At 35.1% G+C, this 140,770-nt stretch overlaps 1 protein-coding gene across 1 annotated transcript; it reads right to left on the reverse strand.

Annotated features, from left to right (window-relative positions):
* Positions 1-52,622: 52,622 nt before the first annotated feature.
* LOC142344289 (uncharacterized) lies at positions 52,623-98,762 on the reverse strand. Its single transcript, XM_075395874.1, has 3 exons — positions 98,604-98,762; positions 56,836-58,665; positions 52,623-52,982 (listed from the first exon to the last, which is right to left on the reverse strand). The coding sequence occupies exons 2-3, from the start codon at positions 58,529-58,531 to the stop codon at positions 52,741-52,743; spliced, it is 1,938 nt and encodes a 645-aa protein (XP_075251989.1). The 5' UTR covers positions 58,532-58,665; positions 98,604-98,762; the 3' UTR covers positions 52,623-52,740.
* Positions 98,763-140,770: the final 42,008 nt, after the last annotated feature.

Genomic DNA, 140,770 nt, shown 5'->3' on the forward strand with positions numbered 1-140,770 from the left:
TACGAAGGTTGTTCAAGTTAGCGTGAAACGAGAAGCCCCCTGCACTCTTCACACAAGAAAGCGCATGCAAACCCGAGGCTTCCGCTCTTTTACCACAAACAAATAAGTGAGGCTCGCAAATGTTTGCACCAAATTGAAGCCCTACAGAGATTCTCAACCGTTGATTTTACAACTTAAGATTACGGTTTTTGCACGGCATTACATTTAGCCATTGTGACGAAAATTTTTCTTGATAGGAGTTGAAATGTATCACTCCGTCCTAACCTAACTTAGGCAACAAATCGATAAAAACTTTTTGATACATAATCTTAGACCGATTCTTCTGATTTTTGTTAGTGCTTCAAGGGTTCTTGTTTCTGCATACCACTCTTCCAGACCACATTTGAATTCTTTGTCTTCGAACTCCTCTTCAAAGTGATATTCCCGTGCTTCACGGGCATCTACTGCTGATACTAAAAAAGCAGGAAGAGCAAGTAGTTGCGCAGAAGAAACACCTAAACCACTCTGTGAGGACGGTAAAAAGTAATTGAGTGAAAAGAGTATCAGTGAATACATTTGTTACTTTCCTTATAGTTTTTTTCAAAATCTCATCATACTAATTCGGTAGGTCTTTCTCAGCAAGGAAGGTACTTGTTCTCAAAAAATACAACAATTTGGGCATGCTAAAACAGTTTTGCAGAAGATAAAAGCCATAATCTGTGTCTAGATGCTCAATAGTGTTTCATATTTTATTCAATTTTTCGATTTTTGTAGACAAAAGTTCGCGCTTAACTGCATCTCTAAGCGGAGCACCTAAAAAATCAAGTTGGTCTTTAGCCGTCACTTTTATACCCGACACACTTTTTGAAATTTTTGCAGAATTGTGTTATGCTGCGTGACAGTAGGATTTCTCAAAAAACAGAATCTACATTTAGAAAAGTTTCAAATCTTATAACCCGCTTAAGATCTTTCAACACAATTTTTGTAATCATCGGCTAAATTTCCATTATCTAAATACCATTCATTAACTGTCGACTTCATATTATTCACAAGTACTTGAATTGTTTCTGCAAAAAGGGAGGGACTTCAGGTTCCCCCCGCGGCGTCCCCTCTTCAGATCAGATGATTGTATTGCCGTATATCAGGTAACTAGGCTTGCTGTTGGCTAAAAAAGCCAAAGGATACACACTGGGTCTTACAGCGTGCACGTATTTTAACATAGTCTCATGTTATCTATTGAATCAGAATGAATTTTGCAAGAACAAGAAATGTTTGATGAAATAACATCAGATGGAAAAGGAGGGACATAAACTTCCCGATCATCATATTTTTTGCACACAACTATCACACTTAAGAAGACTTTTATTAAATTGTAGAATAATATTGTGAAAAGATCAAAATTGTAGACTCAATAAACACCTAACCTTAATACATTGAAACAGTCAACGCTCGATGCACAGAGAAAACTAGAATACATAAAACTGGGGCCTCATGAGGGCATTGTTTCTTTGGACGTGAAGAGCCTATTTACAAATTTCCCTGTTAATGACGCAATTGAAATAGACTAGAGACATAAGGATTGACTTGAAAACACTCTTGAAGCCAGCTGTGCAAATGTCTGTTTTAAATGCAATGACAGATGATTGTGGGATGGCTTAGTAATGGGAGCATCATTGGCAGTAACTCTGACTAACATTTGGATGAAAGCATTTGAACATCAGATCAAGTCAACGAAAGAATATCAATAAGATCCCTAAAAATGATCGTGAGGCCTGTCCTGAATGCATCCGTAGAGTTAGCTATAGAGGAAAAGGAGTTGGTTCCAATAAAATGCCAAAATATTGTTGATCAGTTTTACGCTAAAATGAAGAACATGGTGTGGTACTGCTCTAATTGTCAGAAAATTAACAAGTTAGATAGTGAACCGGAAACTGAAAGAAAGTTTTTCGAAAGTTATATAGACGATATAATTTGAACGGTAAATGGTGAACCGGACATCTTGCTCAGCAAAGTAAACACTCTTCATAACAAATTGGAGTTCACAATAGAAAAACCTGACGAAAATGGTAATTTAGCGTTTTTAGCCATGAACATTAAAGTAAATAGCTGTAGGGAAATTAATTGCGAGTGGTACAAGAAACGAACCGACGTGCGTATTTGGAAGCAATAGCACATGGCGAAATTTTGACAAAACTCTGAAGGAAAATGCGAGTATTTGGCTAAAAAATCAAAACCATGAAGCTTTGACTTCCAAGATAATCAACGGGGTCTTTCCCTTTACAGCCCTCCATGGAATTATAGCACCCCATTCTGGTATAACTACCATGATGGGGGGGGGGTTATAGGTTACAGGCCCACTAATCTGGAAGGCTGTAAAGGAAAAAACCCAATCAACGATGCTTTACAAAAAAATCATAAGTAAACCTAAATTGAAAAATGAGGACGAGAAGATATAAAAGACGCGACCAAAAACTTCAGCGAAAGATGTCAAGCCTTTATTTTCCTGCATAATCGAGGTAACAATAGTCTGCATTTGAAGCCAAAATTGTAAAGAACGTGAAAGTTGACAACCATCGCAACGCTAAAAATAAGTGCATGCCTACCGTTTCTGTAATCTAGTTCCAGATAGCAATTTGAAGTCTCATCTGGTCTAGGAACTGAGTTGCTGTGGTTGCAATTATACCTATGTCGAACAAACGTGTCGACATTTTGACCACGAGAGCTTCTGAGCATCAAAAAGCCGATTCACTGTTGAAACAACATGTTTTGGACAAATTTTTGAATTGCACTGTGGGCAACATTATAATGTGGATCAAAACGAAAATCTCCTATTCAAAACTCACACAAAACAAGAATCATATCAAATTTTTAAAGTTCTTTTGTATTTTAATAAACTTCAAAGTAAAAACCTGTTGAAATGTTAGAAAAAATAATAAATGTAGATAGATAATCAAGACACGTTGATGTATAAATGCACATATGTAAAAATTTAATTAATAAGTTTTAAATTCCTGACAATGCAAGTTATTGCAAAAACTATCGAGTAACTTAACAATTTCCTCTCGACTTTTAACTCTTTTTAGTTTGTAGTAATAAAACCTTGATACATATTACTGCTGCCTGATTTTAATATTTGGTCTCTATTGTACCTCTTCAAATCATATTGTGATGGCTCTGTCTAACCTGACAATGAAAGTAAAGTTCGAAGACGTTCGTTTTAAATATCGGAATTAATTTTACTCCGACAAACTAGTTTCTTCTAAATCTATTATCATTATGTGCGACAAACTGAAGCTTATCTTACGAGCGAAATTATGCTTTACACCTAACAATGAAACATAGATCTTATTATATTAGACCTGGAATCTATTTTGTTTTGCCCCCCCCCGCTTGGTTAGCATAAACATTTTATGCGCACGTGCTATTTTCTTACAGGCTATACAACATGTCAATTGTAACTGGGAGTCATTAAAAAACTGGAGGGCAGAAACAGAATAGGGCTGCCACGAAAATTTTTTGAAGAAGCAACCCCTATAAAAAATTGCGATGTAGTAGTGGGCTGGTTTCAATTTTGGCCAGGTTAATTTTGATTCACTGGCTCAAAATTCCCCCAATTGCAGCTCATCGCAGCCCATTCAGTTTTTGCTAAGCAGCATGAGAAAATTATCGAAGCTGTTCAGCTCTCCATCTCTTCTTCAGTTCATGTGTTCTTCTCGAAAACGCTTTCTGAGCAAGTGCGAATTGTTGAAAAAGCTATTTCTAAATTATTATCATATTATGCAGACGTAGTAAGACTCAAAATATTCCAGGGGCGAAATTAGCAGCCACTCCGAATTATCAATTCGTCATAAATGGTGTCATATAGTCAGGTGAAAGTTTTTCCAAATCGTATTGACTGCGACTTGAAACACGTTGATGAAATTTTGGGTTACCTAGATTTGAAATCAAACGGAAATATTATCTCTGCTCGGCGGCGGCGAAAATCTCTTGTTCCCGAGTCAAGAATGGCGTAAATCTTGGCCGCTATTGATAACAAATTCATTTTTTTCATAGATAATTGTTTCGCAAGAGGCCGAAGGTTACGAAATTTCAAACATAAGCTATGTCAAAAATACCTTCCCGGCTCTGAACGAGATCTGGAAATGAAGCCAGTTAATCTTCAAGGGTCAACCCAATGATCATGAACGACTAATGGGAATTAAATTGTTTGCTATTAAATTGCCAACCCATTGCCATTGCCATCGCCATTTTTGAAGAAGAGGCAAGCTAAGGTAAAAATAATTCCCTTAACTCTATATGTTTACTTTTTCTCACTGAGACATGGCTCTGCCAAGAGGTTGCAAATGATTAACTATTCCACGGGTGATTATTCCATGTTGTCTCAGGATCTGTTCGATCTGAAGGTGAACCTGATTGCCCACTTATTGGTTGCTCTTCTATCCTATTAACATCAAACTTCATTATTCCTAAATATAATTTTGCAATTGCAAGAGCTCTATCGACAAAAGAGAGAACTATCCATTCGTTCTGATATACAAGCCGCTCGCATCGAAAAATAACAAAAATCTTTTCGAGGAGAAAAACAGGGTGGGGCATTTTTAATAATCAATCAATATTTTTCCATTTTAGGCCACTTCAGGACCAAACGGATACGGGATAAACTCTCAACTGTTATATGCCAATGAAATTCCAGCAGACGTCTGCTAATGCTCACTTGTTCCTTGGTTGCTCACGACCAAGTGAGAAACCAAGAAACAACGGACATAGATATTGTGTCCTCTCAAAGCAGACCAATACTACGGAGTCGCCTAACCTGAAATGTACACAATTGTAACTACGCCAAAATACATGTACAAGGCTCATATTATTCTTTTATGAATTAAATCATGTTCTTATCTTTTGAATCAGAATCAATTATGCAAGGAATTCTCGATGATTTTTATGAAAAACATCAGATGGAAAAGATTGGATCTAAACTTTACCAGCATCAAATTTTTTGCATACAACTATTAGACTTAATCAGACTTTTATTAAACCGTAGAATAATTTTTTGGAAAGTGCAAACTTGTAGTCCTAACTCAATAAACACCTAACCTTAATACATTAAAACAGTAGTGATAAAACCGTCATACATGCTACTGTTGCCTGATTTTAATATTTGGTCTCCATTGTACCTCATCTTATTATATTGTGATGGCTATATCTGACCTGACGATAAAACAAAACGTTTGTGTTAAGTATCGGAATTAAATTTAATACGACAAATTTATTTCTTGTACATCTAAATTCAATTTACTCGACAACTTGATGCTTCTCCATCGGACGAAAACCACCGTATTCTTTGCACTCAACAAAAAAAACAAAGATCTTAGCGATTTAGGACTGGGAATTATTCTGTTTTGCACCCAGCTTAGTTAGCATAAACCCTTTATGATTCCCGGGCGAATGTGCTATTTTCGTACATAGTAACGTGCTATATAACATATAAATTGTAACTGGGAGCCGTAGAAAACACTGGGGGCCGAAGCAGAACAGGGCTGCCACGGAAAAAAAATTGAAGAAGCAAACCCTATTAAAAGTTTTGATGTAGGTGTGGGCTGCAACGGGATGCAATGAGCGGATTTTTAACGAATTAACCGTGGCCGAAATTGCGATCTAAGAATAGGCTGCAATCGACTGCAATGGAAAGACTTATGAGTAGTTAACCCCGGACCTAATTGCGATGTAAGAAGGGTTAAAATGACGTAAGCGTTCAGAGGTGAAAGTAATGAACGTATTAGTCTGCCAAAGGGGGTAAAGTTGAGTAATACTAATTAAGGGAAGTAGGAAATATGCGCCCACGGTAGATAAATACGGAGGGTTTTCTCCAAAGGGGTAAAATTGTTTAAAAACTGGGCTGCCAAAGTAAAGGAGTAATACGTTCAGAGATCGTAAATTGACATAAGAAATTGGCTGCCAAGGGGGCGGAGTGTGCCTTAATGTAAGAGCTAGGAGTAATTTTGTTGGGAGAGGTAAAGGTAAAGTGCTGTCAGATCTATGGGATCTCATCTATTTTAACCCATACCCCACTTAGTAAACTTATACGCTCCCTCTCCTGCTGAATACAATTCGTAACTGGGGGCGTAAAAACATTGAGGGCCAATCGATCCGAAGTAGGGGGTTGATTTAATAGGGAAGGGGTAATTTGTTGAGAAGGGGCGAAATGCCATAAGATATACTCTGCCAGGGGGGGGGGGGGGGGTTAAAATGATGTAAATGTAAAGGTGTAGTTTGTTCAGAGTCGATTAAAAGATTGAAGAACCGGGCCGCAAAATGGAGGTGAAATGGTGCAGGATCGAGGGGGTAATTTTATTAGAGGGTTATGAGAATTGGGTTGTTAAGTGGGGAAAATTGATGTAAAAGTGAGGAGTCAGTTTGTTCACAGGGGTTTACTTTTACAAGTACTATTTATCTTTGTGGACTGTCAATTGTTGTAGATGAATTGATGGTCTAGAGGCTAACGAGAATTGGAGAGTACAGAAGCTGTGGGAAGAAGACTGTCAGTCTTGGAAATTGGGGGGCTAAAACAAACTATGATTAACGCTTATAGGGGCTAAACGACGTGAGGGCTGGCGTCACTTGTTGAGAGGGAATGAAATGATTTCAGATGGGGGCTGCCAAGGAGGTAAGATGATGTAAGAGTGCAAATGCAAGGGAAGGATTTTGCTAAGAAGACAAAGCTCAAAACACTTACATGAATTTTAGCTGCAAAAGGCTGCCAGGGATGATGTGAAAATGTGCGGAGATAAAAGATAGATTGGATTTCTTCCGTTTGTGCTCCTCCCAGCTTAGTGGACGTATATTATTTGCATTCCTCAGACACTAATTTACCGCTGAAAAGAAAAAATTCAAAGGAACTATAGCTGACTATTGGGATAATTTGCCGGATCATTTCCGTTTGCGTCCCCTCAGCTTAGAGGGCGCATTTTGTTTGCACACCCCAAACGCACGTGCCACATTTTTACATAATGATTTACTATGTAATGGCGCGTGCTCTGTAACTGGGGGGCGCATAAAGTACTTGGGGGGGGGGCACAAACAGAAAAGATCCAATAAATAAAACAACCCTCCAAAATCTTTTTTGTAGCTCAACGGGTGAAATGATGGAAGAGTGAGGAGGTATTTTTTCCATTACCCACTCAATCTTACTTCGTTTTACAATTCTTGACAGACCAAAAAGATGTAAGAGCGAGGGTTGTGTTAATTTTTACCCCCTCTAACTTACATCATTTCAACCTCCGGGGCAACCCATTGCAGCCTAAAAAAATTTAAAAGTCCTGGGCTCTATTTTCCTTAGAAACTCTCCCATTGTAGCTCCTCATTTATATCTAACTGGGCAAAAAATCCAACGCGGGATATTAATGAACAGCTAAATAATATGGATCTATTCTGTTTCAGACCCCAGTGTCCTTACAACACCCAGTTACAATTTATTTGTTGTTATAAAGCAAGTTACAATGTAAGAAAATAGCACGTGCGCCTGGGGTTCATAAAAGATTTTTGCTCACTAAGCTGGGGGGCCAAAAACGAATAGATCCCCCCGAATAGGTCTTATATGATATGATCTATGTTTTATTAATAAATGTAAAGCTTACGGTGATTTTCGTTCATTAGATAAGCATCAAGTTGTCATGTATAATGAGATTAGACGTAGAAGAAACTAATTTGTTAAATAAAAATTGATTCCGATTTTTAAAACTAAGATTTTGAACGTTAAGTTCATCGTCACGTGAGACATAGCCATCACAATATAATCGGAAGAGGTACAATAGAGACCAAAAATTAAAATCAAGCAACAGTAGCAGGTATCAAGATTTTATTACTACTCTTTTAATGTATTAAGGTTGTTTGTCCCCTATTCGTTTGGCCCTGAATTGACCTAAAAGAGACAATTTTGATAGCAGCTTGTTTTTTTCCTCGAATGTTTTTTTTTCTCGAATGTTTTTTTAGCTATTTTTTTTAATCCGACGGCTTGGATATCAGAACAAACTATAGAATTCCCTCTTTTGTCGATAGAGCTTTTGCAATTGCAAAGTTTTAATCAGGTATAATGAACTTTGATGTTAATAAGCACGCCACCATATTCACCTTCAGATCGGTCAGACACTGAGACAATGTTGAATTTTACCTCTCATATTTACATTCCTTTTCCCGCTTTGACAGCCCATTGCAGCTCAAAACGAACTAAGAGTATTGGGCTTTATTTTCCTAACAACCAACAACCCGCCAATTGCAGACCTACATTTATATCTAATTGGGCGAAACAATTCGACATTGGATATTAATAAACAGTTAAACAAATTTGGATTTATTCTGTTTCGGCCCCCAGTTATATGGAGCTATATAGCACGTAAAAATGTAAGAAAATACAACGCTAAAAAATCCCTAAGTTTCAACGCTAAAAAATGCCTAAAAAGCACGAGTTACTGTGAATACGATGAAAAGATGTAAGATTTGCGATTTATAAGGCTGAATGCAGTGAATGCGGTGAAAAAAAGAGTTCATTGCTTAGAATCGCATACTTTACAAAAAACCACCGCTAAATTTACCAAATATCTTCGCCGCAGAAAATCTTGAAGAAAAAGTCGTAAGAAGAAGAAGAAAGAAGAATCTTGAAGAAAGCTTTGAAAGCGGTGAAAGAAAAAGAATTCACCGGTATGAATTGCAAATATTACAAAACTTCACAGCTAAACTTACCAAGTTTTACTTACCATATACTCAACTCAAGGCAAAAAATGTTGCGGAAAAGCGAAAAAACCTTGACCCGGGGGCTAGTGTTTATTTCACTGACCAATTTCCTCGGATACGAATGACTAAATTTTTAAATGCAGATATGTTCTTTATTATTTCCATGAGTAGTTGTTATTTTCAATGTCGTTTTCTTTAACTTTTTTGAAGCGGACTTCTGAGCTGTTGAAAAAAAACACCAACATTATATGTAGCAGATGAAAAACTGAATGAAAAATTTCAACCATTATATACTGAGAAAACTCCTGATTTTAGTCAATATAATAGAGAGCAGCACTATTTGGATACCATGAATCCCATCTGAGAATAACTTGGAGTTCTACTTCGTGCTGAGAAAAAGGTAGCCCTAAGTCTTTATACTTTGAGGCTGTTAAGGAGCCTAAGTAGGATCTGCCTCAACTTGTGCGACCAGTGAGTTTAAGAAAACTCTAACAGTAAAAAGATCTAAAAACCCAATGTATCTCTACAGAGAAAACTGCACTTAGAGCTCTTACCTCTAAACTTTTTTAATACCATTAGTTTTACTAATAGGCAACACAATCCTATCAAAACTTTCGACAGTAACGACTGAATGAATAAAACATCACATCAATAGGGTCACAATGAATTGCAATTGTATCGAATCATCGTTTGCCACGGATACTTGGTCAGAAAACAGACAATTGTCTACACTAAGACAAAAAATTAAAGCCTGTTAGAAGATATAAAACACAAATATACAATGCTGATCAATTAAACATACTTGTAACCTCCGCTTTACTGCTAAAAACTTATTGTTATAGCGAACAGCAACAACTTTTTCTCTCTCTACCAGACAATGCTTTCGGAAGGTGCTCCAACAGCGTTTTTCTTTCATTTGACGAAACAACTGAAACGGATTTCAATTCAACTCTGTTGGATGATGGGACTATGTTTTCATTCCATACTAAAAACACCATAAGTTATCGATTTAAAAAAACAAAAAAAATACCGAAAATATAAAAAAATTACCTATAACCAATTTACTCAACATAAAAAGGACACAAATCCCTTTAATTTTCTTGTAATGAGACTGATCCGTGTTATATGGCAATATTCAGTTTTGTCCCAGTAGAAGTGGCGGTACGGTTTTTTTCTTGGTGATGTGTGTAATTCAACTGTTTTCAACTGCACAATTTCACGGAAACAAAATGAAGCATACTTTTTTCTCTATGATCGTTGGGTGTAAAGGCAATAATACGCTCTTTTGAGAACTTTTATTCAAGTTATATGCAATCCAACTGTGTGTAACGTTACATCAAGGCAAACGTGCATCAAACCGGCAGATCTAGTAACATTTTTTGGCAGGTCTTAGTCTAAGATTGATCACCGAGAAGTTTTTGAAACATAAAATTATTCAGCCTAAAAGGAGCGCAATCAATTTAGTATATAAGTAGGCTCACCGAAAATTATGTTAAACGAACTTTTTTCGACCTTTCTACGTAAATTATAAGAGATTTTGTGTGCATTCTCTTTTTGTAAGGTTTACATGGTTAAGAGATTAGGTAATATACTTTTCTCGCTTTGTTTAAATAGCGTTGATCATTTACGCGGTAACATCCTCCAGCCCGGAAGAAAATGTTGGGAGGATCGATACAAGCCTAACGAGTGGGCGCACGAGCGATCCGAACGACGTGCGTACGACGGCGGAGCGGGCGACGCCCCCGGAGCCGTAACGAAGTTCTTCAATCCGCGCAGTTGGATAGTAACCCCTAAGGTTGCTTTCTTCAACAATCCAAACTAAGTCACCAACATTGAGGTTATGCTCGGCAGGCGTCTGTCACTTAGCTCTACGGTTCAGCGCAGGTACATACTCCTTAAGCCAACGTGCCAAATCGCATTAGCGTAGGACTGTGCACAGGCGTACCGCTTGCGATGATCGAACTCGTCGACGCCAAATATAGACGGCATTCTGGTTGCTTGGTTACCGAGTAAAAAATGATTCGGTGTTATTGCGCCTAGGTCGGACGGGTCGGCGCTTACAGGCGTTAAGGGACGTGAGTTTAGTGCGTATTCGACCAGACAAAAAGTAGTGTTCAACACCTCATCTGTGAGGCGACGCGTACCGAGGATAGTGTACAGTACTCTTTTAAAACTACGAACTAACCTCTCCCAGATGCCACCTTGGTGTGGCGCACTGGGTAGATTGAACCTCCACCTAATGCCTATATGTGCAAGTCCGACGGCAATGTTAAGCGTATTCCATTTTTCTATACATTCACTGAGCTCTTTCTCCGCTCGAATGAAGATCGTACCATTATCCGACCAAATCATAGCAGGAGTACGCCGACGTGAGACGAACCGCTCCACTCCCATTACACAGGAACTAGTGTCCATAGACGGGATGACTTCAACATGGACTGCACGAGTAGTGAGACAAGTGAAGAGAAATCCCCACCTCTTCTCGGTAGTCCGACGAACTGTGACGTAGATTGGGCCGAAGTAGTCAACCCCGGTGTTGGTAAAGGAGGAAAACTGGTATGCGAGTCTCTCCATTGGGAGGTCTGCCATGATAGGTTGAATGGTTGCTGCACGGAACTTTCTGCACAAGACGCAGTTTGATTTGATGGAACGCAGTGTGGAACGTAGTTTTAGGATGGTATAACGTTCCTGTACCTTTGACCTTAAGTAATCGATGCCCTGATTATGGTTCTTCAAATGAGTATGCCGCAGAAACAGTTTAACAAAATTATGACGCGCATCCAGCACGATAGGATGCTTAGTATCAAAGTCAATTTCCACTAGCCGTCGGAGTCGACCAGAAGAACGGATGAGACCATGAGGCCCAATAAACGGAGTAAACTGAGCAATGTGGCTGCTTGATGTTATCAACGACATCAGTATTTGGTACAAAAGGGAATTGTTTAGTTCTCAAGAAGTCAGGACTCTCACCCAGCTACTTGATTGCAAAACTTCAGCGGACATACCACGCGTGCCAGCATCTGCCGGATTTTCACAAGTGGCGACGTGGTTCAATTGGTCAACGCTGGTGTTCTCCAGGATTCAGCTAACACGATTTTCAATGAAGATGGGGTGTTTGTATGTTGAGTTTATCCACCGCAAGACGATGGTACTTTCTGTCCACATAAACACTTTATCCACAGCAACCGTTAATGCTGACCAGATTTCCCTTTTTAAACGGGCAGCGAGGAGAACGGCTTGTAATTCCAACTTAGGAACCATCATTACCGTCATAGGTGCTACACGGGCCTTGCCCAGGACAAACGCCAGCTCTATTCTAATCTCCCCGGAAGTGCAAGTTACTTGAGCTCTAAGAAAACGTACTGCATTGAATACGTCTTGCGAGCTATCACCAAACATATGGAGTTCAATATGTTGGAATGGTCCTGAAAGTAACTTCTTGGTATAGTGATCTCAGCTAACCGCGGCAGTTCGACACACCAGGCAAGGAATGTGTCAATTGTGTCTTTAGGTAACTCGTCATCCCAACTTTGTCCATTGACACGCCAAATGTCTTTCAATATTAACCGAGCACCAGCAGTAAACGGTGCGACAAGACCAATTGGGTTGTAGACCTTTGACACAAGACTTAAGACCAAGCGCTGTGTTAAATTGTTCGTGATGGTGCTGTTAGTACCCCTACTAACAACCAGAGTATCGTTGTTGTGATCCCACTTAAGCCCAAGCACGTGCATTGATTCCTCCTTGGATGAAATGATGACCTTCGGTTCAGTGGATTGAGCAGACCCATCAATTCGGTCAGCCAGATCTGGTACATTGCTTACAAACTTAGTAAGCTTGAACCCACCTAGATGGAAAAGATGTACCAATTCCTTCGACCTAATGAGGGCACTCTCCGGGGATTCCACTGAGTCTAAGTAATCGTCCATGTAAATGTTCTCAAAGACAACTTTCGCAAGTTCTGGGTACTGCTTAGCATTATCACTTGCCGTGCGTTGAAGTTAGTAGTTGGCACAGGCAATCTTTTGCCCCAAAGATGTGGCGTGTATACTGGTGTAGCACAACATTTGATGTGGTGTCCTCCCGCCACAAAAAGCGCAATGATGGCTGATCACATGGTAACACTCCATCTTGGAGGAACATTCCCTCGTTGTCGGCAGATACGGCAAATGGATGTTGTCTGAACCGTAGGAGTACATATATTAGGTTTTGCAGTAAGTCAGTTCTGTTGCGTAATGACTTGTTAAGAGATGCGCCGTGGAATTTAGCTGCTCCGTTTAGTAACCTACGGACCTTGCCCGGCTTGTTCGGATTAACAACCGGATGTGGTGTGGTAGGTACCACTCTCGTTCCAAGCGACTTTCCACCTTTTGAGCATCTTTGACCCTTACTACGTAGCCCTTGTCTAAGTCCTCTTTGATGATATTCGAGTACTTTTCCCTTAAAGTCTAATCTTTCGTTATCCGCTTTTCCAAAGATTTTAAGTGAACCAGCGCTGAGAAATAGTTGTTGGGCAGTTCGATGTTGTCTTCAGCCCATAGCATTCCTACATCGTACCTTTTTCCATTATGAACGGTGGTGTTTTCAAGAATATCATGCGCACGCGCATCCGAGGCGGATCGTGGGTCTACTTGCTTAAGTGCGCCGTACGACTCCATGTCGCACCAAGATTTTACCTGACTAGCGAGTTCAAAATCCTGCTTCATATTTGCTTCAACACAAGTCGAGACTAAACCTGAAGGCGACGGTAGAGGGCCGCTTAGAACCCAACCTATGGGTAAGCAAACAGCAAAGGGCGAGCACTTCTCGTCGGCAGTGAAGTACTCTAACGGCCGGATGGCATGATACACATCCTGTCCAAGTATCATCTCGATGTTTCCATAGCAAATTTAACTGGGTCTAGAACTGCTAGGTGCGTGTATGCTTCCTGAGGTGCTTTAATGTTGATGACATCGGCGCCTACATTCAAATCTTCCTTTACGCAAGGGCTTACTTTAAATGGTTCCAATGCTTGGTTGTCGCGTGGTGTTACAATTCGTTCAACTAACTTAGTGTCTACAACCTCCTCGGTATTTATAACCTTGACTTTTAGTTGCAATGCTGTAACCTGCAAACCAAGTCTATTTGCAAGATCATTGGACACCCAAGAGTTACTGCAAGCTGTATCGCACAAAACTAAAGCCGTGGTATCTTTACCAGAAGAGCTCTTAAGCTGTAATTCAGTCACATGAAGGAGGCCTTTCACATTACTCACAGATGACAAAGTAGTGGTCTTACTCGATGATTGGACAATAGAGAAAGTTTACTTTGATTTGCGCCAGCATTAGAACTACTATTGTTTGAAGGGGATTTTGATGGATAAATCCTCTCAGCTCCATGAAGAAGTGTATTATGGGAGCTGTTGCAACCGTCCTTCCTGCATTTCCTGGGATTTGGCTATTGTCTGAACATATGCCTTTCTCTCAAACATTAGAAACACAGTTTTGCTTCCGCCACTACATTTGCTCGCTGAGACTTTTCTTTAAATACCCTACACTCCCAGATGCGCAGATGCGGTGGTTACCTTTACACACAATGCAGCGAGGGGTTGGAGGTGTTGCCGATGTTGAGGCTGGTCTCTGTGTGCCCTTAGATTGCGTATTAGCAGCAAAACTTCTTCAGGCAACTTTGGTCTTTACTACTGAGTTGGTGTTATCCTCAGATCTTGCCTTTGATGAAGTTTGCTTCATTAAATTATGTGCCTCCGCCTTCTCCTTCAACCAATCGTTGAAGTCAAGGAGTGTTGGCTTAACCCAATGTTTCTTCACTTTGAAGGGTGACCAAGACTCTTTCAGATTGGGCGGCAAAGTTCGCACAGCCGTGTTAAGAAGTGAGGCGCTCTTAAGGTCTGAGTCATATGAAAGTGATTTAAAGACCCCAACAACGATTGAAATTGTTGCAGAATAGTTTATGATGTTATCACTATTGTGCATCTTTAATGGAGGAAAAGAGGTGAGTTTGTCTAAAAGTGCACTGACTACTGCCTGTGGTTGGCCAAATTTACGTTCGAGTGTCTTAAGTGCGTCCTTATACATTACACCACGGTATGCGAACTCAGCGATGGCGGTCTTAGCTTTTCCAGTTACAAGAGTTTTTAAGTATGTTAACTTGACATCATCAGTCAAGGACTGTGCGTCTATGGCGCTTTTAAATTGTCTGAACCATTCGTGCCATTGCAGTGTATCTCCGTTGTACTGTGGCAACTTCCACTCGGGCAGTGGATCGTTCTTCTTACAAGTAATTGCGTCCGCCAACTGCTTTAGCAAATCCGCAGAGTCCAAAGAAGGAGCCAAAGGTGGGATGCGGCGGGCCATCCCCACACAACGGGTTCGGAAAGGCAGCTCCATACGTTGGCGGAATGATCGGAGTGACAAAGGTGGGGGCGGTACCTGTGGAAGAACTAAATGGATTCGCTTGCATGAAATCTGATGTTACGTAATTTTGAGCGCCTGTTGCTGCTTGTACATGAGAGGAGCGGAGCGACGTAGTGATATGAGGGTTGATTAACGGGGCCGGTTGTACGGTGTATAAGTTTGCAGATGTACGTACAAGTGGTAATGCATTAGACGGGACTGCTGCCGGAAAACGCCAGACAATTGGATTCGGTGTAGCAGGAGGTTCGTGGGTTATAGGGATAAAATTTTGGGGCTGAAAGCTCTTTTGTGGGGGTTGTGGATGAAATAATTGAGGTACAAAAACGTTTGCGGAGGAAATGAATGGTGCAGGCGGAGAATGGGGTAACAGATTGACATTATTCGCCAATTGACATGTAGTGTTAGTGCTTGTGGCGGCGAAGTAGGAAAGCGGAATGCTGGTGGGATTAACGGGAAATGCGGTGGTACGGGGTTTAGAACGGGGGATGGGGGGCTGGTCCATTTATGTGTGCTTGTGGCGGCTTAAGTGCTAGCGGAGCATTAACTGGGGCATTTAAAGTTGGTGAATGCGGAGGGCTGACTAAATTTAACTGTCCCGGCATGCTCGACCTGCGAGGGAATTGATGATCTAACTGTAACCCATCGAAGTGCATTGTTGCCTGAGACAGTTGTCGGGCTGTGTTTGGGGCGTTTAGTTGAGTTGGCATACCAAAGTTTATTGGTGGTGATGGAGGCGTATATTGAGGCTGTTGCTGCTCTTGTATGATGTTGTTTGCATTATGTGCATCATTGGTTATATTATTTTTACTACTTGGTTCTTGCGGCTCATGGACAGGGAGGTTGATGTTAGCCTCAACTTGACCACGTGTATTGAGATTGGAGTGTGAGTTTGGAAGTTGAGTTGAAACACGTTGGACAATTGCTTGGTCGGATTGGGCAATTGAACCAGAAAAGAGCAAACTCGGTTCTTCTGCAACATCTGCCATGTTCCCGGCCGGTGACGAAATGACCCAATCTTGAACAAGTTTCTTGCTCTTGACTGAACTTCTTTCTTTAAAGAGCTCGCTTGTTTTGCCTGTACTAGACCCGTCTGATGATGGTTTTGTCGTGAGGCGCTCTTAAGGTCTGAGTCATATGAAAGTGATTTAAAGACCCAGACAAGGATTGAAATTGTTGCAGAATAGTTTATGATGTTATCACTGTTGTGCATCTTTAATGGAGGAAAAGAGGTGAGTTTGTCAAAAATTGCACTGACTACTGCCTGTGGTTGGCCAAATTTACGTTCGAGTGTCTTAAGTGCGTCGTTATACATTACACCACAGTATGCGAACTCAGCGATGGCGGTCTTAGCTTTTCCAGTTTCAAGAGTTTTTAAGTATGTTAACTTGACATCATCAGTCAAGGACTGTGCGTCTATGGCGCTTTTAAATTGTCTGAACCATTCGTGCCACTGCATTGTATCTCCGTTGTACTGTGACAACTTCCACTCGGGCAGTGGATCGTTCTTCTTACAACTAATTGCGTCCGCCAACTGCTTTAGCAAATCCGCAGAGTCCAAAGAAGGAGCCGAAGGTGGGATGCGGCGGGCCACCCCCACACAACGGGTTCGGAACGGTAGCTCCATACTTTGGCGGAATGATCGGAGTGACAAAGGTGGGGGCGGTACCTGAGGAAGAACTAGATGGATTCGCTTGCATGAATTCTGATGTTACGTAATTTTGAGCGCCTGTTGCTGCTTGTACATGAGAGGAGCGGAGCGACGTAGTGATATGAGGGTTGATTAAGGGGCCGGTTGTACGGTGTATAAGTTTGCAGATGTACGTACAAGTGGTAATGCATTAGACGGGACTGCTGCCGGAAAACGCCAGACAATTGGATTCGGTGTAGCAGGAGGTTCGTGGGTTATAGGGATAAAATTTTGGGGCTGAAAGCTCTTTTGTGGGGATTGTGGATGAAATAATTGAGGTACAAAAACGTTTGCGGAGGAAATGAATGGTGCAGGCGGAGAATGGGGTAACAGATTGACATTATTCGCCAATTGACATGTAGTGTTAGTGCTTGTGGCGGCGAAGGAGGAAAGCGGAATGCTGGTGGGATTAACGGGAAATGCGGTGGTACGGGGTTTAGAACGGGGGATGGGGGCTGGTCCATTTATGTGTGCTTGTGGCGGATTAAGTGCTAGCGGAGCATTAGCTGGGGCATTTAAAGTTGGTGAATGCGGAGGGCTGACTAAATTTAACTGTCCCGGCATGCTCGACCTGCGAGGGAATTGATGATCTAACTGTAACCCATCGAAGTGCATTGTTGCTTGAGACAGTTGTCGGGCTGTGTTTGGGGCCTTTAGTTGAGTTGGCATACCAAAGTTTATTGGTGGTGATGGAGGCGTATATTGAGGCTGTTGCTGCTCTTGTATGATGTTGTTTGCATTATGTGCATCATTGGTTATATTATTTTTACTACTTGGTTCTTGCGGCTCATGGACAGGGAGGTTGATGTTGGCCTCAACTTGACCATGTGTATTGAGATTGGAGTGTGAGTTTGGAAGTTGAGTTGAAGCACGTTGGACAATTGCTTGGTCGGATTGGGCAATTGAACCAGAAAAGTGCAAACTCGGTTCTTCTGCAACATCTGCCATGTTCCCGGCCGGTGACGAAATGCCCCGATCTTGAACAAGTTTCTTGCTCTTGACTGAACATCTTTCCGTAAAGAGCTCGCTTGTTTTGCCTGTACTAGACCCGTCTGATGATGGTTTTGTCGTGAGGCGCTCTTAAGGTCTGAGTCATATGAAAGTGATTTAAAGACCCAGACAAGGATTGAAATTGTTGCAGAATAGTTTATGATGTTATCACTGTTGTGCGTCTTTAATGGAGGAAAAGAGGTGAGTTTGTCTAAAAGTGCACTGACTACTGCCTGTGGTTGGCCAAATTTACGTTCGAGTGTCTTAAGTGCGTCCTTATACATTACACCACAGTATGCGAACTCAGCGATGGCGGTCTTAGCTTTTCCAGTTACAGGAGTTTTTAAGTATGTTAACTTGACATCATCAGTCAAGGACTCTGCGTCTATGGCGCTTTTAAATTGTCTGAACCATTCGTGCCACTGCAGTGTATCTCCGTTGTACTGTGGCAACTTCCACTCGGGCAGTGGATCGTTCTTCTTACAAGTAATTGCGTCCTCCAACTGCTTTAGCAAATCCGCAGAGTCCAAAGAAGGAGCCAAAGGTGGGATGCGGCGGGCCATCCCCACCCAACGGGTTCGGAAAAAAGCTCCATACGTTGGCGGAATGATCGGAGTGACAAAGGTGGGGACGGTACCTGTGGAAGAACTAAATGGATTCGCTTGCATGGATTCTGATGTTACGTAATTTTGAGCGCCTGTTGCTGCTTGTACATGAGAGGAGCGGAGCGACGTAGTGATATGAGGGTTGATTAACGGGGCCGGTTGTACGGTGTATAAGTTTGCAGATGTACGTACAAGTGGTACTGCATTAGACGGGACTGCTGCCGGAAAACGCCAGACAATTGGATTCGGAGTATCAGGAGGTTCGTGGATTATAGGGATAAAATTTTGGGGCTGAAAGCTCTTTTGCGGGGGTGGTGGATGAATTAATTGAGGTACAAAAACGTTTGCGGAGGAAGTGAATGGTGCAGGCGGAGAATGGGGTAACAGATTGACATTATTCGCCAATTGAAATGTAGTGGGAGTGCTTGTGGCGGCGAAGGAGGAACGCGGAATGCTGGTGGGATTAACAGGAAATGCGGTGGTACGGGGTTTAGAACGGGGGATGGGGGGCTGGTCCATTTATGTGTGCTTGTGGCGAATTAGGTGCTAGCGAAGCATTAGCGGGGGCATTTAAAGTTGGTGAATGCGGAGTGCTGACTAATTTTAACTGTCTCGACATGCTTGACCTGCGAGGGAATTGATGAGCTAACTGTAACCCATCGAAGTGCATTGTTGTTTGAGACAGTTGTCGGGCTGTGTTTGGGGCGTTTAGTTGAGTTGGCATACCAAAGTTCATTGGTGGTGATGGAGGCGTATATTGAGGCTGTTGCTGCTCTTGTATGATGTTGTTTGCATTATGTGCAGGGAGGTTGATGTTGGCCTCAACTTATCCATGTGTTTTGAGATTGGAGTGTGAGTTTGAAAGTTGAGTTGAAGCACGTTGGACAATTGCTTGGTCGGATTGGGCAATTGAACCAGAAAAGTGCAAACTCGATTCTTCTGCAACATCTGCCATGTGCCCGGCCGGTGACGAAATGACCCAATCTTGAACAAGTTTCTTGCTGTTGACTGAACTTCTTGCCGTAAAGAGCTCGCTTGTTTTGCCTGTACTAGACCCGTCTGATGATGGTTTTATCGTCAACTCAACTTCTTACAGGGCTGCATCAGCTATCTGCTTGCGATGTTCTTCCTCAAGCTGCTGTATTTCCAACTTTGAAATTGCGTTTGTGCTTCAATTTCAAGCCGCTGTCTAGCAATGCGCAGCTCTGCTTCATGTTGTTTCTCAAGTTCCTCCCTTTTGTGTCTTGATAGTTCTAAGTCTCGTTGACGCTGAATTGATCTTTTTGAGGAAGTCATATGTGAACCTTATCTTGATCGGTGACAGGTATACAGCTCTGCTGTCTCTTTGTCATAAACCGAATTGATATACCCTCGAGCAGCAGCAATGAACTCATCAGTTCTCTTTGTTACTTTCTCTGACCATTTTTCAGGGTTCTTACAGGCAGCATCTGGATCTTCAGTCTTTTGTGCCAGATCAAAGAGCCCTTCATTCTTATCAACTACTCTAGTAAAAGCATCCTTGCACTTCACAATCAGACGTTCGATCTTAACTTTCCTGTCTTGCTTATCAACAGCAATATTAATTTCACCATAGATATTATTAATTTCAGTCTCTAATTTTGCCCTCGCACTATAAAATTTGTTAAATTTGTCCTGCAATGTTGCCATGATCTTATGAAAACAGGAACTAAAAGTTTAATTTGGTACTAATACAAAAGTACACATACTCATACAACAGCACAACACAAATGGGTTGAACCGAACCCGAGTGTGACGGTTTGCCTAGCAAACCGCCTAAGAGTAAAGTTGTTCGTCAGGTACAATAGTACCCGGCGAAAGAAAGAAAGAAAGCAATGTGAGCGCTGAAGGCGCGACACGGGACAGAACGGGAGACGGGACGAATGGGAAGAGACGCCGAACGAGTAACGCATGACGCAAAGGGAACCCAGACGGACGAACGGGAGCTTCGGGCGAACAGAGCGCAACAAAGAGGAAAAATGGCACGGGCGGGGCGGAAACGTCGGGCGGAAGGCGCGCGACGAAACGGGTAAACGATACGGACGAGAAAGAAACGTCGATCGGGTAGCGCGCGACGAGCGGAAAACCGGGAAAACACGGGAGGGAGACGGTAAGCCACAAGAGAGGAGGCGGGAAGATCAATGCTAGCAGAAAACAGCAACAAACTCAACCAGACAAACTAGCCGTAACTCCAGAATATACTTAAGTCACACCCTTGAAAGAGGTAGAGAAGCTAATGCCAGGTAAACAGGTAAACTAGCACAAAACATTATGGTACTTTATCTACGGCATCAAAACAACAAAACATTAGAATAATTTACGACAACGAAGTAGTATACCAAAGTCGAAAAAGTCAGGAAATTTACTAGCCGTAACTCCAGAACAAACTTAAATCACACCCTAGCAAACTACCCTACACAGACAACGAAACTGCATACTACCAAAATTAATAAAGCTACAACCAATTGCTAGCAAAGTTGTGTGGCGAAAGTCACGAAACAAACCAGCCGGAACTCCAGAAAGAACTTAGGTCACACCCTAGCAGGCAACGAGACTAAACCAGCATACTAGCAGAAAAAAATTTCAGCAAAAACTCGACATACTACATCATACGACAGATAAACGGGGGATAGAGAGAAACACGGCGACACGGAAACAAAAAGACGGAAACTGAAAAATGAAACCAGATAACCTGCGGAAAACAGACGGTAGTGAATAACTCAAAAAATGGGGAGAGCGATACGTTTATTAAAGCGTTTTTGGAGAGGACCAACCACAAACTAACCCGTAACTCGTGAGTAAACTAAGTCACACAGCCAGTCAGCGGGTAGACTCCCACAACGCAAGACTAAGTCACATTCAGGTTATCGAAGGCTTGAGTGAGTTCCGCCTCCTCAAACGCATTACGGGTGCGAAGCGTTTTACGACGGCGCTTAGAGAGCTTTTTCGGTCCGGAGCGTGTTATCAAGGACCGAAAGTTATTCTTATGTGCTAACACTATACAGAGTGTTTTCAGCTCAAGCGCAGGCCTTCGGTGTTATGCTCTGTACTCTTTAGGTAAGCTAGAATCTTTCCGTTTACGTTTAGACACAATGTCTTTCACTATGTGGATGGTAACTAGAGTACTACGCTTGAGCTGATCGTAAATATCAGGAGTTCCCTCTCTTGGGAAATACACTATAGCTTCTATGTGCTCCTGATACTCTTCAAGCACTGCAATAAGCTGCGAAGGTGTTAAAGGCTTATTGTTGTTTTTGCGATGACGGGACAATGAATTGTTCAGCACATCATGCCATATGTCCTGCAATGTTGCCATGATCTTATGAAAACAGGAACTAAAAGTTTAATTTGGTACTAATACAAAAGTACACATACTCATACAACACAGCACAACACAAATGGGTTGAACCGAACCCGAGTGTGACGGTTTGCCTAGCAAACCGCCTAAGAGTAAAGTTGTTCGTCAGGTACAATAGTACCCGGCGAAAGAAAGAAAGAAAGCAATGTGAGCGCTGAAGGCGCAACACGGGACAGAACGGGAGACGGGACGGATGGGAAGAGACGCCGAACGAGTAACGCATGACGCAAAGGGAAACCAGACGGACGAACGGGAGCTTCGGGCGAACAGAGCGCAACAAAGAGGAAAAATGGCACGGGCGGGGCGGAAACGTCGGGCGGAAGGCGCGCGACGAAACGGGTAAACGATACGGACGAGAAAGAAACGTCGATCGGGTAGCGCGCGACGAGCGGAAAACCGGGAAAACACGGGAGGGAGACGGTAAGCCACAAGAGAGGAGGCGGGAAGATCAATGCTAGCAGAAAACAGCAACAAACTCAACCAGACAAACTAGCCGTAACTCCAGAATATACTTAAGTCACACCCTTGAAAGAGGTAGAGAAGCTAATGCCAGGTAAACAGGTAAACTAGCACAAAACATTATGGTACTTTATCTACGGCATCAAAACAACAAAACATTAGAATAATTTACGACAACGAAGTAGTATACCAAAGTCGAAAAAGTCAGGAAATTTACTAGCCGTAACTCCAGAACAAACTTAAATCACACCCTAGCAAACTACCCTACACAGACAACGAAACTGCATACTACCAAAATTAATAAAGCTACAACCAATTGCTAGCAAACATGTGTGGCGAAAGTCACGAAACAAACCAGCCGGAACTCCAGAATGAACTTAGGTCACACGCTAGCAGGCAACGAGACTAAACAACCAACCAGCATACTAGCAGAAAAAAATTTCAGCAAAAACTCGACATACTACATCATACGACAGATAAACGGGGGATAGAGAAAAACACGGCGACACGGAAACAAAAAGACGGAAACTGAAAAATGAAACCAGATAACCTGCGGAAAACAGACGGTAGTGAATAACTCAAAAACTGGGGAGAGCGATACGTTTATTAAAGCGCTATTGGAGAGGACCAACCACAAACTAATCCGTAACTCGTGAGTAAACTAAGTCACACCGCCAGTCAGGGGGTAGACTCCCACAACGCAAGACTAAGTCACATTCAGGTTATCGAAGGCTTGAGTGAGTTGCGCCTCCTCATACGCATTACGGGTGCGAAGCGTTTTACGACGGCGCTTAGAGAGCTTTTTCGGTCCGGAGCGTGTTATCAAGGACCGAAGGTTATTCTTATGTGCTAACACTATAGTGAGTGTTTTCAGCTCAAGCGCAGGCCTTCGGTGTTATGCTCAGTACTCTTTAGGTAAGCTAGAATCTTTCTGTTTACGTTTAGACACAAGGTCTTTCACTATGTGGATGGTAACTAGAGTACTACGCTTGAGCTGATCGTAAATATCAGGAGTTCCCTCTCTTGGGCAATACACTATAGCTTCTATGCGCTCCTGATACTCTTCAAGCACTGCAATAAGCTGCGAAGGTGTTAAAGGCTTATTGTTGTTACTGCGATGACGGGACAATGAATTGTTCAGCACATCATGCCATATAACTAGCCTGTTTTTATCACGGAAGAAATGACTCACTTGAAACTGAGCAGTTTTTCGTACTTTCATCGCTTAAGGATTGAAACTCAGACCCGGTAAAGCGTAAATTCCTTTTTTATAATGGTCTTGTAACACTTGAGGCAAAGTTTTTCTGACGTGATACAGTGAGCTAGCAGCTAATATAAAAACCATATAATGTTTTTACAACATAACTGATATAAGTTTTGCTCAAACTCCGAAACTTGATGTTAAATGCACAATTATCACGACTTTCCAAGAATGAGCGCTTATTTGGAAAAAAAATCAGATACCTGATTTTTTTTGTGAAGTTTGGAAAACTTGGCCAAACTTTTTTTTACAATGTTTTAATCTATCTAACTAGTATATGAGTATGCTAGAATGACCGGATAGGCTTTTTTCCAATTTTTCAAATTTGGTCAATTTTTTCAAACTTTTTTTAGCTTCGCTGAGTTTGTCTCGTACAAAACTTTACCTGTTCCTGGCACAAGTATTTAGCCCGATTTGGTCAGTTCCAATTTTCGAATTCGATGTTTTTCAGGGGGAAAAGTTAAGCGGCGGATTTTCGGTCACCTGTTATAAAGAATAAAACTTTGCGCTTGTCAAACAGAAAGTCGTAAGGGGTGCTAGATTTTCCGGTAAGAATATCAAATTTAGGGCATCAAAGAAAACGAATTAAACAAAGTTTAAGTTAAAGTAAGTCTTACAATTTTATTTGCTTCACCCGTGAGTTTCGTTGTATTGTTTTTGCTCTTCTTTCAAAGCTGGGCAATTTACTATATGGGTTAATGACTACCGGCGCCCACGCCTGATTGACCAAAAAGCCCGTGATGCTCCCTGAGGGGACTCTTCGAGAGCAGGGAAGTCAGAGGCGTTAGCTGGGTCCCACGGTGCGTCCCAACCCTGTGACTCCTGGTAATGTCCGTTGCGGTGCATGTCCACAGATCCGTTCATGTAGCTCCTGGAGGAAGAATGAGTGTACTCAGACTCAATGTCCTCATCTCCAAACTCCAACATGCATTCTTCTGGGAGGCATAATAATTTGTCTCAGCATTCGTCCACAGGTTCTGCCGGTCCAATGATTGTCACCTTTCTTATCTTCCTCTAATTGCTATGTTTTTCAATAACTTAGCCAAGAAGTCACACTGTAAAGACAAGGCCGCATTTGGTACAATAAATGTTTGCTACACAGCTCTTTTTGGTAAACTATTCGTATTAATCAAAACCAAAACGGCGGTCAATTGAAAGCAAAAAGTCTGTAGTTTTAGCACGCTTTCTAATTCAAGAAATTTGTCTCGTTAGGGGCCTTCGCGGCACCAGAAATAAATGCGATAATACGCTCTTTTGAGAACTTTTATTCAAATTATATGCAATCCAACTGTGTGTAACGTTACATCAAGGCAAAAGTGCATCAAACCGGCAGATCTGGTAACTTTTTTTGGCAGGTCTTAGTCTAAGATTGATCACCGAGAACTTTTTGAAACAGAACATTATTCAGCCTCAAAGGAGCGCAATCGATTTAGTATATAAGTAGGCTCAGCGAAAATTATGTTAAACGATCTTTTTTCGACCTTTCTACGTAAATTAGAAGAGATTTTGTGTGCATTCTCTTTTTGTAAGGCTTACATGGTTAAGAGATTATGTAATATAATTTTCGCGCTTTGTTTAAATAGCGTTGCTCATTTACGCGGTAACAGGTTGAATTAAATAAACTGAATTTTAATTCTTCAGTCGGCTTGTTTTGCTTTATGAAGGTCAACTTTGTTGAGCAATTGCGTTTTAGAAAAGACAAGAAACTTAATACAGAAAGAAAACAAACTTGATAAAGACAGTGTAACGATTTAATAATCAGATGAATGATATGCAAGGTCTTCGTGGTTTTTTTGCTGTTTTTTCAGGATTAGTTGGAAGCTGTGAAGGAGCTAGTTGATGAGCGAAAACTTCACAAGAAAAAAAAGTAATTTGAACCAGAAAAAATTAGACGATCAGATGCTGGGGTCAGAAAAGCGGAGAGGCCTGAATTTTCTGATATTTACCAGTCAACAGCAAGGAAGGCTTGCAAATGTTAATGTGGATGAATAGGAATCTGTTGCTTTGGAGAGTCTTTCTGTGTTTGGCCGAAAACATGGTTGAGAACTGCTTGAGGCTGTTAACGACTGTTAACTCATTGCTCTTATCATTGGGGGAAACAGCACCCGAGGGATTATCAGAACTCCGTGTGATGGGGAACGGACGAATGGTTGAAGGACTAGTTCATTCAATTCGTATGGTTTCCGGTTTTCTAACTGCGTGCTCTGAAACATAGATATACTCGATTTTTTATGCTATATAATGCTGATTGTTTTGTCTCAGTGCGTGTGGTACTAGTAAGTGTCCGCGGGCTCCTGAAAATGCATTGACTGGATCAGAGGGCTGAGTATGGCTCAATGCAGGTAAAAAAAACTGATGAAAAGAATTCAAAATACCAAACTAGAAGGAGAAGAAGGACACGAAGAAGAAAAAGTTGTGATCTGAAATATTAGAGATAACATCACGTGTCTTTGTGTTTGAGTTCAGTTGATGAGCTATATGCTTTCTTAAATTCTCGGTGGTCTGGATGGTCATGTTTGCCGTTTTTCAAAAGATTTAGAGCAGATGAAGTAGATATCATTAGAAAAACGTTCTTGTTCAGATTTTGTAACCTTGTAAAAACAGTCAACTTCCTCCGTATCATTTGCTTTAAAAAATTCAAGTGTTTGTCTCACTTATCATGAAGTTGATATCTGAGTCAATTGGTCGGACAAATTGGTCAACTTTTAATTTCTGAAAGCCTCCATTGAAAACTGTTATTGCTCTCCTGCCAGCAAAAATTTCTGCTAAAATCAAAATGGCTGAGTCAGTTGGTCAAGGAACTCACGGTCTATTGCAAAAAACTTAGGAACTACTAAATGAGATTAGCTGTAATTTGATACTTGATAGTTTTGGCGGATAGGGTCTGTAAAGCAACGGAAAAAATCATTGGTGTGTAGATTCGATTGCCAGTATATGGTTATATTGAGACAATTCCGATAAACGTTGAACAGAACTTCACCAATCTATCAGCTCTGCCAACAATGAAGGGATCAAATTTAAGTCAAATTATAGTTGGGCCCATAAGATCTGTGAATCAGAGTTGCAAGCCAAACTTCAAATTCAAGACAGAAAGAGGGAGCTTACAGGGAAAGAGCAGTTGAATGGACGGTGAGAAACATTGCACCGCAAAGTTATTTGCTGACTTTCTGTGGTCAAATAGTGAGATCCGATGGCCCCTCAAAGCCTGTATGATACTTTGAACTTCAAGTCGTCCCAATGCAAAGACTGATATCCGTATATAAGTGCGGTCCTGTTTTGTTAGTAATGATAATTACAATAGTTTTATGTTTTTGATTTTTATGAAATTCTGTTGCAACTTACGGATTCTCAAAATTTTGCAAAGTAGGTTCTCTTTCGACAAACTTTCATCCAAAAACGAAAAAAGAATTTGATGAAATTTACATCACCTTTAACGTTTACTAAAAAACGCTTCTTAATTGGCCAGTTGAAAATCATGGAACTCTTTGATTCAGATCTGCTTTTATGTCCAATATTGCAAACAATCTGCTGAGCAAACTCTAATGAGGAACGGTAATCACCTCCAACTGTTTAGAGAATGTTATATTTAACCCAAAAATCTGCTTTCAAATAAACTGAAACACTGCAATTTGGTCTATTTTACTCAGTCACTTGGCAATGCGACAAAACCATACAAGCAGCGACCTATTGGTAATAAGACTGTTCTACTGCTTCGAATAAACCCTAGTGATAGTTGTTTGTGATCAATTATGGGAGTCAAGCATTTACGGCTTGATTCATTGTTTTCGACTTTGAACGACTTGATTCATTAAACGACTTTGAATGCCCCATTATCTTTACCCAATGGAATTCAGCCATGTGGTCTACTTCGAAGAAACAGAAAATCTCATCTGCCTGGTTGATTCTTTTGTTGTGAGAAATACTTTGCGCTTCGTGGAAAATCAAATACTTGCGATCATCTTGCGTATGTTGTCAAAGTGTGTAGTGGCTGCTAGAAAAAATTTTTGTTGCTTAACATCAAATTTTTTGGCAGAATGTCAACGGGAATTTTTTCTGCTCACTGCGAATAGACCATTTCGAAAATTATTAAATTTTGAGCTTTGCTCATTTTTTTTTCACGGTAAACGTCAGTGGGTACTAGTTTAAAACAATTTAATTGTTTTCTTAGAGGATTCATGTGCAATTGAAAAAATCTACTCAGCCAAGCTCAAAAAGTACAGTTGTTGCAACAAAAATTAAGTTAGAAGTGTTCAAGTGAACTTCAAACAAGAAAAAAATTCGGTTCTGCATGTTTATTTTTATAAAAATAAAAATTCGCATCTTATTAAACTCATTTATTGCATTTCTTTGCAAAAGAAGTAAGTTGAAAAGGGTTTATTTTTTGCAGTTTTAAAAACGTTCTTTTAAACCAGTTTATGGGATTATTTGTGGGAAAAATTTTATATGGGAGTTCGCCAACACAAGTGACTAGAAAAAAATGCTTTTTCGATCCGACTTGCTTTTGTTTATTTTGACTTTTTCTTTTTTTAAAAAAAATCCACTGAAATGGTTAGGGAATTATTTAAATCAAAATAAATTTTTTTTGATCTGCTCAATGTTCCCCGATAAAATTAAATACTCAATGGTCCCGATAAAATTAGATTCCAGTTTTTTTCCTAGCTTGCCAAGAGAAAAAAATGAGTTCTCCAGATGCTTCATTCGTAGTAAGCAAATAAGTTTTTTTCAAATTAGTTTTAATTCGTTTTAAGTAATTCGTTTTAAGTAAGTCGGATTAAGTAATAGGACATACTGAAGTAATCTTGTCATGGAAATTATCGTTTTTAAGTACGCTTTAAATCAACAAGAGTTTTGACCAAGCTTTCCATTGACAAAATTTGGTTTTTCAGACAGTAATTTGTGAAACATTGCACTTCTCTAATTTTGAAAAAAGGGTTGTTTGAAATGAAACAAAGAGTTGTTGAATTATTTTGAGCCTTAATTTTCAAGCATTTTTGAAAAAAATTGCTTAGAGAAATTGTTTTCCTAGGCAAACTTTCGAGATACTGCAATTTCCTAATTCTAAAAACTGGTTTGTTCAATCTGAACAAGTAGTTCTTGAAACGAAACCAAATCTAACGTAGGTGATTACAACTATATGTAGGTTACAAACCTGCATGACTTTTTGCCTAGGTTTCACTGGGAAAAGTCATGTTTTTCAATTCCATTCAAATTCATTGACAGAGGTCGCAAGTCTGTAAGAAGTCTAAAACACCAAGATTTTTTTTGTATAGCTTGGTTAGGAAAAACGATAGGAGTTCAGAAGAGTTTTGCGAATACCCGAAATTTAAAAACATATTTCATATGGTCAGGAAGTTGTTCAAATCCAGCCAATTTGGAATGGGTGATATCCACTGAGTGTAGAGTGTGATTCAGCAAGAAAACTAGTATAGCTCGCCCAGGAAAGAGTTCAAATTTTTGCGTTTTTTTCTCTATTTGAGTATAATAATCGATTTATGATCTTTAAAAGTGTTTATTTTATCAAAAAGTCAAGGAGTTTTGCAGTTTGAACCAAACTCTTTTTCAAAATCCTCTGTGTATGGCAATAGTTAATTGCAAATACATTTAGGTATGACTTGCCTACCAAATAACTTGTTTCTCGAGATATGGCAATTCTCTATTTTTGAAAAGAGCTCTGTTCAATCGGACCAAGATGTTCAAACCAAACCAAATTTTACGTGGGTATGCCCTGGAGTGCCCACTAATATAAGTAGGTTATAGATCAGCAGGAAATTGAGGTTCAGATTGTCTAGGAGAAAAATGAATTTTTAGACATTTTTTCGAGAAGCTGAAATTCTCTATATTTGAAAAATGGTCTTTTCCTTTGGACTAAGGTTTAGTTTAAACCAGACATTGCAAGCCATCAATATTTGTAGGTTATAAATCAGCAGGAATTTTTGATTCAGCTTGCCTCAGAAAAAAGTTGGGGGTTCAGAAATAATTGGGTTTCTATGTAATAAATAGTTTTATTGACCTTCTCAAGGAGCTTGCGAAAACCAATTCAAACGCGGAGTCAGAGGTCCCCTGTGTATGGGGAGTCCCAAACGCCAAGTGCTTTTGGTATAGCTCGTTAGAAAAAAATTTGGATTGAAGTGCGAATTTTAAAAATAGTTTGGAACCATTTGACCAAAAAACTGTTGGAAACCAACCAAACTTGTCATGCAAAATCTCAAATCTTTATAAAGTCTGAGTCAGCAAACTTTTGGTATAGCTTGATTGGGAAAAAATGTTAGATTTTCCAATGTAAACCTCCGATTTAACCGAATAATTCTGTGTCATCAATTTTGAAAAATAATTTAGGAGTGGGTCAAGGAGTGGGTGAAGTTGAATTGAACAAGGTATGGAGTAATCCCTATATATAGACTGCAAAATAAAAAATTTTTTCGCCTAGGAAAAAATGTTAGCGTTTATTACTAAGATTTACTCGAACAATTAGTTTGAAAAAAAGTACTTTTGATCGGCTAAAAGACTTGTCCATTATGAACCAATCAGGATATGGAGTATATCATATGTGCGTGAAGTGTAGAACAAAAAGGATTTTGAATTTAGATTGCCTTTCAAAAAATCAGGCTTTTACACAAAAATTTCGGGCTGTTCCCTGTAATTGTATCTGAAATATAGCAAAATTGGTCGAATCAAGGGGTTATTCAGATCAAATCAAATTTGGTACGGTTTATACCATGTTAACTTAAATTGTGGAACAAATAATTATGGCTAAAGCTTGCTTTGGAAAAAAAGTCAAGTTTCCATACTTAGGTTTCCGTTTATTTTGATTATAAAAAATTAAAGTGTAGTGTTTTTGATCGGGGGGAGGAAGTTTCTAAGTTAAGTCAAATGTGGGGAGGAGTATTCTTGGTGTTTTGCAGAGTGTAGAACACATGGATCTTTTGCTATCACTTGGCTAGGAAAAAGTCAGTTTTTCTTAGGAAAGTTTCTGATTGATTCGATTAATTTTTTGTGAAATTTAGTCTCTTCGGTTGGGTCAAGGAATTGTCCAAACCAAACTAAATTTGACATGGAGTGCATCCTTTGTATTTATAGTGTAGAACAAAAAGAATTTTAACTATAGCTTGGCTAGGATAAAAGTTATATCAGTTACGGAAATTTTTGATTAAATAGAATAATTATTTTTCAAGTATTGTATTTTTTAATGTGGACAAAGGGTTGACAAAATCAATTAAAGGTTAGTATAAAGTGTATCTTTTATACGCAGAGAGTAGAGCAAAAGAAATTTTGCTCTAGCTTGGCCAGGAAAAAAATAGTTCTTTACGGAAAATTTTGGTTAGTTCGAAAAATTGTTTTTGCAATAGAGTTTTTTGGCGGGGTCAACAAATTGTCTAAATCAAATCAAACTTTTTGTGGCGTATATCTTGTGTACTGAGATTGTAGAACAAAAAGAACTTTTGCTATGGCTTGGCCAGTAAAAAAGAGTTAGTTTTTCTTACGGAAATTTCTGATTACTTTGGATAATTATTTTTTTAAATAGTCTTCTTTTTTGGTTGGGTCAAGGTGTTGTCCAAATCAAAGCAAACTTAGTTTGGATTGTTCCCTGTGTATGTAGAGTGCAAAACAAAAAAAAATTGCTTTAGCCCTGCTAGGAAACAAATTATACGTTCTTCATACGGAAGTTATTGGTTATGTCGATTAAATTTTTTTATGTATAGTGTTTCTGATTGTGTGAGGAACTCGGATCTATACTGTTTCGGCCCCAAATGTATTTTTCGCCCCCAGGTACAATCTATATGTTGTCATATAGCACAATAATATTTAAAAATAAGCACCTGGGTGCGCCTGGCGTTGTAGAAAATATAAGCCCACTAAGAAAGAGGGGCAAAACAGAACAGATCCACGAAGTGTACGCCCACTTTGTTTTCATTTGAAGAAAGAGTTTTGGCCTGGTTTTTGCCTTGTACTCTGTAGTAGTGGATAAAACAGGTAAACCGACCGGCCACGAGATTCGGACCATTCCCACGATGCTGGCGCATACGCTAGGAATGGTCCAAACCTTGTGTCTAATCGGTTTCCTCGACTTATCCAGTACTATGGTATTGGATATACCAACTACTACATTGAAGTGTGAGAAGGTGTCCTCAGATTTAGGTTTTTGTCAATTTTTTCTGCGCATGCTCAAGCCCTTGGATTAAACTCAAGTAAAATGAAATTTATACTAAAATAATGTACCAAAGCATGATTGTACTTTTTAAGCATGTTTTGAATAAGCATGTTTTGAGTACAGAAAGATGATTTTCAATGTGCTTAATCATGCTGAAAATTTTTAAATATTTTGAAATAAATTTATGTTTTTTTCTTCAATTTTTCTATATCTATGCCATTATTTTTAAGTTCAGAAAAAAATATATTATTTACACGAGCTTTCACCATGCTCATAGTCTTCGACTAAAAACTTATCATAGACAGAGCTTGTCGGTAAACTTTTACTAAAGCTTCTAGGTAAATCCACATCAAGCTGTTGTTTCTTTATGGGAGCTCCTCCCACTAGATCTTGAAAAAGAAAAAGAATACGGACAATTAACTTTAGCCGCATTATTTTCGTTTATTCACTCAAAATTAGATAGTGATTTATGAACCTCATGTCTATTACACCGTCTGTGAGATAAGTTGTCTAATGTTTTTTGAAAGTATTGTTTCATTATTTCAACTTCGTCTTGGCTCTGCTAATCGGTTTCATCAGTGAACGGACTCCTTCCGTGTCACGCCAAAGGGCCTCCAGTTTTGGTGCCCCAACTGCTTGGTATACCCGCTGAGCGGCTGATCCGTGAAATGGCTTCGCCGATCGGAGCCCCAGCACGGGCAGAATTCGTTCACTGATCTTCACTATCTGCTATGGTTCTAGTTCTAGTACCACTTCTAGTCTAGCACTAGTGTCCGCTATCTTCGAAGAAGTTCCCAGACAGCATCAGTCCTAGCACCAGCTCTAGCCTCTGTCATAGCAATAGCCCCAGCACTAGTGCTAGCGCTAGTCCCTGCCATCTACGACGCAGGTTGGGAAACCAAGGGCGGAGCCCCCTTTCCTGATATCACCAGCACTAGTCCTAGCAAAAGCCCCAGCGCTAGTCTTACCACTAACCACGGCACTATCCCTATAACAATCTTTTTTAACACAAACTCCGCTGAATAAATTATAAGCGCTTTTGCAACCATATCTCTTTATCTTTAATTTTATAATGACCAATGAGAATTAAATAACTTCCACTATTATAATTTCCATCGAAACAATTAAAACAATTAGAATGATCTCTATTGCGCTAGAGTTTCCAGCATGATCTTTAGACCTCATACACTCTTTTAAATACTCCTTGCTTATCTATACTTAGCTCATCATCTTCCGCTACATTATCTGTAATATAATTGAAAAGATCTAATCTAAAATTTATTTTTTAATAAAATTTTTCAAGTAAATCATCCCACCTTTTGTATTTAAACTTTTTGTTTTTTTTTTTATATTTTCATCACATATTTTATGTTTACTTTAATCTCTTCTATTTCAGTGCGGAGGTGCTTGCTTGGGCTCTCTGCAAAGCAGGTTCCATGATTGCCATAGCTAGTACCCACTACACTCCCCAATTCATAACGAAGTCTATTCTCTCGTCTTTTTCACCACCACCACCACCATAACCACAAGATCTACCATTAATTTATCTTCCTTAATATATTAGTTGCACCTGCCGCTACAAGACCAGTTTTTCTGATCGTGGCATCTGGTTTTACATAATTTTGTGTCGTAAAAAGCGAGCTAACGGTCCCAATAACACATATTGCCAACTTCATCCCATCAGCTGTAATTTTTTTTTCTTAAAACATACTTTTATTTTCAATTCGTTTGAACGCAAGAAGTTTAATGGAATAGAACCTTAAATTATCTTTACCAATAATTTTCCTATCCATAGGATCAATCATTGTTAGTCTCATATATGATATAAGACTATCTGTATCTTTTTTTGTTAATGCACTCTTTAAACTAAGAGATTTTAAGACTTTTGAACCGACCTTTGAGTCATATCCTAAAGTTTTATGTCTATCAATAATAATAAAAAATTTATCTCTCACATCAAAATTAAATAAATCATTTCAAAGCTCATCTGTCATTCCTTGTTGTAATAGACCAATTATAATAGTCCGAACTCAAGTGTTCAATTTTTTTATGATTATCCTAAATGATTAACCTGAGGCAATAATAAATACCGCTTTTTATATTAAAGCTATGGGTAAAAATAAAATAGAGGACAAAGGTAGATTTTTTAGTCTTATTCCAATTGAAATAGTGAGATTGAAATTGAAATTGAAATTGTGAGATCAAGCCCCAAAAATATCAGGGATACAGATTAGAATATCTTATTAATTTACACCAGTTTGATGGCACACACTGGGTTTTAGACATAAAAAGAGAGTCAATTAGAGTCTATTAATTTGATAGTTTTGGAGTAGAAACGCCGTCAATATTTTCACGGCACTATTGAAAGAATACAAGATTATGTCGAGTCTTATTTCGCCCTCATTGTTTTTGTATGATATATCCTATTGATGACGGACTTAGGATAACTAGCGCATTAATATACTAATTAGTCAATGTAAAAATCCGGTGATTTCTGATAAATGTCTTTGCTTATGTTGTAGTGATGGTGAAACGTGGACGAAGTCTCGCCAGGGTACTTGCTTCGCAGATGATAATGATAATAGCTATGACAATCGCTATCAATGAAACTGCTTCGCAGATTCTAAAGCTAATAAAAATAACAATAGTAATGACACTAAATGTAGTAATGACAATAACTATACTAACGACACTAGATATGGCAATGACAATTGATATAGCAATCAGGGTATTTTTTGACAGAGGAATACTTTTGACGAGGTAGACATAATAATTGTAATATTGTTTATCTAAATCAAAATCATATTTCATTAGATAGACAAAATGTAAGAGAAAATTGTAATATATTTATATTATTTAAACAAAGATGTAACGTACTTCAAACATTAAATAGAGACTTCCTTAATGAATATGAAATCACGTATAAAGATTTTGCTAAAGTGTGTGTTAAAGTGTAGAGAGATCATTATAATTACATTGTTACTGATAGATCCTAAGTTACAAATACAAATGAGAATTTGAGAATTAATTGGGATAATAGAGTTTTTTTAGCCCAGTCTAAACCATATCGATATCTATAGCTGACACTACGGCTAGAGCCATCAGGGAACCTACTTGTCAGATAACTATATCTATATCTATATCTAAAACTATAACAGGAACTATGACTAAAACGATAACTAAAATTAAACAATAGCTTTAGCTTTAACTAGGGCATATCTGTATCTATAGCTATAACTGTAACTAGACTATGAATAGGACTATAACTAAGACTATAGCTATTACAAAAACCTGATTATAAATATAACTAAGACTAACATGAATTTATTGTAAAATGTAATTTAATAAATCATCATTAAAATCAATTGGTCTCCTTGCTCATCTCTCATATTAAACTAAATTCTATTCCTTCCATAGTAACATTTTGATATAGCAGATTAGTAGGTATATTGCTCATCGAATAGTCTGGTGGTTCTATTATAAAAGTATATAGCATGTCTGTATTGCTTCCATTATCTTTAAGACCAGATATAACATTACAATGAATATTAATGGTACTAAAGTCTATGATGTATTTTAACCTGGTTTATATACTAATTTTCTAAATCTTAGCAGTATGGGTATTGAGTTTTCTGCATCAAAGCTAAGCACATCGTGTTTTCTTTCCTTGATACATTTCATTGTAATCTTATCTGGTTCTATCATAACATTACCTTCAGTTTCCTTTGTTATTAATTCTCCTATTTCAGATAATTCGTATACGCTTGATGTATTATCTGAATACGATATTGGCGTTTTTGTTCATAGTAGAACAACGAACATCAGATAAAAATTGATTATTCCTTCTATTCACCTTAAACACAGAATTGTAAACTGACCATCTAATTAAACCTAATCTTGTTTTTTTAGTAAGGACTCGCTCAAGTTTTTTTCTGTTGTCTTCACCATTTTAAAGTTAACGAATGTACTTCTTTAGTTTTGGTTAGAACTTCATGTATCTTATTTAGTTCAAATAAAATCAACTTGTCAGTCATTTGTTATTATTCAATTAATACATTAGCTTTAGTAACGGCTATATTAATAACTATGATAAAAGGTAGAGTAATAGCTAGAGTAATAATTAGAGAAATAGCCATTACATTAGCTATAGCGATAATTAGAGTGTTAGCTATAGTAATATCTAGAAAAACATCTAAAAAAATAAAGTTTTAGTTTTCGTAATAACGAGAGTATTAGCGATTACAATAGCTATCATCGTAGTTGCTGCATCGCGGATTGTATAATCTATTGCGATGAATTATAATTAAAGTTTTTGAGTATAAAAACGAACTTCGAAATAGATAGACTAAATATTTATAATAATAGCATACACAATAGCAAGATAAAAAGTTATATACAAAATAATCTAGCAACAATGAATAAAGTTAATAGTAATATTAGTTTTTTACTACTAGAGCGGAAAATCATAAACGAAACTTTTAGAGATAGAGTTTCAGGTGACGCTGGTTCAATATTAGCTAATGGTGATAATGTTATTGTAGTAAATTATGGAGTTTTGGCGCTATTCAATTCTATTAGACTAGAAACTATTAGTGATAAAAACAATTGAGCATATAGATCATTATCAGCCCACTCTAGTAAGCTATGAACTACTAACTAGCACCGACAATGATTGTGAAATTGGTTTTGTTAGAGAGCAAAATGAGAGAGATAGACAATTAGAAAATGGTCATAATGATGCACAAAAAAGTTATATGTATATGATGACAAAAATGAAAGATCTATTTGGACTTATAAATCTTTTAAAAAAGATTATATATGGTATAGGCTTGAAGTTAATACTAAACAGAAATAATAATGATAGACCTTTATTTAGATTTGATGCGGGGGCTGGTGCAGTACCTAATGATTGTAGAAAAGAAAATAGAGACATAACTTGGAATGTGCCCTGTATTGATCCCAGTAATGACGATGAAATAATAGTACAGAATGGATTAATTGAAAAAAATAATATAGATATTAGTTTATTCGAAAGAAAGCCATTATACAAAATTGTACCAGATTGATCCAATTAAGGACAATAGAAAAATAGTACAGAAAAGATTAAATAAAAAGAATAACATAGGCTCTAGTTTCTATGAAAGAACGACATTTTGCAAGATTGTATAACTACTTTTAAATCTTCTATGGTTTATATATGGTTCAGTACTATCTGGTAATCTGTTATGATCTCTATTGAAATTTACAATCTCTTCATATTCTGCATTACAATTATTAGTACCGTAATATTATCCATTCTATCTTCAGGATAGGTTACATTCCAGTCTTACATCCATTTCAAAGAAAATACTAGAATCATTAGCTTATTTAATGACATAATTTTTTTGAAAAACATAATATTATATAGAATACTTCAAAACCAACTTCTACGCCAAAATCCAATAAAAAGTTTGTAGAAATTGGTAGGATATATACATACATACACACACACACACACACACACATATATATATATATATATATATATATATATATATATGTGTGTGTATGTGTGTGTGTGTGTTTGTGTATACGTATATATATATATATATATATAAATATATATATATATATATATATATATATAAATATATATATATATATATATATATATATATATATATATAAATAATAAAAGATATCAAAGAGATCATATAAGAACGCAAGCAAAACATTTCAAATTTGCTCGTGCTGTTGTATGTCATGCATTAGTGCTTACTTGAAAAATTATTAGTGTGAAAAGATATGGTGGTAAGACAGTTGATATAAATAAAGGTATATTTCTAGTTATTTCTAATACTCTAGCTATAGTTACAGTCATAGTTATGTCGAATACTCTATTTAAAGTTATAGTTATAGTTTTAGTAATAGTTACATTTATAGTTATCGCTAATAGTCTAGTTATGTTTATGATTGAAGATCTGGTTATAGTTATTGTTGATACTCTAGTTATAGTTAAGACTCTAGTTATGGTTGATATTATATCTAAAACTCTAGTTATAGTCTTAGTCAGACTTATTGAATTTGACAAATCCTTTAGCATAAATAATATCCCTTTTCTCCTATTTGCCTCAGTTAAACCTTTAACTTCAACCTGAGGCTTGAGTTTGGGCTTAGGCTTCGGCTTAACAAAAAAGAGTTATATTTAACACATTCTATTACTTTGATATAGAGAAAAATGAATCATTTCCAAAAGTTTAAAACTAATTCATATTGTGTTAGACATTACAATGATAAAATCAAATTGTTTTTTTTTATTTCAGCTGAAGGTACTAAAACGTTAAAAGACTCTTTTACTAAATGTAAAAGAATTAAATCTATGACAGTATCTGGTGCAGAAATAGAAGTGGAGGGATTAAAGGACTTCCCTAGGAGAGTAGGTAAAGCTACTGTTAAATTTTGAAAGAAAGTTGCTAATAATCCTGTAAAAATTTTTAGCAAAAGCAAGTAATGTAGGAAGCGCAGCTGCAACTAAGAACCCTAGAGCGGCTTTAGCAGCTACACACGAGTTAGTTGAATTTGCAACAACCGGAGGAGGTATAAAAGTGGTAGAAAACTACAGATGTATACTTAGGTACGAAGAAGAGTTATCATTGCAACAGAGCAATGACTCTGACTGCAACTAAAACGCTAGCTATAACCATAACCATCACTAAAACTAGAGCTATGACCATAACTATAGCTATGACTATAATTATAGCTATGACTTTAACTATAGCTATGGCTACTACTATGGCTAAGACTACAACTATAGCTGTGACTATAGCTTAACTCCAGCTATGAAAATGACTCTAACTACTTGTGAATAATAAAATTATTCTCATTATTAGTACTAATTTTATTATATTTACTAGACACTACTAACTTTAGTTTAAAAAACTTTCATTTTTTAAAATTATTTTTCCCATAATCTTCAGGTACTTTAACTAATTCATTATATTCATCATTATATATCGCTTTATCCTTTATTAAATTTAGGGTAAATTTGATTGAATTTATCACTAATATTTAAGACTTAGCTAGAGCATGCTTCTGTGAATTTTTTTTAATTTTATTTTTTTAGTATTAATTGGTTTTTGAGAATCAACCAATTATAGTAGCAGTAGCGAAACTGTTGGCATAGAATAGTGTATACCTATCCCAGTTGTTCCAATTGATGTTATTGTTGCTGTTGTTGCTATAGATGATAATGCAATTTCATTTATTTCGGCTATATCAATAAAAATTTCATATTTGCTTTGCATACTTTTATAGGTTTCAGTTTCAGCTTCTGAGTAATTTTTAATATTTAAAATGTTATTAAAATTATATTGAAACTTATCGTTAGCTAGGGTTTTATCATTTATGTATTCTTCATTGTGTTCTGACCAATTTGTGGTAGCGCTATCCAAGCTTTAGTGTGAGGGTAAAGTAGAGGTGCACTGGGTTTAGTTTCTTCAATTTTTCACTAGCAGAAACGCATAGTTAAGAATATAGCTACAAACATAGCTCTTGCTATGAGTATAACTATGATTTTAGCTACGATTACAGCTATAACTATAATTATGACTATAGCTGTTTATCAAAACTATAATGATAAATTTATCTATAATTATATTTATAGATGTGATTATAGCTATAGTTGTATTTATAATTATAACAAAGATTGAACCAAGAAGACCAAAAAAACGATTCTCAATCTTTTTCATTTTGCTTGTTCTTTATTGTCTACTAGTTTAGTTTCTAATTATATTGCTCTTTAATATTGGATTATTGTTTGTCTGCTTCGTGACCTTATCATGCTCATCTTTTCTTATTTCAGTTATGTTTTTACTAAAAAATTCTACTTTATTTCTGGCTGATAACAAGTTGTTGTCACAATACTCTTTACTAACAACATCTCTTCTTCTGCAAGAGGGTATCCATTCTTACATTTGTATATATTTTTCATGTTAGTTTTATTTTTAACTTCTAAAAAGAACTGTCGGGCCTCGCTTGATGATAGACTGTTGGCTTATGTTGCCTGTTTCGCTTGGTCGAATCTATTTCTTGTCATTTTTGAATTTTTTACATTAAGAATGATGCCATGCGATTCCAAAAACTTATTACAAGATTCAAAATAAATATCAGATTTTAAGTATTCCTGTTTTTACCCTATAATATTTAATCAGTGATATCTTCAATTCTATATGTTGGTGGTTGTGGATTTAGTACCTGATTAATTTTAGATAATTCTCTATACTAACTAGACTTATATATTTTAGAGAAAGTGTAAGTTTTATCAGCATTCCTAAGATGACCACCGACTTTGAGCTTGCGCTTAATCCTCGTAGAAGTAGAAGTATTGTATTGACCCTCTACAGGATGATTAGAAGCATCAAACGGTCACATATTCTCAGAACTATGAATGTTGTCTTTATATGTTGCAAGAACATCATTTAAAAGGTTTACGCAATTACCATCACCTTTTATTAACATTGATTTCCTGATTATATGCATTAATGTTCTTTTAACTCTTCCTAAAAAGACAGTTTCTAAATCGCTAAAGGTAGTATATTTGTCCTTAAGTAAGGATCTAATTGTTTTACTCTTTAAACTCACTACCTCTATCAAACAATAACTTTTCTGGTTTTTGACCTTCTGATAGACTTTTTTAAATTCATTAATTACAGTTAAACCATATATATTTTTGAAAATTTTAGCCCAGGCATATTTGGCATGAATATATATATATATATATATATATATATATATATATATATATATACATTTATAGATACATACATATATATATATATATATATATATATATATATAAATATAAATAACAGTTAATATAAATTTAAAATTATTATTATTTTTAATTAAAAAAGATTTATCAATCAAATCGACTGACCATGTTTCATCTTTAAAAAAGGGTTTTATTCTTTCGCTTTTAAACCTTGTTATTTTTTTGCTTTAATACTTCTGTAGCTAATATTTGTGTCCGTTTTTCTAATTTTGTCATGATCAATCAAACTAGTTGTGGCTTAGCCTATTTAGCACAATTAAAAAAAGATCTAGGTGCTCTTCACTATAAAGATTCAGAGATAGTAGTTGTTTAGATGTAACTAACACTTCATCATATGAACCGTCATGTGCAGGTTTCGTTTCTAAAATAAGTACCTCTAGTCTTTCTGTTAAATTGTTAGGTTATTTTTTTACAGGTCCCCTGCCTTCGACTTCTTGTTGTTTAGTATCGTATACCATTTATCTGCTTATAGAATCTCATTGCTAGTCTTCTGATACTTTAAGCCCTTTTACTTTTAGTTTACCCTTTTTTTGTCTGTATCGGATGTTCCCCAGAAATCGTTTTATTTCGTTTTCATCGCCTTTATTTCTCTTTCTCTGCTACGTCTTTATATGTGACAGACACAGTGAAACCTTTTGAAAACTTATAATTTTTATCTCTTAATTTTATAACGTTTTCGTTTGCAGCTACATTTTTATCATTTACTTGAAAAGTTTTCTCCTTTGCATAAATCGGTATTGATTGTAAATGCATATTTTTTGTTAATATCTGCAAGGATTTCAATCATATCACTGTTGGAGAAGTGTTTCAAACTTAGCAGCGACAAATTCGCGTGAAACTTTTTTTGCGAACTGGCAAAGCCGCTTCAAGCATATTTCATTGTGCTGGCGATTATACTTTGCGGAAACTTTTAAAGTCTTCTTATGTTTGGTTCGCAATGGATTGATTCTTTTCATTTTGAGCTACATAAAATGGTGAATAGTATTCTAATTTTTTGTATATTAAAGTTGGGTATAATCCTTATATCAAGTTGTGATCTGTAATTGGGTTTATCAACCCTTTTCAACATTTTTTCTTCATCATGTAAAAACTTAGTTTGAATGATATGTAAAGGATTCCTGCACATTCTTCCATATAATAATTGTTCATTATTTTCCTTGCATCCCTTCTGCTTCGGTTTCATTTCTTTTTCTTATATCTGTATTGTTTCGAATATAGTCTCTACATATGATGTTGTTTAAATTTGATTACTCTATGTATTTCAGTTACTTTTACTTTCACCTTAACATAAAATTTTAGCATCCTATTATGAATCATATGTCAAAATTTGTTTTTTTAGGTCCCAAATTAAATTTTCTGATCTTTCTCTTATTTTCTATATAGCCTATTTCACTTTCATTAGTCTTTCTTTCAAGCGGCATTAGCGCCACTTGCTCTGTTTTATCTTTACATATATCATTGTCATCAAAACCACAAACTATATGATAATCAAAATCACTATCGTCTGGAGTATTTAATATAACATCTAGAGACTTAGTAGTACACTTGAATTCTTTATTATTTAACTTGTGCATCATTGCCCAGTCATATAGGTTATTTGTATCTATGTACCACATGGATCTTTGATCATTAGTGAAACGGCTTCGCCTATGCTTCGCCATGTCTCTGTTATTGTTATTCTTGTTAAAGCTGTTACTATTGTTATTGTTATGGAACTTCATCCATGTTTCACCGTTACTACTGTTGTTGCTATTACTATTACTGTTACTATTGTCATTGGATTTTGTCTACCACCATGTTTCACCATTATTGTTGCTATTGTTTACATCTAATCCATTAACATATCTATCATCTATTATACCAGATATGCCACCTCACAAGAAATTATCCAGCATTTGTTTATATTGTATTGTATCGAATGAGACACCACTTGACATTAGCCAACAATCATAACAGTAGCCAGGACAACCTACATAGTGTAAGGGATTGAGACCGCATTCTTCTTGTTTGATTAACGTATTTCATAGCATAATCGAATATGTTTCCATCATTTTCCAAATATTCCGTAATTAGATCTCAACCGGCTTAATGTCCATTTTCATTATAAATTAAGTCTGCTTTTTCTGGTTTTGTAATTTATTATATAGAGAAGGTTTGAATTCTTCTATTTTCAAATGATATATAACTTCTTGTTAGGTGTCTTGACCGAAAAACTCATCGGAATTATAGTTTTAGTCTTGCAGTATATCTTGGCGATTCGATCTGGAGGCATAGTTAAGAACTTATAACTGTCTAAAAAATTCAGACAACCGACACTAAATATTTTAGACTTACCAGCAGCTATTGGTTTGTTATCCACTTTTCTTTTGTCATTATTCTGTTTAAAGAGTTCACTTTATAATAGAATGAAATCACATCCGGAGCCAATATAGAATAAAACGAAAATGGTGTTTTGTTGTTTATATCTTAAATTACACATATTACATGTCCTCTGTATTCACCAGCGTCATGGCAGCGATATCTCACTTTCCTTATAAATACCTTTTTACATATAAGACAAGTGTTATGAGACTCATGATATAATTTATTTTTTCAGTAAAAATTATTTGTTTTCTTACTTGAATATATGCTCAATTTCAAAAGTTAATAGAATAGTAGCAAATTTTTTGCTAAAGAGAAGACCAAAACAGTATATGAAATTACCGTTAAATTCGTAACTCACACTTATTAGTATGTGTTTGGCTATTATATAATTATGGGTTTTAGATAAAGACTAATCATTAGTTTTCGTTAAAGATTCATCATCTGCAAAGCAACTTCGATGAATAGTTTCAGCCGGTGCAATATCATCAACACAACTTTCTATATCGGAAGTTATAAATCTTTTTTTTTCCTGTCGTTTATGTTTTTTTATAAAAGTAATTTTTTCTTGGGACAAACAATCTCTGGTTTAAATGAGAGATTTCAGTCTTGATTATTGTATTCAACTACAGGGGTAAGCCAATGTACACATATTTTACAATATAGTATGTAACGTGGCTGTTATTTGGCCTTTCTACCAATCTTTGTATTTTTTGGTAGGAGCACAATTTTTTCCCCAAGTTAAAAAGTCCGTCTTTTTTATTGTTCATTAAATCAAGGGCTGGTTACAATAGCAATACTTTACCATTACCACAACGGATGTATAACCATATATTAAAATTGTATAATTTCAGTATTCTTATCAGAGAAGCAAAATCATCTCCATCTCGTTGTCGTGGTACATTTAGTTTACTTGCAAAATTACTTTCACTTGTGATGTGGTCTTTAGCTGAATGTGACCACGCAAATATAGCTGGATGTAAGCAGTAATATTTGCAATATCGTATATTTAATATTGATTTAGAATTTCTTAGATCCAATGGTAGATCCTAATAACTACCAATTGATGCTTTATTTGGTTCAATACATATTTGAATACTTCTTAATCCAGAAAATTCGAATTCATAACCATACGCTTCATTTATTTCTTTGTCGTAACTTAGCCATTGATTATAATCTCCATAATCTTTTATAGTGTTATTAATAATGTAGTCTGTGTTGAAGAATAACTTCATGATTTTAACTTCTTGTTTAGTTCTCTTCTTGTACACAAAATCTGCCCTGTCCTTATTTTTAAAACCCTCACGGAGTCTCAGCTGGTGACAGTTTTTACTTTCTTCCAGTGAGTTAATAGTTGCTTCATCTATATCAATAATGTAATTTTCCTTCTTATCAGTTGTCTTCAGTTTTCTCTAGATATTTCCAATTATGACTCTATGAGTGTGTAGATAGGGCTGTTTTTTTTCTAAATACTTTTTTACACTTGTCACATTCATATTTACTTCTAGTATAGGTATTATTTTTAGTATTAGTTTTAGTTTTACCTGTAGTATTGGGTTTATCTTTAGTAATAGTTTGGTATTATACTAAACTTTATCATTAGTAAAAGTGTCGGTTTTGTCTTTAGTAATAGTGTTAGTATTATCTACAATTTTATCTGTAGTATTATTGATAGCTTTTGTTAGAGTGTTATCAATAGCTTTATCTTCAGTATTATTATTAAACATAACTTTATCGAGTCTATCCCATTATAACCCCCCACCTTCGTGGTCAAAAAACCTATACCCCCAACCCCCAATAATGTTAAATATGCCTTAATGGGGGGGGATTGCAGGGGGGCTGTAATGTGAAAACCCCGGTTATAGCGCCTAGAATTTCTATTTTTGGTTATAAGGATAGGATCCATTTTTTTTGGAAAAAGGCTGGTAGGCCTGACGCTTCGCTAGTTTTCAAGGTCTTTTGTTGAGTTTTTCACACTAAGGAAAAAAACTACAATACTTATCTCTTGGCGTAGCGTGAACCCCTCCCTCCCCTCCCTCGGCCCCTTGAACACCTCCCTCCCCCCCAAACGTTGACCAAATTTAGTAAGGCCGTACTACTACTACGTAGTCTTGGAAAAACCAACCGTACTACGGCCTTGCTATGTTTTTTACGGCACTGTACTACAGCCGCGCCAAAGTTTATAAGCAAGTGCAGTACTGAGGCCGTACCGTTATTATTAAGAAGTCATTGTTGAAAAAAGCTGCAAAAGCATCAAGCTGCAAGTCTCCAGTCAAGTAGAAAAACCAAAATTTGAAAAATTTTTAGTATGTTCTGAGTTTGTTTCACTCCTCATTTCTCAATCCGGGCTGGAGACCAGCTACAGCGAACTTACAAACAAAAAACTTAAATAACTATGGGAGAAATGAGCAGAGAATAGTGAATCAAACATGGAAACCGACCAACCACGAGACCTAAACTCCTGTGGAGAACCCTCAAGTCGCTCAACGGTACAGCTCCCAACCCAGATAACCAGGCGATTAAATTTGGGAAACGATACTTCAAATCGCCCCGCGACCTCTGCGAGCAGTTCAACAGGCAGTTTACAGCCGTGACGAAGCACAGCTCCAACAAGACACACAGGAAGCTTATTCGTGACATCAAGTCCACAGAGATGGAATCTCCGCCCCTTTTGTCTACCAGATTGGTTACTCTGACACTAAAAGACATTAAAGGCTCCCCAGCCTTGGGCCCTGATCAACTGAGCAACCTCCATCTCAAACATATTGGACCCTTCGCCACAGCATACCTCACTGCAGTTTTCAATCTTAGCATCAGCAAAAGTCAGATCCCCTCAATGTGGAAAAAAAGTATCATCATCCCTCTTCCCAAATCCGCTAAACCGGTCAAAAATGCCAAGTCTTATCGCCCCATCTCCCTGCTCTGCCCTGCCAGCAAACTCCTCGAGAAGCTCCTTGCTGACAGGATGGTTGAGCATCTGAGACCGACAACGCACCAGCACGGATTTAGAGCTAGACATTCGACGGTCACAGCTCTCAACGAGATTAGCGAAGACATTGCCGCCGGGTTCAACGCTAAAAAGCCACCGAAGAGAACTATCCTCGTCGCGCTGGACCTCAGCAAGGCATTTGACATGGTCAACCATGACATCCTGCTCTCACGTGCCGCAGACACCAGCCTACCAGGTTACCTCCTCCGATGGCTTTCAACTTACCTTCAGGGAAGACAGGCACAAACAAGCTTCAGGAACACCATCTCCAGCTTCAGAATCACTAGAAATGGGGTCCCCCAAGGCTCGGTGCTGGGACCACTTTTGTTCAACTTCTATGTGTCTGATGGTCCGGCCCCGCCTGCCAATATCAACATCAAATCATATGCAGACGACTTCACGGTGTATACCTCAACAGCTTGCCTACCATCAGCAACTGGGCCTTTGAACACCTACCTGTCCAACCTTGCAGATTTTTTCAATAGCCGCGACCTCCACCTCGCTGCTGAGAAATGCACTTCCACACTATTTACCACGGACCCGAAACAGTACAAAATCAACCCAAATGTAAAAATCAACGACAAGCCAGTTCCCCATTCTCAAACAATCAAGATTCTAGGCGTCACATTTGACACTGGACTAACATTCACCCCACACATTAAGGACGTCTGTGCTCGCTCTCGCAAACGACTGAACGTGCTCAAAGCACTTTCTGGAACCAACTGGGGTCAGTCTAAAGAGACGCTTCTGATTACATACAAAGCAACAGTTCGTCCTCTGCTAGACTATGCAGCTCCAGTGTGGGGTCCCACCACCAGCACTACCAACATCAACAACTTACAACGAGTCAAGAATGCGGCCTTGCGAACAACAACCGGCTGTGTTTTAATGTCCAGCCAGGAACATCTGCACCAAGAAACCGAAATTCTCGAAGTCAGGCGACACACGAGGCTATTATGCGTTCAACAACAACTCTCCCGCTATTTACCAGCCCACCCAGGCCACCACATTATAACCAGGCCGAACCCCCCCAGACTCATAAAAGAATCATTGCACACCCGTTACAACAGGTATATCGAACCATACCTTGATGAAACTGAAGATAAAGACAAGATAACATCCAAAGAATACCGAAAGATTCTGAAGAACATGCATACAACAGAAGTCAAAGACGCCATCAACAACTATGAGCCGTCCAGGGTACTTGCCACTGCTGCCCCCATGAAGATACATGACAGTGAGAAAACACTCCCCAGAGGCAGTAGAAGGCAACTCGCGCAACTCCGCTCTGGTTTGAGTCCGCTTCTCATGACCTACTCGGCTAGGATCAACAATGATGTGTATGAGACGTGCCCCGACTGTAAACTAGAGCCACACACAACACAACATCTTTTTAAGTGCCCGATGAAACCCACCAATCTCTCCGTGAAGTCACTTTGGACAAGACCTGTGGAAGCAGCTAAATTTCTTTCGCTCCCACTCAACGACAACACCGCAACATCGGACTGAGGAAAATAACAACAACAACCAACCACGAGATTCCAACGCTGTCGCATACGCTAGGAGTGGTCCAAATCTCGCATCTAATCGGCTTCCCTGTTTTATCCTCGACTATAGTATTAGATTTATCCACTATTACAGCACGATATTTCTCTTTAAATATTTGGATCTAATCTTTTTCGGCCCCCCGCGCTTTGTGAGCATCAATCTCTCATGAACTCTAGGCGCACGTGCTATTTTCGTGCATAGTAATTTGCTATATAAGAACATAAAATTTGCAATTGGGGGTCATAAAAAACACTGGGGTCCAAAACAGAATAGATCCAAATATTTTTCAAAACTATAATTTACTGTCTCATGTAGTGCAATCGACTAGTACAGAGTTAAGCGGGTAATTAACAGTTATTAGATGATTCGTTCGGCTTCTATCCCCACTGTCTCTAGTGGACGTATGACGTATCCCAGATACTACTGTAACTAATGAGAACGCATAAAAAGCACCTAAAACCAACATGCAAAAAAATTGAAAAAAAAACCCAGCTTAATTCCAATAAAAAAATTTTTTAATTTGTAACTTCAAAGTATATATATATATATATATATATATATATATATAAAAATATATATACGTGTTCTCTGAATTGGTTTCTAGTACGACCTAATCTATATCTTTGGACATAGATACATAATTTACCTTTTGCTAATCTAAATCTAAAGTATGAAATATGCTTATAACCTTTACACACATTACAAGTTAATTAAAAAATCCGGATTATCATATTGCGGATCTTTTCCGTTTGTGCCCTCCAGTACGTTATGCGCCCCCCAGTTACAGAACACGTGCCATTACATAGTAATTCATTAGGTAAAATATTACACGTGCGTCTTGGGGGCTGCAAATAATATGCGCCCACTAAGCTGGGGGGCACAAACTGAAAAGATCCCATATGGCTTTGACAAATGTTCAATCTATTCTTTAACTTTTACATTACCATTACATATATAACAAGAGTATTCTATTTCTTTACAATAGCCACAACATTTTTTCCAAGTTTTGTTTTTACATCTATCACCCTTCATTTCATTTTCATTTCGAAAAAATTATTTTTTTCTTTTGTAAAGTACAAGATGTCTCATTCAACAAACAATAATATTACGGTTGTTAACACCTGCGCTGTCTGGAACTCAACCCTTGAAGCAAGAAAACAATTAATCAAACACAATTGAAGTGATCAACACTTAAAAAGAGTAAGAGAGGAGTACAAAGATGAATTTGATTTTGAGGATGAAGCTAAGGATAATACTAAAGCTAGGGGGGTGGGGGTGGGGGGCTATAGTGGGAAAGACCCAAGACCATTTGTTATTATTCACTGCAATGGCAGGGACTCAAAGCTAGGCGGGGAGAGGGGAGTTGTAATAGAACAAATTAAAGCTAGTCGGACAGACTACCCAAAAAAATTTTGAGAAATTTGTTCACTCTTAATGCATGATATACCAGAAATGCAGAAAGGCAATTTTCAATTTTCTGCATAGTTAAAGGACGCATGACTCATACATCTGTGTTTTAGCACGTGTGCCTCGAGTTGATGATTGGTGACTTTTAATTTGTCAATTTTTGTCAAACGTTGCAGTTGCTTAGGAAACAAACTATACCTAACGTCATCCAATAACACAATTCGAAGCATTACTATATAGCTATTGAACAGAATACAGTGATATTGAGGAGCTAATTTTGATACTCTTGCTTCAAGAATCAGAAAACTAATCCAGGTTAGAAGTTTCGGTTTTGTCCTTTCTCACAAGTGCCCTATGTAAGGGTTAAGTGACTCTGCTTGAAGTCACTGAGAACTCCTGGCGTTATCGAAAACAGCGAAGCGGTTCGAAATATTAAGTCAGAATTTCGAAGTGACTTCTGCAGAGTCACTTAACCATGCTTAAGACACGAAACGCGAACGTTTTAAAGTGACGAAAGTCAACGGAAGGCAACTTCTGACTAAGTAGCAACTTCTGGTATTTTAACTTCTGGCACTGCAGACTTTCGGCATTTTAAAACGTGCACGTGAGTGTTTCAATGTGTCATTGATTGGCCTCAGTGTTACATGGAGGAGTGGAAGTATTTAATTTTTGACCTCAACAGGGGGCAAGGCAATGCATTAGGCACTGTGTTTGAGGGGTAGGAAAGAGGGAAAATTAAAATCAGAGAAAGAAATAAGCCCCTTCCGACTGCAACAGCCTCCAGTTTGGTGAACACGTAATGTATACCAAAAACTGCAATTATTACTAAAACAGGAAGTTTTTAAAGGTGTTTCCCGTTATAGCCCCCTCCCCCTCCCAGCTTACTGGTCAGATATTTGGATCTATTCTCCCTCCCCCCCCCCCCTCCTCAGTGTTTTTAAGACCCCCAGTTACAAATTATTAGTGCTGTTATATAGCACGTTACTATGTAAGAAAATGCACGTTACTATGTCAGAAAATAGCACGTGCGCCTGGGGGTCATAAAAAATTAATGCTCACTAAGCCAAAGGGGGGGGGGGGAACAGAATAGATCCAGATATTTTACACCTGACTTAGACCCCCAATCATTGTAAGGATTTCATAATTGGGGAGGGGGCCATAGTTTCATGGGGGGCTCTAATAGGAAAGACCCAGTTTATATTTAGAGAGGAGGGCTAAAATTATAATCAATCACCCGCTGCGAAGAAATGAATCTTGTTTCAGGTACGACTAGAGAAAGTAACGAAGCTAAAGGTCAGAGTGATCGAGCAGAATAAATTTACAACAAGCTGCCCTGTATCTACTCTGAAGTGAAGTGAGTTACTAATTGAGTCTTCTCCCATATAGTGTAATTAAAACGCGAATCTACTATCTCAGTCCCTTGAGTTTATATGTCTCCAGCCGTGCCCTACAAATTATGTCTTGTTTTAAGGAAAGTTACTCTACTAAAATAGCACAAGCGTTTGAGTGGTGTACAAGTTGTGTAATGGAGGGGACGAAAGGGATCTACTCTGTTTCGCCCCCCCCCCCCCAGTGTTTTTTGCGACCCCCAGTTACAATTTATATGTTGTTACACAGGACGTTACTATGTAAAAAATAGCACATGCTCCTGGGGGGAGGGGGCGTAAAAAATATAAGCCCACTAAGCTGAGGGGACAAAACAGAATAGATCCGGCGAAAAAAACGGTGAACATAAAAAACCCAATAAGAACATAGTAAATTTTTAGATTCCCCGTAAGATCCGGTCAAAATAGTTTTTTTTTCAATGCACAAGGCTTGAATCTGATCGGTGACTTTTTGATTATAACAACATGAACAAAATGTCAGTCCTTCAATTTGTCAGAGCTCCTTGGTAATTAAAATAGAGTTCCATACTAGGATAAAAATGCTCTCGGACTGACAATTTCTTTGAGACTTTATGTAGCTTTTCAAAAAATACAACATTTCTGAAAATGCCTGCTTGCAGGAACTTTTCTCTTGAAGAACTCCAAAGACTTTGGATTTTTATAAGGCTATTGTGCCCTAATTCTTGTTCTTGTTGATATGTAAACTTAGTACACAATTGATGGACATTTATGATTCATCAAGGAATTAAATTATTTACGTGCGTTGTGGATACATGTGTCACTGTGAAGATAACCAATTCTTTCCGCGATCTGCGTCAAAATTTTGGGTCTTTCACCTTATAGGTCCAAGACTTCTTCGGTCTTTCCCATAATAGCACCCCATGAAATAATAGCCCGTTATTATGATATAATTACCATGATTGGAGCTAAAGATTATGTGATCACTAAGCTGGAGGAGAGTTATAATGTCAAAGACAAAAAACTTTTGTTTCAGAACCACATAGCTCAGAGAAACTAGCGAGTATTAAATGAATTTCAGATCAAAATCTTTTTTCCCACAAAATAGCATATTTTGTGGATTACGCGACCTCACATTCGTCTAAAGAATCAACAAATCGAATTTTCGTGTTTTATTGACGCTGGTAACCAAACAATGTAAAAAATAATCATAAAAGCTGAAACTCTATTAAATGTTGACGCACTAATAGTTTATCGTGACAAACTTGGCGAGATGAAGATTAACACGAGATAGGACAACTACAAGTTTTTCGTAAAAGTTGTTTAAAAATTCATTGATCCCAATATTTTGGAGCTTGTAATGACCATTCTGAAGATTGGTCTAAAACAAATCACGAGCACCCAGCTACAAATTGACATTAGAAAGAAATTTGCCTTTTCCACAAAATTTTAGTTAATTATTTTGAAAGAGACAAAAAAGTAGGAAACATTTATTTCAGCATTTTTTTCTGAGAACTAAATCGATTTTCAAACAATGTTCGCTGTGAAGTTGGTAGAAAGCAATGAAATTCTACACACAATTTTGTAGTGTATTTCTTTTCCTGAAAGTCTAATATAACTGAAAAAGTCAGAAAAAAGGTGAAAAAAATTAAACCTATATAACTTTTAAAATTGATTATGAAATTCCCGAGTTCTTTCCTAAAATCCCTCTCAACTGATGTTAATTCTTGCGATGATTTAGAAGCTCTAAAATTGCATGTGATAACATACAATTGGTTGCTTTGAATTTCGCAATGTGTTGCAAAAGGTTGAATTGTTTGAGAAAACTTTTTGGTAGATCTTACTCTTGATTAAAAAATGCGATTAGGGAAAAAAATTATCATAATATAATGAAATAGGTAATATGTTATTGCTATCGGAATGATATTTGGGATCTTTTCCGTTAGCCCATTCCCACAGCTTAGTGGGTGTATATTATTTGCACCCACAGACGCCCGTTCTATTTTTTAACACAATGATTTACTATGTAATGGCACGTGCTCTGAAACTGGGGGATGCATAACGTATCAAGGGGGGGGGGGCACAAACTGAAAAGATCCTATATTTGTAAAAAATAATTCACTCTTCGGCATCAACATTGTCCAAAGTTTAGTTGGAGTCAGATTAGAACGAACAGAAGCATTTTTCAGAAGCTCTTTCGTGGATTTCAGACAACACAAGATATTAAATTTGTGGTTTCTGAACGCCAAAGTTTGTCACCGGATTCCGCAAAACATCACTTTGCTTTTGCTTTTTAGTGAATCCGGCGAAGAGGTAATAAATTTTGTACATATTTTTTCACTAGATTGTACTAGATTCCGCCGATTTATTATATCTGGATATACTCTGTCCCCAGTGCAATAGGTATCACACAAAGTGGGGAGCGAAAGATAAGAGATCTGGAAAACTGGTCAAAAACCATAATCGTAGTCACTAATTAGCCAATAATTGCACTGAAAACAACAATGGTTTTTCCAACTTTTTATTCAGTCAATTTGATGCGTTGTTGTGTATGACAGATCTTGGTTTCATTAGTCAATCTAGTCAATCAATATTGGTCACAAATTCTTAATCCACCGAAATGCAATATTGTTTCTATTACAATTGCGCGTCCTCTGAAATCGGAATGACAACCTCCGAGGTACAATTCGGGTTAGGCGAGCTAGTGGATCTTCTCCACCTTACGGGCTCCATGGGATCAATCTGCCTCTGAAGGACATAATATCTTGGTCCTTCGTACCTTCTTTGTTCTCTCGGTCGAGGTACATCACGGTACCACACGTCTGCCGGAATTCCATCAACATACGAGAATTGAGAATTGGTCCGGTATCCGCTTGCTCCTAAAGAAGAAACAAGAACTGTGAAAACGCTGCAAAAAAAAACTTTTATAGTTGAGAAAGCCAATACGTTTTTTTGTTTATCTCTTTTGTATCAACATTTGTGTAAGCACTTTGTATAACGCTCATGTCAAAAATATTTTTCTATCTGAAATTTTTGAAAATTTGTTTTCCTTAGTTAGAATTCCTGTAGTAAAATTTAGAGCCTAACTGGATCTTTTCCCTTCTTGCCAACCCAGTACGATATGCTCCCAAGGACAGAGCTGGTGTCATTAAGCGGTAAATCATTATGTAATAGTCTGGCACGTGCGTATGGGGTGTAATTTCATAATGATGCACCCACTAAGCTTTGCTCCAACTGAAAAAATTAGCTTAACTAAAGGCTGCTAGAGGTCACTTGGTTTTTTTGCCTGATCCAGCTTAGTGGGCGCATATTATTTGCACCCTCAGACGCACGTGCCATAATGACTTACTATGTAATGGCACGTGCTCTGTAACTGGGGGTTGCAAAACGTAATGGGGGTGGGCACAAACGGAAAATAATGACATCAATACAGCCTGATTGACAACATTGCTTTGCTCGCGGCTTATAAAGTGCTCCACGAGAGGTTGTGTTTTACAACTACATATGTGTAAATTACGCTTACAACAAATTGTCAGTTCTTTTTCGCATTGATTTTTTTTCGCTGAAATTATTCATGCAATTATAAGTAGTCCGATTTCACCTTTTACTTTCGTGACTTGCACTTACGTTTTTGCCGTAGTAAAATCTTTAATCTTCATGTTGCAAATGTAAGTGTAGTGTAGTTCAGAAAATTACTTATCTTTGAGTGCAAAATTGTACTGATTTGCTCACTATGCATGTCAAGTAGATTGTAATGACATCAACCAGAAATTCCTGGTTATTAAAAAATTTGCTTTCCAAGCAGACAAAACCCGAAAAATTGGTTTATTTACAAAAAAAGAAAAAACTATACGCTTTAAATCTTAAACATCTAGTGCAGTGGGTTTATAACGAGATCAGCGGCAATTTTAAAATTTTTTATTTTTTGTTTTAAAATTTTGTTTAGATGTGTTGGTCGCTGTGGAACATAATAAAATCATGCAGAGAAATATTGACTGATAAAACTGCTACAGATATGTTGGTAGTTGCAGTTTTAGCTAAGTCTTGAGATTTCTAGGATCTTTACCGTTTGTGACCCCTAAGCTTTGGGGTTGCATTCTATTTGCAACCCCCGACATACGTGACATACGTTTTATATTGATTTACCAAGTAATGGCACCTGTAATAGGGGGAGCACAAGGTAATGCGGGCCACAAACTCATAAAAAACAATACCTATTGAAATCTTTGTTTATCCCTTACACTGAGGTCAGAAAAGTTGTTGAGGAATACTTCCCACCTGTAAAATACAGAACTCTGTTGTGTGTTTTAGATTCCGTATAAAACGGCTGTATAACCATTTGTTTTAAATGAAGTGGAAATAACTTCACAGGGTATCCGTTTCACCGTCAACTTTATTATTAGAATGCTCTACATAGACAAAAAACTGAGCTACTCCCCAAGATCCCCCCGAAAAAAATACGTCCCCATTTTTGTTCGATCCACATAGAGATAAATCAGTTTTCAAATTGTGACTGTCACACCAACTTGTTTTATAAATTTCTGTTGGCTTCAACAAGCTTTGCGAATCTTTTAGTGTCTTTATTTGGTTTTGTTATACTGCATCTCGTGGACTCTGTAGTTGAAAATATTTGAAACTATTTAACGGCTTCAACAATTACCGTCGTTATGAGCTTAGATACAATTTTTCCCGTGCAACGTTATTAATATTCGTGGTTTTTGCATCATTTTCTGCGATTCTATCAGTTAATCCAAGGATAAAAAATGAGTTTTTGGATCTATTCTGTTTCGCCCCCAGTGTTTTTTTATGACCATGTTCATGTCAGCGGTTTTTCGACGCGAGTGTTTTTTGCCGTCTATCAAAGCAATGACCGATCCCGATGACTACTCAACATCATGAAAAGTTTCTGGCTTCACTGGTTTAAAATATTTAAGATTGCAAATTTAACTCTAGTTTGTTACTCTGTCAAGTTCTTTATTCTGACAAAATTATTATTTTACACATAGCTTTTCTATCCTGTTGTAAAATGAAAATTTGAAAAGTCAAATTGGTTTTTCTATATCTGATCAAGAAATTATTTTTTTAAGTTCTTCATTCTCTTTTCAATATGACCGCAGCACGTATCAAAGCTGCGAAAATAATCTGTTTAGATGTTTTTGGTTTCATAAAAATTGTCATGCCCAAAGCTCATTTCAATGCGTTTTTCTGTTCTGTACCTAGATTTCTTGAACACAAGTTCAAAACTGAAATAACAAGCAGACTGAAATTTACTCCTGTGCGTTGTTTTGTCGGTAAGAGTTATCAAAGCCACCAAGGAAAACCTGTGACACACTTTCTTTTTGCCTAAAAATTGGATCAATTTTAATTGTGCTCCACAGTGTTCTGTCTGCCCCAAGTTAAAAGCTATTCGTTTTCCTATTGCAACGTACTAGATAGAATATAGCGCTTTACAGTTGGAATGGGGCTTAAAATATATGTGCTCACTGAGCTTGAAGGCAGGAGGAGAGGCGAGCAGATCCTATAAATCTTGTTTTTTTCAAAGCTTAGTTCCATGAGCTTTTTGTATATGTACCTTGAAATATAGAAATTGATATATGGCAAGTTCTTGAGTTTCGTGACAACTAGAAATTGTTTTGTCTTGTTTCTGTAGCTGCTGTTGATCTTTTGGCAAATTATGTACCTTTTTTAGTTTCGTGAACTTAAGTACCTGATATATGCCTAGGCAGTCGTAGTTTTTTATTTCGAAAGACCAAAAAGAAAACTGACGCTACTGTTTTATGCAAGACAAATTGATAACAATTGAATTACAAAAATCAATTATTGAAGCTGATTTTTTAGCTAAGAAACTTCTTTTTCTGTACTGTCTCCGTTAAACTGCGGTTTGTTATTAATGGTATGTAATTATAATTGAGTACTAGTTTTGTTTAATTGCACTGATAAGGGGTTTTGAGATCATGAAACATTCTTCTTTTGAAAACGTGTTCTCATGCGTACCTTCAAAAAACAGGAGAAACAACTATGTTCTTGTCGAATCGAAAACCCAATTTACATAGAAATTCAGCAACGGGATGACTTTAAAATTGTTTGCACTTATCTTTTCTTTAGTCTTCTACCTACAATTGAGCCCCAAGAATTCATGGCAAAAATGTAGTATTTTTGTCCAGCCACTTTTTATAAAACCTTGCTTTGTAAAACTTTTTTTTATTATAATACCTTGCTTAGCTCATTAGCGAACACTCAGTTTGAAACATTTTGGTTTTGGACATCTTCTGCTTTTCTTAAATGGCAAGACCACTTTTAGAAGCAACCAGTGATTCCTGGTGTGATTTGATCAACATATTTAAGACCAAGAAAGCGTTCTGCTGCTGGTTCATGAATAGTCCCGACAAAACCAAAGAAAACTTTATTCATTGTTATGAGTTTCAGCATTGAGTCTGTTGAGATTGATTAAATGATACCTTTTAAGAAAATGAAGACACTTTTTCAATTCCACTAATCATATTTTGCTCCATTCTTGTTTTTGTTATGGTGCATTAAAGATTTCCCCTCAATTTTTTTGCGATCAAAAATAATTATTTTCTTCAATTGAGCTACCGGTTTTTTTAAAAAAATTTTGGCTGTGATTAAAAATAAGTTGTATATGCCGAAAAGGAATCCTCTCCATTTGAGTTTTTTCAGTAGTTTGTTCTTGTAACAACTGAGTACAAAGATATAATAAAATATGATCACCACCTGAGGAAACGTGAGATCGCGACACGTAGATGTACACACCATGAATGAAGTCACCAATTTCCTCCTGCTTACAAAACCATAATAGGAAAAACAGCGACAAAATTGGGAAGCTAATGACTCCGATGCCAAGTGGAACGTTGAAGAAGATTCTTATAAGCTCTTCACTTAGCGACCCAATGATTGCCAACAGAAACGCGATAACTGGGAAAACTTTCGATTTGTGCTGCGACTGCTCTGAGTTGAAATGAATACCGTGCAGTAGAGCATAGCCGGGTGTAGTCACAAACCAAATAGGAAAGAAGCGCGAGTATGGAATCTGGCATGCAAAACCAGCGTAGTGCCAGTGCCACTTAAATGTATAGGGGTTCGTGTCAGGTGTAGAATGGGGCTCAAAACTGCTAAAATTTATCGATGAGTTTTGATATTCGAAGCCCTGATTGACCTGAAATACTGACTCCCCGTACGTGTAGTAGAAATCTAGAAATGGCTTGGATTGTTTGTATTCGTGCAAATTGCTGGTGTACCATAATGTGCGAAAGAGTTGATCCACTACAATGCAACTACATTCAAACAACGCCACTTCCACAAAACTTCTGAACGTGATATGAGACAGCAGCGCTACTACGATCATGATGTTAACAAGAAACCAAAATGGAAGTATCTTGATACACATGTTCAGCAATTGATCGTTAAATTTGAAGGCTGACTCGTCTCTCAGTAACAGAATTATTAGACTGGCCAATGAACCGATTGTGGTGGTAATAACAATGAAGGCAACTTGATAAGACTTCTTCTTGAAGTAAACACACCTGTTCTGTAGTTTCATGGGAATCCGTGCAATCAGGAACATGAAGGCAGTCGCACTGCTTACGCCGTGACCAAGGTAGAAGAAAAATTGCATTGGATTAGAGACTGTGGCTGCCAATATTGATAATATAATTAGAAATAAAATACTAAAAAACACTGCTAATTTATTAAACCGAGCAATGTATACGGAAAACTCGATGCGTCGATTAATCCTACTACAATCAATAAATTGATCGAGGGAGTATACAATATGTCTCCGGTCTATCCTTTTGATCAATATAACTGCAATCAGAATTAATATGACGATGCACTCCATTCCTATTGTGCTGTACAGATCATACATAAATGTACCTTGTTTATTCAGATCTATAACAGAAGTTGTTATTGTCACGTTATCGAAGTCAACCGGAAGATATTCGAGTAAATTCTGCAACTTTTTGCTGATAACATCGTTGAGACAGGGAGTATTGGTCCGTAAGAAAATCCAAGGAATTGTGTCTTTGTTTGAATCCAACACATCACCAGTAAGTCGTATGATGTCCTTGTATGTCGAGTTCGCTAGGCCATAAAAAGTCAGAATTCCGGAGAAGTGTAAATAATCTTGCTCAAAAAGATTGTAATCTGGTACAAAATTGTCGCTTTGTAAATCGTAGGAGACGATTTTTGATCCAGTGTACCAGCACTTAAAGCAGTTGGTTTTTGCTACTATTTCGTTGGAAAAAAGTGTGAGTGTCGGTGAGTGGTAAACCAATGACTCCTGATTTCGTACATAACATAAGTCACAGAAGGTGTAGCGCTCGTTACCGACACGAATTACCGACTCACAGACAGCCCAATTAACGGCACAGGTACCAGTAAAACAGAATAAAATGGCAAATTGAAAAAGCATCGTATACGGCTCGTTAAGCAGTCAGAACTGGTTGAAAAGTCCTAAGATACCACAGCGAATAAACAATGGCGCCACAATTATGCAGTAATTGTTGCTTATTTGTGCACCGTATTTCACCGAGAATTTGCTCACTTCTAAATACACTAAACAGTTTGCACTAACCGCAGTCAGAAAGACATTTTCACAATTATGAACTTCGGATCTATCTCCTCCTTAGTAGATATTACTAACGATTACTATGATACTATAATAAGTCAATTTTCACTATCAAAGTACTTTACTGGTAAAAACCAATACTGGTAAACATTTTAAGCTATCATTTATAAAAACATAAAACCGACTAATGTCGGAAGAGTTGCTCTCGAACGACAGGCGAGGCAATTTAATTCAGAGGCCGTAGCTTAGATAAATTTTCTTTATGGGTGCAAAAATAGGTAACCACGCCGGTATTTGAACCAAGGACCTCCCAATCCCTCATCAGAAGCACTGCCCACTCGACTATCGGTCCCTACTTGTTGCTATGCTGCAATAGATTTCATATTAGCCATAAGCTTTAATTCGGAGTGAGAGCAATAGAGGTCACTCAAAAATGAAGAACGAAAGCGTGAAAAAGTCACTTGAGAAGTCAAGGAATGTCCTAAAAGAAAACTGCAAACACGGTCCAGCAAAAAATTGCATAAAAAAGAACAACACGTTTACAATAATTGCTACGAACTTTGTTCGAGAGCGATTAACCATAGAAAAATTGGACTTTAGGCTCTCTTATTAATGTGTACTTATTTTTTGCCTTGTTTCAGGCACAATTCTTCTTAACATGTGGCTGTGCGACAAAAAGCCACTACGTCGTAGTCATTTCATTTTCTGTCAAGTTTTTACCTCTTTGCGGCAAACATCAACGTGTTCGTGAATTAGGCAATTTATTGCAAATAGGTGTCATGTGATACATTTTTTTGCACATTTTGAACTTTTCTAAATTTTCTCAGAGTCCCGGACCACATAGTGCAAGTATAACATCTGAACAAATTTCAGGTTTTTTGCTTCAAAACCAGAGAAACCTACTTCCTAAGGAAGTGTCTTATAGTGTTTGGAAGTGTTTGCTTTTCCTAGTTGAAAAATACTTCCTATATCTTCAACCTAGACCATTCATCCTCTATTTGTTATTTCCACTTGGGGAAAATAAAGCTTGGCAAAAAATCTAAGCCCTCTAACACTGTAAGGCTATCGAAGGACAACTTGCCAAGATAAACCAGTTAAAACAACTTCTTTCTGAAACAAAGCAGAGCAAACACCACAAGCTTAGCGAAAAAACATTTCATTAGCAAGCAAGCACTAACACTCCAAAAATTAACAAAAACGGAAACACAATTTATAGTTTCAACAAATCTGAGACCAACGCGAACTCAATTTGCTAGTTTGATGAGAGATGACAATCAAAACCAAATATTCTGAGAGCTGAGAAACGCCAATAACTTTTTTGTCCAGTTCGATGGCCAAATATCAAGAGTGTCTTATAGAAAATATAAAACCAACAGCTGCCTTTTCCCAGCACTATCGTAAACGCAAGAATTACTCAACTTCAATTCGAAACCAGATTTGCAATAGCTAATTTGCATCAAATCATTAGGAAAATGTAGTAACAGAGGAGCTAGTCAGTAACAAGGTGGCGAACTTTATTGAGGTCCAACGGGTTTTAGAGCAGTAAGCCAACGTTAAACAGTTCTTCAATTGCTATCAATTTAGCCATTTAGAAGACAAATGTAACGGCGAATTGAAACGCCTTTGATGTACAGGCCCACCAGAGCGTGGAAACTGTGAAAAAGAAGCTAATAATTGAAGGCATGAGAAATCTGTGGAAACTACCAAGCTATTGCCTAAAGAGTTTGTCCCGCACGTTAAAGAGATTTAACTTAAGCAGAACAATTTTTATAAAATTAAAGTACCCACATGCAATTGGAAAGAAAATTTTAGAGACTCCACCTGTCGAATGAACGACCACAACAGCAAATACTGTTTAACTAAGGATTCCAAAATTACCAAGTTCAACAGTTAATTACATTCATATTCCAACGCAATGTAATTTAGTGATATAATTAGCATTTTCAACAAAATTACATCCTCAATAGGTTAAGAAGGAATAGATGGGTAAAAGTTTAAAAAAAATGCCTGCAACATGCAGAGTGATAGTCTAATAGGAAAAAAAGATTCAATCTAACAGCCAACGTGACTAAAAAAGAACAAACTTAAAAAATGGAAATTTCTTTTTACAGCAAACAAAATCTATTTTTATTCTAGACACAAAATTTTACAATGGGTGTTTAAATTGTCAGATGTACTCCATTATTGAAAACTAAATTGTCTCAACAGAAGCAAAAATCAGCTGTAATTACGGGTATTTTATAATAGCAGTGAATGTGGAAATTGCAATGAAACTGAAACCAATGATAAGAACAGAAAGAGTTGCCACTAAGCACTGGGAAAACTAGTTTTGATACAATTTCCGGTATAAACCCGACTTAAAATTATGTATTACAGGAGAAGGCAAGCTAATCATTTCAACTGAGAAATGATTTGTCAGCTGAACAAATTAAGTGCGAAATGATAAGAAGAAATACTAAGTAAGCGAGTCTTTGAAATAACTTCAGTACAAAACGGATGCAGAGGGCAGAAAATTTAACTTAAAAAAATTCAAATGGCAAAATGGAAAAATTTTCCCTTTGGACTGAGATGCTCAAAAATTTCTCAGTCCAAATTTTTCAATTCAAAAATTTCTCAGTTCAAAATTTCTCAGTTTCTCAAAAATCAGCAGCAATTCAACACCTGAGCTAAATAAAATTAGCTTTCATTACAGAAGGCCTGCCCAAGACGCATTCAGTTTTTGTCTTTTGATCATTAGCTCAGTTTTTAACTCTAGTGTTTGTTTCATGTCCATGGAGATTGGGGATTCACATTGCTTCCAAAAACTTTCAAAAAATTTAAACGCAAAAAAAATTCAAACGCAAATTCTGAGACCTGAAATAGCATGAAAGTTCTGCGAAACAATGGTTAAAAAATTCACTTCAAACAAAATAATATTGCAAGACTCAAAGTTCACATGGAGCATATAGATGTACAACTAATAATAAACATCGAATTTGATCGGATATGTCTGTCTTGAATGAGAAACAAAGTGTTTTGTTAGCTGGGAGATCATGGCCTATTAAATAATTCTGCAAAATCGGAATAGGAAATTAAATTTTGTAGGGTAAACTGAATCTTGTTGCAAGGAATCGTTTAGGTTAAGATCAAAAATGCAACAGGAAACACCATTTCGCCAAAACTGGTGTTCGCCATAGGAGTTTTGTTGTTGTGATAACTTACCGGAGTTTTCCTCAAACATAGCAGACGCTAGACGACTTCACATTGTCGAATAAATCAGGTTATTATCAATTAATACAAGCTTCAGTCATTCAACGACAATCAATAATGACTTAAAGAAATCATTTTCTCCTAGAAACCATTGAAAGTTCTTGTTTAATAAACTTGACTGTTGATGTTCTTACAAGAAAATTAAAATTATCTTACTTCACTAGGCAGCCGTACATTGCTAATTGTTTAATGATTAAAGAGAAATCTCAAGTCGTGGTAATCGTTACAAAAACCTGAAAAAGGATGATGATCTATTTGAATGCGGGAGATAATCAGAGTACAAATTGTCAGCTAAACTAGTTAAATCAGCTCAAATTCCTACGTGATCATAATATGAACCTGAGTGAAAAGAGATTGGAGTTTTTTCTATGCTTCCTTAAAAGTAAATCCTATGTTAACTCTAGATGCAAAGAGCTCAAAATGTTTTTGCCTTGTCACAAGTGCTTCCAACAATTTTATTTTTCTGCAGTTTTTCATCGCAATTGGGAAAAAACACTAAGCCATGCAATAGGAGGCAAGATAGAGTCATTCACATTTTGAGTTTTGTTTTCGCTTCTTGAACAAAGTGAAACATAAGAACAAATCAATGTAAAGACCGCTCATTGAAAGACATTCGCCGTTGCGAGAAATGTCCCCAAAAGAATACCGTAAAATTAAAGACGAATAAAGACCTAATCTGATCATTCGGCAAAAAATGACTGTTTTACAGAACATCAGACCTCATTTATTTAAAGTATCAATCCTAAGCACTTATATTTTATGAAAACTCGAAAAAACCGAAGGATAAAAAGTTTCACATGTTGGTAAAGAAAAATTGTACACCCATTGATTTCGGGAATACAAACCTCGAGGAGCCAAGAACCCAGCTAACATCTTTTCCTCATATCCACAAATCTGGCTATTGACACTTGAATAGCGAGCAAAGTGGAACTAACTTAAAAAAAAATTATTGGTTGTTTTGTAAAACGTTACTTTTATGATATCTATGTATATATTTAGTCCAAAGCCTTGTATAAGAGGAACTTAAGTCCTCGCAGTTTTCATTATTGTCGTAGGAACTTAAAGTTTTTATCGCAATTCGTTGCCCTTTAACCTTTACAAAAATATCACCTTAATCACTCGATTAACCAATTAGATTACAAACTGTAACGATGAGAAGTTGTCTCAGGTTTAGACTAAAGTTGATACCTTTTCAGTTTTTGCTTGTTAAACTTTGCTAGACATTAAAACTTTATTCGAATTCATTAATTAGTCAATCGTTCTGAAACGTAGTTAGCAAAAGTACTATAATTCACAGAAGTGTTAACACCTTCAGTACAAGATTGAACATAGTTTGTCGCCGAGGCAATTCTTAACTTTAATCAACTTAATTTAAAGTCATCAAAAACAACCCAGCGGCCAGTAATTTTGAAGAGATTTTTAGTCATCTGGAATTAAATGATGAAACAGGCTGTCGTAAAACTTGAGAACAAGGCTAGGAAACTTGAGTCCAGCTGAGATGTTTAAGCAGCCGCAACATTTGAACCAGCGAGCCAGACATCAACGATACGAACAGTACTGAATCTTCGATTTTTTTGGCTCACCAGAGGTACGCATCCTAGGTGGCTAGTAAGAGTTCCAATAGAAACTGGCAGGCAGTTGATTGGAAGGCAAGGACTGAAAGCTCAGGATTTCGGCGAGAAAGCAAGCTGACTTGATCAGGTTTTTTTCACGAAACTTTATGGAATTGGAAGGCTGCCGGACACTGAGAAAATTAATGACAGCAAAAAATTCATATCAATGATTTGTCGAGACTCACGGTAACTTAGGGATTAACAAACAGAAGCAGAGGTTTTTGTCGAGAGCGGCTTTTTTTAAAGGACCAATAAGAAAATAACCGACCAGTGTGTGTGGGTGTAATGGGTGGATGGCTGTCTGGTAATATTAAGATCCATGGGATGTCTTGAAGCACCCAATTTAGAAAAGGATACTTTTTGATAGCCGCCCTCATCTTCTTAGCCGGCTATTATAGCGCTCCTAATTTTTACAAAGAATTTTAATTGTATTTGGGCGCTGTTTTTGCTCACACAAGATCTGTTCACACATTTTCATGATTTTTGAAGTCAAATTGGAGTAGTGATTTTGGTCACGCCGAAACAGGAAATGGAGTGAAAAATCGAGTGGTTTTGCGACGCGAGTTTTTTTGCTCTAATTTTAATGTAGAGTAAGAAAAAGGTGTTTAAACAAAAATTTGGTTTCTCGGTAGTGGTTTTTTTGTTCACATGCGGCAATTTCACTTTGATATTTACTGTTTTTTCGGTTTTTTGGATCAGATTTTTTTAAATTGGTTTTCCCAATCAATTAACATCTTATTCTAGACCTAGTTTTTTTGTTTGAATTAAATTTTCATTTCTCGCTAGTGGTTTCTTGGTTCACATGCGGCATTTTGACATTGATTTTCTGTTTTTTCTTATTTTTTTTATCCGATTTTTTAAAAAATGGTTTTCTCAATTCACTCATAGTCCATTCTAGGTCTAGCTTTTGTGTTTAGTCAGTGAAAATTCGTTGAATTGTTCGTCAGGACTTGTACTGCTATGTTTTTTACTTCTTCGAACAAAAAAATGTTTCGCTTTACCTCATTTTGCCGTTTTTTCAATATTTTGCGTGCAATCTTTTTGACTTCTCTAGGTTAGCTTCTCTCTTCTCTCATTCTGCTAAAAGTGATTTTGAACATCAGTTCCTCATCAAAGTAATTCAAAATGATCAGAGTCAGTATAAAAAATTGAAGTCAGAAATAGAAACGGGATAAACTCATAAAGCCCAATTTTAGATGCCCGCTTTTTGAACGCCGTTCCTATGAGTCTTAGTTACCATCTCCTATGCTTATTCGTATTGATAGTATTCCCTGTGCCCTCTCTAAGAAACAGAAGTATGTTCAACTACGAAACACCATCAAAATAAATCAGACTTAAATTTTTTTAAAATTTTTTTTCCAATATCTGCTATTCTGTCAATCCCAAACATGCTTATTGGAATCAACGGTGTCCAGTTTCCGGCAATCTGCCGGGTATGTTTTTGACTTTTGCCTTTTTCAGAACATATTTCTGAAATTTGGTTTGTCCCTGTGTTGTTTTTTTTGTAATCACAAAAGATGTCTTCTAGGGGTTTGATTCAAACTTTATTGGCACTGAAAATGTTGGTGCAAAAACACACTACCGAATTGAAGCCTAACTTTGCACAATCAGACATTTACTGTTCCATACTCCCTATATGGAAAAAATAAATCACAGGAAGAAACGGCAAAATTTTTGTATTTTATGTTTACATAATCACACCGAAACTTTTACTAATTCCATTAGCTTTTACGTTACAACTGTTAAAAACTGTTTCCAAGTTAAGAACTGAACTGAATTTAACGGGAGATAAAATTATAATAGTTTGTCTGTGACAAAAGTTTCCCAGTATGCTTGCAATTATCTGATCGAAAAGTTCACTATCATCTGTCACAATGAAATTGATAACAATTGATGATGTTCGAAGAATGACTGGCAAAGACCAAGTTTGCATTTTTGCAAACAACGTTTAAATAAGCATGAATACGCCAACAAAAACTGATTCCTACCTAAATAAAAAGAAAAAAACGAGACTTTTGTTCGTTGATTTTTGAAGAAATGCTAGTTCAGAAGATTTGAACAAGTGTGTCCAAAAAGCGCATCATTTAGAAAGAAATTGTAAGTCCGCATACAAAAGAATTGATGCAAAATTATGAAGCAAAAAGCCCTTAATTTTTTCAGTTGTTATAGAATCGCTGAAGAAAAACTGATGATTTCTATACAAAACAAAGTATGTAAATTTGAATTTTAAATTGTCGGCACTTAAATTGACGTGTTTTCAAAAACATCGATGTCAACGTCAGTAGTGGATAAAACAAGGGATTCAACCACCAGTAAAATTGTCCCTTTCTCCTAACGCTAATCGCGCATGTCGAATCGGGCCAAATTTTACTGTTTGTTGAATCCCTTGTTTTATCCACTACTATATATTAGCTCTATATTCACTTCTTTTATATTTTAAATCGATCATTTCTTGTCTCACTTAGTGCAAACCACTAGTACAGAGTTAAGCTGGTAATTAACCATTATCAGACGCATAGTTCGGGTTCTATCCTCACTGACTCCAGTGGACGTCCCCAGATACTAGAATAAAACTAGTGAGACCGTGTAAAAAGCACGTAAAACCAACTTGCGAAATCTGTGAAGCCACTTCGTGGATGAGTTGAAAAAAAAAGAAAACTTGAACAAAAATTGATAGAATTATTAAAATAAAAAAAAATTTTAAATATCTCCTAATCAATATTTAATCAATCTAAAACTAAAACTTTCTGTCTCACTTGGTGTAGTGGTTAAATCAACGAGTCTAGTTAAGTTGCTTTAGCAAACGGAAGGTTTGGGGTTCCTTCCTCACTGACTCCAGCGAACGTCCCCCGACTTTGAAGAATTGCAATAAAACTAAGTGAGATAAAAAAACCAAGTTCCCAGTTCTTAAAAAGGATGATCCCTGCTGTGAGACTGTATATGGGTCACACTGTGATGGGTATACAGTCAAAAACACTGAGATCGGTGGAAACACAGTGATTAGTGTTTTTCTATGTCTTCTTGAATATTATACTTATAAACATGCTCTCTGCATTGATTTCTAGTATGACCATATCTATATCTATGAAGATAAATACATAGTCTACATTTCCTAATTCTAAATCTATATACTGATATATGTTTATAAACATTACACATACTACACGTTAGATATTGATCAGGATCAGAATAATGATATCCCAAATGTTCTATATAATCTTTAACCTTAATCATATTTTTACATACAAAACAAAGAATATTCTAATTCTTTACAATTATTACAACATTCTTTCCAAGGTTTATTTATGCATTTATTGCATTTCATTTTCATTTTTCAAAAAATTAATTTTTTGATTATTTCCCTAAACAAATAGATCATGTCTCAATCACCTAATACTAGAGTCATAAATTTCTGCGATGTCTGTAATCTATCCTCTGAAACAAAGAAGGGTTTATATAGGCATCAATCATACGATCTCAAACATAAGGAACTATTGGAGAAAATGTTTGAGTCTGAAGAAGAGGAAATTTCGGAGAGGGTGTATAATTTGGATGAAGATGATTATATTATTAAAACTAAACCAGCCACCAAACCTAAAACTAAAACTGAAGAGGATATCTACACCAGAATTAGGTATGAATGTAAAGAATGTCATGAAGAATTTAGAAGTGAAGTAGCTCTAACTTCTCATTCATATAGTCACAATCGCATGTATCTAGAAAACACGGAAGACTTCGATATAAACTCAAGTCAGAACATGAGAGAATTTTATATTACTGATAAAGGTGGAAATTACATTGAAGATATAGATGAAGCAACTAATTACTCTTTAGAAGAAATTAAAAACTGTTACCAGTTTCGTAAGGTTAAGAGTTTTAAATATAAGATCACGGCTGAATGTGATTATAAGAAGAGAACCAAAGAAGAAGTTAAAACTACTAAAATATTTTTCAATACTGATTATATTAATAATAATGCAATATATGAATATGGTGACTTCAATCGGTGGCTAGATTTCGAAAAGGAAATATATGATGGTTATGATTATGATTTTGAGTTTCTTGGAATAAGAAGTATTCAGTTAAACATTGAACCAACTAAAGCATCTATTGGTAGTTATATAGATTTACCTCCTGATCTCAAAAAATCTAAATCGATAATAAATATACGTAGTTATAAATACAATTGCTTACAACTAACTATAACTGCTTGGCTACATCCCGCCCCACACCATGCAACTCGAGAAAGTAAATATGTAGATAAACTAATTGAACCAAGACAACAACATGAAGATGATTTTGCTTATATAATAAGAATACAGAAATTGTATAATATTAATATTTGGATATACACACCTTGTGGTAATGGTAAAATAGAATCGTTTAAACAAGTGGATGATTTTAATAAAGATAGAAAAGATGTAAGAATACTAGTTTGGAGTAATGGTCAAATAGAACACTGTGCCCTAATAAAAAATATAGAAACCTTGTTAGAACGGCCAAATAAAAACAACATTAAATATTATTATTGTCATAGGTGTACCTATTGGTTTAACTCACAAATTAAAAATGATAAACACAAATGCAACAACTCATTCAAACCAGAGATTGTTTGTCCTAAGAAAAAACATATTACTTTTACAAATGAACACAAACGTCAGAAAATAAAAAAAATTATAACTGCCGATATAGAATGTTGCATTACCGATGTCACAACTAATGACTGTAAACATGTATTAGCTGAACATATTCCAATAGCTGTGGGTTACACCTGGCAAGGTAACTTCAAACACTACTTCGGTCTAGGCTGCATCAAAAGATTTGCTAGAGATCTGTTAGAAATAGAAACTGAGAATAATTTCAAACATAATGAAAAGATGATATTCACAGAAGAAGATAAAATATATCATGAAACTAATAACACTTGTCATATCTGCAGTAAAACATGTATTAATAAAGTAAGAGATCATTGCCATGAAACTGGTAAATATAGAGGAGCAGCATGTAAAATATGTAATCTAAGATACAAACAACAAAACTTCATTCCAGTAATAATCCATAATGGCTCTGGCTATGACTTCAATCTGCTATACAGTGAACTCTTCAAACAGAATAATGATAAAAGAAAAGTAGATAACATACCACTAGCTGCCGATAAGTCTAAGATGTTTAGCATTGGTTGTCTCCAATTCTTAGATAGTTATAACTTTCTAGCTAGGCCTCTAGATCAAATGGCAAAGATATATGGATGTAAACCAAAACATTATATTCATATGAATACTTTGGTTTGGATGATTACCAAGAAGCTATAGGTAATCTAAAAATAGAAGACTTTAAATCCTCTCTACATAATAAATTACCAACACAAGAAGAAGTAGATAACTTTAATAATGAAAACAGTCATAAGACTGGAAAAGATCTAACTATAGAGTATTTACAGAATGTTGTGGAAATATTAGACTATTGCATGAATGAATATGTTAAACTAAGCATGAAAGAATTCAAGCTCAATCCCCTACACTATGTAAGTCTCCCAGGTTATAGTTTTGATTGTTGGTTAATGTCAAGCGGTGTAACATTAGATACATTACAAGATAAACAAAAGCTAGATGATTTTGTTGGAGCAAAGAGAGGTGGTGTATGTGGAATAATGGGAGATAGATATATAAATAATCAGGGAACCTGCTTCGCAGATAGTAATACTAATACTAATGCTAATATTAATGATAATACTAATACTAATACTAATACTAATACTAGGACTAATACTAATACTAATACTAATATTAGTACTTATACTAATCAGGGAACCTGCTTGGCTAGCCACGAGCAAATCTCGTTCGCAGATACTAATGATAAAGTTATTAATAGAAATATATGGTACATAGACGCAAACAACCTATATGGTTATGCAATGATGCAAAAGTTACCTTATAAGGATTTTGAGTTTATTACTACTGCTACTCTAGATCCGCGAAGCGGTTTCCTCGATGTAATATTGAATACTCCAGATGATAGTGATCAAGGTTACTGTATAGTTTGTGATATTGATTATACTAATCAATGCAAAGAGAGAACAGAACAGTTAGCACTAATGCCTAATAAAAGAAAGATAAATGATAATGAATTGGGATACCGACAAAAAGAGAAAAGTAAAGCAAGATCAGGGAAACTGCTTCACAGATCCGAGAAATTAATCTTAGACCAAAACAACAAAACAGAATATAAGGTTCATTATAGGATGTTAAAGTTCTATGTTAAGATGGGAGTAAAAGTAACAAAAATACGTAGAGTAATTAAATTTAAACAAGATTATATATGTAGCGATTATATACAAAACAATACAAATAAAAGAGCAACAGCTAAAACTGAAGCAGAAAAGGATGTAAGGAAATTAATGAATAACTCATTATATGGAAGAATGTGCATGAATCCTCTACACTTCCTTCAAAGCAAGTTCTTGCATGATGAAGAAAAGATAATGAAAAGTGTAAGTAAACCAACATTTAAGAATATAACTAGAAATAGGGATTATAGCCAAATAGAATATATAAAGAAAAAAATAGAATATGATTCCCCAGTATATGCAGGTGTTACTATCTTAGAATTAAGTAAATTACACATGTACGATGTATTCTATAATACTCTACAACCATCCCTCAAAGATCTAACACTTCACTATATGGATACGGACAGTTTCGTATTAAGTTATAGTGAAGGTAAAGTTAGTGATGAGCATATGGACTTAAGTAATCTAGACATACCTATAAAAACTAATAATAAAGTTCCCGGCAAGTTTAAGCAAGAGCTGGGGATTAGGATTATTGAGGAATTTATAGCATTGTCCCCCAAAACATATAGCTTCAAAAATTATCCTAAAAACACTAAAGAAAAAGGAATAAAGAAGCATAATAATGCTAGGCACATAGGTTATTATGTTGCATTAATGAATAATACACAGAGAACAGTAGATGAATGTAGAATACAAAAAGTTGGTGATAACATGACAACAACAAAAACAAGTAAGATTAGTCTAAACACATTTGATGATAAAAGATTTTATGTAAATAAAATCAAAAGCTATCCTCATGATGAGAATCTATATCTATTCAAAAGAAATTTAAAAAAAATGATCCGCCAAGCATCATTAGATGGAGACAAAGACCTACTGGTTAATAGTATTCTAGAACTAACCATTAATGATGATAGAAAGTTAATTGAATTTGCTATTATATTATATAATGAGCTTTGTTAAATTTTATAACAAATAATTATAGACCTAATTCATTCATTACATCCATGTGGTTGGTAGTTAGTATATTATAAATCCTTATCTGAGCCATATATTTTTCCATAATGTCTCCCATGATTGTATTCTTATATAGTGTAGCTCCAGCTATTACATTTTTTTTATATTCTAGAAATTTTATTATCTTCTTAGCCCCATCTACATATTTAGAATAAGTTGAAATTATTAAATCATCATGATTTGGTTCCTTAATATGATCAATAAACTCATCTATAGTATTACAACGTCTTTTACAAGCTAAACATCTTTTTAGATTAAGAGAGAGGCTGTTTTCATTATCCTTTTTTAACTCTTATTATAATTTTTCAATACATATAAAATGACTAAACTAGATGAACTTATAGAATTAAACAATCTAGAAAAAAAAATAGAAAATAAACAATCGTAGAAGAAATAGATTAGAATATAAATTAAAACAACAAGAATATTATGTTGAAATAGAAGAGTTATTCGATCCTTTAACTAAAACTATCAGTGAAACTGCTTCGCAGATAAACGCAAACACTGAACGGAATCTAGCATTAGGTGAACAAACATTAAGAGCAATAGATTGGCAAAATTAAGAGTTAGATAAACAAACTAAGATGATCGAGCAAGCTGGTTCCCAGTTTAATGAAACTGCTTCCAAGAAAGGTGAAACTGCCTTGCAGATTGGTGAAACGTTAAAGGTGACTCAAGATATAGCACCAGTTTATGTTGATACAAAAACAGCCAACCTTCTTAATGACATGGGGGCTCAAACTAATCCTCAATTAAAATTAGAACTCGTAGATTTACCTAGTAGGAGATATAAAATGAATGGTGTTGATATAACTCTAGAGCAGGGTGCATTTTTAGTTAGGGATAATTTATATGAGTTTTCAGAAGGATTTACTGATTTTCTTACTAAATCAAATGTAACATATGATGATGAGGTTGAGGAAGATGAAAACAAATTTAAAAGGTTTTTAAAGGATTTTAGATATGATTTAGGAAAAGGGGATAAGAAAAGCGCTAGATATAGAACAATAAGACGTATAATGGGGGCAAAAGATGATGTATATGGTAAGGGATTAATTAGCAACCCAAATAATTTAGTAGAAAGACTAGAATTATTAATACTAGAAACAAAAGCTGGTCATGATGGGTTATATGATGAAATGCTAGATATATCTAAGCAACTATTATCTATGAATATTATTGATCAAGAGCAACTAGATAATTTTGTTTTTAATTATGGTAAGTGAGCAAGCTCACAATTTCGTTGATAGGTGAAACGTCCATCAGGAAACCTGCTTCGCAGATGACTATGTCCATAAATAAAACGTTAGAAAAACAACAACAACAACTAGCTAAAGAAGTATTCAGTCCTCATGTAACAAAATTTAAAAGACAAAGAATAATACCATTATATAAAGATGAAACATGGTCAGCTGATTTTATTGATAAGTCATCTCTAAGTAAATACAATAATAATTATAAGTTTGTATTAACAGTTATAGATATATTCACAAAATATGCATGGGCTATTCCTTTGAAGAATAAATCTGGTTTATCTATAACTAATTGTTTTGAAATAGTATTAAGTGAACATCCACAAGGTGGCTCTGAACCTAGAAAACCAGAAAAGTTATGGGTAGATAGAGGTAGTGAGTTTTACAATAAAACATTAAAATCTTTACTTAAAGAATATGGAACCGGCAAAGCCGCTTCAGGGATAGAGCTATATCTACTTATAGTGATTTAAAGGCTATGTTTATAGAGAGATTTAATAGAACATTATTACACATAATAAATAAACCAATGTTCATCAAGGGTGATGGTAATTGGGTTAATATATTAAATGATGCTGTTGTAACATATAACAATAACATTCATTCAACAATTAATATGACACCAGTTGATGCTTCTAATAATCCTGATAAAGTTAAATACTATGTTAATTCTACCAAAGCAACACCAAAATTTAAAGTTGGTGATTATGTTAGAAATGTAGATAAACGTAATATCTTCTCTAAAGGTTACATTTCTAATTGGAATAGAGAATTGTTAATGTTAATGAAGTTAATGAAGTTCTAAAAACACAACCAACAACTTATAAAGTAGGAGATATTAATGGTGAGATAATAGAAGGTAAATATTACGAACAGGAATTATTAAAATCTGAGTTTGATTTTGAATCTAATAATATAGTTTTAGAATAATTAAATATATTTCTTAACATAAATAATGACAAGAAACAGATTCAATCAGGCTAAACAGCAATCAACAACAACATCAACAAACAACTTAACATTAAGTAAGGCGCGTGGGTAATTCCTAGAAGATAATGATAATATTGATATGAAAGATACCTATAAAATTACAAATGTACATCCTCCGATAGATGAAAAAGATGTTAATAAAGAGTATTGTGACAATAACTTATTATCCTCTTCTAATAAAATAGACATTTTAAGTAGAAACTTAACTGAACTAAGAAAGGGTGACTTTGATAAAGTTACAACTAAAACATTACAACTAAATGAAACACAAGTTAATGAAGAACTAATTAATGAGTTTATTGAATCAACAAATGAAGTCAGAAATACTGTTAAGTTTTGCAATAAAGTTGCTGCAGATACTATCTCTAAATATAATCAATTAAAGCAAGAACTTGATAATAATAAGTTTAATCAGAATATAACTATGATACACTTAGATGAAATGTTTGCTAACGGTCTGAGAGAAATGAAAGAATACAATAAATCTCTTAGAGGTGTTATAGTACAATGTATAAATGCTATACTTTTACAAAGTAAGTTACTTGATAATAAAGAGAAAGGTAGACTTGAGATGCATCATAGTTTTAATCAAGAAGATATAATGAAAGAAATAGAAAGAATTTTTGCTAATGAAAATAAGCAAAGCAATGACCAATCCAACAGCACCGAGCGAGAGATTACTATATCCAGATTTGTCATCAGCATCAGAAAGAATAATCCGCGAAGCGGCTGAGAAACAGATCAGCAATGCTGCAAACGTTAATGAACAGTTGATAAACGAAAAGATTCAAGCTAATAATAAATTTAACAACAATATTAACATTATAAAAGATATTAGAAATTATTGTGAAACTGAAACTAATAACTATAATAGGAAGTTAAGTAGATATAAGAATGATATTAACATAGGTGAGTTAACAGAAATAGTATTATCATCAATAGCAACAACTGCAACATCAACATCAGTTTCATTAACAGGTATAGGATTAGCTTATTCTATACCAACAGCTTTTGCTACAGCAACTGTTTGTGGTTCATTATCAAAACCAATTAATACTAAAATTAGAAATAAAATTATAAAGTATTCACAAATGTATATTTTAAGTAAACAGTTTAGTGATAAGTTTAATAAACTATATACTAAATTAATAAATGATAATAAAATAGATAATGATGAGTATAATGAATTAGTTAAGGTATATGAGGATTAGAAGAAGAAATAAGAAAAATAAGTTGAGTATTTTTTTAGATTAAAGATATTAGTGCTTAGTAATAACAATGTTTTTAGTAATAATAATATTAGTATTAACATTTATCGATAAATATATAATCATAATCATAATCATAGTTAAAATCATAATCATAAACATAATATAATCATAATATAATCATAGCTATAATCATAATTTTAAACATAAAATAATCATAATTATAATCAAATAATTATCTTTTCTTTGTACCTAAGTATAACCCTCTACCTTTTTGTACTACCTTTATACCTTCACCAGTAGTTGCAAATTTAATTAAATCAGGTGTAGCCGCTAGAGCTGCTTTAGGGTTTCTAGATGCAGCTGCACTTCCTATTTTACATGCTATTTCTAATGCTCTTACTGGATTATTAGCTACTTTCTTTCCAAAGTTAACTGTAGCCCTACCAACACTTTTAAAGATATCTTTTAGTCCTTCTACTTCTATTGTTGCATCAGATACTGTCATTGATTTATTCCTTCTACATAAAACACAATTAACTTTTAACATCTTAGTTCTTTTTGAAGTAATAGCTCCTCTTATATTAACAGTACCACTATAATGTCTACCTCCAACACAATATGAATTAGTTTTGAATTTATTTAAAAGACTCATTTTTATATATAAAAAAAATGGAAGTTAAAAAGTATAATCCCTTTGTTGTTATTAAGCCCAAGCCCAAGCCTAAGCCCAAGCCTAAGCCCAAGGTTAAGCCCAAGCCCAAGCTTAAGCTTGAAGCTAGAGGCTTGGCTCTAGAGAATAAAAAGAAATTAGACATTATTTATGCTAAAGGTTTTGTTAATACTAATAAGAATTAGTTAGGTATTAACAAGAGTAACAATTAGAGCTGACTAGCTATAAATATAAGTTTATGGTTATGTGTAAGTAAAATTATAAAAATATAACAATAACTATATGATACCATAATTTTATTTATCGCTAGAGTTATATCTAAAATTATAATTAACGCTAGAGTTATATCTAAATTTATAATTATCGCTAGAGTTATATCTATGACTTAAATTATATCTATGACTTGAATTATATCAATGACTTAAATTATATCTATGATATTATAGACCTACGGTCATTAGTCTCTACGAGACTATATCAACCATCTTATTACCATCACTATTCACACTAATAACCTTTCTAGTTAATACTAATGCATGAAATATAACATCTGCAACTGCAGCACTAAATTTATAATTAAGTTGTATTGGTTGTGGACCTATATGATCACTTTGATATCTTGTATCGAATACAAATATTCTATAATTACTTTTGAATGTTCTATGATTTATATATGATTTTATATTATGTGGTAGCCCATTATAATCTTTATTAAAGCCAACAATCTCTTTAAAAGCCTCATTATAATTATTGGTGCCATAATTAATATTCATTCTGTCCTCGGGATAAAACTCACTATGAATCTTACAGTAACATTCAGTAACATTCATTACATCAAATGTACTTGCATCATGAGTTTGTTCATAAACATTATTATTTTCAAAACCAACTATTATATAATGCGGTCTTTCCATATCACTTTCCATACCAAGATCAAACAAGAAGTTAGTAGCATTGGGTACATTCTTATAAAATGTCTTTCTTTCATAATAGCTAAAGTCTACATTATTCTTTTTACTTAAACCCTTTTGCACAATAATTCTATTATCATTACTAGGATCAATACTAGGTACACACCATGATATATCTCTAATTTCTATATTACCATCATTAGCAACTGCACCAGGAGTAGCATTGATTACAATGATCTATATATTCAATAGTCCTACCACCTCTAATTTCAAGCTTAATTGAACTAAACAATGCCTTCATACCATAATTAACTAATGTGATATTAGCATCATTAGCAAATACACCACCAGCATCATCTGATACAACAAACTCTATCTCTAGATATGAATCACTCAAATTTAAGTGATTCTCTTCTCTATTGAGTATGATATTAATATTGGTATAAACCGTTTTCATTGTTGCTAGATTTTTAGGTCTATATTTTATAATCTTACTTTTTATTATAACCATAAGTTGCATCCAAATTAAAATCCATTTTTATTAGATAAAAAATGACAAACAACTTGATTTTATATGAACTACAAAATATACACGAAGCTTTAACTAAAACTAAAGAAGAGTATACACTTAACTTTAGAATGATAAAAACAACAGAAAAGTTTAACTTTAGTGAGCCTAAACTTAATACAACAAAATTAGGTTTAATTAGATTATCTGTTTATAATTCGGTGTTTAATGTGAATAGGAGAAATAATCAATTCTTATATGCTAGTACTGTTATAGAAGATGATGAAGCTTTAGCTCGGGCTCTTAGCTCTGACCCTAACCATAACCCTATCTCTACCTCAAGCCCAAACATTACATCTATACTCAATTATAATTAAAAAGGAATCCCGTTGCTATATTCAACTATTACACCGGGAGCATATGAGTTAACTGACATAGCAGAATTAATAAAAGAAGAAACTGATGGTAATGTTATAATAGAACCTGATAAGAATACGATGAAATGTTTAATGGAAATAAAACAAGGAGCAATCAGCTTTGATATAGAAAACTCACTAGCCTCATTACTAGGATTTAGAAAAATAATTTATAAAAAAGGTAGATATAAATCTCAGAAAATTATTGATATTATGGGTTTCAATAATATTAACATTCATTGCAATATTACATCTGGAGCTAAAGATATTGGTAAAGATACATATATATTATATACTTTTAATCTAACAGAAACACCAGGTTACTTGATAAATATTATACCAACTAATATCTTATATCAAAATGCAACTAAATATAGAATAGAATATATAGAGTTTCATATTAAAGATGAGCATGGAAGACCTATAGACTTTAATGGTGATGTATTAAATTTTACTTTACATTTGATTTAGACTTATACTTGTACTTAGATTTAGACTTACACTTAAACTAAACTACAAAACTCTCCGATCCCAATTAATTCTTAGTTTTACCATTAATATTTTTATTTTTAGTTATATCAATGACAATATAATTGTGAGGCTCTTTCCATACCTTATTACATATATTAGCAAAATCATTATAACTAAGTTCAACATTATTAAAGAAATCTTGATATATAGATATGAGGACTTTACCTCTCTGTTCAAATAATATAAATAGATTACAGTTCTCTCTAACACTCTGCCTATCCAGAGAGAACAGGTTTTGATTAAGATATATCATATTGCAATTATTATGTCTACCTCTACAAAGTATTCATTAATAACTGGTTCTTTGGCTCTAACATCATCAAATATCATTAGTTTCTTTAAGTCTTTGGGTAGTTTATCAGCAGATGGTAAATCTTTTATATCTTTAGTAAATTCAACATCTGCTTTTGGGTTTATTCTTTCTATACCATGATACTGATCACCAGTAGGTCCAATGATGCATAGCTTATCAAAGTATATACTACCTAGAATTAGTTTTTTTAATAAGAATATCTTACCACATTCACTAGGACCAGATATTATACATCTAAAGTTTTCTGGGAATGCGGCTTCAGTAATTATATCATCATCATTTAACCATGAACATAGATCGTCATTTATGTTTACAGATATCGGTGAATTTGCAAACGAACTTCGCTCGTGGTTAACCAAACATCTCTGTTGAACCGCTTCACGGATATTATTAGTAGGACTATTACTAATGCTATGTTTATTGCTATTCCTATTAGATTTACTCCTTTGATATTTTTCATCAAATAGAGCTGCGAAGCAGGTTCCCTGATATATAAAATTATCATTATCATTATCATTATCGTTATCATTATCATTATCATTATCATTATCATTAACATTATCACTAACATTATCATTATCATTATCATTATCATTATCATTAACATTATCATTATTAGCAAAGCTACTTCGTAGATCATAATCATTATCATTATCATTATAATTATCATTATCAATGACATTATCCTTATCATTAACATTATCATTATCATTAATATTATCATTATCATTATCATCTGCGAAGCAGGTTGGCATGCCACGGACGGAGTCCGTTCCCTGATTCACATTACAACTTAAACAAAAACACTCATTATATATTCCTGGATATTTACATTGATTAACTAGAAAAAGCACGTTTAATTCTAAATCCTCTATCAATAAGATAGATCATATATAAACAATAAGCCCCACAATAAGATTCATCAAATTGTTGTATTCTCTCATTAAAGCCTAGATCAACATATTCTTCTAAAAATAAAGGTGGAATTTCTACACCAAAACTATCAAAGTAATATGTTGGACCACTTTCTCTTCTTATAACTAAAACCCAATGTGTAACTTCAGTTGGATGTAGATTTACAATAATGTTAGAGTTAGGATCCCTGATACTATCTGGAGTTTGATCTCTCATTACAATCTCAATTGGTGTTAGACTTATATCTTTACCTATATCTTTTATTCTGATATCACTCATAGCATTATTATCAATATTAAATTTATTATTGAATTCCTCAAAAGTTAGGATGAGCATTTTTATATAATAAATTTATCAAACCTAAGTTTAAATCTAAGTCTAAATCTAAATCTAAATCAAATCTATATTTATTATATAAAAATGGAAACAGGTAGTGCAGTTTTTATCTTTATTATTATAATTGGAATTTGTTATATAATATATGATTCAAGACCAAGTAAATATACAAAACAAGAAGAAAGCTTTGGTGGATTGATGAATAGGAGCCTAGTTAGATTTGAATATGAAAAGTCACCACTACATACTATTGTTTATGGTGGAACTGAGATGGTGAAAGTTATACTGTTTATGGTGAAAATTATACTCAGTCCAAAACCAAGATCAAGATCAAGATCAAGATCAAGTTCAAGATCAAGTTCAAGATCAAGTTCAAGTTCAAGTTCAAGTTCAAGATCAAGATCAAGTTCAAGACCAAAGGTCCATAGTTGTAGTGTGTAAAGATGGCAGAGACTAAATAGATCCTGAGTCTAATAAGTTTTATACTGGGTTTATTAAATGTGATATAAATATGACCACAAAAAATAATATGTATAATTTTCAAATTTGTGTAATAGTACTTGATGATATGGGTGATAGGTTAAATAAGGATATAGCTTATTATTTTACTGAAGGTAGACATTATAATATTCAAATGATTGTAATGTGTCATAAACCAGCTCAAATAATTAATACAGCAAGAATGAGTTGTGATACTATTTATTTAACAACTTATAATGGACCTGACTATTTAAGAACTTTAATGAGATATATAAATGTGAACATGACTTCAATAAAATAATTAATGAGTTAAATAGTAACCATTATAATCGTACAGATGGAAAGTCAGATGAACTCCGTTATGGTATAATTAAATATAAGAAAAATGAAAATACTTTTATTATTTTTTCATAGTAATAGATCAATGATAAATGATTCGAGAGTTGGTTTCCTTGATTTAAAAGCTCTTAGTGTAAAGGATGATTTAGAAAGAGAAGATATAAATAAACTTATAGCATATATGAAACCACTAATGATTAATGCAACAGATAGAAATGTTATTAATCATGATAATTATCAGTTTTGTTTTAATAAACTTCTTACTTTAAATAATATTAAAATACAGAATGATGTTCTAACTAAAGAAATAATTTTGGGAAAGGGTATAAAAAGTTTATCAACTATTGGTGGAATTATAGGCTCAGGTTTATTTATGTTTAATTTTTTTTATCCTGATACAATCCCAAGAAATGCTGGAACTGTAGCAATGGGAGCAAGCACTGTAGCAATGTTGAGTAGAGTAAATACATTGGTTAATGTTGGATATGGAGAAGAGTTAGATAATGATTGTTCACGAAAAACAATCTGTGAATCAGGTTCCATGATCCAAGAGGAATATATAAACAAGTGTAACTGTGATTTCGTCAATGAAGAGATGGGAATTTTGAATAGAAAGGGAGAAAAGTTTTTAAACAAACTATATATAAATAATGAATAATTTAGAGAAGAGATTATAAATTTTGTTAAAGATAAAAAAGAATTAGACCTTGAATTGATTCTAGATAACATGTAAAACTAATACACTCAATACTTTAAGAAATAAATATTTAGCAGAATGTATCACATCTAAAGATAATACTAAAGATTTAATTGAAATCATGACTAAATATTACCCTGAGAAGGATTAGGTAAATATTAAAGTTTACCCTGTTATAAATGCTTTTACAGTGTTTAGAGTGTAACTATAATTGTGGAAACATTGCTGTTTTAAAATATCATTATGAATCATGTCATAAAGATAAAACTGATAAATGTATGTGTGGTAATATAATATTAAGTGGTATTTGTGCTAATGATTTTCTCCATGGGGTTGTTCTTTAAAAAATGAATCTAGTTCTAGTTCTAATTCTAGTTCTAATTCTAATTCTAGTGCTAGTTCTAACCCTAGTTCTAATTCTATTTCTAGTTCTAACCCCAGTTCTAGCTCTAGTTCTAGTTCTAGTTCTGGTTCTGGCTCTAACCCCAGTTCTAGCTCTAGTTCTGGTTCTGGTTCTGGTTCTGGTTCTATCTATGACTATAACTCTAACTCAGATCCTAACCCCAACCCTAACCCTAACCTTATCCCCAACCCTAACCCTAACCTTATCCCTAACCCTAACCCTAACCTCATCCCTAACCCGAACCTTAACCCCAGCTCAGAAGTATTAACTAGATGTTGTAATAAGTGTAATTATAAAAAACCACTAAATAATTTTGACGGGGGTAAGTATACATGTAGAACTTGTACTTCAGCTAAAGTTAATTGTCCATTTTGTACTTCTGTTGTGAGATTTTATGGGATACGGGCTCATGTAAAGAAACAACATCCAGATGTAGAATTAACTAGAGGATTTAGTAGAAATCTGCAAAGCTGGTTCCCTGATATAACTGATCGGTGTAACCGCTTCGCGAATAAAACAATTAATACTAGAGCTGTAAGTCCACTAGATATTAGCCAAACTGAGGAAATTTATTCATGTAAATACTATAATTTTGTATCCTTTCTTATTAATAATGGAATAAATATAGAAAAAATAAAAGAAAATATAAATTTATTGAAAAGTATAGATAAATTGAAATAAAAAGTATAAAAAAATAAAAAAATATCAAAAAAGAGGGATTCACTCTTTAAGAGCGAAAAAGAGCAATCTTTTCTACTGGAGATCACTCCGAATAAGAGTGAATCACTCTTAAAGAGTGAAATGTAAATTTTGCTTTGATTTTTTGATTTTTTGTTTTATTTTTGTTTTTAATTTTAATTTTTATCAAATTTAGAGTTAATATATAGTAGTGGATAAAACAAGGGATTCAACAAACAGTAAAATTTGGCCCCATTCGACATGCGCGATTAGCGTTAGGAGAAAGGGACAAATTTTACTGGTGGTTGAATCCCTTGTTTTATCCACTACTAACGTCTTCCCACGCTCGAGGTAAATTTTTAGTATAATTTGTACACGGACTCCTCCATTTTGCCATGATTTCCAATTTCACATTTCACGCCGTATAATAGCTTGCATCGCGAGCAAAAAATAAAGAACAAAAAGAAAAACTATATAAAAATTTATAATTTAGTTTTAAGTTTATGCTTACAAAAGTAAAAAAAGGCAAACTGAGAAACCATTTGCCAACCCCCCCCCCCCCAGCTTAGTGCGTGCATATTATTTGCAAAACCCTAGATGCACGTACTATATTTTTACATAACGAAGTACTATGCAAAGACACGTGCTCTGTAACTGAGGGGATTATAACGTGCTGGGGGATACGAAAGGAAAAGATCCAAATTTATATGTAGAACTTGTGAATGTTGGTTCTTTTCCCTCCGTGGCCCCAGCAGTAGTGGCAAAACGGGGGAGTGAACATCTCAGCGCTAACGCACTTTCGTTTTTGAATCTCCCGTTTCTTCCACCACTACAGTAAAACACATTACTCTATTGCATTCATTTTTTTGTTTAAAAATATTATTTCGTGTCTCTTTTAAGATCCATTCAAGCTGGTATGTACCCATTATCAGTCGGATAGTTCGGTTTCAAACCCCACTCATTTTAGTGGACTGATCCCAGATATAAAGTGTAACAAGTAAGACAAGGCACGTAAAACCAAAATGTAAAAATGATAGAACAAAAAACCAGCTTAACTCTAGAAAAATAAATGTTTTTTTTTTTGCTTTTTTTCGTACTTTTTTGCCCTCATATTTTATAACTTAAAATTATACTAATGTAAATGTTCTCTGAATTGGTTTCTAGTATGGCGAAATCTGTTTCTATGGAGATAGATAAAAAAATTTTACATTTTGCCCATCTACACCTAAAGTAAGAAATCTCTTTATAAACTTCACACCTGCTAAATGTTATGTATAAATCTGGATAGTTGTAATCTTTTGACGAATGCCCAAAACAATATTTCACCTTTACTTTGTGATTACATGCATAACAAGTGTATTGTTTTGCTTATAATAAACACGTTGTTTTACTTACAACATGCTTTCCACGTTTTGTTTTCACACTTATAACACTTCTTTTTTATCAAAAACAAATCTTTCAAATTTTTTCTTTATTAAAATACAACATGTTTTATCTGTAAAACAACCTCCGGAACAAGGAAATAATTAATTCAACACAGTTTAAATGATGAGCACTTAAAAAGAACAAGAGTGGTGTATTAAGGGGCATCTGATTTTGAGATGGAAGCTAAAGCTAATAGTATGAAACATGGTCAAAGACTAATGCCAATACTTTTACTAAAGGTAATGGTAGAACATGGTCAGGAACTTATACTCACGGTAACCAATTCTATTCCCAAACCTTTACTAAGGATGATACTATTCTACTAACCCGAACCGACGTCTATACTAAAATTAAATATGATTCTTAGGAATGTCATCAAGTATTTAGAATTGAAATTGCTCTAACTACGCACTCATATAGCCATAGATAAAATGTCTAGGGAATACTGATGGCTATGAAATAAATTCTAATCCAAGTATGAGAAAATATTATTTTACTGACGAATATAACATTATTGATATAGTTGAAGACATTAATTTAATTACTCACTAGAAGAAATTAATAAAATGTTACCACTTTTGACACATTCAAAGTTTGAAATATAAGATTAGAGAAGAGTGCATGATATAAGATTAGTGCAGAAACAGAAATGAAGAAGGAGCTAAAATTGCAAAAAATAATCTTCAACACGGATTATCATTTTATAATTCTATATATGAATATGGAGACATTAATCAATGGCTAGATTACGAAAAGGAAATATTTGAAAGTTACGATTGTGATTTCAAGTTACGTGTAGTAAAAGATATTCAAAATAATTTTAAACCTACTAAACCGTCTGTTATTAAGTTTAATTGTAATACGAAAACCACAAGAAGATGACTTTGCTTTTATAATAAGAATACAGGAATTATATAATATTAATATATTGTTATAAACTCCTTGTGGTAACGGTATTGTAAAACTACTCAAACCAGCTTTTGATTGTGATAAAGATAGAAAGGATGTAAGGGTAATAGTTTGGGAAAATGAAGACAGACTACTGAGCTCTTATGATAGCAATAGAAGCATTGAAAAAATATCAAATAGGAGTCAGTATCAATTTTTTTATTGTTATAGAAGTACATATTGACTTATTTCACAAACTAAATATAAAAATCATATATGTAACCACTCATATACTGCGGAGATTGCTTGCCAGAAAAAGAAGAAAATTACTTTTATAAATGAACATAAACGACAGGAAAAAAATTTTGCAACCGCTCATATAGAATGTTATGTTGTTGATGTTGCGTCACAAAGCAACAAGTACGTAACAGCTGAACACATACCAAAAAATGTGGGATAGAGGTTGAACGATATTTTCTAGATTTACTCGTGATCTACTAATTATTGGAACTGAACATTTTTTCAACTACAAAAAACAATTGATACTTACCTAAGAAGATAAACTTTATTATGAGGCTAAAAATAATTGTCATATATGTAAGAAGGAATGAACAAAGAAAATAAGAGATCACTGTCATGAACGTGTTAAGTACAGAGGACTTAAATGTAAAATATGCAGTTTAAGATATAAACAAGAAAAATTTATTCTGGTTATATTTTTTAATGGTAGCAGATATGATTCCAATCCATTAATTAGTGAGCTCTTTGAACAGAATAATTATAAAAGAAAAGAAGATTAGCTGCATTTAAACCTAAGATGCTTTGTAGTGGCTATCTTAAAAACTTACACGGTTATAGCTTGTTAGCTATGTCTCTAGATCAAATGCCGAAGTTATACGGTTGTAAAACTCAACATCATATCCATATGAAAATTATGGTATGGCCACCTGCAAGAAAGTTATAGGTTATCTAAAAAGGGAAGATTTCAAATCATCTCTATCTTAAAGCTTACCGACACAAGAAGAAGTAGATATATTTAATTATGGAAACATATACAAAACTGATAGAGAATTAATTTTAGAGTTTAAAAAATATGTAAATGAATTAGATTTTTGCACTTAATGAATATGCTAAACTAGGTATGAGAGAATTGGGTCTCAGCCCCTTACACAAAATGGGTCTCCTGGGCTACAGTTACAATTGCTGGGTAATGACTAAATGGGTCTCATTAGATACAGTACAAGAATAACAAATGCTTGATGATTTTCTTGAAGCAAAGCGAGGAGGCATATGTGGCATATTGGGTGATAAATCAGTTAATAGCAATAACCAACGGTACTTAGATGCAAAGAATCTATGTGAATGGTCAATTATATAAAAGTTAACCTATGAAGACTTTGAGTTTACTACTACGTCTCTATACGATGTATCAAGTTTTAATGATGATAGTGATTTTGTTATTTTTTTAATTTTTGCGATTTTGATTACAATGTTCTATGCAAACAAAGAGAGCACCTAGCACTAATGCCGCTTAAAAGAAAGATAAATGGCAACGAGCTAAGTTACAGAGGAAGAGAAAAATGTAGAACAAGAACAGAGAAACTAATTTTATACCAAACAAATTAATATGAGCGTATGGTTCATTAAAGCTTGTTCTTGATTATTGTATGTTGAGATGGGGATAAAAGTAATAAATCTAAAATATTCCTAAAAAACAACAATAAAAAGGTACTCGAATTTAAAAGAGCCACAGCTAGAACTGAGGCGGAAAAGAATATTAAGAAAATGTCGAATAACCCGCTATATAGAAGAACGTAAAAAAATCGTCTACATTTCATTCATTCTAAGTTTTTACATGGTGATGAAAAGACTATGAAATGTGTAAGGAAACCAACTTTTTGGAATATTAGGAGGTATAAGGATTATGCCCAACTTGATTGTTCAACGAAAAAACAGAATTTGATTCACCACTATACGTAGGTGCTACTTTATCAGAGTTTTCTAAATTAAATACTTATGGCGTACTCAATTGTATTTTAAAACCATCACTTAAAGATGTGCAACGAAATTAAATGGACGCTAATGGTTGCATTTTAGGTTTCTCTGAAAGTAATGTTGATGACATGCATATGACTCATGTAATTTAGATATCCCCAATAAGACTAAAAACAAGTTCCAGATAATTTCAAGCCTGAATTTGAGAGTACATCCGCAGAAGAATTCAGCTCATTTATCTGAGGCATATAGTTTGACAAATTATAGTTTCAAAAAAAGGAATCAAGAAATGTAATAAGGCTAAGCATGATGAATATTATAATGCATTAATGTGTAATAAAAAAGAATTGTAGTGGAAGGTAGAGTACATAAAGTAGGAGATGACCTGTGAACAAAAAAACAAGTAAGACTTCTAAAGTCCCTTGATGATAAAAAATTTTATGTTGAAAATATTAAAAGTAATCCACACGATGAGAATTTATATCTATTCAAAAAACTTTAATAATGAAATTAATATTAAATCAGCGGAGCGATTAACGAAACTAAAGATGGATAAAGATGAAGACAGAACTTTTTAAATTGAAAATACTAAAGAGTTAACCATTTATGATGATCTTGAACTAGCTGTTGCTGCTATTAGTATATATAATTTATTTTTGTGAAACGAGCATCAATTGCAATGATTGTAGATATAAAGCTTAATATTGGAGTTGTGATAATTGTCAAAAAAATTCTAATCATTATTTTTATGCGATGAAATTGTAAAATATAGAGATAGGCATAATAATTTGAGCAGGCATTCTGGTGATCCCTAAAAAATAAAACAGTTACTTGAGAAGGGTAGTAGGAATACTTATCTCAGAGGTCTTTCAAGCGTTAATCCTAACATTTTAGTAGAACAACTAGAACTATTTATACTAGAAGCAAAAACTGGCATGATGATTGATATAATGAAGCGTTAAATATATCTAAACAAGTATCATCAATGAATCTTTTTAGTCAAGAGAGACTAGATAAGTTGTTTGTTAATTAAACTAAGGAACAAATTTCCTGCAAAGTGGATCAAATCCGCAACTATTTGTGAAAGTATGACTACGTCCATGAATAAAGCAAAACGACAGCAATTAGCTTAAGAGATTTTTAGTCCAAAAATAACAAATTTTAAAGAATAATAAAACCTTTATATAAGGATGGAACAAGGTCAGCTACTAAACGTATAAATTTATTTTAAATTTATTTTAATATACATTTGCCTAATATGCAAGCGCTAAAACATTAATGCGAATATCTAGTGTAAATATAATTAAAAGTTTCAAAATGATCATGTTAGAAGCTACACGGAGTATACTAGAAAAAGTATGGGTTGATAGAGGGAACGAGCTTTACAACAACACATTTATTGTATCTCCTATTGATTCTTAATTAAAATCAACTAAATAAAGTAAATAACATAAAAAATATAAACCTACATTAACTGTTATATATATATATATATATATATATATATATATATATATTATTTATACGTATATATATATATATATATATATATATATATATATAAATATATATATATATACTTATATATATACATACTTATCTATATATATACATATATATAAATTTATATTTATATATATATATATACATATATATATATATATTTATATATATATAAATGTATATATATATATATATACATATATATATATATATATATATATATACATATATATATATATATATATATATATATATATATATATGTGTGTGTATATAAATATATATTATATATATATATATATATATATATATATATATATAAATAATTAAAAACTTATGTAGAAACACCAAAAATTCTGGGGCTTTATCTTTAAAAAATAATTCTGGTAAATCTATAATTAATACAATTAATGCTTTTTAAACAGCTCTAAGAGAAGGCAGATTACCAGAAGAGTTATGGGACGATAGAAGTAATCACACTTATAGTAAAACCTTTAATGGTTTACTTAGATAAAATTGGACAGACATGTACTCTACATACAGTGATTCAAAAGCAGTGTTCACAGAAAGGTTTCTTAGAATATTATTCAATTTATTTAACAAATTTAACAATGTTTATAGATGGCGATTGCAATTTCGTAAATCTCTTAAATGATGCTACTGTAACATACAATAATAATATATATAGTACTTTAAATATGACACGTAATGAGGCATCAAACAATCCTAATAAATTAGGGTACTCAGTTAGTTTTAGGAAAATTAAGCCCAAAGTTGGTGATTTAGTTATGAATGCTGATAAACATAGAATTCTCTCCAATTGATATACATCTAAATAGAATAGAGTATTTTTTAAAGTTTATCAAGTTCTAAAAACACAATCAACAACGTACGAAATTGAAATTATCAATGGTGAAAAAGTAGAAGGTAAATACTATGAACTAAGTATTAAAATCTGAATCTGATTTTGAAACTATTTATATGGTTTTAGAATCACTCAATATCAACATAGATGCTGCGTAGCAGATCTCCAAAGAAGCTTGGCTCATCAACAATGTTGCCACTCTGTGGATCAGTGAAGCTGCTTTGCACATATATCTTTGGTCTTAGGCAGCAACCTGAAGGTAAATAACAATGACAAGAAAGAGATTCAATCAAGCGAAGCTGGCAACAAATGGTCTATCAACCAGCAATGCTCACCAATTATCCTTTGAAAATGATGATAAAACTGACATGAAAGATACTTATAAAAGATAAGGTTGTACACACTCCCACATTTATAAGAGATGCTGTTAATAAAGAGCATTGTGATAACAAGTTATTATCCGCTTCTAATGAGATAGATAGTCTAAGTAAAAATAATACTGAATTGGGAAAGGTGAGTTCGATAAAGTCAACTAAAAAAAACACAAGCTGATGATAAACTAATTATTGAGTTATTTAAATCATCAACGAAAACTAAAATTGCAGTTAACTTCTGTCACAAAGTGACACTATCTCTAAAAGTAATCAAAGAAAACTAGAATTTGATATTAATAAGATTAATCAAAACGTTAGTAACATATAGTTAGATGATAAAATTACTCGCAGTCTACGATTTTTAAGAAGACAACAGATCTAGCAGTGAAGAGACTTCATCCCTGCAAATCAATGAAAGTTGGTTTGCAAATCAGTGAAACTGCTCCTCAGATCAGAAAATTATTACAACAATACATGATAGCTATATCATTAGAAAGCAAATTAAATGACCACATAGAACAAGCAAGGCTAGAAAAGCCTTTTGTTCTGTATCAAGAAGAAAGCAAACTAATTGACAACAAAGAACAAGCAAGGCTGGAAATGTTTTTTTGATTTCAATCAAGAAGATATAGTGGAAGAAATTGAAGGGTATTTTAATGAACGAGACCCAGTGCACCCTTATGTTGCCCAAACTTCTCTAATGTTAGCGAGCAATACATAAATTGTGAAATGTTTTTGCTAATATTAAATTTAATAACAATATTAATAACAGAAAAAATAGAAATTATTTTGAAACTGAAACTTAAATTAAAAAAAAGAAATCAATACAAAAATTATATTAATATAGATGAGGTAACTGAAATAGCATTATCATCTCTAGCAGCAACCGCAACAAAAACATCAGTTGACTTAACTGTTATAGGAATAATACTATATCTGGCTACTGCTAATATATGTGGTTCTTTATCAAAAACAATTATTGCTAAAACCTGAAAATTGGTGATAAATTTACTAAGCATTACATTAAACTAAAAGCAAGGAATTGGATAAAATAAGGTAAGATTATAAGGAAAATAAGAAACTGAAGTTTAAGAATTTTTAAACTAAATTTAGTAGTGTTTAATAATATTTGAATGTTGTAATAATGTTATTTTTAATCTGCGAAGGTAAACACTATAGTTATCTTTATAGTTAAAATTAATGTCAGAGTCATAGTTTTTGTCATAATTATAGCTAAGACTAAAAACAAAGCCCATAGTTATAGTTATGGTCATAGTTAAAGTTGAAGTAAAAGCTGAAGCTGAGGTTAGCCAAGACTATGGCTATCGTTAGAGTTAAAGCTAAAGCTAATACTTATGCTAAAGCTAAAATTTAATAAAAAATTTTTTTGATCCTACACAAAAATTCCTCAATTTTGTACTACTTTTTTTAACCATGGCCAGCTGCCGCAAATTTAATTAGATCAAGTGTAGGTGCTGAAACTGCTTTAGGGTTTTTAGTTGCAGCTTCATTTACTATGTTACTTGTTTTGTCCAAAGCTTTTACTGGATTAATAGAAACTTTCTTTCCAAATTGAACTATAGCTTTACCAACACTCTTTAAGACTTTTTTTGATGCATCAAATGCTATTGTTGCATCTAACTCTTGTTTTACAATTAGTACAATTACCAGTTAAATTTTTTGTACAGTTTGAAGAAATATTTCCTCGGATTTTATTGGAAACTGAATGATTTCTACCACCAACACAATATGAACAAGATTTAATCATTGGGAAATGACTCATACTTCTATCTAAAAAATAAAGGAATGCTAAAATTATATATATTTGATGTTAAATCGAAGCCCAAGCCCAAGCCTACACGTAAGGGTGAAAGTCTATGTAATGAACAAATAGAAATTTTTTGTGGTAAGTCAAACAATATTAATTGAAAACTATAATCATAAGTATAAACATATTACTGTCTATAACTATGACTAATGCACTGACTGTTATCATGACTGCAACATTGACTATAATTGTGAGTATAATTAGGGTCTTGACAATAATTTTCAGTCTAACCATGTTTCACCATAGCAACGTCCGTAAATATAAATAAAATTATAGCGCTGACAATAATACTAACTATATGCATGAACTGTGATGTTAGCCATAACTATAACTATAACTTAGACACTATAACAATCATCTTACTGCCATCACTTTTATCACTAATATTCCTTCTAGTGAGTACTAATGCATGGCAAAAAATATCAACAACAGCAAGATCAAATTTAAAATTAAGTTAATTATAATTACCGAAATTGATATTCATTCCATCTTCACGATAGGACACACTGCCAATATAACAAAAACATTCAGTAACATGAATTTCATTGAATATACTCGAATAAGTAGTTTGTAAATGAACATTTTAATTTTCAAAAGTCACAATAATATATTGAGGTATTTCAAAATCACTTATTACACCCAAATAAAGAAAATTAGAATTATCCGGTACGTTCATATGAAATGTCTTATTTGAAAGCTAAAATCAATATTTTTTTTGCACTGAATCCTTTTTGTGCAAATATTCTTTTACCCCTACCAGGATCAATACAAGAAAACACCAATTTAAATTTCTAGTTTCTTTTTTAGAATCTTTAGCTACGGCACCAGTCCCCGCATTAACTCTAAGTAATGCCCCATCGAATTTCTTTCTCTGTAGTTTTACATTAAAATTATAATATATAAATAATCTCTTCTGAATCATTTATAAATCCAAATAGATATTTCATTTTGATCGTCATATACACAAAATATCTTTGTGCAACATCATAATTGACTTTTTATTGACATTTTCTTTCTGTTTTAGACCTAATAAAACCACTCTCATATTTGATTTCAGCAGTACTTAGCAATTTTTTTGTTTATAACTAAGAATGACAGTGATATACAAGTTCAATTGTTTTTACATTAAAAGTTCCTAGTCTGATGAAACTAAATAGTGCCAAAACACCAAAATTCATTACTCTATTCTTATCACAATTAGCTATTGTTGCATGGGCATTATCTACGACCATATTTTCTGCCAAAAAGTCATGTAAAATTTATTGATTTTCTTCTCTACTAAATAAAATATTAACATTATTAATAACCGTTTTTATGACTGCTAGGTTATTGGGTTTTTTATTTGTTATCTTCTTTTTGTTTGTTATTATTGTAAATATATTGTCTTTCTAATTAGAATTTCATTTTCACAGCTTAGAGATGATTATACAATTTAATTTTAAATGAACTACAAAAGATACATAAAATCCACACTGAAACTAAATGAGAGCAAACGCTTAATTTTAGAGTTGTAATGTCAACAAAAAAATTTAACATTAGCGAACACATACTAAGATAACAAAGCTGGGGTTAGTAAGGACATCAGTTTGTTTTTTGATGGTTATTGTAAATAAAAGTGATGATAAGTTTTTATATGGTAGTATGGTATTAGACGATGGGTTTTCTATCACCATCGAAGACCTCAAAAATGGTCACTACTACTACAATCTATTATACCTGGAGCATATGAACTGTCTGATATTGCAGAAATAATGAAAGAAGAAACTGAATGTTATGTTATGATTGAATAAGACAAAATTACCTTGAATTGTAAGATGGAAAAAACGGGGTCTAATTAGTTTTGATGTTGAAAACTCAAAAGCATCATTACTAAGGTTTCGAAAATTATATATAAACCGTGTAAACACTTATCTCAAAAAATTATTGATAACTCTATAGAAAAACTCATGCCCTACAGATAACATTGGAGAAACATCACCAAATAATATTGGAATTTTTGTGTTTTATCTAAACCTTCAGGTTTAGCTAGCTCATTGATATGTGGTAAAAATGGATATTCCACTGTGTTTCATCATTGACATAGCTAAACTCATATCTAAATTGTCCATTCTAAATGCATTGAGAATAGACTTTACAAAACACAAGTCAACCATATTCACTTGGACCTTGTTTCTTACATCTAATAGTGTATAGTAGTGGTGGTTTCATATCTTTTTTTGTGACTACTTTCACTCAATGCCTTACTATGTTCTAACAGTTACTCTTGTTTATTTTGTTTTCGGGTTTTCCAAGCTATACTTCTGTGTAATTCTGAACAATTTATTATACAAGTATGAAAAGTTCTATATCTACGAGATAAGTCATGTATAAACACTAAGCTCCACAAAAATCTCCCTTTCTTGCTGTATTCTCTCATCAAAATCTAAATCAAAATAGTTTTGTAAAAAAACGTGATAGTGATTCTATATCAAAACCATAACTATCTTGCTGTATTCTTTCATCAGAGTCTGAATCAACATAATTTTGTAAAAAAATGATGATGCTTCTATATCATATCTAAAAAAACATTATGTTCCCCCTAGCCTATCTCTTGAATTTACTAGAACCCAATGTGTGCCCTCCTTTGTATGTAAGCTGAAAATTATTCTTTGATCTTTATATTAACTTCTTTTTGGTTTATCATCTCTCATTTTAACCTCTATTGGTATTAGATCCACAATTAATAGTATTTGATTACAATTTTACCCATGGCTTCATTCTGAATATAATATTTGTCAGGAAGTTCTTCAATTGATAAGACATGTCTTGGCCCATGATCAACCTTAATAAATCGGTAGTTTTGATTATTTCTTATTAGAATCTCTGAATAAGTATAAAAATCTGAAAACAACTAAAAAGGATATGAAGAGAAACAGTAAAAAGCTTTTAAGTTTGAAGAATTTGCTTTACGTACTACTTCTTATGGAGCTTCTGGATTATGGAGGACTATTTTTGTGAAAAAATTTTTACACTCACTTATTGATAACACTAAAACTAATAATAATACTACTACTAAAGCTAATACTAATACTAATACGGTTATTAAATCCAAGGAAACTACTAATGCTAAAACCAACATTAAAGCTAATACTTATACGAAAACTAATACTAGTGGTAAAACATGGTCAAAGACCCATACTTATAGTGTTACTTAAGCCATTACCAGGGGTAGAACGTGGTTAAAGACCCATACTAATAGTAATACTAAAAACAAAGCTAAAATTGATACTATAAAATACTATTGATAATTGATAATATATGCTAAATTGTATGCTAAATTATAAGCTAAACTATATGCTAAATTTATACTATAAGATACTATAAAATTGATACTATATATATCAATACTAAAATTGATACCAATACTGAAACACAGACAAAGGCCTATACCAAAGACTTTATACTTGTATTTTGTAAGGCTAGAAGAGATTGTGTATCGGTTATGATAGTGCTGGAAATATTGATTTAGTTATAGATGACATATATTTAGTTAGGATTATATTTTAGTACTAGTTGATCTGGGTGATGAAATAAATGGAAAGATTACGCAATTCTTCACAACAGGTGGACATGAAAAGTTAAGGGTTATTGTTAGGTGTCATAAACGAGTAGACAATATGGCCAGGTCTAGCACAGATACTATCTTTATAACATGCTAGAGAGATCTAGCAATCTTTTATAAATATAATTTTTTCCTTGTAAACATAGTTTTCATGCTACAAGTGGTGGATATCAATATGGTACGAAAAAGTATAATCCAAAAGAGAAAAATTTAATGTAGCAGATCAGGATAGACAAATCGTTTATGATTTAGAACAAGGGTAAAAATGATGTTAAGGCTTGTAACTTCAAAGATAATTTAGATGAGAAACAAAGAGATAATAAAATTAATCAACTTGAAAATTAAATTGAAAGATAAGACCGATAAAGATATTTTTTATGAAAATGACTAAACGTCCTGGTTTAACAAGTATTTTAACTATAAAGGTATTAAGCCGGAGTTTGATTTTACTGAAAATAATTTATAATTTAATGAAATTTTCGAACTCAAATATAACGTATGCTTCAGGTGGTCTTGGTTATATCTCCTGTAAAATTTTTTAATAATCCTTAAAAAAATAAAAGTGTATTAGACTACTAATATGGCGGCTGGAATGGTTCCTGAATGATCTGGTAGACTTATAAAGATAAATAATAAATATAATAAATATGGGTTTGGGTGAAGAAGAAGAAATATATTCTCAGACTGATGACTTAGCTCAAGGGCAGACAAAATTCGAGCCGCAGGATGTAAAACTAATAGAAGAACTGTTTGAACATTCTTTGAACATAAGACAAAGAAATAATTAGAAAAATTTAATGATTTTAACGTCAAAAATAAGTGTGAAGCATGTTCAAAAACCAATCTGTAAAGCAATTTGGGAAACCACGACTGAACATCTTCCCGCTAAACAAACTATGTCTGCGGGTGGTGTCTGAGCACCCAGTTACCCACAAGAAAATCTGTTTGAAGAATGTATAGACAAGAGGGATCGTTTTTAAAGAAACATGGAGAAGATTTCTTATATGAGACGTATAAGTATATATGACGTATAAGTGTAGAGGATGCGATAAAGAGTTAAAGAATAATTTTTCACTAAAGGGTCATTGCGATGGCTTCCTCAAACAAATTGTAATGTGTGTAATCATAGACGTTTCAGTTGTGTTTGTGTTGAAAATATTTTTCATGGTGTAACATGGCCGGAGACCCATAATGGTGAAAAAAGCCTGTTAGGAGACGCGAAAGTGACAATAATACCACTGGTGATTCATGGTCGACGATCCATGATGAAACACGGGCGGAGTACCATGGTGATATTAAAACACAAAAATTAGAAAAATTTTATTCAATTTAACGCCTAGACAGTGTAATAAATGTACGGTTTATAAATCACAGGCAAATTTTGCTGTAAATAAGTATGCATGCAAGGACTGTACTGCAGTCAGGTTGACTTTGAATAGTGTAGTTCCTAATAATGATAGTTGCTCATGTAAACATTTTATTTCGTGTTAACAACTTGATTCTAATGGTACAGATATAAATACAATTACAGAAAAAATAAAATTGTTAAAAAAATATATGTAATTTCACAAAAAAATCAGCATGACTGAGCACGATGAATAAGCATTGTTTAACGATAAGATTCGTGCATAAACACGCTTATTCATGCTTTTTGTGCTTATTTTTATGTTTAAAAGAAGTAAGCAAAATAGTTGTAGTAGTGAATAACAATGGAAAGAGACATATTTTTTCGATGGAGAAAAATTACCGTGTTCAATGTCACTAATAAGTGTTACTTACTATAGTAATGGAGAAATCGAGGGAATAAAAACAAGTTACTTACTGTAGTGGTCAGAAAACGGCGGAATCAACAACGAATTTGCGTTAGCGCTGAGTGGTTGATTCCACCGTTTTTCCACTACTCACAGCTTAGTGAGTGCAATTTACTCCTCTCAGTGGCATTTGTCATTTTCAGACTATGGTTCACTATGTAATACGTGCTCGTTAACGGGGAGATTCAGAACGTACTAATAGGGGATGGGGTGGCTGTTGGCACAAAAGACATCTGTATATTTCAAGCTGAAAGTCGTTCTATTAATAACATCTGTTGTCCTCACAATCAGTTGTTTAATAGAGATGAAAAAACCTTGCGGATCTATTTTTTTTGCCCAGGTGTTTTTAAGCCGCCCAATTACGTTTTATGTGTTGTTATTAGGCACCTTACTAAGTAAAAAATAGCACGTACCCCGGACGAGAATGAAAGATGTATGACCACTAAGGTGAAGTGGAAGGGGGGATTTGGGGTCGGAGAATCGAGTGGAACAGAATAAATAAAAATTTCCCTTAGATTGCAACAACTTTTGGACCAATCACCTTCATTAGTGTTGACTTCAAGTCAAATATCGGCTTATAGCGAGACAATCGAATTCATGAAGGTTTATTTGTTTTTTAAATCCGTCAGCAAATTAGTGTGCATTTGATTATCAATGAATGATTTTTTGAAATTATTCATTTGCTCTAAAATTCAAGATTTTCGAAACCAATTAACACAAGAACAACCCTGCGGTTTGATTGAATTCTACAAGAAGCAAGCCAAACAAACAAAGAAGCAATGTTGGAAAATTGTTCCTGTTGTATTCAAAGTTACGTTCTACGTACACAAAATTACGTTTTAAAAATAACAATTTGATTTTCAGTTATCAATTCCCCCCAAGGAAAAAAATCAATGATTTCGGATGGGTGATAAAAAAGGGTATCGAACTCCAAGTGTACATCAGTACTGGACAATTGTAAATGCAAGTCTCCCAAGTAATATAATTTGAAAGCTTTCTCGAATGAAAATTGCTACTTTCAAGCGTATTTGAACGACGCAAAAGAGATTTTCAACAGTCACGGTGGCACCGTAAGGAGAACAAACATCTAGGGCGCGAGAGTGCGTCGTTCCAATCACCGTAGGGAACTTTGTTTTCGCACCTGGCTTAGACTTGCCAAGTCTTGGCCGCGACTGACAAGTCCTAAATGTGTTACGATCATAGCTCTGAATCAGTTCTGATCCTAGACTTGGAGTTAGACTGCCCAAAAACTGACATTGAATTAGCTTTAAGTACGGGGACACAATTAAAAAACCGAGACTGAAATTTCGGAGAAAAGAGATGGATTGAAAACTAACGCTGTCAAAAATTATATTGCCTCAAAAAGACATCGTTTTTTTTCATTTCGACTTATAGCTTTCGAATTCTGTACTTTAACGGCACCGAAAGTTTTGAAACACACTACCGCGTTATTAACTTAACAATAAGGTTTTTAAATCACAGAATTTTTTTCGACAATTTTTCTAATCGAAAGATAGATGATCAGGTACAATATGCAACACATTGGTTTATTATTCCGTTGTAATTCCGCAAATACCAATACAAATACCAAGCTCTTTGGCTTCACTTAGAACTGTATCATTCGGTTTGCAGTCTAAAAGTGAGGTAAAAGGACAGTGAAGGGAGTACACAAAACTCATTGGTTTCTTCAAGACAGAAGTTTTCCATTAGGCGTTCAAATATGCCGGCAAAAATTTCGGGTCTTTCCCATTATAGCTCCCCCATGAAATTATAGCCCCCATTATGGCATAATTACCATGTTTGGGGGGCTATAGGTTAACTGACCACTAAGCTGTGGGGCCTATTATGGGAAAGACCCAAAATTTCTACCATGTATCACAATAAAAAAGACAAGAATTATTGATGTCTGCAGAGCCACTAATAACAAATTTTTGACCAAATTTTTCAGCAAAATAATTATTTTTTTGCTAAATTATTAATATAGACATGACTAAGCCTGCAAATTTTGTTTGCTATCTAGAAAAAAGAATTGATTAGACTTTGGGTCGTTAATTTTTGAAAAGAAAACTAGTAAAGAATATGCAAATCAGTTTGTGAAAAAGTGCATCATTTAGAAACAATTAACAATTACACCTACGGAACGACGGATGCCTCACTAAAAATTTGCCTAACGTTATAGCTTTTTAAAAATCTTCAATGAAGAGTATTTGAAAAAAAAATGAATAGTAGAGAACAAATAAGAAAAAAATTAAACCGTAACTTTGTCGTCAGCTAAGCTCAACGTAAATTTTAGTATTTTTTTTTCACTGACTCCTCCATTTTGCCAGGTTTTTCAATTTTGCACTATCTAAAAGTTTTTGTAGGGAGCATAGCAAACACAGATCGCAAAGTTTTTAAGTGAAATAAATAATTTTTGAATTTCGGATCACGTCTGTTTGTGCCACCAGCTTAGTGAGTGCACTTTATTTGTACTTCCCAGACGAAGGTTCCCTTTTTGCCTAAATCCATAGATTGGCACTTAATCTGTAGCTTGTGGATGAGTAACGTTGTTGAGGGAGGAATATTAGCACAATGGGAAAAATACCATTTATCAATCTAAAAATCGCTCCAACAACTGTTATCGTCAATATCGGATGGTTAATATATTTCCCCAGACGCACATGAAATATTTTTATTCAATGATTTCCTTTAAAATGAAACGTGCTCTCTAACTGAGAGCATAACGTGGGGGGGGGGTCACAAAGTTGATTTATATTCAAGTAAATTTATCATAAATATACTAAAAATATAAACAATGCACTTACCAAATTTGTTTTTGTCGAAATCTATTTGCTGATGGTTTTTGACGTGTAGTATACTAAGGAAACGCTAAAATAAATCAAGTTATCACGACTTTAACTGTCGAACCAATTGCTAGAGCTATCGAAAAATCGAAAATTGTTCACGTCTTGTTCAATTACTTATTTTTCAATAATTCACTATTTCCATTTCATCATTCTCGTCACACAAAAAAATCAATTGATGCCTACCTACGATATACAAACTAACAAAACGTCACTAAAAGTTACGTTGACTTAGAGGCCCCATGGTTAAACCTCATTGGTCACTTAAAGTTCGAGGCAGAGAGCTTACTTTGAAAGGTTGAACTTAGACTTAAAACAAGTGAAAGTGGAATTTTTCTGCAATAAACTTAGGCCTGAAGAAGTTAAATTCTTTATTTTTGTTTGCCCCACTCTTAGTGTCTTTAAGGGAAAAACTGAAGGTCTCCTCTATAAGTATCAGTTCAATCTTTCTACCTAGGAAAAGCAACCTTTTGCACATGATTCAAACCTCTATAAATAATCGGCTGCTTTCGTGTCGGCGACGGCGACAATTCTCTTGTTTCAACTTCAGTATATCATTAGGTTGAAAAATTTTCTGCCGTTAACTTTCTGCAAAACTGGGGATGCATAAGGTGCTTGAAGGTGGGGGGCACAAACGAAAAGATCAGGTTACTGCAAGAAAAAGTTTTGGTACAAATGATCTGATCACCTACTTGGTGCTTTCTAAATTTTTTGTGAATGCATTTATAAACCAGTTTGAAAAGTGGTCGACTCATAATTCTTTCAACAAACAGTCTCTCAAGGCTTTCTCTACTTTTCGAAAAAGACTGAACAAACTGTTCTAAGCCTTCAAGTATTTACGGTTTAGCGACGATCTGATTTCCTTAATAGTACTCAAAGCAAAAGAAAAAATTCCCCATAAAATTTTGACTAAAATGGACAGAGTATATTAGCGCTGAAACTGGATTTCCAGTTTCACTTATCCATTTCCTGAAATGGCTTGAAATGCAGGCCGACTTTTTCTTTTTGTTTTTTATTGGGATTTTCAATTTTTGTTGAAACTTGTTCTCCATTTATCACAGCTTTGATCAAAGATTGCGCTTAATGTTAACTTCGTGTGTTTCGACTGTTTCTTCGTGCCAAACATTTGCCCATTCAGTCCCCTCTTGGGTTCCTAAGATTTGTTCTATCATGCACATAGATAGCTCTTGTACAAAATTTTCTCAAAGCAGCAATCTTCTCCATTTGTGCCACCAGCTCCAGTCTTTTACGCACCTCCAAGTTAATGAGAACGTCTGAATGCATAGTAAGTCATTATGCAAAACAATGCACATCTGTGTGTGCAAATTTATTCACCCATTAAGCTCTCAATAAAAGTAGCTATCGAAATTTATGTGGTTGTCCTACACTATCATTGGATTTTTCTAACTATTGGGTCTTAGATGTTAATTATCTATGGATTTATTTCGCAGTTCACTTTGACTGAAGTGCTGATTACGGTTCGTCCGCGGAACTGGACTAGGAGCAAAGTACAAATAGGCTATTTATATCATTTTATTAGAATTAAAATTTTTGTTTACATCCTGCCATTTTTACCTTCCTTTTTTGGAAAATTATTGAAGGAGAAACAACAGTCATCTGGAACTACAGGAGACAATTACATTCTGAGACCGTTTCAAAGTCACACTTGAGGATATTAGAACTGAAAATGGAAATAAAAACAAAACGACGGGAAACAGGCAAAACACAAGCAGAAACTGGAAACTTCTGTCAACAAAACAAATGTACAAAAAACAGCAAGACTTGCGCAGCACTTCCAGAACTTTTATCAGGAAAATGCAATTTGTATCCTCTGCAAGTTCTAAAATTGTTGTGAGTGTGCACCTGATTTGAGTTAGGTTTTTACATCTTTTACAATATCCAATTCTCTGTTGACGAACACCCAGTTTAGTCTTTTTTCTGGTTGTATTTTTGTTTCCTCAAGACCGTTGTTCTATTGTTTTTCTCAGAACTTTTCGCAGCTAGTACTAAGGGTTGTATTCCATCGCATTGCTCTAAACATTTTTTTATAGATAGCTCGGCAATTTATTTCTGGAGACATTTTAATGACCTTTTTTATATACTGAAACAAATAATTTCAGTGGAATAATTTCAATATTAAACTTTCGTATCCGTAGCTCCTGATCTGGTTTTATAGTTTGTGTTGAGACTCTTTCGTGGATTGTAGTGTCATATATATTTTTCTCCAGATACATGTCTCAAAAATTTCAAATTTGTCATGTAGGCATGGCTGACATGATGATCTTTCTTTGAAAACAACCCCAAAAACTTTGATAGTCTATTATTTTGCCGTGGCTATTCATCAATAATAATCCTGATCATTTTTTGTAACATAATTGCATGATTGTTCGTGAAAACTTTTCCAAACAAATGATTCAAAGATTGAAAACTTCAAAATGTTGATTGCAATATCGCAACAACTGTTACTGACTTTGAAGTCTTGCTTCTAATTTTATATTCTATGTTATATTAAAAGCTTACAATATTATACACAGTCCCAACTTGCAGCCAACTTATTTATGTTTTGTTCTAATCTGTAGCAGATGATGTCATCATCATGACACAAAGTATTCTATATGGCATAGCTTGCGATTGTGGAGATTTTCGCTGATGATTATTTGCAGCCGATAGTTCACAGCATTTCCAAAATCAATTTCTCAGGCGGAGGAACTCACGTACTCACACACACACGCACCCACACACACCCACACACAAACACGCAAGCAACACATATACACACACACGCCACTGAAGCTCCTTCAGAAAGAATTTAATATAGAAATTTTTAGATGCTCAACTAAATTATTTAAGGTTGAATTGTATCTCGAAACGGCGATTTTTGAGTCACATTACGCGAAATGCTCGGGAAAAATTAGAGAAAATCCTTTTTTCTCCCATTGAGTCGACCGTACGCATGAGTCATCCGCTAGAAAAGAAACTTCTCAGGACTTACTTCAATATTCGAAAATTAGAACAAGAAAACGGCAAAAAAATACTAATAGTCAAAGAAGAAAACAATTTATAATGCTTGACATGCTGTACAAATCTTTGTTCTGGTTAAAAATTGTTTATAGTGAAAAGTATCTTTTGTTTCTGCAGTACTTTTCTTTCAAAATGTAGAAAAGAACGCATAATTTGAAACAAACCCTTTCGGTTATAATCAATAGGCCGAGACCAAAGCTGGTCTCTTTGCAAGATAAATGTCTGCTCAAGAAACCTGAGCAAGGTGTCATTGAAGGAAACGTAAAACACAAAACTCAAAAACTTTAATTGTAAAACACAGCCTTACTTGTGTATTAACCCACCAGGGGGATTAAAATGATTGGCTATTAAAAAAGCTCGAAAATTCTTTGTTAGTATTTAACGAATCGCGTGGTTCATAGATTGAGCCGCCCGTTCCCTAATATGGTATAGTCATCGAGCTAGGTCAGTTACTATAACCTGACTGTTGAGTTGATTGCGAGAGTCATTGTAAACAGAGATAAGATATTGATCAAGACTCCTAGGAAAATTTTGTGATGGCTGTTTATTAAATGTTGAAAACGGAAAATTGTTTGAAGTTCAAGTAAACAGCAATCACTAAGCCTCATTTCCATTCTAAATTTTACTTAAAAAAACGTGAAAGACGAGACAATTGTGCCGAAGAAACTTTATTACTTCGACCAACGTAGTATTTGTGAATATGTTTATTGATAGCCGCAAAGCGATAGCTGGGGCTATTGTCGGCCTTCTTTTGGTTTTTTACACTGCAAAGAATTTTTTGAATTGTATTGGGGCGCTGTCTTTTCTTAAGATCTGTTCACACATTTTTATGATTCTTGAAGTCAAATTAGAGTAGTGATTTTGGTCACGCAGAAACAGGAAATGGAGCGAAAAAGCCAGTGATTTTGCAGCGTGAACTTTTTTCGCTCTAATTTTAAAGTAGAGTGAGAAAATGGTGTTTGAACAAAATATCGCTTTCTCGCTAGTGGTTTTTTGTTCACATGGGGCAATTTCACTTTGTTTTTTTGCTTTTTTTTGGATCGAATTTTCTTCTAAATGGTTTTCCCAATCCATTCATAGTTCATTATAGGCGTAGTTTTTGTTAGAAACAAAATTTCATTTCTCGCTAGTGGTTTTCTGTTCCCGCTAAACGCATTTTGACATCGACTTTCTGTTTTTTTGTTGTTTTATCAGATTTTTTCCAATTATTGTTTTCAATTCACTCATAGCCCGTTCTAGGTCTAGTTTTTTTAGTCAATGAAAATTCATTGAATTGTATGTCAGGACCTGTTCTGCTATGTTTTTTTAGATCAAAGAATTTGAATTGTATTGGGGCGCTGTCTTTTTTTCAAGATCTGTTCACACATTTTCATGATTTTTGAAGTCAAATTGGAGTTGTGATTTTGGTCACGCCGAAACAGGAAGTGGAGCGAAAAAATGCGAGGTTTTGCGGCGTGAAATTTTTTGCTCTAATTTTCAAGGAGAGTGAGAAAACAATATTTGAACAGAAGTGCGCTTTTTCGCTGGAGGTGTTTTTTTTCTCATGAGGCAATTTCTCTTTGATATTTACTGTTCTTTCAATTTTTTGGATTGAATTTTCTTCTAAATAGATTTCCCAATCCATTCACAGCTCACTCTAGGCCTAGTTTTTTGTTTGAACCAAATTTCCATTTTTATCTAGTGGTTTTTTGTTCACATGCGGCATTTTGATACTGATTTTCTGTTTTTTTAAAAATTTTTTCGATCTGATTATTAACTTTAAATGGTTTTCCCAATTCACTCATAGTCCGTTCTAGGTCTAGTTTTTCTGTTTTGTCAATGAAAATTCTTTGAATTGTACGTCAGGACTTGTCCTGCTATGTTTTTTTATTTCGTCTGCAAAATACTTTCGTCTACTATCGACTGCAAAAAATTAGCAGCGAAACTCTTCTCAATCGCAAGCTATGCCATATAGAATACTTTGTGTCATGAAAATGACATCTTCCGCTACAGCATAGAACAGAACATAAATAAGTTGGCTGCAAGTTGGGACTGTGTATAATATTGTAAGCTTTTAATATAATATAGTATATAAAACTGGAAGCAAAACTTCAAAGTTAGTAACAGTTTCTTCCGATATTGCAATCAACATTTCGGAGTTTTGAATCATTTGTTTGAAATAGTTTTCACGAACAATTATGCAATTTTGTTTCAAAAAGCGATTCTTGTTACGTCCATATGACGTCACAACCACTTCAAATCTGCTTTTTGTTCATTCGTTCATGAAATTTCAACTAGAGTGCGCGTGTGGGGTCATTTTTCGCGCTTAGTGGAGCGCGTTTTTTGTTCATTCGCGTGAATAAATTTTTGGTCACACTTGACTTACCTCACTCTCCAAAAATGACTTCCTCACTTTGAAATTGACTTTTAATTTACTTTATTTCAAAGAGATAAGGTCAAATGGGTGTGTGTCACTCTAATGAAGGTTATTTGAGAGCAACTAATTGAGGCAGCAAAAACGTATATAAACTCTAACTCAAAATATAACATATCAACATTCAATGAAAAGACGATTTTTTCTAGTCTGTCTATTTTAATTTTTTGAGACTGCAGGTCTACGAAACTTTTGCCGCAAAGTTGGAAAATATGTATCGATTTTTGCCAAATTTATAGGAATTTAACGTGAGCAATGTTAACGAATGATAAATGAGGCACCCTTATGCGAAAAAATTTATTATTATTATTATTATTGTTTTATTTTTTTTCATTATTTTTATTATTAGTATTATCATTAATATTATTATTGTTTTTATTTTTGTTTTTATTATTATAATTATTCTTATCATTATTATCTTTGTTATTATTATTATTATAATTATAAATAATATTATTATTATTGTTATATTTACTATTATTATTATTATTATTATTATTATTATTATTATTATTATTATTATTATTATTATTATTATTATTATTATTATTATTATCATTATTATTACTATTATTATTATTTTTATTATTATTATTATTTTTATTACTATTATTATTACTATTATCATTATATTATAATATTATTATAAGTACTATCATCATTATCATCATTATCATAATTGTTATCATTATTATTTTTTTGTATTGTTAATCTTCATATTATTATTATTATTACTATTATTATTACTTTTATTATCATTATTATTATCATTATTATGATTACTATTTTTAATATTGTTATTATTGTTAATTTTATTATCACTATCAAAGTTACTATTATTATTATTATTATTATTATTTTTAATAAAATTAATTTTATAATTACTCTTATTATTCTTGTTTTTAAAATTATTATTATTAATGTTTTTTTTCTTATTAAAATTACTATTATTATTTTGCTATTAATAATATTATCATTTTTGTTTTCTATTATTATTATTGTTATTTTGATTGTTAGTATCATTAATATTATATTATTATTATTAATTTTTCTATTTTAATATTAATACTAGTAAATATTATTATTATTATTATTATTATTTCTATTATTATTATTATTATTATTATTATTATTATTATTATTATTATTATTATTATTTTTATTATTATTTTTATTATTATTATTATTATTTTTATTGTTATTGTTCTTCTTATTATTATTACTATTATTAATATCATTATTATTAGTACTTTTACTACTACTATTATTATTATTATTATTATTATTATTATTATTATTATTATTATTATTATTATTATTATTATTATTATTATTATTATTATTATTATTATTATTATTATTATCATTTTTATTATTATTATTATTATTTTTATTATTGTTAATATTGTGGCGAGTACCAGGCTCACACTGTAACCAAGAACCTGAAAGTATTATTTTTAACTTTTTTAAACTCGATATGATAGCATATTATTCTCGTTGTTGTATGTAAATATGTACGTTACGCATTGCGTTGCACCAGTCGCTCTTCATATGCTCCGATCGAAGCGCACACAGTGTCTTCCAAGATCAAAGTGAAGTCGTTTCAAAGAGAGTTAAATTTTTCTCGCGTTAGTCATTTTACTGCTAATATTAGTTTTTATTAGCAATATACTCAATCGATATTTTCCCGACACAGCATGGCGCAGTCAGCTCCAGTACTTTTACTACGCTCCCCAGCGGGAATCCCATTCTTCTGGGACAGTGGCATGAACCCCCCGGTCGAATGGCTCACGTTGGCTTCAACACTAAAACTGGCCATAAAGGCCAAGGACTCTATCTAAATGCACTCACTCCTAAGAAATAGGCCAGAGGCAGAAGACCTCTTTTACCCAGCTGAACCAACATATGAACCCCCCAACAGAAAACGAAACCCAAGCACAGCACTGTTCGAGAGACCTGATGAATAATAAGCGGAAAGTCAATTGGGAAAACGAGTGTAAAGCGATCAAATTCAAGGGCCCAACAGTAGAAGAAATCCCATGGGACAAAGCGGATACGAAAGTTAAGAACCTCATTTACTTAAACCTCGGAAGAGAAGGACAAAGGATTATTCACCAGCGCTTTTCCCAATCAGTTATCGACCCCATTTCCGCCTTCGAACTCGCCCACGATTTCGCTTTGTCCTTTACCCGACCGATAATTACCACGTATTATCGCTTCCTCCTGTTCACATGCAACAGAAAAACGAGAAACTCGAAAATTTCCACTGCCCGCTCAAAGCCCGCGGCGCGAAATGTCGGTTGGGAACGGCGGAAGATGACCTCATAAAGGATTTATTCATAGCCTTTATGTCCAATGCTGACAATCAAAGAAAACTTTTAATCGAAACCCGAACACCACTACAAGTGTACAAATTGCACTCAACCGTGGTAATCATAGGGCCATCTACAACCATCTAAATTGTCACCCATTCCTCTTAATCGACCAAGCATCCTTTCAACGAAACCAAACACCACCTCGAAACCCACGACAAAGCACACCCATTCGGAGACAACAAACCCAACGCACGGCAATTCCCTCGAAAATGTGTAGATGGTGTGGGGTACAATTCACCCCTGAACATCTTCAAGTATGCCCGGCAAAAAAGGTCCAATGCAATTCATGTAAAAAAATCGGACACTTCAGCTACCTGAGCCAATCTGCAAAACGAATTTCGCAAAGCCAAAATATTATACCCCAGCAAAACAACCCACAAACCTGAAGAGTCAGAAACATAAGAGAAGCAAGAAACACTCATTCCTACTCCAACCCAGAACACGAGACCCACACAGAACCCACCGACGAAACAGTCGACCAAGAAAACACTTTCATCATCCAGGAAGTTTTCGACAATTGGAACACAGTCAACTTCGTCAAACCCAAATCATTTAACGACGAACACCCCATAAATTACTCACCCAAAATATCTGACAAAATTTGGAAACGCACAACATCAAATAACACCGAAATCGAATAGACGGCCGAGAGAAGTAGCCCTAGGAGTTTCCTCAACAAAGATGAGGCCGACAAAATACTACGCAACCGCAAAAACTCCAAGTGGATAGACCAAGACAAATGTTCACGCGATACAGATGTTTCAACAACCTGGAAAAACCGATTCTCGGCGCTATAAAACTCACCTTAATATCAAGAAACTGGGTAGCTAAAGACAACCAAATATTTGTTGTCAGTACACAAACGGTCAGCCTACTCGGACGAGACGTCCTAGGGAAACTCGGCGTTACTCTCCTACAACCCCAAGGTATGAGTATAAACCATATCGTTTCGGACACCCCTATACAAACTCGTATAATAAAGAAATTCCCCAACCTTTGTACTCGACAAGGCAGCTCAAAAAACCACATAGCCAAGTCGACGATTAAACAAAACAAACAACCCTTCCAACACAAACAACGACGAATCCCATTAGACCTACATGAGAAAGTTGACAAAAAAATCAGACACTTTTATGAGAGCAAACAGATCATTAAGCTAGAAAAAAGCTCAGACAACGTATTCATAAGCCCCGTCGACATAACAGTGAAACATGAAAAATTCATCAAAATAGCACTAGACTCAGAACTCCTAAATGATGCAATAGAATGGAAGAAATATCAAATGTAGTCAATAGAAAACATAAAGCATTTGGTAGCGAAATGCATTTCAGAGAACAAAAAGTCCCCAGGCAACTTCTTCTAAAAATTAGACCTGAAGTACGCATGCAGTTATACTGTCCTAAACCCTGATTTAAAAAAACACTGCAATTTTACCATACTCGGGGGAAAATTGTCAGGCACATGTCTATTTGTAAACGGATTCTACGAACTCTGATATGCCGGCCACTTTTCAAAAAACGCTAGACCAAACGTTCCAAAACATTCAGAATAAAATCAAGTTTCTAGAGGAAATACTTATTGTCACCAAGGGTTCACTCTCGGACCACGAATTACACATCGACAAAGTCCTAACAAGGCTAAACAAAGAAAACCTCGCCATAAAGATCGAAGAAATCGAATTCTCCCAATCTAACATAACATGGCTGGGCTAAAAAATTACCCAATCGGGAATTACTCCAACAGTGAAAAAAAAAACGGATACAATTTTAAACCTAAAACCCCCAAATACCCTTACCCTAAAAAATTGGTGGATGGGTTCAGGCCAAAAAAAATAAAATTGGTTTCCAAGCGAGCGAGCTTACTGGACTCAATCCGGCCACTGTTGAAAAAGGACAACATAATAAATAAAAAATACACGCGGCCAAACTGTCATACAAAAGCGCCCGAAAACATCAAAACAGAAATCACAAAGAAACAGAGAAAAACACTTCGACAAGCAAAATAACTGCCGAGTAAAATGCAATGCAAGGCACACAGGCCTAGGGGCAGTACTCGAACAACAATACCCCGAGGGGTGGTTACCTATAGCCTATGCAAGCCGCTTCCTCAATGAAGCCGAATTATGACCCACTCCTCTTAATCGACCAAGCATCCTTTCAACGAAACCAAACGCCACCACGAAACCCACGACAAAGCACACCCATTCGGAGACAACAAACCCAACGCAGGGCAATTCCCTCGAAAATGTGTAGATGGTGTGGGGTACAATTCACCCCTGAACATCTTCAAGTATGCCCGGCAAAAAAGGTCCAATGCAATTCATGTAAAAAAATCGGACACTTCAGCTACGTGAGCCAATCTGCAAAACGAATTTCGCAAAGCCAAAATATTATACCCCAGCAAAACAACCCACAAACCTGAAGAGTCAGAAACCTAAGAGAAGCAAGAAACACTCTTTCCTACTCCAACCCAGAACACGAGACCCACACAGAACCCACCGACGAAACAGTCGACCAAGAAAACACTTTCATCATCCAGGAAGTTTTCGACAATTGGAACACAGTCAACTTCGTCAAATCCAGGTCATTTAACAACCAACACCCCATAAAATACTTCCCCAAAATCTCTGACAAAAAATGGATACGCACAACATCCAATAACACCGAAATCGAATAGATGGCCGAGAGAGGCAGCCCCAGGAGTTTCCTCAACAAAGATGAGGCCCACAAAATACTACGCAACCTCAAAAACTCCAAGTGGATAGACCAAGACAAATGTTCCCGCGTTACAGATGTTTCAACAACCTGGAAAAACCGATTCTCGGCGCTATGAAACTCAACTTAATGTCAAGAAACTGGGAAGCTAAAGACAACAAAATATTGGTTGTCAGTACACAAACGGTCAACCTGCTCGGACGAGACGTCCCAGGGAAACTCGGCGTTACTCTTCTACAACCCCAATGTATGAGTGTAAACCATATTTTCGGACACCCCTCTACAAACTCGTATAAAAAAGAAATTCCCCCAACCTTGTACTCGACAAGGCAACTCAAAAAACCACATAGCCAAGTCGACGATTAAACAAATCAAACAATCCTTCCAACAAAAACAACGACGAATCCCATAAGACCTACCTGAGAAAGTTGACATAGAAATCAGACACTTTTATGAGAGCAAACAGATCATTAAGCTAGATAAAGGCTCAGACAACGTATTCATGAGCCCCGTCATCATAACAGTGAAACATGACAAATCCATTAAAAAAGCACTAGACTCAGAACTCCTAATAATAAAAAGGAAGAAATATCAAATGTAGTCAATAGAAAACATAAAGCATTTGGTAGCGAAATGCATTTCAGAGAACAAAAAGTCCCCAGGCAACTTCTTCTAAAAATTAGACCTGAAGTACGCATGCAGTTATACTGTCCTAAACCCTGATTTAAAAAAACACTGCAATTTTACCATACTCGGGGGAAAATTGTCAGGCACATGTCTATTTGTAAACGGATTCTACGAACTCTGATATGCCGGCCACTTTTCAAAAAACGCTAGACCAAACGTTCCAAAACATTCAGAATAAAATCAAGTTTCTAGAGGAAATACTTATTGTCACCAAGGGTTCACTCTCGGACCACGAATTACACATCGACAAAGTCCTAACAAGGCTAAACAAAGAAAACCTCGCCATAAAGATCGAAGAAATCGAATTCTCCCAATCTAACATAACATGGCTGGGCTAAAAAATTACCCAATCGGGAATTACTCCAACAGTGAAAAAAAAACGGATACAATTTTAAACCTAAAACCCCCAAATACCCTTACCCTAAAAAATTGGTGGATGGGTTCAGGCCAAAAAAAATAAAATTGGTTTCCAAGCGAGCGAGCTTACTGGACTCAATCCGGCCACTGTTGAAAAAGGACAACATAATAAATAAAAAATACACGCGGCCAAACTGTCATACAAAAGCGCCCGAAAACATCAAAACAGAAATCACAAAGAAACAGAGAAAAACACTTCGACAAGCAAAATAACTGCCGAGTAAAATGCAATGCAAGGCACACAGGCCTAGGGGCAGTACTCGAACAACAATACCCCGAGGGGTGGTTACCTATAGCCTATGCAAGCCGCTTCCTCAATGAAGCCGAATTATGACCCACTCCTCTTAATCGACCAAGCATCCTTTCAACGAAACCAAACGCCACCACGAAACCCACGACAAAGCACACCCATTCGGAGACAACAAACCCAACGCAGGGCAATTCCCTCGAAAATGTGTAGATGGTGTGGGGTACAATTCACCCCTGAACATCTTCAAGTATGCCCGGCAAAAAAGGTCCAATGCAATTCATGTAAAAAAATCGGACACTTCAGCTACGTGAGCCAATCTGCAAAACGAATTTCGCAAAGCCAAAATATTATACCCCAGCAAAACAACCCACAAACCTGAAGAGTCAGAAACCTAAGAGAAGCAAGAAACACTCTTTCCTACTCCAACCCAGAACACGAGACCCACACAGAACCCACCGACGAAACAGTCGACCAAGAAAACACTTTCATCATCCAGGAAGTTTTCGACAATTGGAACACAGTCAACTTCGTCAAATCCAGGTCATTTAACAACCAACACCCCATAAAATACTTCCCCAAAATCTCTGACAAAAAATGGATACGCACAACATCCAATAACACCGAAATCGAATAGATGGCCGAGAGAGGCAGCCCCAGGAGTTTCCTCAACAAAGATGAGGCCCACAAAATACTACGCAACCTCAAAAACTCCAAGTGGATAGACCAAGACAAATGTTCCCGCGTTACAGATGTTTCAACAACCTGGAAAAACCGATTCTCGGCGCTATGAAACTCAACTTAATGTCAAGAAACTGGGAAGCTAAAGACAACAAAATATTGGTTGTCAGTACACAAACGGTCAACCTGCTCGGACGAGACGTCCCAGGGAAACTCGGCGTTACTCTTCTACAACCCCAATGTATGAGTGTAAACCATATTTTCGGACACCCCTCTACAAACTCGTATAAAAAAGAAATTCCCCCAACCTTGTACTCGACAAGGCAACTCAAAAAACCACATAGCCAAGTCGACGATTAAACAAATCAAACAATCCTTCCAACAAAAACAACGACGAATCCCATAAGACCTACCTGAGAAAGTTGACATAGAAATCAGACACTTTTATGAGAGCAAACAGATCATTAAGCTAGATAAAGGCTCAGACAACGTATTCATGAGCCCCGTCATCATAACAGTGAAACATGACAAATCCATTAAAAAAGCACTAGACTCAGAACTCCTAATAATAAAAAGGAAGAAATATCAAATGTAGTCAATAGAAAACGTAATGGATTTGGTAGCGAAATGCATTTCAGAGAAAAAAACCCCCAGGCAACTTCTTCTAAAAATAGGACCTGAAGTACGCATGCAGTTAAACCGTCCTACACCCTGATTTAAAAAAACACTGCAATTTTACCATCCTCGGGGGAAAATTGTCAGGCACATATCTATTTGTGAACGGATTCTACGAACTCTGATATGCCGGCCACTTTTCAAAAAACGCTTGACCGAACACTCGAAAACATTCAGAATAAATTCAATTTTCTAGACGAAATACATGTTGTCACCAAGGTCTCACTCTCGGACCCCGAATTAGACATCGACAAAGTTCTAACAAGGCTAAACAAAGAAAACCTCGCCAAAAAAAATCGAAAAAAGCGAATTCTCCCAATCTAACATAACATGGCTGGGCTACAAAATACCCAATCGGGAATTACTCCAACAGTGAAAAAAAACGGATACAATTTTAAACCTAAAACCCTTGCCCTAAAAAATTGGTGGATGGGTTCAGTCCAAAAAAAAAATTGATACCCGAGCGAGCTTACTGGACTCAATCCGGCCACTGTTGAAAAAGGCCAACATAATAAAAAAAAATACAAGGGCCCAACTGTCATACGAAAGCGCCCGAAAACATCAAAACAGAAATCACAAAGAAACAGAGAAAAACACTTCGACAAGCAAAAAAACTGCCGACTAAAATGCAATGCAAGTCACACAGGCCTAGGGGCAGTACTCGAACAACAACACCCCGAGGAGTGGTTCCCTATAGCCTAGGCAAGCCGCTTCCTCAATGAAGCCGAACTAAAATACTGCACTAATTAGCTAGAGTTCTCTCCGTAGTACGGGCAACAGAACGTTTCAATAATTATCTACTAGAAACAACATTCGAACTCATAATGGACCAAACAGCTTTCCTTTCGGCTCTTAAATGCAATCGGGGCAATAAATCTCGCCAGAGCCGAGTCACCCGCTTGGTAGATAGATTACTATCTTACACATTCTCCATATATCATTTAACTGGTAAAGAAATGGGTTTCACGGATTACTTAAGCAGAAAACCACACCTAATTCCACCCATTAGCCTATATGAATAGCTATTCTTAGTAAACAGAATAAATGACTTCATATTTACACTCCTCAATCAAGAGAAAACTCGGCGTCAAGCTTATTTCAAATGACGTAATGCAACAAAACAAAGCGAACGCTTTTTGCCACTTCGCTACTCGAATACAGTCGTTTCTTTATTCTCTTTCTTTGCCATCACAAAATTGACTGAACAAGATTAACGTAATTACTCGTAACAACCCCCTCATAAACACGCTTGAAATGCCTATCATCAAACGTAAAAAGAAACCAAGCGTTCCTAAAGCAATGAGCCAAACTGTTTCCACTACCCCAAAACCTGCTACTAACCCAGTATCTGTATCCACCTAAGCGGAAGATTGCCCCCTAACTTCGTACGCTGGCCTTGGCCGCTTCCCAATTGATGAAACTCGTCATTCTTCCCTAATCGAAGTCGAAAACGGATACCCCCCAGATTATCGCCGCAATCTTTCCCGCGTCTCCGTTGAGGATTTCTTCGCAGAGGCTACGCTCAAAGACAAAAACTTGCAAGCCGTTGTCAAAATTGTTAAAACCCATTAGTGGGAAGAATTAAAACAGATGTTCAAGTACTATTTCAATTTGAGAAATGTTCTGTCAGTTGCCACATCGGGTTTCCTTATTTATGACGACAAACTAATTATACCATGTCAACTACAAAAATTAGTTATTAATGCAGTCCATCGCCCCCATCCGGGACAACTTGGAACAATTCTTCTTGCTAACGTTATCTGGTTCCCTCAAATCCATCCCATCATTGCCCTAAGGGCTGAAAATTGCCGGCAATGCCTTGAACAAAGGAGAAATCGCAAACCTTTAACCCCTGAAGCTAAACTAGGCCCCCTCCCCATATTAAAAGAGCCTAGCGAGGAAATTCAATTGGATTTTACAGGACCCATAAAAGACTCATCAAACCCTAATATTGAACACTGCAGAACAACTCACAAACCTGAAGAGTCAGAAACATAAGAAAAGCAAGAAACACTCATTCATACTCCAACCCAGAACACGACACCCACACAGAACCCACCGACGAAACAGTTGACCCAGAAAACACTTTCATCATCCAGGAAGTTTTCGACAATTGGAACACAGTCAACTTCGTCAAACCCAAGTCATTTAACAATCAACACCCCATAAAACACTCCCCCAAAAAATCTGACAAAATAAGGATACGCACAACATCCAATAACACCAAAATTGAACAGATGGCCGAGAGAGGTACCCCCAGGAGTTTTCTCAACAAAGCTCACGCCCACAAAATACTACGCAACCGCAAAAACTCCAAGTGGATAGACCAAGACAAATGTTCCGGCGATTCAGATGTTTCAACAACCTGGAAAAACCGATTTTCGGCGCTATAAAACTCAACTTAATGTCAAGAAAATGGGAAGCTAAAGACAACCAAATATTTGTTGTCAGTACACAAACGGTCAACCTACTCGGACGAGACGTCCTAGGGAAACTCGGCGTTACTCTCCTACAACCCCAAGGTATGAGTGTAAACCATATCTTTTTGGACACTCCTATACAAACTCCTAGAATGAAGAAATTCCCCACCTTTGCACTCCACAATGCAGCTCAAAAAACCACATAGCCAAGTCAACGATTAAACAAAACAAACAACCCTTCCAACACAAACAACGACGAATCCCATTAGACCTGCCTGAGAAAGTTGACAAAAAAATCAGACACTTTTATGAGAGCAAACAGATCATTAAGCTAGATATATGCTCAGACAACCTATTCATAAGCCCTGTTGTCATAACAGTGAAACATGACAAATCCATCAAAAGGAACTAGACTCAGAACTCCTAAACGATGCAATAAAAAGGAAGAACTATCAAATGTAGTCAATAGAAAACTTAATGAATTTGGTAGCGAAATGCATTTCAGAGAAAAAAAAATCCCCAGTCAACTTCTTCTAAAAATAGGACCTGAAGTACGCATGCAGTTAAACCGTTACACCCTGATTTAAAAAAAACACTTCAATTTTACCATCCTCGGGGGAAAATTGTCAGGCACATATCTATTTGTAAACGGATTCTACGAAAGGATTCTTGTAAACGGATTCTCTGATATGCCTGCCACGTTTCAAAAAATGCTAGACCAAACACTCAAAAACATTCAGAATAAATTCAGCTTTCTAGGCGAAATACTTATTGTCACCAAGGGTTCACTCTCGAATCACGAATTAGACAGCGACAAAGTTCTAACAAGGCTAAACGAAGAAAATCTCGCCGAAAAATCGAAAAAAGCGAATTCTCCCAATCTAACATAACATGGCTGGGCTACAAAATTACCCAATCGGGAATTACTCCAACAGTGAAAAAAACGGATACAATTTTAAAGATGAAACCACCAAATACCCTTACCCTAAAAAAATTGATGGATGGGTTCAGTACAAAAAAAAATAAAATTGATACCCGAGCGAGCAAGCTTACTGGACTCAATCCGGCCACTTTCGAAAAAGGACAACATAATAAAAAAATACAAGGGCCAAACTGTCATACGAAAGCGCCCGAAAACATCAAAACAGAAATCACAAAGAAACAGAGAAAAACACTTCGACAAGCAAAAAAACTGCCGACTAAAATGCAATGCAAGTCACACAGGCCTAGGGGCAGTACTCGAACAACAACACCCCGAGGAGTGGTTCCCTATAGCCTAGGCAAGCCGCTTCCTCAATGAAGCCGAACTAAAATACTGCACTAATTAGCTAGAGTTCTCTCCGTAGTACGGGCAACAGAACGTTTCAATAATTATCTACTAGGAACAACATTCGAACTCATAATGGACCAAACAGCTTTCCTTTCGGCTCTTAAATGCAATCGGGGCAATAAATCTCGCCAGAGCCAAGTCACTCGCTTGGTAGATAGATTACTATCTTACACATCCTCCATATATCCTTTAACTGGTAAAGAAATGGGTTTCACGGATTACTTAGCAGAAAACCACACTTAATTCCACCCATTAGCCTAGATGAACTGCTGTTCTTAGTAAACAGAATAAAGGACTTCACATTTACACTCCTCAATCAAGAGAAAACACAAAGTTCCAGTCAATCATAACACTCCACTCGGCGTCACGCTTAATTCATTTGACGTAAGGCGACAAAATAAAGCGAACGCTTTTTGCCACTTCGCTACACCAATACAGTCGTTTCCTAATTCTCTTTCTTTGCCATCACAAAATTGACTGAACAAGATTAACGTAATTACTCGCAACAAACCCCTCATAAACACGCTTGAAATGCCTATCATCAAACGTAAAAGGAAACCAAACGTTCCTAAAGCAATGAGCCAAACTGTTTCCACTACCCCAAAACGTGCTACTAACCCAGTATCTGTATCCACCTAAGCTGAAGACTGCCCCCTAACTTCTAAAGTCGGCTTAGGCCGCTTCCCAATCGATGAAACTCGTCATGCTCCCCTATTCGAAGTCGAAAACGGATACCCCCAGATTATCGCCGCAATCTTTCCCGCGTCTCCGGTGAGGATTTCTTCGCAGAGGCTGCGCTCACAGACAAAAACTTGCAAGCCCTTGTCAAAATTGTTAAAACCCATTAGTGGGAAGAATTAGAATAGTTGTTCAAATACTATTTCAATTTGAGAAATGTTCTATCAGTTGCCACATCTGGTTGCCTTATCTATGACGGCAAACTAATTATACCATGTCAACTACAAAAATTAGTTATTAATGCAGTCCATCGCCCCTATCCCGGACAACTTGGATCAACTCTTCTTGCTAACGTTATCTGGTTCCCTCAAATCCATCCCATCATGGCCCTAAGGGCTGAAAATTGCGAGCAATGCCTTGAACAAAGGAGAAATCTCAAACCTTTAACCCCTGAAGCTAAATTAGGCCCCCTCCCCATATTAAAAGCGCCTAGCGAGGAAATTCAATTGGATTTTACAGGACCCATAAAAGACTCATCAAGCCCTAATATTGAACACTACATCTTAGCCTCCGTGAACCGAACATCAAGATAAAATCTATTCATAAACCAATACAGTTCTTTTCACGGCATTCCTCGCCGCAAACACTGGGACCAAGCTCAAGCTTTCAAATCCAGAGCCTTCAAAATTTACTGCAAGATCAAAAACATCAAACTCATCCTTCCCCAAACCACGACCATCGCGCCTCAGGCATGGTCGTACGTCTAATCTAAACACTAAAAAGAAGACTTGCGTCCACGAATACTGATCCAATGCAGAATAACACCATAATGGCCCAAAAAACCTCGTAAATCATAGAATCAATAAGGCTAATATCCAATCAAGTATTAAAAATGAAAAATTTCTCCATTCGAAGCACACTTCGGGAGACACAAAAATACAGAACTATTTAGCCTGCAAGCACATTATTCTACGAACAATTTATCATACAATAAAATAAAACTGTTTACCTTGACAAACGGCTCCTGCAAAACCCCACTCTGACACCAGCAGCAATCTGGGGCCGGGACACAAACTCCGAGGGTAACCTGGACATACAATACAGACCAGAAGTACCAATAGTTTCGTCTCCCTACAATTAGACCTCCAGCGGTGAATCAAGGACAGGGAAAAAATTGGACTCCAATGACGCCCCACTCAACTTCATCCATAAGGGTACAAAAGTTCCCTCCAAATTAGAATTCAAAATAAGTGACAAAATAACAATAATAGATTAAACTCGACGCTACTTAGTACGTAAGACAATTAGAAGACAAAATCCTGATTCCAGGGCACATTAAAGCGAGGAAATTCAATTGGATTTTACAGGACCCATAAAAGACTCATCAAGCCCTAATATTGAACACTACATCTTAGCCTCCGTGAACCGAACATCAAGATAAAATCTATTCATAAACCAATACAGTTCTTTTCACGGCATTCCTCGCCGCAAACACTGGGACCAAGCTCAAGCTTTCAAATCCAGAGCCTTCAAAATTTACTGCAAGATCAAAAACATCAAACTCATCCTTCCCCAAACCACGACCATCGCGCCTCAGGCATGGTCGTACGTCTAATCTAAACACTAAAAAGAAGACTTGCGTCCACGAATACTGATCCAATGCAGAATAACACCATAATGGCCCAAAAAACCTCGTAAATCATAGAATCAATAAGGCTAATATCCAATCAAGTATTAAAAATGAAAAATTTCTCCATTCGAAGCACACTTCGGGAGACACAAAAATACAGAACTATTTAGCCTGCAAGCACATTATTCTACGAACAATTTATCATACAATAAAATAAAACTGTTTACCTTGACAAACGGCTCCTGCAAAACCCCACTCTGACACCAGCAGCAATCTGGGGCCGGGACACAAACTCCGAGGGTAACCTGGACATACAATACAGACCAGAAGTACCAATAGTTTCGTCTCCCTACAATTAGACCTCCAGCGGTGAATCAAGGACAGGGAAAAAATTGGACTCCAATGACGCCCCACTCAACTTCATCCATAAGGGTACAAAAGTTCCCTCCAAATTAGAATTCAAAATAAGTGACAAAATAACAATAATAGATTAAACTCGACGCTACTTAGTACGTAAGACAATTAGAAGACAAAATCCTGATTCCAGGGCACATTAAAGCGCCTTTGATCAAATATACCAGACGGAAAATTTGTTGATTATAATCCCCACACCATTACCACCGACACACATAACCGCAAAAACACAGTAATACGTAACAGCGACATAGCTTTTTCCACGGAAACCCGACCAAAACCCCCTTAACCCAAACTCCGTTTAATAAAACATTTTGCATTCCAAACAGTAGGAGAATATAATAGAAACAAACGTAAGACCGCAAAACTCTGTTTAGCCGCGAAGGCACAAGCAAGGAAGGACGCCCGGTCGGAGAGTGCTGGACATTCCGACGCTTCAAGTCTTTCGTCAGCTTCTGCTGGTCCCGCTTATTCGCAACAGGAACAGGGCACATCTACCCCAATTGATTATCCCAGACCATCTTTGATCCATTCGGTCACTTCGTTCATTAGTATATCCCCTATCAACCGTGTACCACTCACGCAATCCATGAAAAGGACCACAAAGAATAAGTCCTCTAGACCAGACCAAAAGGGCAAAAGGAAAGATAATGGGAAAAAGCCACCATCTCAGCAGCACGCAAAACCGCCAACACGGAGCTAATAAAAGCGCAGATTGCAGCCTTGAAACAGGGCAAAGTTTTCGAATCATCTCAAAGCCAGATCAATATCGCCGAACTCAAGAGAGAGCTCAGAACACGCATCTTTCATTCTTGCTCCCCGAGGAAATCCAAGCCTTACGTTATAGCTGCATCATCATCCACCGCAGATTTTATGTCAACAACTCCAGCCAAGAGCACGGTCTCTGAGATTGCAAAATCTCCACGAATGCGCAACATCAGCAACTCCAACGTCAAGGCAAGCGTCAGGAAATTGCACATTGAGAACACGCTTTCGCAATTACCTTCACCCCAGCTATCAACGAAACTACAGTAGTTGACCTCGTGGACTCTTCCGGAGATACCCCTCCTAGACCCAAGCTTTCACTGGTTCCCATTTGGACACCTTTCGGCCAATCGATTGTGATCCTGTCCTCGCATTTTCAGGAGACCCACTCGTCTTTTCATACTACCTCTGTTCATTTCTTTCCCACTCGGGAAAACATGTCAGCTCCGATATCCCCTGTGGACTGCTCTCCGCCACATATCGGCAACAACCTGGAGAAGCCGGAACACAGCATACGAGACAAAGCCGCGTCCGGACGACTACAAGAATCAGTTAGCTGATTCCTTCTCGACGTGGAATGTGGTAGGGATCAGGCTTAGAGACTCACACTGTAACCAAGAACCTGAGAGTATTATTATTAACTCTATTAAACTCAGTCTGTTATGATATTATTCTCATTGTTGTATGTAAATATGTACGTTGCGCGTTGCGCTTTTATGATTAACTGGTTGCATCAGTCACCCTTCATAAGCTCCGATCGGAGCGCACACAGTGTCCTACATGATCAAAATATAGTCGTTTCAAAGAGAGTTAAATCTTTCTCGTGTTGGTCAATTCACTGCTAATCTTAGTTTTTGTTAGCAATATACACAGTTGGTACTTTCCTTACACAAAAATGATTTTTATAAAATTTTTATCATTAGTGTTTTTATTACTTTTATTAGATTTGTTTTTATTGGTATTCTTATTAATTTTGTTATAATAACTCTTATTATTGTTTTCATTGCTATTATTATTCTTATAATAGTAATTTTTTTTTCAATTATATTTATTAATAATTATTATTATTTTATTATTATTATTAATATTATTATTATTTTCATTAAAACGTTTTTTATTATTGTTATTATTACTATTATTATTATTATTATTATTATTTGCATTATTTTTATAACTATTATTATTATTATTATTATTATTATTATTATTGTTATTATTATTATTATTATTTTTATTATCATTATTATTATTATTATTAATAATATTATTATTGTTATTCCTTTTCTTATTATTATTATTATTATTATTATTATTTTCATTAATACTTTTATTATTATTGTTATTATTACTATTATTATTATTATTATTATTATTATTATTATTATTTGCATTATTTTTATTATTATTATTATTATTATTATTATTATTATTATTTCTATTTTTACTATTAATATGACTATTATTATTATTATTATTATTATTATTATTATTATTATTATTATTATGATTATTATTATTATTAATATAAACAAAATTATTATCATTAAAATTATTGTTATACCACGCTCTGTAACCATGGTCAGTGTGGATAATAGATGTGCAATTCTCCATAGAGTGATACACGATTAAAGTCCGATTGGACTATAGCATTGACTAAATGAGTCAGGCGTTGTATTAGAACGATCGCGCGTAATAGACTCCGAGAGGAAGGAATAATAACCGCTCTTCCCCAGTCCACGAGGACTCGATAACTTGAATCGGTTCAACCTTTTGTCAGGTAAGTATCTTCTGTGTGGATTAGACTCAACGATAGTATGAAGAGCAAAACAAGTTTCAACACTTGAAAAACGAATTCATGTTTGTCGTCCATAAGTGACTTCACTTTATCGCATAATTTTTTTTATGCTATTTGATGCTTAGCGAACTAACATTTGAATGGTCCAGCTGACCTTGAACATACAGTGCCAACAGTGCAACTGTGGCGTTGGATTGATAGGTATGTACATGTACTTTAAAAACTATATAAGATATAGTTTAAGAGTTTTTTAGGTAGTACTTTCTAAAGCTTGGTTCCCGTATGGGGTAACTCCTGTGGAGACTCCGTGCCTCAATTTTTTTTAGTAGTAGTAGGGTGAGCAAGTCTCCCCGGTGGGGGGGGGGGTGTAGACCCCATGCATTACGATAGGGTATAGGAGTTATTTTTGAGTCAGGTTCTACTCTAATGTATTAAGATAGGGTATAGGCGGCGTACATGTATTAAGATAGGTTATAGCGGCCGCCACGTATTAGGATAGGTTATAGCGGCCGCCACGTATTAAGATTAGTTATAGCGGCCGCCATGTATTAAGATTAGTTATAGCGGCCGCCACGTATTAAGAATAGGAATAGCCGCCGCAACGTATTAAGATTAGGAATAGCCGCCGCAACGTATTAAGATTAGGAATAGCTGCCGCAACGTATTAGGATTAGGAATAGCCGCCGCAACGTATTAAGATTAGGAATAGCCGCCGCAACGTATTAAGATTAGGAATAGCCGCCGCAACGTATTAAGATTAGGAATAGACGCCGCAACGTATTAAGATTAGGAATAGCCGCCGCAACGTATCAAGATTAATTATAGGGACCAGTGTATTAGTAGTAAGGTAGGAGCAGATGAGGTTCATTTTCCGGAGTCACTTGACAAGTGAGGTCATTTAGGGATTAATTAAACATGCAGCGCGCAGGGGAATTGTATAAGCGGGTAATTGTACAGTCAGCGCGCAGGGAATTGTACAGGCAGCGCGCATTAACGGATAATTCCCCTCGCAGTAAATTTCAACATTTTTTAGGTTTAACCACCGCAATGCATTAAGATTAGGTAAAACCGCCGCAATGTATTAAGATTAGGTAAAGCCGCCGCAATGTATTAAGATTAGGTATAGCCGCCGCAATGTATTAAGATTAGGTATAGCCGCCGCAATGTATTAAGATTAGGTATAGCAGCCGCAATGTATTAAGATTAGGTATAGCCGCCGCAATGTATTAAGATTAGGTATAACCACTAAAAATTGAGAAAATTGAAAACTTTTAAAAGAATGAATTATGAAGGTACAAAACGACAGACACAGTATTAATCAAGTACATTATAAGTAATTTTAAACACAACAGAGAGTGCTCACAATATGAAAATTAATAAAATATTTTACAAGTTCAGGGGTACAGTATGAATTCCATCAGATAACACTTTTCGTTTAGGATAAAAATATGAAAGTCCTTTCTTTGTTTGTTCATAGGTAGCGACGCAGTGGTTGATTGACGGAAATCCTCTATTTGTAGATGTTAAATTAATGATTTCTTCCGTCACTCGCCGATATTTTTCCAATGGTCCATCTCCGGTCTCTTCCAATGTTCGTTTGTTTAGTCCTTTGCCGCTGAATTTGTACTTATCCGATTTGGCATCGTAGCAACAATAAGTTTTGCTACAGAGACAAAGCATTTCAGTACATCTGAATTCTTCCTTGAACAGACCTGGTTCACGCTTATCGTGCTTTTCATGTTTATCACAACAAGTTCTAGGGAAGAAACTTTGTACAGCATCAGCTTTGAAAGAATCATCACAATTCCCTCAGAGCTTTGTGTTCCCTCAGAGCTTCCCACTCTGCTTTTTTAGATGGACGAATACAATCGTACAAATTATCGTGTGCTAGAGCTAAATATAAGGAGTCGGTGTCCATTTCTTACTCTTCAAATGTGTCGACATCGCAAATATTATTATAAAAAAATGTAATAAAGCTCCAGCATACGTAATTTTGCGTAGTGAAGTATGAAAAAGCCAACTATTATCGGTTCACGGTGCTCAATTTTTGATTTTAAAAGTTCAACTTCGTATAGTTCTTTCGACACACTGTTAAGTCTCTTAAACAATTTCCCATTGATAGCTTTGTGTGCCTTTTCATCGTTCAGGTATTTTTTCTCTGTATGTCTGCTTCTGTCCATGATTTGGTAACCATAGGAACTATTCCCTAACAATATCATTGTTTCTGCTACAACGCTTGATTCAGGATTTTCATCTCCAGCTCTTCTAGCATCAACAATTGATTGAACAAAATTGTTGAAGCATTTTTTGTGTGTGTACTGAACGAAGCGGTAAATTTTGGTGCATTTCAACCCAAGACTAAGGTAAAAGTTGAGTAAAGGTGTTATGACTGTTCCATTCTCCATCTTGAAGCTTGAAATCAACATGCGTTGCGGTTGCTTGAGAAAATCGTTATCAATTGCATAATCCCTCATATAATCACCAATATTTGCTCGACTAACATTAAATTTTTAAAGATCGGTGGAAAGTTCGAGAACTTGTATTTCAACCCATCTGGCACTTCGAGATCACACTGAACGTAACCGAACAGTTTATCTTCTCTTATCTTAGCAAGTAGAGATTCTTGAGTCAGAGGTTGCTTGAATGGGAAATTGTTTCTCACGAGAATTTTTACACATTCATCACTTTTAAGAGATTCCCACCAGTTACATTCCCATATCTCAACAACTTTTTATCCTTTGTTTCGCAAATAGTCTAGTCTTAGTTAATCGTATTCCCGTTTCTTGAGTCCTCTCTGAGTCTCTTCCTCTGACATACTTATTCTTGCTTCCTGACATGCACAAAAGTGAAAGTAACAACCCAAGGCTTAAAAAATAGTTTTACAGTGAGCACAAAATCCGTCTACATTAAAACAATCAATCTTTTTCTGAGTTCCAGTTGTGTAGTAGTTTCAATAGTGCAGTTAGGACGCTGAGATTGTAGGTACGACATAACCATGTTCTCAAATTTCCTCGATTTATTTTGCCTAGCTTTAAACTTCTAAGAGTCTGAATCAAACTCCCATCTAGTGTAAAGCCCAGTGGGCATTTCTTGACACATTGAGAAGGGGTAAAGTTGACTGGCGTCTATACCCACAATTGATTTGCAAATTTTTTCTGTGTTTCGAATATATGTTTGATCCACAACCGCTTTTCTAGTAAACACAATAGAGGGACACCGGTCATATCTTCGCGTATTTTATCATGTAAATCTTTGTCTGCTTCAACGAAAGCATAGAATTTGTCATTAGTTGATTTGTGTAGCCAAATATTTGCTAAATTAGGTAGTGTGCAACCCTGTTTTAGCATATCAATCCCTTTGTTATGATAGAATTCCATCATTTTCTGCATCGCTTCTAGTGTCGGGACAAAATCTTTGTTATTATACCACCTGACAAAGTCTTGAAAAGTTGTCATTTGTTCGTGCTCCCACACACTTTCCAAGTAAAGTTAGTTGTCAAATACCGAGGGGGGCACTACCTTCAACCTAAGTTTTTTCAGAGCCTCCTGTTGGGGAAGTCCACTATTCAACAATTTTGTGAAATCCATAAATTCTTTCTACAAGGGATTGTGATCTCTCAACTTTTTAAAGAATCATTTGTAAGGGGGAAGGAAAGTTAAATCCAATTTGTTTGGTGAGTCGAACCATTCATAAGGGAAAAATCCTTTGGTCTCATTTGTCATGTAAGCTTTGAGGAACGAGTCTAGTGATTTTGCTCACCAAGAAAGTTTAGAATATCGAGAAACTGAACATCACCAAATTTAAAGGATACAAAATGATTAGCTTTTTAAATAACCGTTGGTTGATTATCTCGCTCGTGAATGATGTAAGGTAGTAAATAAGACTTGATAAGATTCAAATCATATTTCCCGCTGTTGAATCCAAATACAGGTAAAGTGTTGACATAACGTTCAAAATGTTGCTGTAGTTCGAGAAGTTGATTTTTCTGAATTTGGAAGAATTGAGTTGACATATCAATTTCTTCTTCTTCGATATATTGAAATTCAAACATTGGAGTACTCTCATCTTTCCTTCCATTTAGCTTCTCGAAAATAGAACTTACTCTGGTTTTAATTGAATTTTCAATTGGCGAAAATTTTTGCATCATTTCTGCTTTACTTTTGCTAGCTAGTTCTTCTAATGTTTCAACAAAAGATACAATCAGTGTCTTGGGGTCTTTGTTGCAAAGGAATATAGGTTCTTGTATTAAATTTGAGGAAATTCACACAGAGATTGGTTCATGTTTTCCTGTCCAAGTAGTTGTATTGGTATCTTTTAGTTCATTAGATGGAACGCAGATTGATTCGAAGTCAATTACAGCCAAGTTTTTGAACAGTTTTTGTTCTTCCTCATATCCAATTCCAAAACCGTGAAGTTTATCGAACAAAGTTTCTCTCAAAGTGTAAACAGTCTTCGGATAAATGTGCTGTATCCTACCTTTACAAGATTTCACCTGACGGTGGAAATTACCAGCACGCTTTATAAAGGTTTCACAATTAGGACAGCGGAATCGTTTGAAGAACGTGTTGATCTCATCAACATAGCAAATGTGGTTGTTGTAGCGCAGTAGATTAAAGTTGTTCTCGTACATTTCAATACTTCTTCTGGCAAGTTCACCTTCAAAATCCCCGTCTCAATGTCAATGTCATAAATGAAAAGGTTGTGTTTTATAGCATTTTCAACAAACACAAGGTGATCCATTGACACTCGTCTAAAGTTAATTGCCTCATGACCAGGCTCGTGGAGAAAGTCACTGAACAATTTAGCTGCGTTTGTTTCCAGCTCGGCTGATCCATACAAGTGAACAGCCACAGCTCTAAATAAGCAAAGGCAGTCCTTGTAGGTTTCTCCGTATCGACAATATACATCCTTGTAGGTATCTCCGTATAGACAATTTACATCTCTTCTTCTCAACAACTGTTCAGGTATAACAGCATCTAAACATCCCATTGGGATATTGTTGAGAAGAGTATAGAAAATTGTTACATTCGTAGTTAGTGCATACCGCCATTTTGTGTTTAACCTTTCTTGAGCACAAGTCTCAATCAAATCCATTTTCTCTACTCTATCCTGAAGTCTCCCTTAGAACAAAGAAAATGAGACTTCTCAAAGAAGGTGTCGTTCTCATGAGCATAAAAGTATCGGTATTCGTCTGTGCCCACATTTCGTAAAATAAATCGTAAAATAAATAAAATACTCTATGTCTCCCATTCTCCATCTCAGTATTGTCAAAGAAGTTTTGACAGGCACTAAGTTCCTGCTGTAATTTTTCGTTGTTCTTATCCAATTCTTCCGATTCTAGTAATTCTTTCAAGCTTTCGCTGGATTTGGTTCTAATTTTGGTCGATGTTCCGTGTTTCCGTCTCTTATGTTGTTGAAGAGATTAAAAACTTGGAAATTCCTCCAAGCATATAGTTGCACACTGTACTAAGCTTCTTTTCTTGAGGAGCGTGATGCTTAGCAAGGTGGTAGTTCAAGTCCTCTCTCCTCTTTGTATGGAAATGTGGACACTTGGGACATTTTAAAGTCCCACTATCACACGATTTTTTGTGTCGAGCCATTTGCTGCTTGACAACCATTCTCTCGCACTTTGTGCATTTGACAGGTAGATTTTTATCAAGAGAAGGCATTGTTTTGTTGTGATCCAAAAAAAAATTGAAAAAAAAATCAGGTAAAGTGTCGAGCAACTGTATCTGATAACAAAGTGAGAATGAATACAATTTTTGTTTTGTTTGTTAAAATAACTTTTATGACTCATTACTCTCATATAAGGAAATGACGTAATTTCTATTCTTAGTAACATTACGCAATGAAAATGTTCAAGAACTTCCTACGAAGCAGTCACAGTGTTGCATTCTACATTGTACTTTAATCCAGAAAACATCCAAAATTTGGATGTCCACTCCATGGAGGAAAATGGGAAGTCTTAAGTGATATTTTTTTGTCATAATGCTGATTTGTGTTACTCTTTTTACAAAGCAATACAATTCAACCCTATACAGACTTTTTAACAAAATCTATCTGTCAGATGTTTGCGCACTTAGAGAATACAAATATTATTGTAAACGAACTAACTTTTTAATTTTATCGATAGAACACTAAATGTGCTTTTAAAAAAATATTAAAACAGTAGAGAAGAAAGCTCCTACTTTAATTGAAGATAACTTATATACAATTGACGTTAACGTGATTATATAACAAACTAGAAACCAATCAAATTATAGTATTAGGAAACTTGTTGTAAAAGTTAATGATATCGTTTCGTTCTCTCTTTTAACATTTTTTTCTTTTAATAGATTGATACGTGAAATTTTACTCATTTGCGAAACATGTTGATCAAAAACCACTTACAAATTTTGGAGACGATCTACAAGAGAAAAGAAGGCATACCTGATGCATACAAAATTGACGAAATTGATATAGATTCATACTTTTTTTTACAATTTTTTGGACATTTTCACAAAATCCAACAGAATAATCCGATTTAGTAAAGGACTTGTGTATGCAACGTTCTCTATTAAAAAATTTGAATATTTGGAGTTTATTGCGAAACAGTCTTCCGATTTATCCTCAGAATTGCATGTAAGCAAATACGAATTGTTGTTCATTTTGAACTCCGTCCCCGATATATTGGAACAGTACAGAAATATTTCACAAACAAACTTTGTGTCTCTCCGAGAACCAATAACAATAACTTCTTCACTACAGAGTGCTTTGTACTTCCATTATTACAACGACTACAATGCAGTGGGAGTACGGATCAGAATCGGAATTCGTTTACCTAACGCATATATGCAAAAATTTGATTCCAAAAATGGAACATTTTCCGAGATTGATCTGAAATTTGACGAATTGGAAAAAATTTATCAAAGCTTGACTTTTTGGCAACTTATGTCACTTCATTTCAACTAAATTAGACCATTTTAGGTAAAAGCATAGCCGGAAACTTGTACGTATCCTTCACTTCCTACCCTGTTGGGAAATTTTACCCAAATTTGGATTTGAATTTCAGTTTGTCCAGAAAATTCCAGCTAAATGTCACTTTTTCTCGTAAAATCTTCCATCTTTGGTTACTGTTCTCTGATTGGACAGAGCACACTATATATAGAGGTTGTTGATTTTGACTTTATCATTTGATCCAACTACTCTGAAAACATCATTGCTACTGTTTGTCACATCATACTAACTACTCCTCAACATTTATCCTGCTATCGAGCACCAACATTCAAATTCTTCTTTCTAAAAAAATACTTAATTTAGTTCTAACTTTTGTTTAAATCTAATTTAGATTTTCGGTTTCCTTCCTAAAAAGGAAATTTGTTCCTTTCTAACTTTCTCTCCACTGATTACTTTTATCACGTTCTCAACAAGAATCTTTTGTTCCATTCTCAACATTCTCTAACAGATATCTCTTCTATCATTTAATCCAAAATGGAGTTCACTTTTCAAAATAATAACCTTCTGTACTCAGTTTCTTTCACTGAGGATATTGCTCGGATAGGAGTGGGAGATTTATCAAACGGACTGTAATGAATTACCCATTACTGTGAGGCACATTATTGAGCACCAGCGACAACAGTTTGATACATATCATCAGGGACACGTTCCAATCACAGAGAATCAACTCGGAACTCACGGGATGGGACACGAAATTGTTGTTGTTAGTGGGCACCACAATCCTCACGTTAATGGATCTGTTTTTCCCGCCAACTACGTAGCTGGAAACATTGAGTACACATTTCCGTGGGAGGAAGGGCAATTTCCAAACAGCTGGTTCACTACACCGGACGTATGTCAGGTATCAAGCCCGGAGGTGCAAAATAATCTTCTCCAAATAGTTTCAAGAGCTCGTAGTAGAGAACATAGCGGGTTGAGTTTCGACACTAGTACCACCACGTCATTTAACGATCTGGAAAACTTCGATCCCGCGCAGTACTATGGATCCACTGACATGACAACTACACCCTCGATGACAACTCCTTCGATTGAGGAAGGAACAGCTCATAACCCTATCTTTTTGAGTGATGTACCTAATACCCCAGTCACTGTTCAACCAACCCAACTACCTGGCGGAATTGAGGGACAAAGAGGCTTCGGTAATGAAATTCAGAACTTGCCAGAATATGTTATTGAAACTCTTTTTGAATGATTTTTATGTTCAATTTTGTAAACTATTTTGTATTTGTTCTTAAAAATAATAAAGTTGTTGAATACTTTTCAGGTGTTACGAAATGTTAGTTGATAATTTAGGTACTTGGTTATTATTAAAAACTTTGTTTATGACGAATTTAATTTTGATATTAAAGAAAACTGTCGAATTTATTTTCGATTTTTAACAAAAAATGTCGAGGAAAAATTCGATTTTTAGAAAAAATTATTGTAACAAATCCGATTTTTAAGCTGCAAGAACAGATTCAAAACTTGTCATTTTAAAAATGATTAAAAAATTGGTTTTTTGCTTAAAATCATACCGTAAATCAAAGAAAAATGAGAAAAAGATTGCACATTTTGTACGCACAATTTGGTAAAAATTTTGATTTTTAACGAAAAATCTGTGGTTCTATTTTTGACTTTTAGCAAAAAATGTTGTTTGAAAAATCGACATATAACAAATAAACTGAGTTCAAATTTCGACTTTTAGATTATACACTAGATTTGAAACCTTTTAGTACAAACACTTTATTACTTTCTAACTTCAAAGTACAACATGGGGTTATCAATTATTCCATGACCATCTAGTAAACAATCGACAATTTTCATTAATTCACTCTCATACTTTGAGTTCTTAAGTGACTGAATTAGGTCGAAGAAGGACGATCTCAATGTTGGTGTGCTTGCATTTCTTCCCTCAGCTCTCAGTAGATGTCTCTTGAACCTCATTCTACTCAATCTCTTCTTAGACACGCTGGGTAGTTTTTCCACAAATTTGTTTTCCAAATTATGTTGTACCGCTCTGTTTAATTGAGTAAAAACAAGTCCTGCTTCGTCCATTGTGTAACCAAAAAACTGATGTTTATATAAGGTGTATAAGCAGTCCACTCTCCGATATTGAAAAGATAAATCATCAATTTTTTGGAGTAAATCATTAATGGAAGATGAAATGAGAATTATGTGGTAAGAACAATTTTTCAGAGGACAAAAAGTGTAATTGTGAGACGCAACAGAGTATTCGTTAGTAAGCCAGAAAGGTTTATAATCCTTAACCGATACGCAAATGAACAAAGCTTTCTCACAAATTTTTTTATAAAAGTCAGGTAAAACTTGACACATAACTGCTGCCCTTCTGTAACCAAAGTGATTTTCGAGTAATTCTTTTAAACTGCCGTATAAGGAAGTAACGCAATTCAGTTCAAATGCAACGAAAATTTCATTTGAAAATTGACACAGTTCAAGAGACAGCAGCTCAGAAAAATCCGTTGTTTTACTTTTTCTAAATATTTCAACCACTATTACTCGCTAATCCAACACAGACGTGCTAAACATCAAAAAAAAAATACAATGCTGTGGTTCAAATGTTTGCTCAACTTAAAATTTTTGACTAAGTTTCCTTATAAGGAGTTTTAGCAAAATGACACAATTGAATTTTCCATATTTGGAAGTTAAAAAAGGATAATGACATCATTACCAAATAAAGGTAATCGGAAACAAAAGAGGGAATGAAATTGCAAGTCAAATCATTCAATTAATTACTCTCTGTCAGATTAAGTTGATAAAATGTCTCTCTCTAAAGTTTCTCCGTTTTACTCGAGTGCTCCGTCTATGTTTACCGATTCTCAACCTTAAACTGGAACTGATTTGGTTGCGTTTTATATAGACTTTGGTTCTAACCCAAAAAGATTTGGGAGATTTACTGTGTCCCAGATTTTTAAAAATGGACGAAATTATTCCGAACTAACTTTCCAAGTCTTCAAAAAAGATAACTCTGGAACATTTGAGAATTACCAACAGCTCTGAATCGGAGATTACAAATTCAAGAAATTCTGTTTTCTCAAAAACAGTATCCTGGATGGGGAGTTTGAACTGAGTGAGCACCCGACTCAATTTGATAAGAACCCATGTATGGAGGATGTGCTGCAACGATGTCACAAAGTCAGAGAGGTCAGCATAGGACGAAATCGACGAATATATGTGACTTTCATTCAATACGTTCAGGAGAATCCAGCCTTCATTTATGTGCCGATTCGGCTCTCTTGTCGTAAAAAAAACAATGAGTTTAAGCAAGTGACTTATGTCAGCTACACTTTGGACGAGTTCAAGGAACTGATTCAAAATTTGAATGACTTTTCTAACATTGAACAATGTACATTTCAGTAATAATTGTTGTGCGATTTTTCACGTTAGACTTCATTAGGTACTTAAAAGAAATTCCTATGCTGTTCTTGAAGAGTATATTCCTATACTCTTCTAATTTTCCCGAATTAGAAAAATTGGACATAGAGTCCCAAATTTCAGAATTTAAATGGGTTATTCACAACGGATTACGCAGAACAAGTCTTATATATCGTTCAGATAAACAACAAGATACCATTTCACAACATCGTTGGAACGGATATCAGTGGAGTTTTCTGACAAATATTGAATTAAAAAAAGAAGAGTACAGGAACTTACTAGAGCATCTCCCTACACTTTTATCTTTTATTGAAATGCTTAAGAAAACTTGCATTGACATTGATGAAGGAACGCAAAGTTGATCAACATTGACATTCTTTTCAACATATTCAATTGTTACGGAAGCATTCTATCAATGTTTCCCGAAAATGAAAAACGCAAATACTGTTTTTTTAGCGGCCTGTAAAATTTGGGACGAGAATATAAATTTGTAGGAAATTAACCAAAAATTTCCTCAGGGAGTTCTCATTGGTTATGGGAATTCCTTTTTAGATTTTTTCTTTGCTAGATTGAAAATTTTTCGATTACATGCTATACTACACGATTCTGCTGGAGCGGTTAATGCAACTACAAACAAGGGACCAGGATACTGTTACATGTTGCCAATTTTTCCAAGCTCATGTTTCTTGGGACATTTAACTGGGTTAGTCTTTTGTGTTTTTATTAAATTTTATCATCCTCAAATTTTCAAAATGCTAGACCGCTAATCATTTTGGTAATAATCCAACCTAGAAAAAAGAATGTTTCTCGTTGTATTGATTTTGAATGCTTGGAGGGCAAAATTGTCAAGGAGTTGGGTGTTTTCATGGATGGAAATGTATTAGGATACAGTTTGCTCCCACCAAAAGACTATAAACCTACTTTTCAAGCAAAGTGGAACACAAAAAAATTACATGGGATTAATTGGAACAATGGAAAACTGGAATACACTGAGTTGTCATCAATCATTCACCAACATTGTTCACCTACAACAGAATACTTTGCAAAAGGTTTAGAGAAGTGTAATCTTCTCTCATATTACTTGTGTAAAGAAGTGGAGAATCTAGATGACCTTGGTTGTCCAAAAGTTTCCAAACTTCTCAATAACTCGGATACTGACTGGGATTGTAGCAATTATCCGTATCAACACAGAAAAACATTTCACTATGCAGAGAAGAAAGCTTATGCTTACGTAACTTGGACTCTAGATTTTTTGATAACGAATAATATTTGTAATTTCTATTTGTAATTTCTATTTGTGTTTGTGATTGTTTTGTAATTTATTATTTTTATTTTACTACTTTTGAAATCAGAGAGAAGTCGCATTCCCTTAAAAATAGGGTATAAATGACCGAGCATACAGATAATGGTTTAAATTTAGGTAATTTTGTCTTTGATGATAATAACCAGGAACGACAATCGTGGAAATGTTTTGGACAGACTTGTAATAGATCTCTGGTGGTTTTTTTGTCCCAATTTTTTTGTTATTTTGTTGATATTGGCGTGCTGTATAGTAAGAAAAACTCTTGCCGAAACTTGTGAAGAAACAACAAATTGGATTGCTATCTTATCTAGTACAGTCGGTTATATTTAACCTTCACCTAAACTATGAACAAAATAATTTCTACTAAGAAACGCATTTTTATTTCATTGGTGGGACCAAGCGGGTCTGGAAAATCTCATCTTATCCATGATTGGCTAATCATTGGAACTTTTGGACCCGATTTTGATAAAATTTACTATTTTTATCAAAATTATCAATCACTTTACGGACTATTGTCCAAAAATATTAGGAACAAAATTTTATTGAAGGAGTTGACTGTGAGTTCATTCAGAGTCTACCCAATAATGGAACAAAGTATTTGCTGATTTTTGAGGATTCTTGTGAGGAAATCTCAAGCTGGAAAAAATTTGTCAAAATCGCGACAGCTGGAAGACACAAAGGACTTAGTACAAAATATATAAAGCAAAATATTTTTCATCAGAATAGGTTGGGAAGAGATATTGAGGTTGGGAAGAGAGTTGCAAAATACTCATATAGTTTTATTCAAGTCTCCTAGAGATGTTCTCCATATTAACACTTTTAGTCAACAGCTCGGGTTAGGATCACAATTAAAAGATTGGTATACAAAAGCTACTTCAATCCCGTATGGTCATTTACTCATTGATCTGACTCCGAAAACAGTCGATTCTCTTAGATTTTGCACGAGCAGTGGTTCCATTCCCACTATATTTTTTCTCCCTAAAACGAAACAAGAGATTTCTTTTTTGAACGATGAACACGCAACATCTCTCTACGCTGATAACCTTCCAAACGTATTCCAAGAACTTCAAGAAAACGTTCCTAAGAAATTGTCCAAAGGATTTCATTCAGTTTCTAAACGAATGCATAGTAAACTTTCTCGGGGGACAACTACAGGAAATACAAAAACAAGACGTAATAAAGTATAGAGAGAGAGACGAAACTCATCAACTTGTGCTAAAAAGAACCGGAATAAATTAGAGAAGAGCAATTTTAAGTTCACGAAAAGAAACAGAGCTCATATCAATTTTGACACCATCTATCATTAATCGATTGTCTTGAAATGGAACAGTTTGTTTTGATTCCTCAACACCTTTACGAACAAAAATTCAAATTAGATGTCAAAAAGTTGGACACTTTTGAGCAGAAATCAGTTTCTGTCCCAACACATTTGAACCCTAATTACAAGGAAATCAGCAACAAAAACAGATCTTTAAAGAACGAATCAATTGTAGATCAAATTTTGAATTCACCGCGAGTCAAGCTATCTCTCAACGACACAATTTTATTAGATGGAAGAGATACATAAGTAGCTTTCGCAGATTTTATTTTTGTATTAAAAATAAAGAACGTTGACTTTCCCGACATATATTACACAATACTTGATGCTACCGGAATAAATCCGCAAACAGTAACGAACAAAGATGCCAAAAACAAAGACAGAGGGAGCTGGATTCCTTTCAAAATCTGAAAAAGCCAAGCTACAAAGGCTGTATAGAGATGGAAAAGCCGCATATGGATCAATTAAAAATCAACAAAAGGCAAGTGGGTTATCCAAAAAGAAAGTTGCCTACTTTCTACACAGTAAAGATTCCTACACAAAGTATCGTCATGCAAAACGACATTTCAAAAGATTACCAGCATTTGCTAAGCGAATCAATGAGATCTGGTGTCTCGATCTAGCTTTTATGGATAAATTATCGGATACTAATAATGGAGTGAAATATTTATTAGTATGTTTTGACGTCTTTTTTTGCTTTGTTCGTGTGCAACCAATGAAGTCAAAGTACTCTATCGATGCAGTTGTAGCTTTCAAAAAAATGTTGCGCAAAAAGAGTATGCCAGCGAAAGTGTGGGTTGATCAGGGAACAGAGTTTAGTGGTGAGTTTCGAAAGTTTTGTACGGACAAGAAAATCAAAATTTACTCTACTAGAAGTGAAATGAAATTGCTGTAGCAGAACGAGCAATAAAATTTCTGAAAAACATGGTTTATCGCTATATGAAAGAAAATGGCGACAACTACATGAGAAAAATGGACTCCTTTCTCAAAACTATGAACACAAGAGTTAATCGCTCAACAAGTAAAGCTCCAAAAAATGTAACAAATAAAGACTTTTAGTCTTTTTTTTACAAAAACCCAATTAACCATTATAAGCGACCACGCTTTGAATTTGGTGAAATTATTCGAATATCAAAAAAAGATATTCCATTCAGAAAAGGTTATAAATCTCAGTTCACAAATGAAATCTTCAATATTGTTAAAATTGCTACTTTTAAACCACCAACCTATAACCTTTATGGAGAACAAGGTGATGAAATTCTAGGTAAATTTTATGAACAAGAGCTTTCAAAGTGTATCATTTAAAGATGAGCTCTTTCACTGTTGAGTTGGTTTCCAATGCGTCGTTTGATTAATACCCAAACAATACACTAAGTTCTTTCACGAAATTTCTACCTGAACAAATTATTTTGATGGAGAATGGGAGGTAGCAATAACAGAACTGTCGTATCCTTCCTTGTACCAAAACATAACAGAGGGTAAATTCTTCTATCTAGATGAAGCCACACCAGATACAAAACCATCGGATTATTACAAACTTGATCCAGGTCTATACCCCTCGATCTCTGATATTGTCAATGAATTGAACAGAAAAATTCAGCAACGTGAAAAGTATGAAAAAACGCCAATCAAGTTACACGTTAACAAAATTACACAGCGAATTTCTTTGAGTCTTCCGAATCAGAACTCTTTACCTGTCATTCTTAGTGCCGATCTTTGTCACGTCTTTGGATGCGAAGAAGCTGTTTATGGTATCGGTGTTTTCATGATTGGTGCTGGTCCACTTTTTTCCAAGTTCCCTTATGACATTGTACGAATACACACCTTAATGATATATAGTGACTTTGTTGAATACAATATTGTGGGTGATACAAAAGCTGCTCTTTTTCGATGCATTCCGTTTATATCAAAAGTTGAGAATGGAGATATCATCTCAACGGGACAATATATGAATTATCAAAATTTTACAAAGTTACAATTTAAAAAAATTCTAAAAAACTCATTCCACAGCATAAAACTCGAGCTCCGGGACTCTTATGGTGAAATGTTCCTTTCAACTCTGTTGGTGTAACAAGAGCGGTACTAATGTTTAGAAAAAATTTCTGGCAATCATTTTTAGATTTAAAGTTGTAGAAAATGGTTGCTGATAGTGATTTACCGTATTTTCGTGGTTATTCAAGACAGAGGGGAAGAGGATTCGGAGAGTTAGCACAAACAATTGGGAGGACAGCAATTCCATTCTTGAGGAGATATGTTGTCCCAGCAGCAAAAAGAGTTGGTGCTGATTTGCTTGATATGGCTGCACCAGAAATTGGAAATGTTCTAACTGGAAAGAAAAATTCAAATCTGTGGCTGCAGATGTTGGAAAGAAAACATAACGTAAACAACAAGGTGGTTGAAAAATTAGGAAACGTCGCATTATTCGAAGAATTCCCCCAAAAACCAGTCGACGTCGTCGAAGTAGATGAGATATTTTTTCTAAGCTAAAATGAATACTAGATCAAGACACGATAGCAACTTTGGTTATGGTCACTTTACGAACTCTTGCTTGGAGATTTTTAAAAAAATTCCATTTTTGGATCCAATTGAATCTTCTCACGTTCAAGAAGTTTATCCCAGTACTTCATTGGATGAAAGCAGCATTGAATTCGAATTTGAAACAGATAGAAGCATATATCTTGATATGAGAGATATCCACCTTCAAATCAAAGTTGGTTTACAAAAGGAAAGATTGTTTAATTACGTTATGAAGAAAGACAAGCATGGAAAATCAGATGTGGGAATGTCTTTCACAGATGATGATTTACACTATCTGACTCACGTCAACAATTTATTGCACTCACCCTTCTCCAACTGTGAGGTGTATCTGAACAATCAACAGGTTTACAACTCAAATGGTCTCTGGACACAATGCGTTAATTTCCAATGAATTTAACGCTTCCACAAGAAATAATGATGGGATTTTGGCTTGTCATGGGTATGAATTTGAAAAAGAATCTAGTGATTTTGATAAAAACCCTTTTATGGATCGAGAGGAAGAACTTTTGCTGAAAAATGGAACAACTTATTATAGTAAATTAGCAATTGATTTGTTCCAATGTGAAAAGTTACTGCTTCCAAATACAAAAGTTAGACTGAAATTGATTCGTGGAAGACCCAAATTTTACACGATCTCCTACAATCCTCACGTCTCCCTTGAAGTTCTTGACTGTTCCCTGTTTACAAGACGTGTTGTTGTTAACGAAGTGTATCACCAGACTATCAAGTATCAATTAACTCATCAACCTGTTTGTTACAACTTTGTGGAAACAATTGCACGAACATTTATTTTTCCTTCGGGACAGAACCAGTTTATTCAGGAAAAAGTTTTTAACAATGCTCCAATCAGAAGAATAGCTTTTGCGATGAACACAAATTCAGCATTCAAAGGACGTTTTCAAGAAAATCCTTTCCATTATCAGAAATTTGGTTTACGAGAACTAAGAATTGTTCGAGGAGGTAGAGCTATAGTATCAGTTGATACAACCAATGAATGTAGAGCATATGTAACAACAATAAAAGCAATGAGTTTTAACGAAGAGATTCCTGCGTTACCAAATAAACTATTTCAGAACCATTACGTGCTTGTGTTTGATCTCACTTCACTTAAAGATGCTGGAGAAAATATTCATAATCCTGAGCTCAGCGGTGAAAGTATCCGATTAGAAATGTTTTTCGACCACCCGCTAACAAACGTGACAGAATTAATTGTTCTAGGAGAAAGAATGTCCACTGTTAAAATTGATCAGTTCGGAACGGTTGCTAAAAATGTCTGAAGATTTTTGCGTTAAGGAAAATTTTCTCATATTTTTTTCAGTTTTTTATGGGTTTTACATCATCGCTTTTTGCATTGGAACATTTGTGGGTTATGTATTATCATCACCCAGTTGCCATTCTCTTCACCAAATAATTTCTTAAAATGGACGTTAACTGGGGGCGAACTAATTCAAACTTTTTTGTTTACGTTCCTCTCCAAATTTTTCTGGTACATTTTTTATAATTATTTTTTTCTACCCCAACTCACATAACAATTCTGTTGACAAAATAAGAAAATCAAGCAAAGTTTTCTTATAGCAAGGTAAAAAGTCCAATGATTGTTGCTTTTTTGCAGAGAATGAGTCTTTTCAGCTTGACTGTACAGTTAGAAATCCGTGTGTTAATGGTACTTGCGAAATAAAGCAGAGACAAATTGTTTGTGATGGATAACACTTCACTAAGACAGATTATTGAACGAATCCCAGAACTCAAATACCGCTATATTGGATCCTTTCCAGCGGATTGTGTTCTAAGACTACCCACATTCAGCTTTGCTATCATCAACACTTCTCCGAGTAGTGAAGCTGGAGAGCATTGGATAATGATTGCTCGACTCAATCGAATTTATTACTATGCTGATTCTTTGGCTCGTCCAATCACAAAATACAAATTTTTGAAAAAAAATTTCAGAAAATGATACAACAGCCAGTTCTGAAAACTTATAATTTGTGTGGATTTTACACAATATTTGCAGCATTTCAAATTTTTAAATTTTTTCAACAAAACTGAACAATGTTCATGATGTTCATGTTTTAAATTTTATAAGTAATTATATGTGAATTAGATAAATTTAATGTAAAATAAGTCGAAGTGTAATAAAGTTGACAGTAATTTTTTTCTAAATTCCTTAATTCTTCGTTAGTTACTCAAATTTTTGTTGTCGACTTTATTAACTACTCGGCTAAATGTACTTTAATACTCTTTTCTTTTGTACTGTCATCATTTAAATGTTTGATTAATTTTGTATTTGCATGTACTTAATTTGTACTGTGTCTGTTATTTTATACTTTTAATTCAATTTTTTCTTTTATTTAACGTTTTTCCAAGTTATGAGCGCGTAAAATTCCACTAGTTCTGTGACAGTGCCAGATTAGCAAGAGGTAGTTTCGATCTACCGACCTCTGAGTTATGAGCCCAGCACGCTACCACTGCGCCATTTTGCTATTTAGGGTCAGCTATACCTAATCTTAATACATTGCGGCGGCTATACCTAATCTTAATACATTGCGGCGGCTATACCTAATCTTAATACATTGCGGCGGCTATCACTAATCTTAATACATTGCGGAAGCTATACCTAGTCTTAATACATTGCGGCGGCTATACCTAATCTTAATACATTGCGGCGGCTATACCTAATCTTAATACATTGCGGCGGCTGTACCTAATCTTAATACATTGCGGCGGCTATATCTAATCTTAATACATTGCGGAAGCTATACCTAGTCTTAATACATTGCCGCGGCTATAACTAATCTTAATACATTGCGGCGGCTATACCTAATCTTAATACAATGCGGCGGCTATACCTAATCTTAATACATTGCGATGGTTAAACCAAAAAAATGTTGACATTTACTGCGAGGAGAATTATCCGTTAATGCGCGCTGCCTGTACTATTCTCTGCGCACTGAATGTACAATTACCCGCCTGTACAATTCCCCTGTGCGCTGCATGTATAGTTAATCCATAAATGACCTCTAAAATCACGTGACAAGTGACTCCGGAAAATCACCCTCATCTGCTCCTACCTTACTACTAATACCCTGGTCCCTATAATTAATCCTAATACGTTGCGGCGGCTATTCCTAATCTTAATACTTTGCGGCGGCTATTCCTAATCTTAATACGTTGCAGCGGCTATTCCTAATCTTAATACGTTTCGGCGGCTATTCCTAATCTTAATACGTTGCGGCGGCTATTCCTAATCTTAATACGTTGCGGCGGCTATAACTAATCTTAACACGTGGCGGCCGCTATAACTAATCTTAATACGTGGCGGCCGCTAAAACCTATCATTTACGTGGCGGCCGCTATAACCTATCTTAATACATGTACGCCGCCTATACCCTATCTTAATACATTAGAGTAGACCCTCTCTCAAAAATAATTCCTATACCTTATCTTAATGCATGGGGTCTACACCCCCCGGGGAGAATTGTTCACCCTATTACTACTTCTTTTGTTATTATTAATAATAATAATATTATTATTATTATTATTATTATTATTATTATTATTATTAGTATTATTATTACTATTATTATTATTTTTTACTATTATAAGTTTTATTATTATTATTATTATTGTTATCGTTATTAATATTATTATTATTATTATTATTATTATTATTATTATTATTATTATTTTTGTTATTTTTATTATTATTATTATTATCATTATTATTCTTATTATTATTATTTTTATTATTATTATTATTAATGATATTTTTTTATTTTTTTATTGTTAACTTTTTTATTATAGGTTTTACTGTTGTTATTATTATTATTATTATTATTATTATTATTATTGATATTATTTTTATTATTATTATTATTTTCATTATTATTATTATTATTATTTTCATTTTTTTTTAATTATTACTATGTTTATTGTTTTTATCATTATTATTATTATTTATTATTATTATTATTATTATTATTATTATTATTAATATTATTATTATTATTATTATTACGTTTATTTTTATATCAATTTGTCATTTAGTCGTAATCGGTATTTTGTAGTAGTAAATTTTTTTAATAGAGAGGATTAGGATAAACAAATCAACATTTCAGTTTTTTTCACGTTTTGTCAAAACAAGACTTGCGATAAAAATGTGGCATTAATTTGTAAATAATTGTGACAACAATCCACCACAGTAATCCATAATTGCCAAACACTTAAGAAATGTGGACAAATATGATAGATATATCCGCTGTTGAGCAATTTTTGATTAGATTTTTCAACTGTTAGTGTTGTCCACCTACGCTTAAAAAACTTATCGTAAACTATGGTTGCG

This window comes from Convolutriloba macropyga, chromosome 8 (genome assembly GCF_964194025.1).
Source record: "Convolutriloba macropyga chromosome 8, txConMacr16.3, whole genome shotgun sequence".
Classification (NCBI taxonomy): domain Eukaryota; kingdom Metazoa; phylum Xenacoelomorpha; order Acoela; family Convolutidae; genus Convolutriloba; species Convolutriloba macropyga.

Bases quoted from the DNA above. Each gene is read 5' to 3' on its own strand.
- LOC142344289 (XM_075395874.1), bottom strand. From the start codon at position 58,531: ATGCTTTTTCAATTTGCCATTTTATTCTGTTTTACTGGTACCTGTGCC. The intron at 52,983-56,835 runs GTGGTGATCATA...TTTCTTCTTTAG, and splicing joins GCGATCTCACGTTTCCTCAG to GAGCAAGCGGATACCGGACC.